The sequence below is a fragment of the Mustelus asterias genome (assembly GCF_964213995.1).
Source record: "Mustelus asterias chromosome 26 unlocalized genomic scaffold, sMusAst1.hap1.1 SUPER_26_unloc_10, whole genome shotgun sequence".
Taxonomy (NCBI): domain Eukaryota; kingdom Metazoa; phylum Chordata; class Chondrichthyes; order Carcharhiniformes; family Triakidae; genus Mustelus; species Mustelus asterias.
This window is the reverse complement of record NW_027590077.1, coordinates 709,505-853,683: the sequence shown is the minus strand read 5'-3', so window position 1 is coordinate 853,683 and position 144,179 is coordinate 709,505. Positions and strand designations below refer to the sequence as shown.

The window sequence follows — 144,179 nt, the reverse complement described above, 5'->3', positions numbered from 1 at the left end:
CCTGAACACAGTTGGATACAGCAGGCGATGTTTACAGTTCTCGTCATAGCTCGTGGATTTTGGTCAATTCCTGTAGCTGAAGAACAGTAGTCCAGGTTTGCATTTACAATTGGGAACTAGCAGTACCATTGGACCCATCTGCCACAGGGATTCCGGAACGGTCCAGCAATTTTTCACAAATGCATGACACAGGAAATAGAAACCTTAGAATGAGTGGGAACCACCATAGAAATCATAGAAACCCTACAGTGCAGAAGGAGGCCATTCGGCCCATCGAGTCTGCACCGACCATTTTTCAATATGTGGACATTTGCAAGATTTAGTGAAAGGAGGAAGGGCAAGCTGTGAGAAAATAGAACGGTGAGGGAAAGAAGCCCAGGCGTTTTCCAATTTGAAGAAAACCATGGTAAAATCACGTGTATAAGGATTACCAGATCTTTCAAAACCGATTCACACTTTTTCTCAGCAAAATGACGGAATCCAAGCGGCAGTGGTAACTCAACAACATGGAGACAGGTTAAGAACAGTGGGGTACTTCTCCGCCCCAATATATTCGGATGCCAGGGGCATGCATCGACATATTCGAGCATTCACGTTTGCCTTATTGGTAGCAAGTATTCCACGACCCACTCACCTTGATGGGAAATTAATTCTCCACAGTCCTCACACAATCGTCCAAATTTTAGAGCAGGAGATTAAAATGATTTCCTGGTGGAAGACGTTGAAAATGGGAAGCAAACCTTTTGACAGGAGACAAACATCTAGAAATCAGCAGAGATATAAGGAAAATTCCTGTAGGAGGATTGACAGTGCAAGGAAGAGAGCATGAATGTGTAACAGATGTGTTGGAAGAAATAACTGAAGATTTAGCGGAAGAACCATTCACAGGTGAAGGGATAATGGACCTATATTTCGATGGGGCTAGACCATATGTCAGTGGTGAACCCCGTACAGCATGGGCATTGACAAATTATAAATGAACAGTGATTGCAGCAGAACGATCCCAGGGATTAATTCAGCACAAGTTGCAGAGTTGATAACTTTAACTCAAGCTTTAGAATTGGGCACAAGTAAACATGTTAACATCTATACAGACAGTCGACATGCTTTGGGGGTAATTCATGACGATATGACAACCTGGGACAGGCTAGGTTTCATGAACTGATGTGGCGGACTAATACAGCATGAGAATTTGATTAGAGATCTAACCCAAGCAGTTTGCAGTCCCTTAGAAGCAACTGTAAGCAAAGTGCAGGCACACAAGAAAATTAAGAGTCCAGCCCAAAATTGAAGCAGGGAAGCTGAGAAGGCCATGAAAATGTGTTACAAGAGAAGGGAAGGGCCATAAACAGCAGAACTGGCAGCATGACAAGTTAGTGACATCACAGCTATTGATGTGAAGCAGAGTAAGCATCAGAAGAAGAGAAACGGAAGTGGGAAAAAACAAGGGGGACAAAAAAGTCAAGATGGCATATGCAGAAGAGAAAGGAAAATAATAGCAACAGAAGCAATACTGCAAACCTTGTTGAAAATACCCCATGGATTTGCTCATACAAGCAGAGATAAAATGATCAATTAGACACGCAATTGTTGCAAAGGCAAGGGGGAAATGACAACAGAATTCTGTCAAAGATATCTGCATGTGTCCAAGTGGAACCAAGCGATTACTGCAGGGTTACGATGGGGCATCAGCCAAGACAGAAAGGACCATGCGAATATTTGCAGATGTATTTCAAAGGGCCACCACGTCGAGCAAAAGGGACGAACTATTGTTTAGTAATCATTGATCAGTTTACTCGATGACTTCAAACATTTCCATGTAAAGATGCCGCAGCGAAAACTGCAGCTTTGATATTCGCAAATGAGATAATATCTAGGTGGGGAATGCCTCTTCAGTTAGATTCTGATCAGGGAACTTACTTCACTGGAAGAGTTTCAATTACAGGTCTGCTGAATGTTAGCGTTGAGACAAAGGTTTCACATATCTTCCCACCCACGAGCTCATTAACTCTAGCCAAGGCCTTTTAGAAGAAGGAAAAAATTGGGTACAGGTTTCACCGGCAACATTGCTACGACAAAGAGGAACATGATTAACTCATTTTGAGCTGATAACTGCTCGGGCGATGCGCCGCCCAGAGGATTTGAAAAGGGGGGAGGGGAACTTGAAGCTGGCAGAGAAGCAGTGTTCCAGTGTATGAGAAATGTAGTGAACCGTTTGCGTTCTCTCAAAAAGCAGCTGATCCCTGAACAGTAACGTAGAGATTGTTTGAAATTGCCAGAGGAAGACACTCCTAAATTACCTAATCCAGCGGACAAGGTAATGGTAAACGTCATAACAGACAAAAAGGGCCAGGGGTCTGTTGGGCGTGGCCTTATGTTGTGAATGCCACTCGACAAACATGTGCCTCAGTTGATGAGAAGTAGAGCCCAAGATGGAGACACTGGACACAACTGAAACCATATCTTAATGAGCAATCCAATAATAACTAAACTGTACAGATGGGTGACGATCCAGTCGAACAGGGGATCATGATAGCGCTGGCAGCTGCATTACTGATGAGAGGGATAGTTTGGATTTTCAGGTAAAATTATTATATTTGATCAAATTACGACAGCCAGAAATTAGAGTAATATTAGAATAATTAGGAACAATTCATTAACTGCGATATTAATTTAAGGGCCTTAGGGACACTCTGTTTCTACTTACAGAATATTGTGCGCATGAAGATTTCCAGACAGTTTCAACAGAACATTGACTGTCAGATATCAAATCCCAAAGCGGATTGTCAAGCTTCAGACTTGAAATTAAAGGCGATATATTTGTGACACGGTCCTGTAATTGATTTTTGATCTTTTTTTAAATATTGGCCAGTAACAGGGAGATATAAAGGAAGATATTACGGCTGTTAATTGATAATGATCATATTGATTGCAAAATTTTCTATTCCTTTGTTGTTACATGTAATAACAAAGAACAAAGAAAATTACAGCACAGGAGAAGGACATGAGTGGATGTACTGTAGGCTTGCGATGAACTGAAAAGATTGAGTATGTGGACTTTAACAAAGAGATTGTGCTGGAATCTTTGAATGGCATCAAGATAGATAAGTCGCCGGTTCCGGTTGGGATGTACCCCAGGTTTCTGTGGGAGGCGAGGGAAGAGATTGCAGAGCCTCTGGCGATGATCTTTGCGTCGTCGATGGAGACGGGAGAGGTGCCGGAGGACTGGAGGATTGCGGATGTCGTGCCTATTTTCAAGAAGGGCAATAGGGATAGCCCAGGAAATTACCGACCGGTGAGTCTAACCTCAGTGGTTGGTAAGCTGATGGAGAAGATCCTGAGGGATAAGATTTATGAGAATTTATAGAGGTTTAGTACGCTCAAGAATACTCAGCATGGCTTTGTCAAAGGCACATCGTGCCTTACGAGCCTGGTGGAGTTCTTCGAAAATGTGACTAAACATATTGACGAAGGGAAAGCCGTAGATGTGGTTTATATGGATTTTAGCAAGGCGTTCGATAAGATCCCCCATGCAAGGCTTCTAGAAAAAGTGAGAGGGCATGGGATCCAAGGGGCTGCTGCCCTGTGGATCCAGAACTGGCTTGCCCAAAGGAGGCAGAGAGTGTGTATAGATGGGTCTTTTTCTAATTGGAGGTCCGTCACCAAAGGTGTGCCCCAGGGATCTGTTCTGGGACCCTTACTGTTAGTCATTTTCATAAATGACCTGGATGAGGAAGTGGAGGGACGGGTTGGGAAGTTTACCGATGACAGGAAGGTTGGTGGGGTTGTGGATAGTCTAGAGGGATGGCAGAAGTTACAGAGGGACATAGATAGGATGCAAGACTGGGCGGACTTCAACCCAGATAAATGCGTAGTGGTCCATTTTGGCAGGTCAAATGGGATGAAGGAGTACAATATAAAGGGAAAGAGTCTTAGTACGGTAGAGGATCAGAAGGACCTTGGGGTCCGGTTCCATAGGACTCTAAAATCGGCCCCGCAGGTGGAGGAGGTGGTTAAGAAGGCGTATGGTCTGCTGGCCTTTATCAATCGAGGGATTGAGTTTAGGAGTCCGGGGATAATGATGCAGCTATATAAGACCCTCGTCAGACCCCACATGGAGTACTGTGCTCAGTTCTGGTCGCCTCATTACAGGAAGGGTGTGGAAAAGATTGAAAGGGTGCAGAGGAGATTTACAAGGATGTTGCCTGGATTGAGTGGCATGCCTTATGAGGATAGGCTGAGGGAGCTCGATCTTTTCTCCTTGGAGAGACGTAGGATGAGAGGAGACCTAATATAGGTATATAAGATGTTGAGAGGCATAGATCGGGTGAACTCTCAGAGGCTTTTCCCCAGGGTGGAAATGGCTGCTACGAGATGTCACAGGTTTAAGGTGCTGTGGGGTAGGTACAGGGGAAATGTTAGGGAGAAGTTTTTCACACAGAGGGTGGTGGGTGAGTGGAATCGGCTGACGTCGGTGGTGGTGGAGGAAAACTCAAAAGAGTATTTTAAGAGACTCCTGGATGAGTACATGAGACTTAATAGGATGGAGGGTTATAGGTAGGCCTAAAAGGTAGGGATATGTTCGGCACAACTTGTAGGGCCGAAGGGCCTGTGCTGCAACTGTACAGGACCTTGGTGAGACCACATTTGGAATATTGCGTGCAGTTCTGGTCACCTCACTCCAAGAAGGATGTGGAGACACTGGAAAGAGTGCAAAGGAGATTTACCAGGATGCTGACTGGTTTGGAGGGTAGGTCTTATGAGGAAAGGTTGAGGGAACTTGGGCTTTTCTCTTTGGATCGGAGGAGGTTGAGAGGAGACTTGATAGAGGTTTATAAGATGATGAGGGGGATAGATAGAGTGAACGTTCAAAGACTATTTCCTCGGGTGAATGGAGCGGTAACAAGGGGGCATAACTATAGGGTTCATGGTGGGAGATATAGGAAGGATGTCCGAGGTAGGTTTTTTACTCAGAGAGTGGTTGGGGTGTGGAATGGACTGCCTGCAGGGATAGTGGAGTCAGAAACTTTAGGAACATTTAAGAAGCTATTGGATAGGCACATGGAGTACTTCGGGATGATAGGGAGATAATAGCTTGATCTGGGTTTCAGACAAACCTCGGCACAACATCGTGGGCCGAAGGGCCTGTTCTGTGCTCTACTGTTCTATGTTCTATGTATAGAGTATTCCATGTTTCAAAACTACCTTATGCTTTTCTATTCCAATGACCAAAGTAAGTAAATTCGATTCTGCAACTCATTGGAATCGTTCTGCAATCCCGTTGGCCACTTATTTCTTCTGCAATATTTCACTGATGTCTCTCTTTGTCTTCCCAATAGTAGATTACCGCCCTTTTATTAAAATGAAACGTTGATGCATGAGTGTTGATGTTCGAAATCATAATATGCATTATGAATTGCTACAGCCCCATCACAGGTCCTTGCAGCTGTCATTATTCAATACCTGCCAAATGAAACAATCTTCCATCTTCAGACTCCCTCCAATCGATCGCTTAACTAGTATATTGTACTTGCTAAATATTACCACATATCTGGTACATGTACGTGCAATCCCCTACCTCTCCCACCCTTATGAATGATCGTTCCGTTACGGTTTACAGGTCCATCCTGTGCAAAATCTTCCATTTATGAACTGTCGGCACCCATCCACATAAATGGTTAAATGTGGGTTTTCCAGGGATTCATCCCATACTCCCTCTATCGCTTCTTGACCTAATTCTACCTGACATTGGTGTGAATCCCCCACATCATTAAACAACTCACTGGAGAAAGAGGCTCCACAACTAGCACCATCCTCAATGATGGAGGAGCGCACCACATCAGCGCAAAAGATAAGGCTGAAGTATTTGCAGCAATCTTCAGGCAGAAGTGCTGAGTGGATGATCCATCTCGGACTCCTCCAGTGGTGTCCAGCATCTCAAAGGCCAGTCTCCAGCCAATTCGATTCACTCCACGTTATATCAAGAAATGGTTGGAGGCACTGGATACTGCAAAGGCAATGGGCCCTGATAACATTCCGGCAAAAGGAATGAAGACTTTATCTCCAGAACTTGCCGCTCCCTAACCAAGTTCTTCCCGTAGAGTTACAACACTGACATGTACCCGGCAATGTGCAAAATTGTGCAGGTATGTCGTGCACACAGAAAGCAGGACAAATCCAATCCAGCAACTAACCGCCCGATCAGTCTGCATTGATCACAAGCAAAGTGATGGAAGGCGTCATTGACAGTGCTGTCAAGCACCACCTGCTCAGCAATAACCTGCTCATGAAGCTCTGTGTGGGTTTCGTAAATCAGCTCTTGACCACATTAGAGCCTTGGTTCAAACATGGACAAAAGAGCTGAATTCCAGAGTGAGAGGAGACTGAAGTCCCTTGAAATCAAGGCCGCATTCGATCGAGTGTGGCATCGTGGAGCCCTAGCACAACTGGAATCAATGGGTATCAGGCGGCAAACACTCTGCTTGTTGGAATCATACCTGGAAAATAGGAAGACCGTTGTGGTTGTGGAGGGCCAGTCATCTCAGCTCCAGCTCATTTCTGCTGGAATCTGTCAGAGGCCCACCGATCTGCAACTGCTTCATCAATGACCTCCCTTCGTCACAAGGTCGGAAGTGGGGATGACCGCCAATGATTGCCAATGTTCAGCAACATTCGCGACTCTTCAGATACTGAAGCAGTCCATGTTCAAATGCGACATGATCTGGACAATATTCTGGCTTGCGCTGAGAAGTGGCAAGTAATACTCGTGCGACACTGATGCCTGGCAATTACCATCATTAATGAGCGACAATCTAACCACCACCATCTGATATTCCCTGATGATACAATCACTGAATCCCCCACTGTCTACATCCTTGGGGTAGCCATTGGCCAGAAATTCAACTGGACTCGCCACATCAACACAATGGCCACAAGAGCAGGTTGCAGGCCAGGAATACTGCGCAAATATCTCACCTCCTAACTTCCCAAAGCTTGACCACCATTTACAAGGCTCAAGTCAGAACTCTGATGGAATACTCCTCATTTGCCTGAATGGATTCAGCTCCAACGACGCTCATGAAGCTTGACACCATTCAGGACAAAGCAGCTCGCTTGATTGGCACGACATCCGTAGACATCCATTACCTCCACCACAGACGCTAACCAGCAGTAGTGTGTACTATCAAAAAGAAGCAATGCAACAATTCATCAGATATCCTCAGAGAGCACCTGCTAAACCCACGACTACTTCCATCTCGGAGAACAGGGGCAACAGATACACGTGAATACCATCACCTGCATGATCCACCTCAAACCACTCATCATCCTGACTTGGAAACATGTTGCCATTCGTTTGTGGTCGGTAGGCCAAAATCCTGGAATTCCTCCCTGACGGCACTGGGGTTAATCCACAGTACGTGGACTTTATCGATTTAAGAAGGCAACTCAGTACCCCCTTACCAAGTGCAACGAGGGCTGGGCAATAAATGCCAGCCACGTCCATGTTTCACGAATCAATAAAAACATCATAAATTACAGGTTAATTCGAGGCTGTTCAACAAATCGTCAACTTCTGCTTTTTGATTCTAGTCATGGAGACTTCCTTAATAATATGCATAAGTTAAAATATCTTCAGTAATTTCATCAAAGATTGTGAATATCACATTGTCTGTTAAAATTGCGTCAGTAATTGAGATAACAGTTATTTTCCTGGTCAGGTACATCTCTTAATTACAAAAGGGAAAACAAAACCCAAGTTTCTTCCATCAATTACTTCATTCACACATCATGATGGAGAGTTCACGGGAGACATTACCTGACAGTACCATTGACACGAGGACTGTCTTCCAGATTATCTGAGTTTGAAAGTAAGATGCAGAATTATCCCTCAACAATTTCCGCTTGTATTCTCTCACTGCTTCCAAAGCATGTAAAAAATTTAAGACAGAACACAATTTATTAAAAGTAAAACTTCTCCAGTAATATCAATCCCTTATCTTTATCTTTTCAGAGATGATACTCGAGGTGTCTTTTTGAATAACACTCGTCTAAGTCTCTGAGTCTCTAGTCCAAGCCTCAACAGACAACATCGGTTGAAAGCATTTCCATCTCGTCAACTTGACTACTGCTCATGCCTACTTTTATTTTGCTCAGCTTTTTGTTTATTCTTTCATTCGATCTGAGCTTCGCGAGCAAGGCCAGCGTTTGTTTCCAAAACGTGGTTGTCCTTCGATTGAGAAGTGACAGTCAAAGTTCAAATTAATGTCCAACCCATTGTGACCAAGAATTCATGAAATTCTTACCAGTTGTGATTGATTTGTGTTCACAGGATTATAAATTTAATACCTCAATCGGTGTGGCCGCATTATGAAAGCTGCTTCCTTGACTATCAAGTGTGACAGTAAGATCTGAATACGATGCTTCTCGTTCAATGGAATGGAGAACAGCTACTGCGCCCAGTGTTCGCATCCTGAAACTAATTCAGGGCCTGAAGCTAATAGAGGCTCTGAATTGAATAAAGACAATGAAACGATAAAAGACTCTGAAACTAATGGACTCACTGACCCCAAAGCGTGCAACAAAATGAATAAACAGGCCAATTGAGCGAACTTTCTGATGTTTCTTCTTTTTTTACTCGTTCATGGGATGTGGGCATCACTGGTTGGGCCAGGGCCCATCCCTGACGACATTTAAGAGTCAACCTGGAGCCACATGGATCTGGAGTCACATGTAGGCCAGACCAGGTAAGGATGACAGATTTCCTTCCTTAAAGGACATTCGTGAACCAGATGGGTTTTATGACAATCGACAATCAACTTTTAATTCCATTTTTGTTGTGGAATTCAAATTTCACCATCTGCCACTAATAATAATAATAATGATGCTCAATGGGCTAATCCACCTGTCATAACATGAAGCTGGAACATGAACCTGAAACATAACTTGAAAACAACATGGGTTTGGAAAATGATACGCTTACCGAGAATAAACAAAGAAACCAAAACAAATGGAAAATCTAAAATAACTCATGGCTGCAAACAGAACGTGAACAAATACAGACCCTGAAAAATAACAAACACTGAAATTGAATCATAAAAGAATCCCTAATGTGCAGAAGGAGGCCAGTCGACCCTTCGAGTCTGCACCGTTCAAGATCCCACCTTGGGCGCTGGCCCCATAAATTCACATATTTATCCTCGAACCGACGCATCCCGGCACATTGAGGGGCAATTTAGCAAGGTCAATCAACCTGCACATTGTTGGACTGTGGGAGGAAACCGTTGCACTCAGAGGAAACCCACACAGACAGGGGGAGAACATGCAAACTGCACACAGACGGTGACCCAAGCAATGAATCGGACTCAGATCCCTGGAGTTGTGGGCCAGCAATGCTAACCACCGTGTCACCGTGCCGCCCTATAAAGAGTTTGGATGCTGAAACTAACATCGACTCTCCCAGCATACAGACCATAAAATTGTGCACATCGGAAAACCCGTGCAGATCACGGATTCTGTGCAACATGAACAAAATAAATTGTACTGTGCCAGACACCTGCCATAATAGGGAAGGTGCTCTGGTTTGCTCTGTGTCTAGTTGCTGACGACGGTTCAATCTTTTATAATTACCCCCTTCCCCAATTTAACTGTTACATTTATTCACTCTCGCAGAAATCTGGTATATAACGCCCTGTGCAATGTTTTTGATGTTATATTTCAATATTTCATCGATTGTACCGAGTGCAACTCGTACAATTCCTCCTTATGTTTGTGTAGATTTGCAGGTGTCCCATGTACTGGGCATATATGTGCATTCCTCCGAGTTCAGCATGTATATTGCGTGCTCACTCGGTGTCCTTCATAAGACATACACTGCACAGTATATGCAGTATATTTCTCCCTGCAGTATCGTACCGGGTACATCAAATCCCTCCCATATTGCTTGACAATGTAGTACCTCAGACCTTGTGGGCTGAGTGTATTACCTCACATCCAGCGCCTTGTGAATAAGCCCTCTCGACGACGATATGGTAATTGCCATGACTCCCCACGTTACTATGCTACAGTAAGCATCTCGAACACTCAACCTTCTGTAGCAGCTCTTCCACCTTTGTAAGTTGCAATTAGTTTCCAACGCACCTTGTGTAGTGACACACTGGAATTACATGTTGTATGCCTGGACACACCCCTGCTGCAAATGGCCCGAGACTCCTCCCTTTCCACCTGAGACTCCTCCCTTTCCACCTGAGCGAGGTATAAAGGTGATGGTTCTTCCTCCTCGCCTCAGTCTGGGCCAGGTTAGCTACAAGTGTGTGCTCCAGTTTTGCGATTAAAAGCCTGTTATTTCACTCACTCGCTGGAGTCCTCGTATCGTAATTGATGATGCATAAATTTTAATCGCATAGAAAAAAACCCAGAATGGACCAAATTCTAAAGCCCGATAAATTAAACCTGTGTCCGCAAGCTGTGGGAGCTGCCAACAGCTTCGATCACGAGCTGAAGTGTTTTGAAGCCTTCCTCGAAGCCTCCGCTGCAGTGCAGTCTGATTCAAACAAGCTGCACGTGTTCCACGCCCGAGTAAGCGACGTACTTTATGCCACCATCAGTGACGCAGAGACGTACAGGGAGACGCTAGAGCTCCTAAAGAGCCAGTACAGTAAACGGACAAATGAAGTCTACGCCAGGCACCTTCTGGCTACTCGAAGACAGTGGCAAGGACAATCAAGCGCACAGTTTCTCCGTGAACTACGGGTACGAGGCAGGGTCTATAACTGCAAGGTTGTATCTGCCACGCAGTACATGGAGGACTTAATCCGCGATGCCTCCATTACCGGCATCGCATCCAACTACATTCGGCAGCGCCTGCTAGATCAAGGTGGGCTAGATCTACCAAAAACTGTGACAGTCGCTGAATCCCTCGAAGTGGCCTCCCGTAAACTCGAGGCGTATGCACCCGAACACGCGGTGACATCGTGGGCCTCACGGCCAGTACCACCCCAGTATCTAGGAGGGCCACAGACTTATGCCACACAGCGCCCCACCAACGACTCAACTTCTGCGGCTGTTGCAGGTCCAAAGTGCTATTTTTGCGGTCGGGAGAAGCACCCCCGACAACGCTGCCCTGCAAGGGAAGTGTTCTGCGCTGGGTGCGGAAAGAAAGGCCACTACGCTAAAGTCTGCAGGGCAAAGTCGTCCTCGAACCCAAACAGCGCAGCGTGCAACCCGAGGGAACCCAAAATCCGGACGCCATCAGCCGCGTGTGAGTCAAGGGAGCCACCATGTTGGACGCCATCGGCCACGTGTGAATCAAGGGAGCCGCCATTTTGGACGCCGTCGGCCGCGTGTGAGACACGGGAGCCGCCATTTTGGACGCCGGTCGATCATTCTCCCGGATCCACCAGGTGGCAGCGGTCCAGCGAGACCAGTCTCGTCAACATCAACTCGCCAGGTCCAGGATGGACATCCAGGTAAATGGCCACATGGGAAATTGCTTGTTTGACTGCGGGAGCACGGAGAATTTCATCCACCCCTACATAGTGTGCCACTATGCCCTTTCCGTGCAGCCAGTCAAGCAAACTACTTCCTTGGCCTCAAAGTCCCGTTCCGTGGATGTCCTCGGGTATTGTGTGGTGACCCTTACACCGAGTACGAAAATTTTAAGTTCCTGGTGCTGCCACACCTCTGCGCTCCCGTACTCCTAGGGCTCGATTTTCTGACCCATCTTAGGAGTGTCACGTTGCAGTACAACGGGCCTCTTCCCCCGATCTCCGTCTGTAACCCACAGTTCCTAGACTGCCCACCACGCACCACTTGCAGCCTTTCAACCCTTCAAGTCACCCCTCCTTCGCTATTCGAACCTCTCACCCCCGAGTCTAAGCCCATTGCCACCAAGAGCAGACGGTACAGTGCGGGGCCAGGACCTTCATTAGGTCCGAGGTCCAGCGGCTCCTGAAGGAAGAGATCATTGAGGCTCGCACCAGCCCTTGGAGAGCGCAGGTGGTGGTGGTCAAAACTGGGGAGAAACACCGGATGGTCATCGATTACAGTCAGACCATCAACCGGTACATGCAGCTGGATGAGTATGCCCTTCCGCGCATACCCGACATGGTTAATTGGATTGCGCAATACCGGGTGATCTCCACAATTGATCAAATCGGCCTACCACCAGCTCCCCATCCGCCCGGAGGACCGCAAATATACGGCTTTCGAGGCGGATGGCCGCCTCCACCACTTTCTTAGGGATTTGTTCGAAGTGGTGCAGGACAGAGGGAGAGATTCTCAGCAGGAGTACTGAGGGTGAGTAAAGTGCTGTGAATTATTTATTTATTTAATCCGTTTTTTTCGTGGGCTTTTTTCAAGGGATTGAACTCTGAGGAAGTGGGAGTAGGCTGCAGGGGATTCTGGGAGATTGTGTTTTTTAGTATAAAAGTCACTCTATACAGCGGGCAGCGTCGGGAGCGGGCAGTGGAGTGAGTGGGAAGCTGAGTGAAAGCTGTCAGGGCTTTGGCTCACAGGGCTTAGGCGGTAAGGGCGAGGCAGGGTAAGTTATTTTTATCCAAACCTATATAGGATAAGGGTAACTATGGATGATAGACCAGTTCGGTGCTTCCGGTGTGGGATGTGGGAGTTCCTGGAACCGCCTAGCCTCCCGGAGGTTCACATTTGCACCAGGTGCGTGGAACTGCAGCTCCTGAGGGATCGTGTCACGGAACTGGAGCTGCAGATTGCTGACCTTGGTCTAGTCAGGGAGAATGAGAGAATAATTGACATGAGTTATAGGGAACGAGTTACACCGGGGCATCGGGAGGAAGACACGTGGGTCACAGTTAGGAGGAGTAAAGGTCAGGAGGGTAACGTACCAGCGAGTATTCCAGTGGCTGTCTCTCATAATAGGAAGGGCTCAGCGACAGGTGCGAGAGGGGAGGGGAGTGACCAATTAGTGGAGGGGTCACCTGTGGTTGTCCCACTCCAAAACAAGTATATTATTTTGGATAGTGTGGAGGAGGATGACTCTCCAGGGGTAAGCCACAGTGACCAGGTCACTGGCACAGAGTCAGGCTCTGTGGCCCGGAAAGGAAAGCGAGGGGTTAGGAGAGCAATAGTGGTGGGGGATGCGTCAGTTAGAGGCACAGACAGGCGATTCTGTGGGTGCGAACGGGACTCCAGGATGGCAGTCTGCCTACCTGGTGCTGGGGTAATGTATGTCTCCAAGCGGATAGGAGGTATCTTCAAAGGGGAAGATAAAGAAACGGATGTCATTGCACACATTGGTGTAAATGACGTAGATAGGAAGAGTAGGGGGATCCTACGAGAGCAATTCAGGGAGTTGGGAAATATTTCTAAAAAGTATGGCCTCCAGGGTGGCCATCTCTGGGCTGCTCCCAATGCCTCCTGCCAGTGACGCTAAGAATAGGGAGTTAGTACAGTTGAATGCTTGGCTAAAGGACTGATCCAGGAGGGAGGGCTTCATTTTCCTAGGTCAATGGGAAGTTTTCAGGAGAGGATGGCACCTGTACAAGAAGGACGGGTCACAACTAAGTTGGAAGGGCACGAATATCCTGGCTGGGAGTTTTGCTAGTGCAGTTCGGGGGGGTTTAACCTAGTATGGCAGGGGGGTGGGAATCAAAATATTAGGTCTACAAGTGTAGAGGCTGGAGACGAGCTTGGGGCTGGGACAAGGCTGGCAAAGAAGAAGAGCACTCTGGGGGAGGATGACCTCCCTGGGCCTGGAGGTTTGGAGTGCTTATACTTCAATGCAAGGAGCGTAGCACGTAAGACAGATTAACTTAGGGCCTTAATGCTCATGAGGAATTTGGATGTGGTTGCGGTGACAGAGACTTGGTTGAAAGCGGGACAGGACTGGCAGCTGAATATTCCGGGGTACATGTGTTTTAGGCGAGACAGAGGAGGGGCAAAAAGAGGTGGGGGAGTAGCAGTATTAGTTGGAGAGCAGATTACAGCGGTGCAGAAGGAGGACAATTCAGAGGGGTCGTGTAACGAGGCACTCTGGGTGGAGCTTAGAAACAAGAAGGGCGCAGTCACTATGTTGGGGGTATACGACAGGCCCCCCAACAGCCCAAGGGAAGTGGAAGAATGGATATGTCAGGAGATACTGGATAGGTGCAGGAAAAATAGGGTTGTTGTAGTGGGAGACTTCAATTTCCCTCGTATGGACTGGAAATCGCTGAGAGCTGGGAGTCTGAATGGGGAGGAATTCGTAAAATGCGTACAGGAGGGTTCTTTGGAACAATATGCAGATAGCCCGACTAGAGAGGGGGCTATACTGGACCTAGTACTGGGGAATGAGCCCGGTCAGTTCTTCAAAGTTTCGGTAGGGGAACATGTGGCAAATAGTGCCCCCAATTCTGTCAGCTTTAGGATAGTGATGGATAAAGATGAGTGGTGTCCCAAGGGTAAGGTGTTAGATTGGGGGAAGGCTAACCTTAGTGGGATTAGGCAGAAATTGGCAGCTCTTGATTGGGAGAGGCTGTTTGAGGGTAAATCCACATCTGGCATGTGGGAGTCTTTTAAGGAGCAGTTGTTAGGGCGACAGGACAGGCATGTAAAAAAGAAGGATAGGAAGGGTAGGATTCGAGAACCGTGGATAACCAGGGAAATTCAGGGACTGGTCAAAAAGAAAAGAGAGGTCCAGGCAGCTAAAAATGGAGGCAGCTCTGGAGGAGTACAAAGAAAGTAGGAAAGAACTCAAACGGGGAATTAGAAGGGCAAAAAGGGGTCACAAAATGTCCTTGGCAGACAGGATTAAGGAGAATCCCAAGGCATTTCATTCATACGTTAGGAACAAAAGGATTGTCAGGGAAAAACTCGGACCTCTCAGGGATAAAAGTGGGGAATTATGCTTGGAGCCCAAAGAAGTCGGGGATACCCTAAATGAATACTTTGCCTCGGTATTCATAAAGGAGAGGGGTGTGTTGACTGGGGGTGTCTCGGAGGGGAGTGTTGAACCGTTGGAGAAAATCTCCATTACAAGGGAAGAAGTGTTAGGTTTGTTAGAGAATATAAAGACTGACAAATCCCCAGGGCCTGATGGAATCGATCCAAGGCTGCTCAGGGAGACGAGAGATGAAATTGCTGGGCCTCTGACGCAAATCTTTGTCTCGTCACTGGATACAGGTGAGGACCCAGAGGATTGGAGGATAGCAAATGTGGTCCCGTTATTTAAGAAGGGTAGGAAGGATAACCCGGGTAATTATAGGCCGGTGAGCTTGACGTCCATGGTGGGGAAGTTGTTGGAGAAGATTCTTAGAGATAGGATATATGCGCATTTAGAAAGGAATAAACTCATTTACGATAATCAGCATGGTTTTGTGAGAGGGAGGTCATGCCTCACTAACCTGGTGGAATTTTTTGAAGAAGTGACCAGAATGGTTGACGAGGGAAGGGCCATGGATGTCGTCCATATGGACTTTAGTAAAGCGTTTGACAAAGTCCCTCATGTTAGGCTGGTGAAAAAGGTTGGCTCTCATGGGATAAAGGGGGAGGTGGGAAGATGGGTGGAGAACTGACTTGGTCACAGAAGACAGAGGGTTTTAGTGGAAGGGTCTTTTTCCGGCTGGAGGCCTGTGACTAGTGGTGTTCCGCAGGGCTCTGTATTGGGACCTCTGCTGTTTGTGATTTATATAAACGATCTGGAAGAAGGTGTAACTGGGGTGATCAGTAAGTTTGCGGACGACACAAAATTGGCTGGACTTGCAGATAGTGAGGAGAATTGTCAGAGGCTACAGAAGGATATAGATAGGCTGGAAATTTGGGCAAAGAAATGGCAGATGGAGTTCAATTCTGATGAATGCGAAGTGATGCATTTTGGTAGAAATAATGTAGGCAGGAGCTATACGATAAATGGCAGAACCATAAAGGGTGTAGATACGCAGAGGGACTCGGGTGTGCAATTCCACAGATCCTTGAAGGTGACGTCACAGGTGGAGATGGTTGTGAAGAAGGCATATGGCATGCTTGCCTTTATAGGACGGGGCATAGAATATCAAAGTTGGGGTCTGATGTTGCAGATGTATAGAACGTTGGTTCGGCCGCATTTGGAATACTGCGTCCAGTCCTGGTCGCCATACTACGAGTAGGACGTGGAGGCTTTGGAGAGAGTACAGAGGAGGATAACTAGGATGTTGCCTGGTATGGAGGGGCTTAGTTATGAGGGGAGATTGGGTAAACTGGGGTTGTTCTCCCTGGAAAGATGGAGGACGAAGGGAGGCTTAATAGAGGTGTATAAAATTATGAAAGGCATAGATAGGGTGAACGGTGGAAAGCTTTTCCCCAGGTCGGTGGTGACGTTCACGAGGGGTCATAGGTTGAAGGTGAAGGGGGGAGGTTTAGCACAGATATCAGAAGGACATATTTTACACAGAGGGTGGTGGGGGCCTGGAATGCGCTGCCAGGCAAGGTGATGGAGGCGGACACACTGGGAACGTTTAAGACTTATCTAGATAGCCATATGAACGGAATGGGATTGGAGGGATACAAAAGAATGGTCGAGTTTGGACCAGGGAGCGGCACGGGCTCGGAGAGCCGAAGGGCCTGTTCCTGTGCTGTATTGTTCTTTGTTCTTTGTTTGTTCTTTGTTCCCTTCGGCGTCACCAATGGGGTCTCGGTCTTCCAGCGTGAAATAGACCGAATGGTGGACCAGAACAGGCTGCGGGCCACCTTCTCGTACCTGGATAACGTCACCATTTGCGGCCATGATCAGCAGGACCACGACGCAAACCTCAATAAATTCCTTCGCACGGCCGCCCTCCTAAATCTGACCTACAATAAGGAGAAGTGTGTCTTCAGCACTCACCGCCTCGCCATCCTGGGGTATGTAGTGGAGAACGGGGTCATCGGCACCGATCCTGACCACATGCGGCCCCTCATGGAACTTCCCCTTCCCACCAATCTTAAAGCACTGAGGAGATGCCTGGGCTTCTTCTCATACCACGCCCAGTTGATCCCTAATTATGCGGATAAGGCCCATCCGCTTATCAAATCCACCCTTTTTTCCCTGTCAGGAGAGGCCCGCTTGGCCTTCGACCGCATCAAAGCGGACATCGCGAAGGCCACGATGCATGCTGTGGACGGGTCAATTCCCTCCCAGGTGGAGAGTGATGCTTCTGACTTCACCCTGGCCGCCATGCTTAACCAGACGGGCAGACACGTTGCCTTCTTCTCACGAACCCTCCAAGGCTCTGAAATTCGACACTCCTCTGTCAAGAAGGAGGCTCAGGCCATCGTCGAAGCAGTGTGACACTGGCGCCACTACCTAGCTGGCCGACGGTTCATCTTGCTCACGGACCAACGTTCGGTGGCTTTTATTTCAACAACGCGCAGAGGGGCAAGATTAAGAATGATAAGATACTGAGGTGGAGGATTGCGCTCTCCACTTACAATTATGATATCGTATACCGGCCCGGGAAGCTCAACGAGCCTCCGTACGCTCTGTCTTGCGGAACATGTGCCAGCGCACAGGTGAACCAACTACAGACTCTCCACAATGACCTCTGTCACCCGGGAGTCACCAGGCTCTACCACTTTATTAAGGCCCGTAACCTGCCTTATTCTGTTCAGGACGTCCAATCTATAACCAGATACTGCCTGGCCTGCGCAGAGTGTAAGCCGCACTTCTATCGGCCGGACAGGGCACACCTCATAAAAGCCACCCGTCCCTTTGAACGCCTCAGCATTGATTTCAAAGGGCCGCTTCCCTCTTCTGACCGCAACATCTATTTCCTCAATGTTATAGATGAGTACTCCAGATTCCCTTTTGCCATTCCCTGCTCGGATGTGACTTCAACCACGGTCGTCAAGGCCCTGCACGGCCTCTTCACCCTGTTGGGTTACCCTAACTACATCCACAGTGACCAGGGATCCTCCTTCATGAGTGAGGAGCTGCGTCAGTACCTGCTCTCTAAGGGCATAGCCTCGAGTAGGACTACCAGCTATAACACCAGGGGAAACGGCAGGTAGAGAGGGAGAACGGGACAGTCTGGAAGGCCGTTTTACTAGTGCTACGGTCCAAAGGCCTTCCAGTCACCAGCTGGCAAGACGTCCTCCCCGATGCACTGCACTCGATAAGGGCCCTCCTGTGTACGGCTACCAATGCCACCCCCATGAGTGGATGTTTGCTTTCCCTCGGACGACCTCCTCGGGAATCTCACTACCATCGTGTCTGGCGTACCCAGGCATCGTTCTGCTCCGGAGGCATGTACAACCCCATAGGTCGGACCCCCTGGTCGAAAAGGTCCAGCTCCTCCATGCCAACCCCCAATATGCCCACGTGGCATACCACGATGGGCGGGAGGACATGGTCTCTATCCGGGACCTGGCGCCTGCGGGTGCCCCGGAGCCCATTATGACCCCCTATCCCACATCCCTAGACCCCTCTGTTCAGGTAGCACTAGGTCCACTTACGTCTTTGTCCCCTGTATGCAGCTCGCCGGTGCCCCCAGAGTCAGCACGCAGGACCCGACCAGAAGGGACGACAGCGGACTCGAGTGGTTCCACCCTGCCATCGGAGACAACACCTCAAACGGTACTACGGTGGTCGCAGCGACTGATCAAGCTGCCCGACAGGCTGAACCTGTGAGGGGACGGCGCCTTACTTCAGTTTCGTGACTCTTGTATATATATCTTCATGCCTCTGTATATATTATTCCTCCACCTCACCCCCGCCGCACTCTTTCTTTAAAGAGGGGGTGAATGTGGTGACCCACTGTAATTACATGTTGTATGCCTGGACACGCCCCTGCTGCACCTGGCCCGAGACTCCTCCCTTTCCACCTGAGACTCCTCCCTTTCCACCTGAGCGAGGTATAAAGCTGATGGTTCCTCCTCCTTGTCTCAGTCTGGGCCAGGTTAGCTACAAGGGTGTGCTCCAGTCCTTTGCGAATAAAAGCCTGTTATGTCACTCACTCGCTGGAGTCCTCGTATCGTAATTGATGGTGCATCACCTTGCATGTGACCAATTCCTCCTTGCCATATCTTATGCCTCATATCTGCTCAGTGTTTCACCAAACAACAACCGTTGCACATGGTATATGAAGAAATTGCCCAATTTACAGTAGCATACCTCACCTTGCCTCGTGTATTATATATTCCGCTCTGCTTCTCAGAATGTACCTGGTGTATCTTCCCCTTCCCTAGCAGACCGGGCAGATTTTCCCTCCAGTGTATGCGGTTTAAATTAACCTTCCAGCACGATGGTTTACCTGGGATATCTCATGTCATCCTGGTGACCCAAGCAATTTAGCAACATTTTATTTATTCATTTGTTGGGCATGAGTGCATCGTTGGCTGACCAGCATTTGTTGGCCATCCCGAGTAGCAAGTGAAACTGAATGACTTACTGGGCAATTTCAGAGAGGACTTGAGAGTCAGCCACGTTGGTCTGGCACTGGAGTCACATACAGGCCAGACCAGGTAAGGACGGCAGATTTCAATCCCAAAAGGATATTAGTGAATCCATTTCCCCCGCGCCCCCAACACCCCCCCCCAACCCCCCCCACCCCCACCCCCACCCAGCCCCCCCCACCCCCACCCCCCCCACTCCCCCTCCCTCCCCCCCCCCACCCCCCCCCACTCCCCCCCTCCCCCCCCTGCAATTGGTAATGTTTCATGGTCATCAGTAGATACTTAATTCCAGATTTTTAAAAATTGTGTTCAAATTCCACCATCTACCGTGGCGGGTTTTGAATCAGGGTCCACACAACATGAGCTGAGTTTTTGGAGTAATACCAGTAGGCCATTCTACAGTACACTTGAAATGAATTTCCAACTCTGTAATTCACTGTAATGGTGAGCAATGGAACGTGGACCAATGGATAATATTTCTTCCTCACTTACTTTCTAATTTGTGAGTGCAGGCGATAAATGGAGTTGTTGCAATTATTGGCAATTGGTCCTGCTGCATTCAGCTAAAAACATGACAGACTCGCTCTGCCTCTATAGAAAGAAAACTCTGCCTGCCTTGCTACCATACTGAGAATGTCCAGCCGCCCCTCTGCCATCATAGCGACAGAGAACGTCCTTATTTTCATCATAGCGCGATTTATTGCCATTCCTTACCATTATATGCATACATACCGTGTCATTGTGATTACCAAAGCAAAGCCAGCACCTTGTCTGTCTGCATTGCAACAATTTCACATTCTCTAATGATAGTCGCAGTGTCTGCCATTCTCCCTGTCCTCAGAGTGAGAAGTACACAGCAGTCTGTTGTTGCAGTGACAGACCGGTCCACATTTTGTTTAACCATGTGGGAAGCTCACTTCCTGCTCTGTCGCGATCGTGGCAGCTTGTGACCCCATTAGAAAAAAACATATCATGACAAAATTGTCGATTGATCAGTGATTAATTTCTTTATATCTTTGAATGCATTGAACAACAGAAATAAACGGATATTTGAGCACAATTTTCAATTGTTCCCTGAACATAGCCTGGGTCACAGCATAAATGCAAGTGTTTGTGCAGCAACCCAAGAGCTGCAACATGAAGCCCATTTCCTGCACAAAATCACTTATCAGTAGGTAATTATCCAATAGGTAAAACATCCGCCTGCATATAGAAAACACCATTATAGCAGCCCACAACACAATGAAATTCAAAGAGATAACAAACAGTAAGATTATAGATTTCCGTCGACTCTCTATCTCTGGGTCTTTGGAACGATCCCCACTGTTCCCAGCTCGAAGTCTTCTACGGGCTCTGCTATTCACGACAATGTGCCTGATGGTGACAACATTGAGCAAGAAAATCAGGGCAAATGGTAAGCATGGGGTTAGAATGTGATGTAGAAACTCGACAATTATCCAGGCTGGAGACACCTGAACACTGAATGTTACCAAACAGAACCATGGTTTGTTCCTCATCAAGTATCTGCCCGACAACATAAAATACCAGAAGATGTTCTTGAAACAGCTCAGCACAGCAACAGTTGCCAGAACCCCAGCAGCCATTGTTTCTGTACAATACTTATTTTTTTGCTTCTGGAAACAAATAGCAACACATCGATCAAAGGTGAAAGTCACAGTAAACCAAACAGAACAGTCAGTGGCTGCATACAGGAGAACTGCATGGATATTACACACACGCATGGACTGCAGAAAGTAAAAATCTTCCCAGTAAACAATTGGAATGTGTCTTAATATCAAATCGATAATAACAAGGAGTAGATCTGCTGTTGCCATGGCCAGCAGGTAGCGTGTGACACATTTGGAGAGACCACATTTTCGAAAGGCTAAGATCGCAATCGTGGCTAAGTTCGCTGCAGGAGACAGAAAAAAAACAGGGAAATTATGCGTCAGGATGGGAAGAACATTAGTTTTAGTGAAGACTTATCCACTGTCGTCAAATATGTTACTTAATGCAGAAACATATTGAAGCGCTTTTACTTTGAATAAACTACAAAGTCAGTTATGTGGCAGAATTCAGGAGGGATTGAGTGGCAAAGCAGAAGGTGCTGAAGCTGTTGAAGTGGATCTTAACTTTTATCGTCCATTCTGTTCCTTCCTCGTCTTCTCCCTTCCTTCTCTTAAATCGGTTCCCTCCCGGAACTCGAGTCCCAATTGCTGAATGCTTGTGCCTTGATCGACCACTATTAGGCAGTGAACATTTCATGAAGCGAATCACACTGCCCCCTTGGTTACAGCAGTATCTTCCTCCACCCATTGCAGCAAGCTTCTATTTGGAACGTGATAGGCGAGGCTACATCCGCATTTAATGTTTGGAGCTGAATGCAGATCCCTTGAATGTGTGCATCATGCCAAGTACAGGTAAGTTTTTTCTTGATTCTCTACAATGTGCAATTTCATTCATTTTCAATGAAAATCATTGACCTTTGATATTTCCACAACACTTCTCATGCAGATGCTTTACCAGTTTACCGCATCTGGCCGGCTCAAAGTGACACATCCAATGGCCTCATACTCTCAATACAGGTTTTGTTTTTTTCTCGTTCCCTCGATGCTTCATATCCCAACTCGCCACCTGTATACCATGCAAACTGGCAACAGCGACAGCACTGAGAAACAGTGGGTACGGGTTTGTTGGTCGATTGCGAAGTTGTCGACGGAGGCAGCGTTTCCTCTGGAGCTTCTCTCTGAGGCAGGTTGAAGAGTGACGAAGGCTGAGACAGGAGTGGGCGACGGAGCACTGGTATACACATGAGGTGGTGTTTGATTTCCTGGGGTGAGTCGGTCGGAGAGAGAAAGAGCCTTTTGTGGTGGTGTCAAATGAACAGTGAACGAGTCGGTGTTCAATGAGTCCAGGATGGCTGCTACAGCGGTGACAGCAAGTGACAGAGAGGTGAATATTGTGGTTGGGAACGAAGCATAGGAGTCTGTGGCTGAGAAGCCTGGGATGGCGGGCGCAGAAGGCATGTGATGAGACGTGTGGAACCCTAGATGCTGCAGCCGATCAGGAGTTGCAGTTTGATGAGGACTGCCTGTTGGAGGTGGCGTGTTGTGTAGGAAGTGAGTGGAGAACTCTTGGTGTGATGCTGCTATGACACCGCTGTAGGGTGCATGCCGGAACAGATTCTCATGACCAGGATTCTAAGTAGTGCAGGGATTACATAAGTGGCCATGCTGCTGACGAGTTAAAGCAGCCAAAATGGCAGTCACATTGTGTGCCCTTTGTGGAGGTAACCATGGATTAAGAGTGTGGTGAACCACAGATGGTTACCACTATGGGTACTGAACCATAGATGGTTATCACTATGTGTACTTGTACATATGTTACTTTTGTTACTGTTGGGGTTAGGGTTGGGGTGTTCCACCTGTTGGTATTGTTCTGTGGTACACTCCGGTTGGCTCCGCCTACCTGTAGGAGTATAAGCGTCACTGCACTGCCTAGTGACCCTTTAGTCTGGGATTGTATTGTTAAGCAGTATGCTCCATTCTTGTTGCTAATAAAAGCCTTTATTTCCCGGATACGATCCAGCCTCCCGAGTGAATTAATCGCGCATCAAAGAGTAACCCCACAATATGTTCTGCCGATTGGTAAGTCCTGCTGCTTGATCAAAGATGTGGCTGAAGCAGCCTTTGAAGCCACGACGGCACGCTCGCATTCAGCAATGCAAAACGTGTGTTCATCTTGGCATCCATTCCAATTTGCCGTCAGACAAATCCCAATGCAACCAATAGCATGGAATTAAGAGCACTGCAATTTCCAGAAGTTTACTATGTTGGTCACCGGAAGATCTCGTGATGCACGTTTCAGCCCTCCAACTTCACATAGTCCTTCAGTAATAGGCCACAACAACTCAGGCCTGAACGCTGTTTATCTCCTCACGGTTCTGGCAGACAAATTAGAATTTTCAAAAGACCCTATATTAATATGGCAATATTAACACAATGCAATGTCCAGAAAAACATCATAGAAACAGATAAACTAGAAGCAGGAGGAGGCCAGTCAACTCGTTGTGTCTTCTCCGCCATTTGTTATGCTCATGGTGGATCATTAACTCAAGAGCCTGATCCCTCCTCCCCACCTCCGCCACCCCCCACCCCTCCCCCCACCCCACCTGCTCCAGCCCACCCATGTTTGGGTCATCTCGGAATACAATCTGTTTATTCGTATTCTTTTTTTCTAGTCTGCCATCGAGGTCCTACCCATCTCAATGCCCTACCATCAATCGCATGTGCTTTAACTTAACATGCTAATCTCGTGTGTAGTACTTCGCCGAAAGACTTCCGTAAGTCAAAACAAATGACATCCACTGGCTCCTGTTAATCAAGTCTGTAAGTTACATCCTCCAAAATTTCTCGTAGATTTGCCGAGCACGATTTCCCTTCTTTAGTTTGAATGCAAATTGTACATCATGTTCGATGCACATATGGGGTATAATCACTTCGGTATGGGCATGTCAGATGGAAGTTTCGGTGGGAACAATTCAGTATCTGGGGCTTTGCTGCTTTGAGCAATAGTGATGAGTAGAGAGTAACATTTTCCAGAATTGAAATTAAACGAAGAATAAATGTTGGCAATGGCCGAAATGGCGGATTTGGAATGCAATTACCGATCGGTTCCAGGAATCAGTTCCGTTGGTCGATTCTAATTTTGCATTGTTAAAACATTTGAAGATTAAAAAATGCAGAGATATACGGGAGAGCCAAACGGTGAAGAACCTGATAATATTCGGTGCTAACCTATTATCTGATTACATGATACTTGCTTTCATATAACTTTCCAATGTTCCTGTCTTGCTAAAAGTTACATGATTAAGTACAAGTCAAAATAATTGCTGCCAATGTAAATAAAGATGTGAGTAAATATCGATTGCATCATGGCTCAAAACTTGTTCTTGCAACAAAAAAGAGCAAAGACAGGATTGGCTGTTTTGTTTTATTTTCATTTGATCGTTTCGGTTACTGTTGGTTACACTAATATTCTGGTGCATTGTGATTGCTTTGTGTAACTTTGAAGTTTTCAGATTGCAGGGAAGGCAAATACATCAGCATTGGAACTTTGAGTTACATGTTCAGAAGTGTTCGCCATTGTGTTATCCTTTACAGTAGAAGCCGTGAGGACCATCGAGTCTGCATCGACAGGACAACACTAACTCTGCACTAATGTCACATTCCAGCACTCGGCCCAAAGCCTTGGATGTAATGCCATGTCAAGTGCTCACTTTTGTACTTATTCACGGTTGTGGGATTGCCCACCTCTGTGAGTCTCCCAGGCATTGCAATCGAGACCCTCTGGGTTATAACATATTTATTCAAATCACCTCTAAACCTGGCCCACAGTTTGAAATGATGTCCCTTCATTACGGACATTTCAGCTGAGGGGAAAGCAGCTTCATACCCATCTTATCTTGTGCACTTCAATGAGGTTACCTTCAGCCTTCCCTCCTCTAAAGAAAATACAATGAGCCTATTCAACCTCTCTTCATTGCCCAAATGCTCCATCCCGAATACATGCTTGCAAATATCATGAACACCCTCTCCGGTGCGTTCAAATCCTTCTGGTAGTGAAGTAACCCGAACTTCACATGGTACTCCATTTGTGGCCTAACCAAAGTATGGACATCTCCAACAATAACCCTGCTATTCCTATAATTTATGCCACTATCCACTACAGACCGTCTATCGCCACAAAATGCCCACATAGAAGCCATCCCCAGGACCTGCTCCCCACGCTGGAACACCTGGATAGCAAGGGCATTTATGGCAGACTCCTATTTATGAAAAACATCTCAACCTTTCAGACCATTGTTCCTCCTGAACTCATCTCCAAACTCCGTGGACTGGGGTTTAGCTCCTCCATCTGTGACAGGATCGTAGTTGTTCTAACACAGAGACCATAATCAGGAGGGAAAGGCAACAATACCTCCTCCAAGAATTTCCTCAATATTGATGTCCCTCAAGGCGGTGCCCTCAGCCCCTTACTAAACTCATTATAAACCAACGAGCATCTCGCCAATTTACCCTCCAACTCGATTTTCAAGTTTGCTGGTAACTCAATAGATCTCAGGCAATATCAGATGGAGTGCATGAAAGGGATAGACCATGTGGTGAAATGGTACGGCGACAATAATCCCTCACTCGATATGAACAAAACGAAAGAGATAGTCATCGACTTCACGAAGCATATTGGAGGACATGCCCCTGTCTGCATCAACCGGGAAGAAGTGGAAGTGGCCGAGTTTCAGGTTTCTAGGTGTCCACATCACCAACAACCTGTCCTGGTCCCTCCACACAGCCGGTACAGTTAGGAAAGCCCACCATCACCTCTACTTTCTCAGAAGACTAAGGAAACTCGTCACGTCCGCTACAGCTCTTACCAGCCTTCACAGAAGCACCCTAGAAAGCAATTTTTCTGGTCACATCACAGCTTGGTCTGGCTCCTGCTCTGCCCAAGACAACAAGAAATTACAAAGTGCTGTGAACGTAGCCCAGTGCATCACCCAATCCCGTCTCCCACCCATTGACTCTGTCTACCCTTCCCGCTACTTCGGAAAAGCAGCCAGCACAATTAAGGACCTCATTCACCCGGACATTCTCTCTTCCAACTACTTCTTACATCTAGAAAAAAGACAAGCACTCCGTGATGCGCGATATAACTCAGGAGGCTAGAGATGCTCGAGGAAATAAAGGCTTTTCTTGACTACTACAATAGAGCTACCATATAGAAAACACGATCCCAGACTGAAGGGTCCCAGACAGAGCAGTGACCTTTATACCTCTCCCAGGAGGCGGAGCCCGACTGGGATGTACCATAATAACTATATTACAGGTAGAACAGCCCAACCCTAACCCCAACAGTAACATGTAGAACAGCCCAACCCTATCCCCAACAGTAACATATATACAGACTCATATTACTGGCCAGACCCTGGCTCAGTACTACCTGGTGGGAACCAACGATGGTTCACCACACTCCGGACATCCCTCTTTTTTTCTCAGTGTTGAGTGCCCTGTAATTCAATGCATACAAGCTTATCGTGCTGTTACTTCCAAAGTGAATCACATGTAATTTTCAATTTTAAATTCCAACTGCCCATCATCTGCCTGTATGTCCAACCAATCTATATCTTTTGGCAATGCAAAATCTCCTTCTCCACTTTTCCAAAATGTTTCTGTCATCTGCTCAACCCACCCCAAAAGACATTCTGGTCTGCATTGTTTACTTATGTCATGACCAGTATGCGACACAGCACTGATTCCAGTGATATGCCACTGGCCACCGGCCTCTGGTCACGCGAAAAGATTTCTAACAGCACACTTTCGGCGGAATTTTAGGAAACAAATTGAGCAAGGCTCAGCCCAGCCCCCTGCACCACCCAAAATAATCGCGTGGCCCGCAACTGAACACAAGAACAAACATTGCCAGTAAATAGTGCGCCCGCCCGGCAACATCCATGGCCCAGATCGATCACCACCCTCGACCGATCACATTTAGAGAGGCAGTGGGGCCCCCTCCCCGGGGCCCCCGCCCTTCCCTCACCAATCACAGCTGCAGAGCGTCAGCGGGCACCGCGCTCGCCCACACCAATCACAATGCCCCCTCACTGCCTGATCAGGCCGCTCCAGCATGGCAGCTCCGCTATTATCCCAAACTATCCAGACCCAGCCCTCATAGACCCATCTTCAGACACAGCCCCTGGCACGACCCGACGAGCATTGCAATGCGCCTTGTGGGTATTTCCAATGTTCCATGATGGCCAGGCCAAGGAGTTCTCTCCCCTTACCCTCGGCTTCCCCAGGGGACATCAATGATCTCCGGTTCTACCGGCGAGGGCAACGTGACTGTTTCCTGTTCATGTGAAGCAAGCATTTTCCTCGCCCGAGAGAAAATCTCCTTGCAAGGCCACAAAGGCAACCAAGCTGACAGAAAGGAAAAGTTGTGGTGTTCCATTGTTCATTAAATATGCTATTGATACGACTTTGATGAAATATATGAGCATCGATGATGTGGAACCTAAATGCGTTGAGGTACAAAAAAAACAAGGGGTGAAGACATTGATGGGCGTGATATACAGACCATCAAACGGCAGTGGCAATATTGGGAAAAGCATGAGACAGGAAATCCAAAATGCAAATATTAAAGGAGCTTCTGTGATATGGGAGAATTTAGTCTGCATATCGAGTGGGAGAATCAAATTAGACACAGTAAACTAGCAGAGGCATTTCTGGAGTGCATACGGGATGGTTTTCTGGAGCAATGTGTTGAGGAACCAAGAAGGGATCAGGCCTTATTGGACTGGGTGTTGAGCAGTGATAAATGATTAGTTTGCAATCTAGTTGTGAGAGAACCATTGGGGATGAGTGACCATCATATGGTAGAAATCATTGTCAGAGAGGATAGTGATGTTGTTGATTCTGAGATCAGGGTCCTGAATCTCAATAATGGTAACTAAGCTGGTATGAGGCATGAATTGGCCATGATGGATTGGGAAACATTCATGAAATCAAAGATAGTACACAGGCAATGGCCAACGTTGAATTAACGAATCGATGAACTCAAGAATTTGTTTAATCCTGTTTGGTGTAACAGTGGTAAAGGAATTGTGGCCAAACATGGCATAGAAGGGAAATAAGTAATGTATCAGATTCAAAGAAGATGGATACAAATTGGCAAGAAAAAGCAATAGGTCTGAGGATTGGGAGCAGTTTAAAATTCAGCAATGGAGGACCAATGGATTGATTGAGAAGGGGAAAATAGTGTATGAAAGTAAGTTGGCGGTTGGTGGCGTTGTGGATAGTCCGGAGGGATGTCAGCAGTTACAGAGGGACACAGATAGGATGCAAGACTGAGCGGAGAAGTGGCAGATGGACTTCAATCCAGATAAATGCGTAGTGGTCCATTTTGGCAGGTCAAATGTGATGAAGGAGTACAATATAAAGGGAAAGACTCTTAGTGCTGCAGAGGATCAGAAGAACCTTGGGGTCCGGGTCCATCGGACTCGAAAATCGGCCCCGCAGGTGGAGGAGGTGGTCAAGAATGCGAATGGTGTGCTGGCCTTTATCAATCGAGGGATTGAGTTTAGGAGTCCGGGGATAATGACCCTCGTCAGACCCCACTTGGAGTACTGTGCTCAGTTCTGGTCGCCTCATTACAGGAAGGATGTGGAAAACATTGCAAGGGTGCAGAGGAGATTAACAAGGATGTTGCCTGGATTGAGTGGCATTCCTGATGAGGATAGGCTGAGGGAGCTTGGTCTTTTCTCCTTGAAGAGATGTAGGATGAGAGGAGACCTAATAGAGGTACATAGGATGTTGAGAGGCATAGATCAGGTGGACTCTCAGAGGCTTTTTCCCAGGGTGGTAATGGCTGCTACGAGAGGACACAGGTTTAACGTGCTGGGGTGTAGGTACAGGGGAAATGTTCGGGGGAAGTTTTTCACACATTGGGTGGTGGGCGAGTGGAATCGGCTGCCGTCAGTGGTGGTGGAGGCAAACTCAATAGGGTATTTTAAGAGACTCCTGGATGAGTACATGGGACTTAATAGGATGGAGGGTAGTCTGAGAAGGTAGGGATATGTTCGGCACAACTTGTGGGGCCGAAGGGCCTTTTTTGTGCTGTAGTTTTCTATGTTTGTTTCTATGTAACATAAAAAACACTCTGTAAAATCTTCTATCGGCATGCAAAGAAAAAAAGACTGACAAAAAAATAATGTCGGCACCTTACCATCAGAAATGAGAGAATTCATAACGGGAAATGAAGAAATGGCTGAGCAATTAACTTCGTAATTTGCTTCAGTTTTCACAAAGGCATACACGAATAATGTACCAGAATTTCTGAGAGAAGCATGTTGTGGTGAGGAGCTGAAGGAAATCACCATTAGTAGATAAATCGTTTTGGGGAAATTGATAGGATTGAAGGTGGGTAAATCTCCAGGTCCTGATAATCTTCATCACGGACTGCTTAAGAAAGTGGCTCCGGAAATAGGGAAATTGTAGATCCAATGCTGGTTACTTTTCAAAATGCTTTGGACTCTGCAATAACGCCTACAGATTGGTGGGCAGCTAATGTAAGCCCACTTTTCAAAAAGGGAGGTAGAGAGACAACACGGAACTATAGGCCAACGCAGCTAACATCGGTATTGGGGAAGTTGCCAGCGTCTGTTCTCAAGGATTTCATAAATCAGCATTTGGAAGGTAGTGGTATAATAAGGTACATTCAGCATGGATTTATCAAAGGGAAATCATTCTTGCAAATCTATTGTAATTCTATGATGAATTAACAACTGGATGTGAATGAGGAGAACCAGTGGATGTTGTTTATTTAGTCTTCCAGGTTTTCGAGGAAGTCTTACATAAAAGATGGCAATGTAACTTTAAAAGCACACTGCATTGCTGGCAATGTCTTGAAATGGATAGAAAGCTGGTTTGCAGAGAGGAAGCAAAGAGTTGGCATAAATGAGTCTTTTTCTGATTGATAGTCAGTGACTTATGGGGTTCTGCAGGCATTTGTGCTGGGACGTCAACTTTTCACATAATATGTTATTGATTTGGAAGAGGATTCTAAATGCCTTGTCACCACATTTGTTGGTGATACAATTTTGGGCGAGAGGGTGAGCTCTGAGAATGTTTCAGAAATGCTTCATCGTGATTTGATCAGGCTGAGTGTGCATGGCAGATGCAGAATAATGTGAATACATGTGAGGTCATCCGCTTTGGTTTCACCAGAAGACCAATTATTCCTTGAATGGCTATAAATTGAATACAAAAGGAGACCTTTTCAGTCACTGAAAGTAATTACGCAGGCACAGCAGACAGTAAACAACGCAAATGCTTTGTTGGCCTTCATAGCGAGAGGTTTTGAGTACAGGAATAGAGACGCTATACAGCAATAGCAATGCGCTTTGGTGAGGCCAAACCTGGAGTGCAGTTTTGCTGTCCTTATCTGACGAAGGATGTCCTTGCTAGTGACGGAGTAAAGTCAAGGTTCAGCAGGCTAATTTCTGGGATGACAGGCCTGTCATCCAAGGTGAGATTAAGTCGGTTAGGTTTATATTGACTGGAGGTTACAAGAGTGAAAGGGGATCTCACAGAATCTTATAAAATTCGAACAGGATTAGACAGGATAGATTCAGAAAGAATATTCCCAATGGTGGGAGAGTCCAAAACTAGAGGTTACAATTTGAGGATACGGGGTAAACCTTTTAGAACTGAGGTGAGGAGAAATTTCTTCACCCGGAGTGTTGTAAATATGTAGAATTCATTACCACATAATGTAGGCGAAGACAAAATATTGTTTGAAATCTAGATGGAATTAGATATTGCTCTTGGGGCTGAAGGGATCAAGGGATTTGCGGGGTAGTGGGGATCAGGATATTGAATACGATGAGAAGCCATGATCAAGATGAATGGCATTGCAGGATCGAAGGACCGAATGGCCTACTCCTGCTAATGGTTTCTTTGCTTCTATGAGCCCAGACGGTTGAGCACCAGGTTCACTAAGAACATGCAAATAAGCATTATAATAAATATAAATAAATCAGTCTTTCACTGGAAATGTGCGAGAGGCTGGCCGCACAGAAAATCCAATGCGGGGAAGATCGGAAAAGTCGAGAAAACGACACGATGGCACTGTCGTTAAAACTGCTGCCTCACAGTGCCTGGGACTCGGGTTCAATTCCGGCCTTGGGTCACTGTCTCTGTGCAATTTGCACTTTCTCTCTGTGTCTGTGTGGGTTTCCTCCGGGAGCACTGGTTTCCTCCCGCAGTCCAAAGATGTGCAGATTAGGTTGATTGGTCATGCTAAATTGACCCTTTTGTCAGGGGGATAAGCAGGGTAAATATGTGGGGCGATGGGAATAGGCCTTGTGTGGAATTCTGGTTGGTACAGACTCAGTTGGCCGAAAGACTTCTTCCTGAACTGCAGAAATTCTATTCTTTGAAATCGGGCATGAAGATGAGTTCTTGCCTCTCACATGATTTTACCGGCTCGCCCATTGATGGACGGACCGAGCCAGTTAAATTGTGGCCTTTGTCTCCCAGCACGAATCATGTTTTTTGGATTCATCTTGCCAGCCGATCGTGCATTACATGTGGAACTTACTAAATGCTTTTCTGAAATCCATATGAATTAAATTAATCACAGAACCTGCATCTCCACACCAAATCACCTCGTTGAAATATTCAATCATATTCGTTTGGCTTAATCTCCCTCCAGAAGGGCCATGAGACTTTCCCTGATCATAACTTCCCTCTGCAAGTGCAGATTAATCTTCTGATACAGAATTTTCTCAATAGTTCTCCTATCATGACGTGAGGACCACACCCTTTAATTCAATCGGATATATTTACTACCTTGCTTAAAGGTGGAACCACATTCGCTGCCGCCTGACCCTCTGGCACCTCCCCTCTCACCTGAAGAAGGAGCAACGCTCCGAAAGCTTGTGCTACCAAATAAACCAGTTGGACTTGAACCAGGCGTTGTGAGACTTCGTCCTGTGCTTACGCCAGTCCAACGCCTGTATTCTGACATCATGACCAGCCCTGTGGTCAGTGAAGAATAAATAATTTGGGTCAGCGCCGCTGCTATTTCATCCCTTCCCTCCCACAGGCGCCTGGGACACAGCTTACCGGAGCTTGGAATTTGTGGACGTTTAAGCTCGCCAAAACATCCAATACCTCGTCATTCCTTCAGTCACGTTGTTAAGAAGGCTACATAATCTATTTTCGAATTTACTACTTTTATCCTCCTTCTTCAGAGTGAAGGTAGATGCGACACACTCATTTACACCTTATCAATGTTCTCTTGCTCCACTTGCAAAATAATAATTCGTCACTAATGGACTGCACTGTTGCCCAGGTTATGTTCTCCCTCCAATAATACTGTCCTCAAAAGAGTGGCATGGTACCTAATAGTGATGAAGAATGCCTTAAGGTGCAGTCAGGGGAGGGTCTGATGAAATGGGAAGGTGGGAAGCCACTTGTCAAATGAAATTTATGGCAGGCAAGGGTTAAATGACAATTTTTTATGCTGTGCGCAGGAACACAATGCAAACACTTTAAAGTAGGTGCTGAGCCTCGGAGCCCGGGACTTAAATGCTCAGATCATTGGTTATTAAATGTCTCCTTGACAAAAAAAGTATTGCTTCTTGCGTGCTTTATGGAGAAAACATATTCATCGAGTATATAGAGTACATAGGGAGGAGGAGAGGGTGCAAAATATACTGTTACAGTCATAGCTCGGGTGAAGAGAAAGATCAGCTTAACGAAGGTAGGCTAATTCGAAAGTCCTTTGGCAGCAGGCAAAATTGTTAGAGTCCAGATTTAATTGCATAGAATGAGAGTAAAAGATAGAATTAAAGCGGAGGCTGCAGATAGCACTCAAGATGCCGCCACACTTCGGCCACCATTTTGAATTATAATTAATGAAAATTTCATACAATATAGCTTTCTGTTTCGGAACCGAGATATATACTGATCAGAGTTAAATCTTAGTTAACTGGCAAAAAAGAAACAGATCATTGTTTTAACAAAGTTGAAAGGGTGTGAAATGCGGTATCAAAGCTTCGTAAAACTGATTCAATAATACCTTCTGAGCACGGAGTTGACAAAATTATGAAAATAAAGATCACAATGCAGATTTCTAGAAGATCAGGAACTTAATAAATAAGAGCAGCATTTGGCCATTCTGCCACACAAGCCTGCATTCATATTGAATGAGATCATGGCTGATCTGAATGTGTTTGGAATTCCATGTCCCAGCTACCTCCGTTAACCATTGATCCGCTTGACTAACACAAAACCATCAAGTTTCACGAAAACAATGTCGCCGACACGGAAGGGGGAGGGGGTGGGGGGTGTGGGGGAATGCGGTGAGGGGGTGGTACCTGGATTGCGCTGTCTTAATCATATTCGACGGTGACTTTCATGAAGGGATTCACAAAATGCGAGAATTGAAGTTTTTTTTAATAGTGTCACAAGTCGGCTTCCATTTACACTCCAATGAAATTGCTGTGAAAATCGTCACACTCGTGCCTGTTCAGCTAACTGAGGGAGACTTTAGCATGGCCAATGCATTTAACTAGCACGTCTTTCGGACTGTGGGACGAAACCGTGGCATCCGAGGGAACCTACACAGACACAGAGAGGAAGTACAGACTCCACACAAATTGTGGCCCAAGGTGGGAATTGAACCCGAGTCCCTGGCACTGTGAGGCAGCAGTGCTAACCACTGTGCCACAGTGCCGTATTGAAAGCAAAACACAGACGTCTTGGGATTGAATAGTCGACAGGAATTCATTGCATTACTTTCCAAAGAGATTAGATTGGCACCCAGGACTACAGAAAATCATTCTGTGCTGCAAGGCAGAAACAGCCACAAGAAAAAAAAAACATTCACAACACCTCTTCTAACTATCCAGCTGGGTTTGCAGCTCATAAATTGCCTCAATTGCAGACTAATATGTTAAAATTACGGTGCAATGTTTCCCGAAGCTACAGAGCACGACTTAAGATGACAGCGACAAACACATGGGTTGAGTAAACATTGACAGACGGATTTGAAATTGGTTGAAATTTGTGCTTAAAATAAGACTGGGACCACTGCTTGCTTTCTTATACAGATCCCTGCTCATGCTGGCGAAGCATTGATGATGCAGCCAGAGTAATGCATTGTCCTGCAGGGGGATGTGCCGAAGACGAACGGGACAACAATGCAGCTTGCAACGCTGTAAACCATAATTCCGTCACACCTTCTCCAGTGATGAGAGAGAGTGTGGAAATTGTACGCAAGGACAGATGCAGATTTAAGTCATTTTTTAAAGGGCATAATATCAATATTCTTGGAAATGTTTTGGAGAAATAAGGAAACTACTTAACTTAACGAGCAGCTGGCATGGACGGCTGTCTATATCATTCTGCATCAGGACAGTGACTGAACTGGTTTGCTGTGATTTCCACGACAGAGAGTCGCTTTCGGGATGGACTGTGGGTTATGAAGGCTTGCAACGGCCAGATGACTTTCGAATCATCGAGTCATTTTGTAATGAAAGAACAAAGGAGGATCTGTGCAGCATTCCCTTAAGGCAGAGTTGGGGCATGGTCCTTGTTTGATAATGTAGAAAAAGGTGGATTCTGGATACAACCCAACTTCAAATCAATTTTGGAGGTTGTGAACATTCATTTTCTTGAGGTTCAGGCATTGGGCAGTTCGGGGGAAAGGACATTGGTGGGTAGGACACCGTTTTCGTGACCGGAACTTTTAAAAAATGCATCTGGTCTTCCCAAATAAAATGACAGGATCATTAAAAATATGCTATAATTAATGGAGGGATAAACCCACTTACCAGGGACGCCAACAATAGCCAGGATGGGATAGTAACCTGCCTGAATAATCAGTAATGCAAAATAGATCCGGGTGTTTAATGACATCCAGGAATAATATGTAGAAAGTTGGTAAAGAGCTCCAGATAAACTCCTGCTCATCGATGGAACATTCAAATCTCTAATTTTCCAATTATGATCCATTGGTGTACAATTCCAATCTGTTGTGCTCATATTGGGGGTCATTGTTGAAACATTCAAATCCATTGTCCTCAGATTATGAGCCACTGTTTTAACATTCCAGTCTGTCAATCACAGATTGCGATCTCTCATCGCCCTCCGTCTCCAGGCGCTGATTCCAGATATACCCAGGGGTCTCTGACAGCCACTATGAGAGAAGGCATTGAAAGGAGTCTCGTTTTAAAGAAGATGGAATCCCTCAAGGGAAACAATTAGGATCTTTTTTTCATTCTCTGAAAAAACAGATTGAGTTAACCCCTTCCGATGAGACAAGTTTTGCATCACACACTGACTTCAATCTGTTAATCATTCTTGGATTTTGAAGTGACGCGAGGGGATTTGAGGAATGAACATATTAGGGTATGACTGAAAGGGAGGCAAGGTGATAAGCACTGTACTGGCTTTGCAATGACACCGTGCTCTGTTTCCAGACATCATAATTAAGGATAAAATTATTCGTTTCTTCGAAAATATAAAATAATAAATGGCAAGCAGTATGGCTTCATTCATGGAAAAGTCATTTCTGACGACCCTAAAGGACATCCGATGAACTAATGGAAAGGGTTAATGGCCATCGTGTTGTTGTGTTAGGCATGTGGACTCAGAAATGGCGTGTTATCAGCTGGAATTCAATAGTTGTGGTCGGCAAACTGAAACCCACACATTACAGAGCAGATGCGGTGTGGAAGTGAGACTGATAAGATCAGAAATCAGAGAAGTGGCGGTTTGTTGCTAATCACTCAGGCCAAATGTATACAGTGGTTTCACTGGGATATTAAAGCACTGGATAAAAGCAATTTACTATGGAGGCTGGAGTCTGAAACCAGAAGAGAAAATGTTGGAAAATCTCAGCAGGGTCTGGCAGCATCTGCAAGGAGAGAAAAGCTGACGTTTTGAGTCCAGACGACAAAGGTTCTTTGACAAAGAGTCGTCTAGACTCGAAACGTCAGCTCTTTACCCGCCTTACAGATGCTGCCAGACCTGCTGAGGTTTTCCAGCTTATTTTCTCTTTTGGTATTAAAAACATTGCATTTCATTCAATAAATTGTACATTCTTTTGCATGAAGAAAATAATTGCAAAACATGCGAAGGAGGCGCCTGTCAACGCGGTAAAAAAAAATACAGCGAGGGCGAAGTTGAAGGCCGTTGGTGAATTTAAACCGGATGTTAAAGTCAAAAGACACATGCAGCTCAAATTGCAATATCGTCTAAATGGAACAAATTGGTTAGATGTAATGATGCTCCTGGGAAATGAGTCGTATGTATGCTGGTGTTCCAAGTTGTAAAGTATGCTTCCTACTTTCTTCAAAACGTAAAAAGGCAAAGAGAGCAATGAAGACGAATTAAATAAACAAATCTGCAAACTTTATTAGTCATGAGACAGGCCGTCGCTAATTTCTTCGCAAACTCTGACAATGCACATGGACCAAGTGTCAGCATCTTGGAGAAGGTGCAGAAAAGTACTCTAAAATGGTCCAGGTAAATAAGAGCTGTAAGCAAGGGTGTAAGTACGTCTCCCATTCTTACATACTGCACAATTGGAGTGGCTCATGCTTTATTGGTCATCACCTTCGCACAAATCTATGGTCGCCCTTTTGTTTGTGTAAGTCTTTGAATTATCGTTTTTTTCGACATAAGTAGGCGAAGATTTACTCACTTGGATAGGTCAGAAGAACCAGCATGAAACACAAGTTTCGCGAAGGCAAGCGACGTCACACACACGCGGAAGCTTTCTTTCTGTTCTTTCTTTCTCCTGCACGTCTCACCACTTTATTCATTCTCTGCTAAAGGAATTCATTTTGCTCTCTTCGCAACTCAATCCATTGCATCAGCAATTCATTCTACTATAACGAACTCTGTCCCAGCAGCTCATTCTGCTGCACCGAACTCTCATGATGCTGCCTCAGCAGCTCATTTGCTATTTAGAGCTATGGGGAGAAATCACTCAGGGCTACAGCTTTCCTCCTTCCAGTTTCAGCACAACCTTCAGTCAACACCGTTACAACCTCATACAGTTTATTAATGACTACTTCCTCACTGTCATTGACAGTAAGACATTGGGGTTCAGGGGCTGCAGAATCTTCCTCTGCCAAGGCTCCTCAGCTCTTGATAGTTCTGGTTGTTCTTCCTCCATTACAGCAGCCGTGTCATCACTGGCCTCCCCCTTCTAAACACTTGATCATCCTGAACATCAGTATCAATGTCAAAAAACTCAGCAGGATACAAGGTTTCTCGCTCATTTGCCACAGATTCCGTGCTGTAATGCTGTGATGTACCGGCTTCCGTTACATCACCAGCAGATAGGATGGCCTGATTCTCAACCATGTTTCGCTGTTCTGTCACCATGGCATCTGTGAGAGTTAAAGAAAGCACAATTAATTTCCATTATAATAACTATCGTGCGTGTCTATATAATCAATTGGCTTTTCGTCCTACCTGATCAAACCCAATATCCCCACCATCACATATTCTGGCCGTTGGCGAACCCAGCAGTCCCAAGCATGTTCCTCCTGTGGAGTAATCTCCTTTATACACGCCAGTCTTCCTCCGGTCACCAAACGTTCCTATGCATTATGTCCAGGGTGATCAATTATTTGTGGTATTAAAGGTTGTCGTCTATATGGATTTCAGTAAGACATTTGACAAAGTCCCACATGGCATGTTGGTTAAGAAGGTTAAGGCTCATGGGATACAAGGAGTAGTGGCTAGATGGGTGGAGAACTGGCTTGGCCATAGGAGACAGAGGGTAGTGGTCGAAGGGTCTTTTTATGGCTGGAGGTCTGTGACCAGTGGTGTTCCGCAGGGCTCTGTACTGGGACCTCTGCTATTTGTGATATATATATAAATGATTTGGAAGAAGGTGTAACTGGTGTAATCAGCAAGTTTGCGGATGACACGAAGATGGCTGGAATTGCGGATAGGGAAGAGCATTGTCGGGCAATACAGCAGGATATAGATAGGCTAGAAAATTGGGCGGAGAGGTGGCAGATGGAATTTAATCCGGATTAATGCGAAGTGATGCATTTTGGAAGAAATAATGTCGGGAGGAGTTATACAATAAATGGCAGAGTCATCAGGAGTATAGAAACACAGAGGGACCTAGGTGTGCAAGTCCACAAATCCTTGAAGGTGGCAACACAGGTGGAGAAGGTGGTGAAGAAGGCATATGGTATGCTTGCCTTTATAGGACGGGGTATAGAGTATAAAAGCTGGAGTCTGATGATACAGCTGTATAGAACGCTGGTTAGGCCGCATTTGGAGTACTGCGTCCAGTTCTGGTCGCCGCACTACCAGAAGGACGTGGAGGCATTGGAGAGAGTGCAGAGAAGGTTTACCAGGATGTTGCCTGGTATGGAGGGTCTTAGCTATGAGGAGAGATTGGGTAGACTGGGGTTGTTCTCCTTGGAAAGACGGAGAATGAGGGCAGATCTAATAGAGGTATACAAGATTATGAAGGGTATAGATAGGGTGAACAGTGGGAAGCTTTTTCCCAGGTCGGAGGTGACGATCACGAGGGATCACGGGCTCAAGCTGAGAGGGGCGAAGTATAACTCAGACATCAGAGGGACGTTTTTTACACAGAGGGTGGTGGGGGCCTGGAATGCGCTGCCAAGTAGGGTGGTGGAGGCGAGCACGCTGACATCGTTTCAGACTTAACTGGATAGTCACATGAGCAGCCTGGGAATGGAGGGATACAAACGATTGGTCTAGTTGGACCAAGGAGCGGCACAGGCTTGGAGGGTCGAAGGGCCTGTTTCCTGTGCTGTACTGTTCTTTGTTCTTTGTTGTTTGTTCTTTGTATACAAAATATTTTATTGCAAGCAATTTGAAAAGTGAGGTAGTTATGTTCAGATAAATGTGAACATATTTATTTTTTTCTAATTACAAATATATTTTTGTCGTTGGGCTAAAATGTTCTTTTCCATTGAACTTAGCACAATTATACATTTTTAAAGAAAACGTCAAACATCAAAGAGGGTGCAGAGGAGGTTTACCAGGATGTTGCCTGCTATGGAGGGGAGATCCTATGAGGAGAGGCTGAGGGATTTGGGATTGTTTTCGCTGGAAAGGCGGCGGCTAAGAGGGGATCTTATTAAAACATATAAGATGATTAGAGGTTTAGATAGGGTGGATAGTGATAGCCTTTTTCCTCTGATGGAGAAATCCAGCACGAGGGGGCATGGCTTTAAATTGAGGGGGGGTAGTTATAGAACCGATGTCAGGGGTAGGTTCTTTACCCAGAGGGTGGTGAGGGATTGGAATGCCCTGCCAGCATCAGTAGTAAATGCGCCTAGTTTGGGGGCGTTTAAGAGATCCGTAGATAGGTTCATGGACGAAAAGAAATTGGTTTAGGTTGGAGGGTCACAGTTTTTTTTTTTAACTGGTCGGTGCAACATCGTGGGCCGAAGGGCCTGTTCTGCGCTGTAATGTTCTATGTTCTATGTTCTAAAACGAAATATTCAAATATGAGAATAGTAATTGGATAATTCAAATAAAAAAGGTAGAAAGATTAACCATAACTGAATCAAAATAAGCAATTAAAAACGCAACATACATAAAAGGAAAAGTTGTTGAGGTGGAGGTGGATGTGTTGGAGGGAGAGGGTCGGGACACTAAATATTCTTGCGTTATCCATGGGGACTTCCCCGTCCACATGCCCGATCTTCCTGCATCCCAAATGGAACAGTATGTTGCCCAGCAACAACAGTCTATGCAAAAGGGTGGCTGCTGGACAGAGAGTGCAGCAACAGATCCTGTTGGCTATCCGACAGGCAGCAGAGAGTCGGAATAAATGGGTGCTTTTCTGGTTGGCAGATGGTAACTAGTGGCGTGCCGCAGGGATCGGTACTGGGGCCTCAAATATTTACCATTTATATAGACGAACTGCAGGAGGGGACTGAGTGTAGGGTAACAAAGTTTGCAGACGACACAAAGATAAGTGGAAAAGTGAATCGTGTGGAGGGCGTAGAAGGTCTGCAGATAGATTTGGATAGGCTGAGTGAGTGGGCGAGGATCTGGCAGATGGAGTATAACGTTAACAAATGCGAGGTTCTTCACTTTGGAAGAAATAATAGCAAATTGGATTATTATCTAAATGGAATGAAATTACAACATGCTGCTGTGCAGAGGGGCCTGGGGGTCCTTGTGCATGAGACGCAAAAACCCAGTCTGCAGGTGCAACAGGTGATCAAGAAGGCAAATGGGACGTTGGCCTATATCACAAGGGGGATAGAACATAAAAGCTGAGATGTCTTGCTGCATCTGTATAGGGCATTGGTGAGGCCGCGGCTGGAATACTGTATGCAGTATTGGTCCCCTTATTTGCAGAAGGATATATTGGCCTTGGAGGGAGTGCAGAGAAGGTTCACCAGGTTGATACCAGAGATGAGGGGTGTTGACAATGAGGAGGGGCTGAGCAGATTGGGTTGGTATTCGTTGGAATTTAGAAGGCTGAGGGGGGATCTTATAGAGACCTATAAGATAATGAAGGGGCTGAAAGGGTAGAGATGGTGAGATTCTTTCCACTTAGAAAGGAAACTAGAACTAGAGGGCACAGCCTCAAAATAAAGGGGGGTCAGTTTAGGACAGAGTTGAGAAGGAACTTCTTCTCTCAGAGGGTGGTGAATCTCTGGAATTCTCTGCCCACTGAAGTGGTGGAGGCTACCTCGTTGAATATGTTTAAATCACGGATAGATGGATTCCTGATCTGTAAGGGAATTAGGGGTTATAGGGATCAGGCGGGTAAGTGGAACTGATCCACTTCAGATCAGCCATGATCTTATTGAATGGCAGGGCAGGCTCGAGGGGCTCGATGGCCTACTCCTGCTCCTATTTCTTATGTTCTTAGATGTCACCTCTTTATTCATTATTTTCTGCTGAAGGACCTCGTTTTCCTGTCTCGGCTGCTCATTTCACTGCAGCGAACTCTCACGATGCTGTCTCAGCAGCTCATTTGCCATTTGGGGCTACTGGGGGACACCATTCCGAGCTGCATCTTGGCTCATTTCACTTGCGTCGGAAATCATCCTTGTTATTGAATTTTACAACACCTTCTGCAAAGCTGCAAGGTGACAGAACTATTAATGCAAAGCATACTGAAATCTTTACTTTGAAAGTGATTTTGTTCGTTTTGATTTTTCATCCAAAACGTTACATACCCATCTGAAAGCATCAAATCATTACTTTGTTGCGACAGTGATCTGCAGTCCTTGCCACTTCACTATCTGCAGACACCAATGTTTCAATTTCGTTCCAAGCCATAGCTTGTATTTTCCTTGCTGGCTTTGATTTACCATTGCACGAGGTTTGAACTGTGTTCTACTTCATGCAAGAAATTTTCGAAATCATGGTCAAAGACATTCTGAGATCTCTTTTCTTCCAGCAAACTTTTCACTAACTATATTCTGACTTTAAACACAAAATGTACTTATAGTAATACCACGCATATTAGAAAGGTACATAACAGTAATATGATGCAGATTTAGGGCGACACATTGGCACTGCTACCTCACAGTGCCAGGGGCCCACGTTCAATGTTGTCCTTGATTTGCTGTCGGTGTGCAGTTTGCACGTCCTACCCATGTCGGCATGAGTTTCCTCTGGGTGCTCCGATTTCCTCGCACAGTCCAAGGAGCTGCGAGTTAGGTTGGTTGGCCATGCTAAACTGCCCCTTAGTGTCAGGGGTATGAGCAACGTAAATTCATGTGTTTACGGGCATAGAGTCTGGGTGGAAATGCTGTTGGTGCAGGCTTGATGGCCCGAATGGCTTCCTTCTTCACCGTCGAGATTCTATGTGTGAGATTTTCTGGCTGTGTTCACCCCGAAATTGAAAATCCCGCCTGAGGTCAACGGACCTTTCCATGGTCGCTACGATTCACGTGGAGGGTGGAATGGGGAAACTCGCCCCTCCAAATGTATTACTTTAAATAATGTGTTCACGACTTTAAAACAATTCTGACATTTATTTATACATGTGAAATAATACTCGTGGTCAATCATTAGAATTGGTTTAAGAATGAGAATTCTAGTGAACCAATAACAGTCTATTAACTACTTCAAAGTTGTAGGAAAATAACTCAAGTGCAAGTACAAACACATTCCTTCCATAAGAGCAGGGGACTCCGTTTTCAATGTCAAACTGTCTTTTTAAATCTGGACCTCAATGGACGTTTCTGGGTTGCTGTGTCATAAGGGGTCCTGGGTTGGAATATTTTGCGATGTGCTGGGGCCTGTTGCGATGGCTGCGCTGAGGGTCCCAGTCGGCTTCACACATCGGGAGTTTCGTTCGAGCTGCTCAGGAAACGTCAATATTCAATTTTCTTTCAATTTTAGGCGGACCGTCGGCGATCAGAGGTTATGGGGCAATATTGAAATGCGAGATAATTATAACTGAATAGCATCATTTAAGGAAACAAAGCCAAAACATACTGATGATAAAGCCCATATTAAAAAGATACCGCTTCAGCAGCTTATTTATTGCATCAGACCAGTGCCATGCTGCACAGTGCAATTAGAGCAAGAGCATGAACATGATAATGTTGAAGTACAGGGTGCAGTGTTGGAGGGAGAGAGGGTCCCTCATGGCGGCCAGTGACCCGTGCCGGTTCATGTGCCTCCTGCATTCCTGATGGCGCTGCATCTGATCCAGCAGCAATTGTCTCTGTACGTGGCAGCTCCTGGCCAGATGATGCAGTATGAAGTGCCACCATATTCTTGATAACCTGATGATGGCGCACACTGTGCTGTTTCAGCGGCTCAATTTGCTGTAATGGAATGTCATTATGCTGTCTCACAAACTTGCTTCAAAACCTGTATGTGGTGAGTATTGACGTCAGCAACGCTTTTCAGCTGCTGGGAGACATGTCTCAAGGTTTCTTCTTGGATCCTTGCTGTGGCCTAATAATTTTCAGCCCATTTACAAACCTCAAGAAACTGAGGATAACGGAATTATTCAGTGACCAGTATGAATGTGACATTAAGGAGGTGTGGGCTCTTCCATTGAAAACGCTGAAGGCTCCTCCCCGCTGAAGGCCCGGAGCCTTCCTTCAACACAGTAGCCATGTCAATGCAATTGTTGCAGTCCTTAACCGTTGCATTTTCCTGTATATCAATGTGGAAATCAGAAATATCATCCTGCTGCACGGCTCCCCCCTGGTCTGCTGCAGCTTCAGTGCTGCACTGCTGTGGTATGCTCGCTTCATATACTCTCTCTCATTCTTCAGTCGGGAAAAAGATGCATAAGTCTAAGGACACATGCCAACCGACTCAAGAACAGCTTCTTCCATGCTGCCATCTGACAACTGAATGGATTTACATCGCATTAAGTTGATCTTTCTCTACACACTGGCTATGGCTGTATCACTACATTTTGCCCGATATCCTTGCCTTCTGCATGAACGGTATGCTGGGCAAAAAGCAATATTTTTCACTGCATGCCAATACATGTGACAATAACAAACCAAATCAAAATTAAAGTTTGTTGCTATAGAGGAGGAGAGGCATAGAGGCTCATAACTGCAGGAGGTTGTTGAGCGCCTCATCATTCCTCTCGCTCTTCGAAGAACTTCAGAATTTACTGCAATCCCCGACATATCAGCAGATGACTGTAGAAAGGCAGTAGTCGTTTGGCATTGACTCTAGGAGGCTCTCGTTGGAGTGGAAGGGGAAGAGTTTCTGCGAATACTCCACCAGTCATGCAGCTAGGTCTCTGACTGCTACACGCCTGAGCTCGCATATGGCGGGAGGAAGATGATTAAATGCCACTGCTCTGTTTGACTCGGGCTTAGTTAGTGAGTAAGAATATGTTTTGTTTAGCTAGTGAGGGATGAACATATTTTTTGGAGAATTTGTTGTGCTGAGCTCTTTTGCTTATCAGACTGCTCCGGGAAGGATGATTTGGGCACCTGGATTGCTGTGATGTGGTGGGCTTGATGCAGTGACCTTCAGTGTTATGTAATAAGTGAGTCCATGGATTTTTGTTATGCAGGAATGCTTTATTCTGCTGAGGGTATTGGTGGGCTTCCAGTTTTATGTAAAGCATCTGTTGTGGTGTATTTTCTGTTTTAATAGAGAGATTTTAGGGTTTATCGTGCTGACTCTGTTGCCAAATTAAACGGTATTTGTGGTCATGTGCATGTGCACTGCGGTTGTTTATATGACTGAACCAGTGGCTTCCTTTATCATTGAGGAGGACTGATTTACTTTAAGTAATTAGAATTAACTGAATTTTTCCTTTATCGCTGGGATTTCAAATCAGTACCAGTGCTAATAGGCTGACCGTCCCTAAAGTTGCCATAAAATGGGGCATCTGCAGGACAAAAAAGTGCATCTCAGAATGAAGTTTTGCGCTTGACAGGTCAATGCCTTTCAAATCGTTGTCGACAGTACCAAAATCAAAATTTTTGGATGGAACAAAGGTAAAGTTTGTCCCAGTTGGACGAGTGTTTTTTCTCGATCAAATGAACTTATTGTGAGAAAAGCCAGACACTATTGGACCCCAGACATTACGTTTTCACTGTCCCTTTGGGTTCAAGTCTGTGCATTTGAGAAGTTATGGGCAGGATTGCATCTCCGAAAACTATGGCCAGGATAAGCTGTGAGAAAGAAGATGAAAGAGTGCAACATTTTGGCCTGGCAGCAGCAAGGCAAGATCTGTGCTCTGTGGCATAAACTGAAGAGTAAATCGTGCATGTCGACCCTGATATATCATGAGCGAAACATAATTGGTATCTACTTGGTTGTTTTCCACGAAACCGGAGTAACAACATCATCATCTATATATTAGGTTATGTATACATTATTCTGCCAGAGAAATAACAGAGAAAACGATCATTAGGTTAATGTAAGCTTTGCAGAATAAACCAGCTGACACAGTCCATCGAACCAACAGCAGCAACGTCGGTGTACCACACCTGATATGGGGTCAGAAAAAAAGAATACCCGAAGCTTCTCCACACAAATTTTCTTCTGCATTGTCAAATATGAAGAACATTTTAATGACATGTGGAAGAAATGATCTCTCCACCAAGTGATCATGCAAAGACATACATTTGAAATGTTCATACACAAGGGCCCACATTGCATCAACAGATCTTGAGGAACGTTGAAAGCCACTGAATTCAATCATCCATGAAGCAAGAGGAACATTATTTGGCATCCGAACATAAAAGTTGGATTTCGGCATTGTCTGCTAAGATAACATAATTCATTATTCCAAAAAAGAAAGCCATGATGAAGAACATACACTAAACATCTGAAGCACAGCATGACCTTCAGGCAAGCAGAACAGCCATGCCAGAAACGGAGATGCTATCCTGGGCAAAGGCAGATCAATTTATGTAAAAAGAAATCACTGCTTACAATGAAGAACGACAAGTTCAGTCAGACTGGTCCCAAAGCCCTGGCAACAACAAAGATTAGTTTCGGAGTCTAGCAGATGCTGAAGGACTCAGTGAAGAAAATAAACCAATTTCCCGCAATGCTTCTAAGATTGATGCCACTGAGTCCGGGCTTGACACTCGCTTCCAAATTCCTACCCCGACTGATTTACATCGAATCTTATAATCATCGGATCCCACAGTGCAGAATGAGATCATGACAATCTGCCTCATTGAACTCATAATGGGAAGCGGCCACCCAGAGAACAGTTGTAAACATGGAAAAGAAAGAATATTTGATGAACTGCTCAAAAAAAGAAAGCGCCAGCCAGCGCAAGAATATTCAACGTGTTTACTTCTCTGTTGGAAGATAGGCTCTCATCCGCAGCGTGTACGTTAGGCAAAGTCACCTAACGACACACAATCAACGATGACAGAGCAAGCTGCATAAACACAACGTAGTTCTATTCTTAGCACCAGGAACATGTAATTTTATGCGAATTAGCAGAAGAGTCTCCATGTACCAGTGGAACAATGACACTCATGCGAACAGATGTGCTGTGGCTATGATCTAATCCATATACGAATTATTTATTTACTTTATCATATCTCAATTTGGTATTCAATGCTTTTAAAGAAGATGGTGCCTACACAATTGTGAGTACATTTTCTTTTCACACAAGCTGTTCAGCTTCATCCCGTCCTTCTATAACAACATACAATGCATTCCATAATTTCAATTCTCCCATTCCACTCAGACTAAGAATGAAAAATGAGGTGAAATATGGCCTCTGTTCCAGGCAGTTGTGTCATTTCTTTGCCTATGATTCCAATCTGTAGGTACGAAAGGCATTCACTTACTGACTCGGCCAGACTGTAAGCTCTGCCATCTGAAAAGACGTTCAGTGAAGGCAAAAAAGACATAATTTGACATCCTGAACAAATCAGTCATCAAGGCTGAAAATGTTGTAGTAGTCATGGAAACGTTGTGAAAAGTGCTCAGTGAGTCTCTGTCAGATAAATTGAACTGTTTCTTCCTAACTAAACTTGCAAGTCAAGCAGTGATGGTGAGGCTAGTTTTCTGTTTGTGTTTGTGCCCCTGATTAAACTAAATGAAAATCCACAGGAAGAGGATAGCCAATGCAACTAAATTGGGTTCAGGGTGAAATACATCACTACCCTTGAAGCAGAGCCCAAAGCACGGATAGGAAAAGTAGCCAATATCTTCGAACAAATCAAAACACGTGCGCAGGATAACATGGAGCTGACACTTAGGAACAATCTGCTGGTTCGTAACGTTTGCATTCCCAGCGCCAAATGCAATGGTTATGGAAGGTTGGCGGTACATAGCGGCCTAGAATTTAATTTCGCCTCCTTTCATTGGCTGGCTCACCACAGGTCTGCGCCGATTGAAAACCAATCACGAATTCAGAACTCTAACAAAGGGAGAACTCAGAAGTTTTGCGGGAATTATCATATAGAGACAACTTTGGAGGATCACGCACGGCCACTGGATGGAAGAATGTTTCAGACATGTGGCCTCCTATATGGAGAGATAGCCACAACAGACGTCAAAGCTACGGCTGAAGAATGCTGGAAAGAGGTTTACGGCTCTAAACGTCGACTAATGCGGAGTATAGTCAGAGAAAGAGGGAAACAGTGACACTTCATATGAGCTAGCATCCATCGGGACAATTGACAGTGACTGTGGGATCTTGGGAAAAGGCGCCGAGGTCCAACATTACTACCAGCCATGTCACTTGACAGCATCAGTATTGCAGTTTGTGGCAGGATCTGCCTCTCAAACATTTGTCTTGACAAACGCCAGGAAAGATGCAATTACTGACGAGAGGTCAACTAAAGGTATTGCTTCTTCCCTGTACCTTATCTCTCGGAGACAGAAAGAAGTATTTGTGGTCAGCAAATACATCGTAAATTGTTGCGTCCAGAATGAGACACATCATTCCAGCTGAGACCTAACAAGTCATCAGTAATATTTTAATCTGATATATTTTACCATATATCTCCCCTTACCTCCAACGTACGTTCTTTTTCGTTTCTCTCTTCCTTATGAACATTTCCAACTGCCACGATCCTGTTTCACCAATCTTTATCCTCAACATCCTGCATCCAACCCACTCACTGTTTATCACTTATGCAAAAAATGAAGTCATATGAAAAACGGCCCTTCCCCATTCACCTGTGATTCCTGTTTTATTGGAAGAAATAACATCTATGCGGATACTGCCCGTGCATCGATACATTGCAGTTTCCATGACAATTCCGTTACATTGCTCTTGATTGCACAACCTTTCGAAGACCATGCACATGACACGGACATATCTATCTCCTTCAGCCATTTCAGGAAATACAGCAATGACTTGACTAAGTTCATCAGACAAAATTTTCCATTCACATATTTGCGACCATTTCCATTTATTAACGCATTTTCCTTACAAGCAAATAATCCTGCTGTATTTAATTGTGCCCTCTCGGAATTCCATCATCAGTAACATCAGACCAACGGCTAAATTTAGAAGATTCATAACCTTTAATCTCACCATTAAGAAAAAAATCATTCACATCCTGAAAATTAACCTGAATAACTCGCATATACTACCACGAAGGACAGATTTGCCAGTGCATCCAGTATTTCCATCTTGTTTCCCTCAGCAATCCTGTTCTCCCACCATTCGTTGTTCCACTTTATTTTGGTACAAAATGAATTGGAAGGGGATAACTGAACCAGTTTGTTCAGTAACTGGACTGTAATTCATGTCATTCTCAATAGAACCCAACTGTGCCTCTGGAGTGATAACCACGTCTATTAACAGGTCGAAGAATGAGGTGTGGCTCAGAATCTGAGGGCAACCGACTCGTATTTTACAACATCGGCTGAGAATGTGAGAATAGTCGATCGAACGGTTCAACAGCGGATCAGAATCTTCTTCACTGTCCACCATGCCACAAATCTTGGTGTCATCGGCAAACTTACTAACCTTGCCTCCTAAATTCTCATCCAAATCATTAATATAAATGACAAATAACAGTGGACCCAGCACCGATCCCTGAGGCACCCCGCTGGTCACAGGCCTCCAGTTTGACAAAGAAACAACCCTCTACAGACACCCTCTGTCTTCTGTCATCAAGCCTATTTTGTATCCATTTGGCTACCTCACCCTGGATCCCGTGAGATCTAACCCAATCCTGTCTGCTTTTGTTTTTAATTTTTTACATTTTTAAACACTGAAACCTCTTGCCCTTGTTGGGAATATCAGTGCGGTTTGAGAAAAGCAAACACTGATCCCACACTCAACACAGGACTGAGCAGAGTTTCTTGTAGAGTACATAGTGGTGGAGGAGAGGAAAGGGTGCAGAATATAGTGTTGCAGTTCCCGATAGGGTGTAGAGAAAGATCAGCTTAATATATGGTAGGTCCATTGAAAAGTTGCCATTCTCCCCAACACTAAAGCTTTCCACAAAGCAAGGCTCACAAATTCAACACCAGTTTCCTTTGTCCCCTCTCCCATCATGCTGTGCGCGGAGTCTCTGATCGATGCTAAGGGCCTAGTATTTGAGGATCTGAGCTGAACCCACAATCTGTCTGATTCTGAGGAAGATTACTGCCCACTCAGTTACAGCTGGCTGCAGTATCCCCTTGAAATATATCTCTTGTGTAAAGAACTGCATGTTTTTCCCCTGTGTCCCTTAAAGAGCTATTGAATAATCTTTAAACATCTGCATTAATTATCACAGAACGGGGCCAACATGGGGGAATCTAGTATCAGGGAGGGCACAGTTTAAAATTCATGGAGCTCCCATTAAAGATGGAGATGAGGAGGAATAATTTATTCTCTCAGGGTGTGGTTAGTGTTTAGAATTCCCTTCCCCAGAGAGCAGTGGGCGGTGGGACATTGAATGTATTCAATGGAAACAAGTTAAAATGTGCTACAAAAGGGAGACCTTCTACACCTCTCTCAATCTGTGTTTCTCTCTCTTTCTCACTCTCTATGCCTGTGTCTTCTGTCCCTCTCTCCATCTCGCTCAGTTTCTGCCTCAATTTAATTTGTTTTTTTCATGATCATTTTAAAACATGACTGCTGTGACAATGTTAAAGATCTGTCCTGTGTCCAGTTTTAATGCCGCTTCTTGTAAACCATTTAAACATATGTTTGTTGTGTCTGCTCAACTGTTCTTTTGTCCTTTTATGGACAATTGAATGAGAGTTTGCTGTGTTAAGCTGTGACGATAAACAGCATGATCATTTTCAGAGTTGTTAGTTCTGTTCAGTTTTAGAGATATTTGCTTTGTACAACTGAAGTGATGTGTGCTGTGACAATTCTAAATGACATTTGTGGTGCACATTTCAAACAATATCTGTTGTGTATATTTTAATTGATAAGAACACTTTATTTTAAATGCTATTTAATTTTAAAATTTCTGACTGTTACTTTTCTGACGTTATTAATTTGTACTTGCATTCCCCATTTAGAATTCAATTTGTGTCCATGTTGTTATGAAGTTGCACATATACGGTTAAAAATGTGGTGTTTGACAGATGTACACATTGAAAAGAAATGCTGAAACCAAAAGAAGAAATCACACAGCATTGTCTCTTTTAAAAGCCTGTGTCTTTGTGCTGGGGGTTTAAACTGTAGAAAGCAGGCTGCAGAAGACAACATTGCAACATTTGTATCCAGAGCAGCATCCAGAGTCCCAGCAGAGCAAAACAGCTTCTGAATTTGGAGCAAGAAGCACTCAGAGACACGGAACCAATTGAATTCAAATCTGAGTGTTGTTGACAGCCTCAAGCCTATCTCACTGTATTTCTCTGTGTATCTGCGTGTCTCTCTGTATTTATACATACAGAGACAAAGGCAGATACAATGCAAAATACAGAGAGACAGGCAGATACACAGAGAAATACAGTGAACACGCAGATACACAGAGAAATACATAGAGACTGGAAGATACACAGAGAAATACGGAGAGACAGGCAGATACACAGAGAAATACGGTGAACAGACAGATACACAGAGAACTACAGAGAGACTGGAGGATACACAGCTTACCCAAATCAGTGATGTATTTTGTGAAGAGCTGGGATCCAAGAACTGACCCCTACGGGACCCCACTAGTCACTGGCTGCCACTTAGAAAAAAGATTAATTAATTCCAACTCACTGTTTCCTGCCTGCTAACCAATTCTCAATCTGTGCAATTATACTACCCCCAATACTATGGACTTTAAGTTAGCGCACTAATCTCCTATGTGGCATTGGTCCATCCATTAGTGTGCAGTGTAGATTTATCAGAATGATAGCAGGATAGCAAGGGTTAAATAACAAGGTGGTGAAATAACACATCGAGGATTTTAGTCCCCGGACAGAGAGTTCACTTCAACGCTGAGCAATGTGATGCATTTTGGATAATAAGTTGAGGAGAGAAAATATAAACAAAATGGGAACAAGTTAAAATGTGCAGCAAAAGGGAGACCTTCTATACCTCTCTCAATTTGTGTCTCGCTCTTTTTCTCACTCTCTGTGTCTGTGTCTTCTGTCCCTCTCTCCATCTCGCTCTCCCTCTCTGGGAATCTGAAAAATATCCACAAACATCAGTCAGCCATTTGGCGTTTCTTCACAGTGGCCATTTTATGTGAACGCAGCACTGACATATTTCTGACAGAGTTGTCTCCTCACTAAGGTAACGTTAGGACGTTAAATGTGACAGCGAAGCAGCTTTAGAGACAAAAACGAGGGTTATGTATCTCTCTGTGTCTGTGTGTGACAATGTATGTGTGTGTATCTCTGTCTAAGTCTGTATGTGTGTGTGTCTCTGTGCATGGTGTATCCATGTGTCCGTGTAAGTGCCTTTGTCTCTCTGTGCATGTGTGTGTGTGTGTCTTTGTGTGTCTCTGTGTGTGTGTGTCTCTGTGTATCTCCGTGTGTGTGTGTTACTTTGTGTCGCTGTGTCTGTGTGTTCATATTTGTGCATGTCTCCGTTGTGTGACTGTGTGTGTGCGTGTGTGAGACTGTGTGTGTGTGTTTGCGTGTGTGAGACTGTGTGTGTGTCTCTGTGTCTGCCCATTTAGTGCGTCATTCTAACTAAATTTTTTGTGGGGTGTTTTACTTGCAATCTTGTCTTCATTTGAATTCAGATTATCTGTGAGAGTTGCTGTGGCCGTTTAAGGCAATGTGCTCTGTGGTCATTTTCGATAATGTTTGCTGTGTTAGTTTTATATGAAAATGTAATTTTATTTTTCCCGTCGAAGTCATAAGATGTGATCATTAATCATATTTTCTGTGTTCATATTAATGGATATTTTGGTGGATTTCTGCATATTTTCTTTTTTGCCGTTTTGAATAATCGTGTACACCTCGATCAGGTCGCCCCCTCAGTCTTCCCTGCTCCAACGAAAACAACCCAAGTCTATCCAACCTCTCTTCATAACTGAAATGCTCCATCCCAGGCAGCATCCTGGTGAATCTCCTCTGCACCACCTCCACTGCAATCACATCCTTCCGATAATGTGGCGACCAGAACGGCACACAGTACTCCAGCTGTGACCTCACCAAAGTTCTGTATAACTCCAACATGACCTCCCTGCTTTTCAAATCTCTGCCACAATTGATAACTTCCTCTGTAAATTTAGAAACCCGACAGTGCTGAAGGAGGCCATTCGGGCCATTGTGCCTGCACCGACAACAATCCCACCCAGGCCCTATTTCTGTCACCCCACATATTTACCCTGCTAATCCCCCTGACACTAAGGGGCAATTTACCATGGCGACTCAATCTAAACTGCACATCTTTGGACTGTGGGAGGAAACCGGAGCACCCGGAGTAAACTCATTCAGACACGGGGATAATTCTCTCTGGACTCTCACCAGTGGTGACCACAGCTGTATACTTGATCCTAACTGTGGTCTACACTTTATATGTCCTGTTTTTATATGTGTCTCTATATGCCCTGTTTCTGAACTGAAATCCCACTCACCTGATGAAGGAGCAGCGCTCCGAAAGCTAGTGGCTTTTGCGACCAAATAAATCTGTTGGACTTTAACCTGGTGTTGTGAGACCTCTTAATGCATTCTATACATCGGCCAGTAAAGGAAAGTATTCCACCTGCCGGTCGAAACCACTTTATCGAGCTGTCCTGCTACCTTCAGGAATCAGTGGACACTCACTCAAAGATCCCTCTATTCACACACACAGGGAGATCTTATTAGAGAGAGGGGGGATTATTATGGGAGATTAAAAGGCCCAATGTGTCATATGGTCTCAATCTGATATCTCTCTGCCTCAGAATTATTCAATACTGGCTCGGTGTGTGTGCATCACCAGAATCAAACACATGCCGCTGTTCTTCACATCCAACTCTGTAGCTCGGCCTTTTGTCCCCTTTGCCACATCAGGGTGTGGTGTGAGTTTGGATCTCTCCATCACATTGGAAGTCACCGGCAATGTCCAATTTCAGAATAAACTTCAACTTTGTTCCAATGATGTTTAACCTTGGACTGAGCCATTGTTTTAATGTGGACCTGGTCACCGACCATCACTGAGATTGACCTGAACCTGTCAATAAATGTTCCATTGTTTTGTAAATAAAGATTGCGACATTTGCAGCGTCTGTGCCTCTGGTTTGTGTCTCTGTTGGTTGGTCACAGTTGGCGATGGGGCAATGTTAAATGGACAGTTTAATGGGATTGGATCACCATTTGGATTTATAAAAGTGTTGCCCCGGGGCTGGGGAATGGCGGCGATGGGGAAAGATTGGATTGGCCAGGGTTGTGTTGCTGGGAACACAGGAGGCTGAGGGGTGAGTGAACTGAGGTGTCCAGAATGGTGAGGGTGGGAGACAGGGTGGAGAGGAAAGGGCAGTTTCCCCCGAGCAGAGAGAGGTGACTTACCCGGGAGGGGGGGGGGCAGTGGGGGGGCTGCCACAGATTGAAGGGGATTGCTGGCAGCATTAGAGGGGACATTAGGAAGAAGCTTTTCACTCAGAGGCTGCTGCCTGTCTGCAATTCGCTGCCTAAACTGGAGCTTCAGACACAAAGCCCTGGGCTTCACTCCATCAGCAGCCGCACCTGGAGCTGAAATGCTCCCGGCTGGAAACAGGGGGCTGGGGGCTGCCTGACTGGAAGCTGCGGTTACAATGGGCGGCTAGTTTCCATTCCCCGAGCTGCTGCCGCTCTGATGGGCTGAATGGCCTCTTTTTGCGCCGGGGGCCCGGCTTCCAATCCCGGTTTGCGGCTGCGCCACCAGCACTCACCGCCGGCGGCCATCTTGCGGTTGCCAGGGGAGACGGAAGGCGGCCATCTTGCGGTTGCCAGGGGAGACGGCTTCAATGCGGCGGCGGCGGCGTCCCGCGCGCGGCCCTCTGGGAGAATTGCCCTCCCGCACTTGCGCACCGGTAGGTAGATGTTAATTATTACTAAATGTTGTTGGTTTTTATTTCTAATCCGCTCCCGGCAGAATTTCGGTTCCGATTCGGGATCGTCGCTTTTTTAAAAATTGTGTGTTTAAAAATCTGACCCGCGCGGTGCAGTCTGGGAGAACACACCGCGCATGCGCGGTCCCGCCCCGGCCTCTGGCCATAAATATGGATTTGATTTAATTTTGATTGGTTTCCTGGCGGGGTTTCCGGCTGGGAATTTCTCGCACTTTCCCCATTGCTGAACACTCACTTCTTCCTTTTTATTTAAAAATAAACGGCGGCGAGGGAGGGGCTCGCCGTGACGTCGGGTCAACATGGCGGCGGTCCCGCCCCTCCACAGGCCCCGGATGTTCCGCCAACGAGCAGCGGCTCGGCCGGTTCCGGCAGGAGGTGACACTGGGAGGAGCGGCAGCAGCAGCAGCCGGGAGTGTTACAGCGACCCCTGGTGGCTAGGGAGGGAAACAGCAACAGCACAGTCTCTGCCCCAAAGGCTTCCCCAATTCAGCTGCTCAGAGGCACTGGGAACCTCTTCAAATGTAAACTCCAGCTTCTCAAATTCTCCATCCATCTATCTCACCCTCCCTGCATCCATCTCATCCTCCCTGCATCCATCTCACCCTCCCTGCATCCATCTCATCCTCCCTGCATCCATCTCACCCTCCCTGCATCCATCTCACCCTCCCTGCATCCATCGCACCCTCCCTGCATCCATCTCACCCTCCCTGCATCCATCTCACCCTCCCTGCATCCATCTCACCCACCCTGCATCCATCTCACCCTCCCTGCATCCATCTCACCCACCCTGCATCCATCTCACCCTCCCTCTATCCATCTCACCCTCCTTCCCTCTCTCCATCCATCCCTCTCCTACAACAAGAACCATTCATTCAGCACAACATCTTCCCACTCATTCCCCCAGTCTGTATTCCAGCCTTTATCAAATCCACTCAGCTCCCAGATACTTTAAACCATTAGATATTACAATTCAAACATTATCATCTCTCCAATTTAATATTTGTCCAAGGCGATCACAGACAAAGGAAATTTGGCATGCCCACTACGACTCTCAGCAACTTTTGCAAATGCACCACGGAAAGCATTCTTTCTGATTGTCTCATTTTTTTATGGCTCCTGCTCTACGTCTGAGGTCGCGTTCCAACCGACTCAAGAACAGCTTCTTCCCAGCTGCCGTCAGACTTTTGAATGGACCTATCTTGCATTAGTACACCCTCGTGCATTGCTACACCCGAGCTATCACTGTAACACTACATTTTGCACTCTCTCCTTTCCTTCTCTATGAATGTTATGCTCTGCCTGTCTTGCGTGCAAGAAACAATACTTTACACTCTATGTTAATACATGTGACAACAATAAATCAAATCAAAAGATAAATCATCCTTTAAAATCCCAGCAGATGAGAAAGCGACTGGAAGCTGCATCTGAATCTCCTGTTGTTCGGTCAACCATGACAGACAAATCTGGGACATTGACATGTAATAAATGACTTTATCAGCTGAGTTTTATTTGTTAACTTCAAGTTCTGTACCACATTTAGAAATTAAAATATTTTGTGCCACCAAAACCAGGGATGTACTGCTGAAGCTTTATAAGGCTCTGATCAGACTACCTTTGGAGTATTGTGAGCAAATTTGGACCTGTATTCAAGAATGTGCTGGCCCTGGAGAAAGTCCAGAAGAGGTTCACAAGAATGATCCCGGGAATGAAAAGCTGGACATTGGAGGAGCGTTTGAGGACTCTGGGTCTGTTCTCAGAGTTTAGAAAGATGAGCGGGTCCTCATTGAAACGTACAGAATACTGAAAGGCCTGGATAGAGTGGACATGAGGAAGATGCTTCCATTTGTAGGAGAGACGTTGATCCGAGGGCACAGCCTCAAAATAAAAGGATGACCCTTTTGCACCAAGATGAGGAAGACTTTCTTCAGCCAGAGGGTCGTGAATCTGTCCAATTCATTGCCATAGAAGGCTGTGCATGGCCAGTTCATTGAGTGTATTTAAGACAGAGATAAATATGTTCTTGATTGGTAAGGGGATCAAATGTTATGGGGAAAAGACGGGAGAGGTGGGGTTGAGAAACTTATCGGCCATGATTAAATGACGGAGTAGACTCAATGAGCAGAATACCTTAAATTCGGCTCCTATATCATATGGCCTTTTTAGTTTCACGCTCACTGTTAGCTACAGTATTTACACTAGTCCCCCACTCTTTATTAGCTTCAGTGTATGCTTTAGTTTCAGCATTCCAACCGAGCAGTATTCAGTTCAAACTAGCACAGACCAGACAACACAATAAAGTCAGTTTAAATTGACATAATAGATGATATGAATAGTTTGTTCTGAAGAAATGATACTAATTTGAAAGTGATTAATTCATAGTCTTTGAAGAATTTCCCCGATTCAATGTGATGCTTTTAATGGTGTAGAATATCTACCACTTTTCAGCGCCGGCATCTGCAACTGTAGATGGATGAAAAACAACAATCCGACAAACACCAGGTAATATCTGTCATGGTAAAACAAACAGTTTTATAAATAATGGCAATATCTGACATGATGCATCTGTCCTGAGATCTTTGGGATAATCCAAAATAAATCATACATTCAGAAATTAAATAAAGCTGAGGCGAGTGTGCAGGAACAGAGTGAAATTGTGAATTCTACCTTTCTATGGTATAGCTCTGCATCTGCTCAGTGAGATATGAGAAACAAGGAAAGAGGGAATCGCATTTCCAAAGCTCCGATCCTGTGCAATGCTGCGCCAGTGTTGCTGTGTTGCTTTCGTTCTAGGGATGTCTGTTTCAGAGGAAATGCTATTACTTTTGTCCAACTTAACTTTAATTTGGATACGGGGCGCTGAGAAGTCAGTAACCGCTGTCGTGCATGAGTTTGTTGCTTGTAGTTTGTGATCTGTGCGTGTTGTGTGTATTTAAGAGAGATTCTGTGTTTCTCTCTGTAAGTCTCCCTGTCTATCAGTACACGGGTAAGAGTGTGGAAGTGTCTGGGTGTGTGTGTTTGTGATAGTGTGTTTCTCTGTGCCTGTGAGTATGTGTGTGTGTGTTTGTGAGTATGTGGGTGTCAGTTTGTGCCTGTGTGTCTGGAAATAGGTGCAGATGTGTTATCTTGGAAACAGGAATTCCAGAGTGCAGCAGAGTTTACCCACTCCCATTCTGAATGGGATTAGTGTCTGAAAACTGCACCAAATGTACACATTACAGTCTGAGATCATCCCCAACTACAATCTCCAGACAATATCTCCCATAGGGAATGAGGGAACAGAGTTCATGTACAGTGTCTGGTGATAAAAGGGTTAATTCACCAGCCGGGGTTCCTGCTGCAAACTTCAATCCCTGTCAATATTGTTCAATATTCACGCTGCAGGAACCGGTTCCCTGATGCAGACATGGGACTTACTGAACTTGTCTGAGGCTCACAGAGAGCAGCCCCTGCAGTAGCTGTGAGCCACCAGCAGATAGTGGCATTGTATCACTTTAATCACCAGATAGTGAAAGAGGTTTTGAGGAGAGGCTGGTGGAGCCTTTAGTTCATTCACAGAGACAGAAAGGAAACTCTGACAAGATTGACCAATCTGCCCTCTGCTGGGTACTGTCAGAATCACACACACTGTTCTCTGGAGAATGATCTCTGCTGCTCCATTTTGAAAGGAGGGTGAAGTCTCTGTTGCTGAGAACACTGACAACACATTGCTGCTTAAACAATGGTTTGCAGCAATCTTTCCTTCAATGTGGAGACTAAAACTACAACAGTTTCCCAGCTGGGAAACCAGGTAAGCAGGGAAATCACTGCCAGGCTGGAGGAGCTGATGGAATAGGGAGGGAGAGGGGCAGGAATGAAGGGTTTGGAAGGAGCTGTCGAAGATCTTCACAATTCAGGATTTCACTGTAACCGGTGGAGCAGCAATGTTTATAGATTGAAATGTTCACAATGTCACTCTCAGTCCCCGTCTGGATCCTTGCAGCGACTCCAGATGTCTCTTCGCATTTGGACTGAACTGATTACCAAACAGCCTGAAACAGAGTAAAGAAGAAACAGGAAATAAACAGATTGAACAACAGATTAAGTAACAGGAAACTGTAGTTAATGGGACAAATCCTCTGGTCTCTGGATCGCCAGAGGCCAGACACACATCCGAAGATGAGCATCGGGACCCTGTGGATGTCCTGACGCACTGATCTACCTGGGAATTGTCCCAGAGATATTAACTACAATTGGGGAATTCCCCTGCTGCAGTTAGAGTCAGATACTTGGGACAGATCCACAAAGTTTACCTGGATAGTTAATCAGGTAATGTTAGACAGCTCACCCCCTGGGCTAATACCTGAATAGCACACCCGAGTCCCCCAATCACTTCTCACTGATCCCCATACTACACCTCCCACAATCCGACTAGACCCACTCATAGAGTCTCAGAGGTTTACAGCATGGAAACAGGCCCAACTTGTCCATGCCACCCTTTTTTTTAAAAACCCTGAAACTAATCCCAATTACCCGCATTTGGCCCATATCCCTCTATACCCATCGTACCCATGTAACTAGCTAAATGCTTTTTGAAAGATAAAATTGTACCCGCCTCTACTACTGCCTCTGGCAGCTTGTTCCAGACACTCACCACCCTGTGTGTGAAAGAATTGCCTCTCTGGACACTTCTGTATCTCTCCGCTCTCACCTTAAACCTTTGCCCTCTAGTTTTAGACTCCCCTACCTTTGGGAAAAGATATCAACCAACTAGCTGATCTAAGCCCCTCATTATTTTATAGACCTCTATAAGGTCACCCCTCAGCCCCCTACCCTCCAAGGAAAAAAGTCCCAATCTATTAGCCTCTCCTTATAACTCAATCCATCAAGTCCCAGTAGCATCCTAGTAAATCTTTTCTGCATTCTTTCTAGTTTAATAATATCCTTTCTATAATAGGGTGACCAGAATTGCACACAGTATTCCAAGTTCGGCCGTGCCAATATCTTGTACAACTTTAACAAGACGTCCCAACTCCTGTATTCAATGTTCTGACCGATTAAACCAAGCATGCTGAATGCCTTCTTCACCACTCTATCCACCAGTGACTCCACTTTCAAGGAGCTATAAATGTGTACGCCGAGATCTCTTTGTTCTGTAACTCTCAACAACGCCCTACCATTAACTGAGTAAGTCCTGCCCTGGTTCAATCTACAAAAATGCATTACCTCGCATTTGTCTAAATTAAACTCCATCTGCCATTCGTCAGCCCACTGGCCCAATTGATCAAGATCCCGCTGCAATTGGAGATAACCTTCCTCACCGTCCACCATGCCACCAATCTTGGTGTCATCTGCAAACTTACTAACCATGCCCCCTATATTCTGATCCAAATCATTAATATAAATGACAAATAACAGTGGACCCAGCACCGATCCCTGAGGCACACCACTGGTTACAGGCCTCCAGTTTGAAAAACAACCCTCGACAACCACCCTCTGGCTTATTCTGCCAAGGAGCCAATTTTGTATCCATTTAGCTACCTCACCCTGGATCCCGTGAGATTTAACCTCATGCAACAACCTACCATGTGGTACCTTGTCAAAGGCCTTGCTAAAGTCCATGTAGACATCAACTGCACTGCCCTCATCTACCTTCTTGGTTACCCCTTCAAAAAGCTCAATTAAATTTGAGACATGATTTTCCACTCACAAAGCCATGCTGACTGTCCCTAATCAGTCCTTGTGTCTCTAAATGTCTGGAGATCCTGTCCCTCAAAATAATCTTCCAATAATTTACCCACCACAGACCAGTGAGGGCCTGTAGTTTCCAGGCTTTTCCCTGCAGCCTTTTCTGAACAAAGGCACAACATTTGCCACTCTCCAATCTTCAGGCAGCTCACCCGTGACTATCGATGATTCAAATAACTCGAATAGGGGAACCGCAATTTCCTCCCTAGCCTCGCACAAGGTCCTGGGATATATCTCATCAGGTCCCGCAGATTTATCAACCTCGATGCGCTTTAAGGCTTCCAGCACCTCCTTCTCTGTAATATGTACACTGCTCAAGACATCAATATTTATTTCCCCAAGTTCCCGAACATCCATGCTTTTCGCAAAAGTAAATACTGATGAGAAATATTCATTTAGGATCTCAACCATCTCTTGTGGATCCGCACATAGATGACCTTGTTGATCCTTAAGAGGGCCTACTCTCTCCCTTGTTACTCTTTTGCCCTTTATGTATTTGGAGAAGCTCTTTGGATTCTCCTTTGCCTTATTTGCCAAGACAATTTTGTGTCCCCTTTTTGCCCTCCTGATTTCTCTCTTAACTCGACTCCTCCACCCCCTATACTCTTCAAGAGATTCACTTGATCCCAGCTGTTTATGCACATCATGTGCTTCTTTCTTCTTCTTGACCAGGGCCTCAAAATCCCGAGTCATCCAGGGTTCCCTACTTCTACCAGCCTTGCCCTTCACTCTGAGAGGAATGTGTTTACCCTGAACCCTGGTTAACACACTTTTGAAAGCATGCCACTTACCAGGCGTCGCTCTTCCTTCCCACAGACTCCCCCAATTAACTTTTGAAAGTTCCTGCCTGATACCATCAAAATTGGCCTTGTCCCAATTTAGAATATTAACTTTTGGGACAGACCTATCATTCTCCATAGCTATCTTAAAACTAATAGAATTATGGCCACTGGTCCCAAAGTGATCCCGCACAAACACTTCTGTCACCTGCCGTTCCTTATTTCCCAAGAGGAGGTCAAGTTTTGCCCCCTCTCTAGTCGGGCCATCCACATACTGAATGAGAAATCCCTCCTGAATACACTCAACAAATTTCTCACCATCCAACCCTCTAATACTATGGCTGTCCCAGTCAATGTTGGGAAAATTAAAATCTCCGACTATTACCGCCCTATTTTTCTTGGAGCTATCTGTCATCTCCTTACATACTTGCTCCTCAATTTCCCGCTGACTATTTGGGGGCCTATAGTACAACCCTATCAAAGTGATTTCCCCCTTCTACCCATATCGACTCAGTGGCCGAACCCTCGGATATATCCCCTCTCAGTACGGCCGTGATGCTTTCCCTGATCAAAAGTGCAACTCCCCCTCCTCTCTTACCTCCTGTTCTATCTTTCCTATAGCACCTGTACCCTGGAACATTAAGCTGCCAGTCCTGTCCCTCCCTTAGCCATGTTTCAGTAATTGCTATAATATCCCAGTCCCACATACCCATCAATGCCCTGAGTTCACCTGCCTTGCCCGTCAGGCCTCTTGCATTGAAATAAATGCAGTTTAATCTGGACTTCCCTTGCTCTCTGTCTTGCTTCTGTCTTATGTGTCTGGTACTAGGATTACTGACACTGCCCTTACTAATTAATGTGCTCTCTTTAACTTCCGTGCTGTCCTCAAACTTCTCTTTTGTCTCCCTACTGCTTTGGATCCCACCCCTCTGCCAAACTAGTTTAAACACTCCCGAGTTGCTTGAGCAAATCTCCCCGCCAGGATGTTAGTCCCCCTCCAGTTCAAATGTAACCCATCCCTCTTGAACAGATCAGCCCTTCCCCAGGAAAACTCCCAATGATCCAAAAATCGAAATCCCTGCCCCCTGCACCAGCTCTCAAGCCAGTCATTCATCTGTCTAATCCTACTATTCCTACTCTCACTAGCACGTGGTACTGGTAGTAGTCCTGAAATTACTACCTTCGAGGTCCTACACGTTAGCCTTCTGCCTAACTCTCTATATTCACATTTCAGGACCTCATCCCTTTTCCTACCTATGTCGTTGGTACCAATATGTACAACGACCTCTGGCTGCTCACCCTCCCCCTTAAGAATGTCCTGCAATCGCTCAGAGACGTCCTTGACCCTGGCACCAGGGAGGCAACACACCATTCTGAAGACTCGATTGCGGCCACAGAAACGCCTGTCTGTGCCTCTAACTAGCGAGTCCCCTATTACTACTGCTCGTTTGCTCTTTGCCCGACCCTGTCCCACAGCAGAACCAGCTGTGGTGTCACAGGCCTGGCTACTGCTGGTATCTCCCCCTGACAGGCTATCACTCCCGTAAATCATCTCTCCCTCCCCTCCAGCCCGACTACCTCCCACTAGCCCTTGAACAAATCTGACTAAACCTCCCAACTTGGCCTCATCCTTCCAAACCTCTCCTGAACTGACATAGAAACATGGAAGATAGGAGCAGGAGGCGGCCATTTGGCCCTTTAAGCCTACTCCACCATCCATCACAATCATGGCTGATCGTCCAACTCAATAGCCTAATCCTGCTTTCTCCCCATAACCTTTGATCCTGTTCGCCCCAAGTGCGATATCCAGCCGCCTCTTGAATACATTCTTGGCTATATCTCTGACTTAAACTGATGACTCAAGAAGCAACCCCAACACACTACTCTCCAAAGCTATTAACCAATCCCAACCTCCGACCACGCAACCAAATCTAACGAGACACCCAACAACATGACCAACTCCCAGCCACCATCCAAACTGCTGATTAACCCTCCAAACCAACACAATACAACTCGACCACCCTCCCGACACCCAGAACTAATCCTTGGACCTCTCCTCAGTTCCCTGACTAACCATTCATCTCGCGACACACCAACCCATTCACTGCCACAATCAACTAACACTTATGGAGCTCCCCGGAGTCACTGTGCTGTAAATAAGGTGTGCTCGCTCTACCGCGACTCCACTCTGCTCTGATGGAGATCGCCGGGGTCACTGCTGTAAATAGGGTGTGTGCTCTCTCTTCCCCGACTCTACTCTGATGGAGCTCCCTGGGGTCACTGTGCTGTAAATAGGATGTGTGCTCTCTCTTCCCCGACTCTGCTCTGCTCTGATGGAGCTCCCCGGGGTCAGTGTGCTATGAATAGGGCCTGTGCTCTCTCTTCCTCGACTCGAGTCTGCTGTGCTGGAGCTCCCTGGGGACACTGTGCTGTAAATAGGGTGTGTGCTCTCTCTTCCCCGACTCTCCTCTGATGGAGCTCCCCGGGGTCACTGTGCTGTAAATAGGGTGTGTGCTGTCTCTTCCCCGACTCTTGTCTGCTCTGATGAAGCTCCCAGGGTCGCAGTGCTGAGGATTCTGGGAGAAATATGCAGCAGTTTCAGGTTGGGGGAATTTTTAAACATACCGGCAATCTGCTTACCATTGCTGCTGCTTGGAAGATTCAGGCCCATTTATATTTTAAATCCATTTATATTTTAATTGTTACACTAAAAATTAACACAAACACTCACCAGATCTCCTCCAGACTCCTGCAGGTCAGTATGAGGCGGCGGAGAGCAGGGACAGATTGATCTGTGAAAGAGTTTAATCCCAGGTTCAGAATCCTCAGTGTCTGGTTTGTACAGAGAGCGGAGGTGAGATCCTCAGCACAAGAATCTGTCAGAGCGTTCTTATCCAGACTGGAGACCAGAGAGAGGAATAACAGGAATCAGGCTCAATCCCGGTGTTTTAAATAATAATGTTAATAACAATAATAATGTATTGTATCAGACATTCCAAAAACACAACTTGCATTTCAGTAGAATGAGGAAATACTCAATGCTGAAAATGAAATATAAATAAATTGGAAATGCTCAGCAGGTTAGGGAAATATTTGTGAAGAGAGAAACAGGGGTAAAGTTTGAGCTTCCATTGGAACTGGGAACGGGCAGTAAATTGACTGGTTTGAAGTGACAGCGGTGGGTGGCTGGGGAAGAAACAAAGAAAGGACAAACTGGAATTACAGGAGTGATTAAATGATAAAAGTGATGATGGGACAGGACCATAATCACAGGATCCCCATGTCCTTACTCGGAGTGGCTCGGGAGGGACATGGGATGGTCAGTGGTTTGGGAATGCAGTTTGTGGTGAGGTTGAAGATAATGGCTGTGATTTTATCAGAAGCTCTGAAGTCCCAACATGGGGATTGGAAATGGGTGGTGTGTCCGTCCGGGCAGGATAGGCAGAGTTATGAAGGTGATATTGTCAGAGGCGGACAATTAACGGCTGGCAGGCAGGGGGAGGGGCCCACTGAGGCAGCCTTGTCAGGGGGCAGTCCCGGTTCAGGCAATGCTGGCACCATCTCCAAAGGCAGCCAGCAGGACTTTCAAACACAGCAGCTCTGGAGGGAGCAGCGAGGGAGCTCTGCTTATTGAATGAGGGGCTGAAATGACAGAAAGCAGAGCAAGGGTTGCTCCCCAATCACTAATTCCTCCCTGGAGGGGCTCCTCCCGGCTGCTCGGGTTCAGAGGGAGATCCTGTTTCCTCAGGATGGAAGGAGAAGATTATCCCATCGGTACAAACAAGTCTGGATGGAAATTGCTGGGAGGTGAGCAGGTTTCAGACACGTGGTTACAGAGTGGAAAAGGATGAATGTCCTGATGTGTTCTGCCACGGTGAGTGCAGCACAGCCTGATATGTGAATAAGGATGAGAGGGAAATTGTAGATAGAACATCTCCACCCAGACACTGGCAATGCAAAGGCAGCAGCATTGACTGTCAGAGACATGTCCGTTAGGCTGGCACAAGCATAGGCTCGAGCAGGGTTGACCAACATATTCACTGGGCAAACACACGTCAATGTTTTTCTCACTCAAGGGGCCGATAAGTAAATTTCAGAATGATAAAGTTTGGCACAGCAGAAATTTCAATTAAAAACTAAACTGAGATATGAAAAGAACCAACCTGCTGAGCACAATAATGAGTAATAAATAAAGATGATTATTAGAGTTTAATCCTCATCAATCACAAATTGTTTCTCTCCCACATTTGCTGCAGATTGGCTCAAAAACCTATCAGCAGCAAACATGGGAAATGAATGGGATGTGATTGGAGGAGTAGCTCCATGCAGATTCTTCCAATCAAACTGAACTGTGTGACTGAGATTCTTGAAACTCGCTCCGGGGGCCGCATTGAGGGGCTTCGAGGGTCACATTCGCCCCTTGGTCCACACGTTGGACAACCCTGGGCTACTGCATGTGTTTGGTGAGTGAGTAACAGTTTATGTGTTTGGAAAGAGAGCAAACATCATCAGGGAATGAGTGAAGACGAATGGAGACATCCAGGTCTTGCCATCCTTACGCCAATGGAAGATGAGGTGCTGGATCAGGAAGGCCTGGGGACAGAGTGGGTAATTACTGCTGGTGAGATGGGTTGAGTGGGTGGCCTAATGAATGGGCACAGGAGAGCGTCTGGTGAGGACAAAGCATAGAGCTTGTTTATCCTTCACTGGTCATAGAGAGCAGTCTGAAGGACGTATTGGGATAAGAACAAAATAACTAGGAGCAGCAGAAGGCCATTCAGCCCCTCGAACATACTCCATTCCTTCTGTTCTAATTGCAGTCACAATTATTTTCCCGCTCGCTCCTCTGTAACCCTTGATTCGCTTCTCAATCCAAAGTCATTGCTAACTCAGCTTTGAATATATTCAATGACTCTGTCTGCACTAGTCTCGAGGGAATAGAGTTCCACTCTCCCGCGACCATCTAAGAAATAAATTTCTCCTCATCTCAGTCTTAAGGGACTGACAATTACATTTTAAAATCTGTCCCTTGTTCTGGTCTCTCTTACAAGAAGAAACAGCCTCTAAGCAACCACCCTGTCTCATCCCCTCAATGCGATCACTCCCTGAGCCTCTCCACATCCCCTTGAAATATTTTTGCATCCTCCTCACAATGGTGCGAGGGGCAAGGTTTAATGGAGATGCACGAGGCAGATTTTTTACACAGAGAGTAGTGGGTGCCTGGAACTCGCTGCCGGGGGAGGTAGTGAAAGCGGATATGGTGGTGACTCTTGACAAGTACATGTACATGACAAGTACATGAATAGGATGGGAATAGAGAGATATGGTCCCCGGAAGGGTACGGGGTATTAGTTAAGTCGGGCAGCATGGTCGGTGCAGTCTTGAAGGGCCGAAGGGCCTGTTCCTGTGCTGTAATTTTCTTTGTTCCTTGTATTTCTCTCCAATAGAGAGAGACAATTTGTTACATGTAGCTTCAGGAACAAAACTTAACAAACGTGCGGCAACGGGAGGAGATGGGATTCCATGAACCCCACAGCCGGTAAGAGGACCAAGCCCTCAGATTTAGCATCATTCTCCATCACACTCTAAACACCAAACCAAATGAACTAACCAACTCCACATATAAGCAAACAGGCACATTAATATCTGACAGGTGAGGGGAATCCGTCCACTCAGGCAGCACAGGCAGAATCACTGAATTGTTACAGAGCAGGAGGACGCCATTCGGCCCATTGTGTCTGCACTGACTCTCCGAATGAGCAACTCACTAAGTGTCATCCCCCTACCTTCCCCCCAAAACCCTGTGCATTCCAGAGCTTAACCACTGGCTGCAGGGGAAGACCCCATTCAGGCAATGCTGGCATCAGATGTAAAGGCAGCCAGCAGCACTTTCAAAGGCTCTGAAGGGAGCAGTGAGGGAGCCCTGGTTAATGAACAAAGAGCTGAAATGGCAGAAGGCAGATTAAACCCAATTCGCTGACACTTACCTGGAAATTCTCAAGGCTGTATCGGTTTGGAGGGAGGTTCTGTTCCCTCAGGAGTGGAGGAGGAGTCCTGTCACATCAACCCAAGCAAGTCCAGATGGAAACTGCCGAGGGCTAGAGCAGGCAGCACGTGGCTGCAGTGAGGCAAAAGGATCAAGAACCGGATATGTTCTGACAAGGTGAGCGTTAAACTTACAGGCTGATATGTGAATAAGGATGAAAGAGAAATTGTGGAAAGAACATCTCCACCCAGACACTGGCAATGTCCAGACAGCAGCATCAATCTTCAGGAACATGTCAGCCTCTCTATGATGGGTTCCAATCAGTCAGAGATGACTGCTGCACTGCCGACACTGAGTGACCATCCTGGTGGTTCCATGATGGGCAGTCTGGCAGCATCATAGGCTTGTGTGTGTCTTTGTTGGGTGAGTAACAATGGAAATTTATGTGCTTGTAGAAGAGGGCACACAGCCTCAGAGAAGGAGCCAAGAGTGACAGTGTCTGGATTGTGTCATCCTTATGCCAATTGAAGATGCAGTGCTGGAGCTGGGAGACCTGGAGGCTGGGTGGGCAATCGCTGATGGTGAGATGGGTTGTGGATCCAGAGAGAGTGAGTGAGTGAATGGATGGGCACAGGACAGACTCTGCTGCTCGAGTCCATAATTTGGCAATTGTGTGTTCACCATTGGTCACATGGAGCTCTCCATTAGGAAGTCTGCAGGACATGTTGGAATGTGCATTACCCTCTAACATTCTTCACTCTCTCACATAAAACAACAGCTGCTGTGAGCGGGAGACGGCGTGCAGCTCTGCAGATGAGGAGGGGTCGCCAGAGGATGGATTGTCATATTATTCCCCATAACGTCTGCCAGAGCAGATACTGCCTCACACGAATAGCAAAGGGGTTACAATCTGGCAGCACAGGACAGCACACACAAATCCGAGCAGCTTATGGAGGCAGCAATAGCTGAGTTCACTCACACTCTTGAGGGGAGAGGGAAGAGCCAGCTTGTGGAAGGTGAAATGTGACTGGAGTCTTTAACAAGGCAGCAGATACTGGAGCTGCAGCGCAAGGTATTCTAACATCGGGTGGAATTTCCAAAGGCTCTGTGTATCCATACACAAAGGATGGAGGAGTCAATCCAGGCCAGCAGTGTTACCATGTCTCAGGTATGAGCACAAATAACATCCTCCACAGAGAGATTGGTGACCTTCATGGAGAGTCACATTCAGCCTATCACCCACAGGAAATACAAATGAACCTGCATGTTCTCAACACCTCCATGAGCTCTGTGGAACACGGGCTGCGGGAGGGGTGGGAAAATGTGTCTGGAGTAACTGTCAGAACTTCCCCGCTGAGCAGGGAGGGTCCAGTTTGCCCTGAATGGATAGAGGTGCGGCTGCCTGCAGCATTTGGGAGCTCCTCTCAGGATGCCCCTGGTGTGGACAGTGCGTCCTCTTCTGCTCCGACTGTGACACAAGCACCTCACGAAGCTATGATGACAGAGACAACTCCAACATCTGTGCAGAGGACCCGCAGTTGGCCGGATCCTTCCAGGACTCAGGAAATCCGAAGACAAAGGCCACGGTCATCGAAATTCTCAGAGGAGAGGTAAAGATCCTGCCTGCAGCTCAGCGGAAAGTGCGGGGATGGGGGTGGTTGTCATGGTGGGGTTGCTTCCTTGGGTTTCACAGGGTGAACACAGTAAGATGTTTAACACCACCAGGTTAATACACACAGGGTTATACTTTGTTGTTACTGGTCACTTTGTCATCCACGTATTTTCAGTAAATTCAGAGATGGAGCACCACTAAAAAACTCCTTCACCATATTACTGGGTCTTTAACAGTTCACTGGGAATGGGAGATGGGAAATACAGCACTGAATGAGGTCAATACAATTCCAATACCTTTGTTTCATGTCGTGACGGCTCCAGGGAAATTATGGAACATTCAAAGAAACAGCAACAGTGCTGGAGATGGTGAAGATTTATTACATCGAATGGCTGTGTGAATTCAGGTTCTTGGAAAACATGTCTGTATCACTGAATCTCGATCCTTCCTGACACATATCCCATGTCCCTGGCCTGTGGTCCATGGGGTTCCTCATCATGAAGCACCTGGTCAACATTGTGTTGCATCACACTTTGTTCAAAGCTTCGCCACTCTAACTCCACGTTGTATCACACCAGGACATTTGAGACCCTCGCTGAGTATATTGAATAGTTCCACCAGATCTATCTTTAGAATTCCTCTGGCCTGCGCAATGGTCACACAATTTGTCCTGTCGCAGCTGTTTTTTCTCTCTTCTGTGACTGTGTTTGGGTTACACACAGGCACAATTACCCATCCCTACAGTGGGTAACGCTTGTCTTTATTAATTCTTTCAAGGGTTGATGGTACCACTGGCAATGCAAACACTTGCAGCCCATCCCCAATTGCCCTTGAGAAGGAGGTGGTGAGCCAGCTTCTTAAATTCTGCAGAGCATCTGGTACAAAACCGCTAGGAAGGGGCATCCGGGACTATGATCCCGCATCAGTGATGGAAAAGCACTTTATTCCAAGTCAGAATGGTGTGTGGTTTGGAAAGAAATCTGAAGCTGGTTGGTGTTCCATCCTTCTGATCTCCGTGCCCATCTCGGTGATGGATAGTGCCTGTTTGGATGATGCTGACTCAGGAACCTTGGTGAGCTGCTACATTCCACCTTGTATGTGGTAAAATACTGCCACTGTGCGTCAGTGGTAGAGACAGTCAATGTTTAATTTGGTGAATGGCCAGCTGATCCAGTGGGCTCCTTTTTCATGGATGAGCTTCTTCAGTGTTTTTGAAGCTGCAGTCAATCCAGCAAGATGAGCGGATTCCAACACATTGCTGACTTGTGCCTTGGAGATGGTGGCAAAAATTTGGGAGACAGGAGGCGAGTTCCTTCTCTCCAAATTCCCAGACTGTCATCCACCCTTGGAGCCATAGTGTTTACAGTTCAGTGTCTGTTCAATGGTCCCAGTGCGCCCCTACCACCTAGGATGCTGATGGTCGAGGATTCAGCGATGGTGCTGCCATTCAACGTAAAGGGAATATGGTTAGATTCCCTTCTGTTGGAGATGGTCCTTGCCTGGCATTTGTGTAGTGAAACATTACTTGACATTTATCAGGTTCAGCCTGAATGTTCTTCAGACCTTAAGACGCTATCTCTGTCGAAGAGTCATCCAGATTCGAAGGATTAGTTGTTCTCTCTCCACAGAAGCTGTCAGACATGCTGAACCTTTCCAGCATTTTCTGTTTTGTTCAGGTCTTGCTGTTTATGGACATGGACTGCTTCAGTCTCTGAGGAATTGTGAACAGTACTGAGCATTGTGCAATCATTAGTGAGCATCCTCACTTCTGACATTATAATGGAAGGCAGGGCATTGATAAAGCAATTGAAGGTGGTTGGCTTTGGACATCACCCTCAGGAACTCCTGCAGTGATGTTCATGAGGCGCTGGAAGGATGACACTTTTCTGACGTTCAAGAGCAGACTGATGGAGCAGCAATTCATCAGATTGGATTTGCCCTGCTTTGTTCCACATTGTCCGGTAGATCCAGTGTTGTAGCTGCACTGGAACAGCTTGGCGAGGGGAATGGCTAGTTTGGAGCACAATTCTTCAGTACCATTGCTGGGGTACTGCCAGGCTGACAGAGTTTGCAGTATGCAGCGCCTTCAGTCATTTCTTTACCTCACATGCAGTGAATCAAATTGTGATCTGTAATGCTGGGGACCTCAGGAGGAGGCCGAGATTAATCATTCTACTCAGCACTTCTGGCACTGATGCTCTGGCCTCCCTCATCAGTAATGATGGAATTCTTGTGGCATGTTTATAGAATCATAGAATTCCCGCAGTGTACAAGGAGTACCTTTGGCCCACATAGTCTTCACCAATTCTTTGAAAGAATATTACACCCAGGCCCTATCTCTGTAACTCCACATACTGCATTCATCGTGGACCCAAATGTAAGGATTTCATTTTTGATGAGACTTTGTAGAAATTGAATTGTTACACAACCTACACACCCTGAGACACCGAAGGACAACTGAGTATAGCCAATCAACCGAACCTACACATCTTTGGACTGTGGGAGAAAATTGGAGTATCCAGATAAAACCCACACAGACACTGGGAGAACGTGCAAACTCTACACATAAAGTCACCCAAGGCCAGAATTGACCCTGGGTCCCTGGCGCTGTGAGGCAGCAGTGCTAACCACTGTGCCACCTTGTCGCCTAATTTAACCGGCATGTCCAACATTTTGCGGCAGGTCTAACACTAGTTATGACTGTATATGGCAAGACAGCAGATCTCTGATCTGATCCATTGGTTTTGGTGTGATTGAGCTCGGTCTATCATATGCTGCGTCCACTCTGTGGTCTGGTGGCCGTGTGCTGGAGCTTCACATCTCATCTTTAGATAAACTCAAGTCTCATTTGGTAGTACATGTAAAGAAAATTAGTCGTAGTAACACAGTACTGGTTGCTGGGGAAAGCCACTGTCAGCTTCCTATAAATGAAAAGGTACAGTTCACCTCTCCTGCCTGTTTCCTGTCACTCAGATAACTTCATATCCAGGCTGCCTTTGCCTCTTTTATTTCATGGTCTCCAACTTTGCTGCCAAGCTTATTTTGTGTCGACTAATAGCGGACAGTGTTTTTAATAACACGAATACTGATAGCAATGGTATATTTAGCATCATTATTTGTGTTCTTGAAAACAATGTCCATTATTAATAGGGACATCATTCAGACTATTCTGCACTGTGATTATTGCCATTGCCAGCTGAGCTGTGCCTTGAACTGCTGGGTTGTAAGCTCTGGAATTATCTTCATAACCCTCCCCACCTCGATCTCTGTATTCTCTTTTGAGATGCTCCTTAAGCTCCGTTTAACGTAAATTTGAGAGTGGATCCATTGGAGTAAAACTCATCAGAATTCAATGTAGTTTGTAATCTGCCTTGGCGTTTGCTACCAAATAAACCTGTTGGACTTTAACCTGGTATTGATTGACTCCTTACTGTACCAATATACAGCAGTTTTCTATGTTTAATCAAATTGAGAAGCCGACAGACATAAACATCTATAATCTGAATGACAAATTAAACTAAATTGAATATGTGACCAGCCATATCTGCGAATTCTATAAACATTTAGTTGTTTTGTCCATCTTTTTTATTCTCATGAATGGTTTTGAGAATAATTATAAGTGATTAGTTAAATCTTTCACTCCTGAATCTTGCAGTTTATTGTAACTCAGGTTCAGATACATCACTGACTGGTTTGTACTGAGAGCAGAGGTGAGAATATCTGAGGCTGTTACTCTCCAAACTGGAGATCAGAGAGAGAAAGATTTCAGGAATCAGAGTGAATCCGTGGTGCTTAACACGCACACTGACAGGAATAATGTGGAATGGTTACTAATGACACTATTACTGACACTGATAATAATTTACAGTGTGAGACATCCACTGATCATTAACACAATCTCACACAGTCTGATACTTACTCCAGTTTCTGTATTTTACATTCTGGATTCCTCAGAGCCACAGACAATAGTTTCACTCCTGAATCTCCCACTTTATTGCCACCCAGACCAAATGGAGAAAGTGAGAAACACATTAAATTTAGATTAATGTTCAGCAGAAAAAATAGCTGAATCTATTTTTGTGTCAGAAACTTAGCACCAGTGGTGAACTGATTCAAGTTACGATACGATACCTCACCCAAGTTGATCTTTCTCTACACCCTAGCTGTGAAGGTAACACTACATTCTGGACCCTTTCCTTCCCTATGTACGGTATGCTTTGGCACTCACAAATGTGACAATATTAAATCAGATAATATCAAACCCTTTCTGTTGAATGGAAAAGGCAATAATTGAAAAGGCAGCATTGAAAAATGATGATCAATTCACTCTCATTGGTTTCCCTACTGGGGGCAACCACTTTTACACCTCTCAAAATGTATATTTTGTTTAATTGTCCATGGGATATGGGTGTTGCTGGCTGGATCAGCATTTATTTCCCACTGCTAAAGGCCCCTTGAGTAGGTGATGCACACATCCTGTGAACAAGCAAGTAATTTTTAAACATGTCCCACATTCTGGTTTTGTTTCCTGATCCTCAGAATTACCCTCCTGAATCTCACTGAACCTGCTAAGTTTCCGGAAATTCAAATCATTTCTGCTGTTACATAAATCCAGGATTTTCTGAGAATTGTACATTTTACTGAGAGCTAAATGACAAAGCTGTGAGAGTGGATCGCTCGGGATACCCTGTGCTTCTTAACTATTGACATTATAACATCTGTATAATGTCTCAGGGTGAGTTAAACTGTGAAACTGTGCTAACTGTTGCTTTAAGATCCATCCCCTAGATTTGATACACGGAAATATTATTCTCCCATTAGAAAGTTGAAACATATCTGTTTGATTAGTTTATAGGGGAGGGGTGTCTCCCGCTACATTCCACAGTAAACGGGCTCTACTTTTTCTGCAGGTATGACTCGTGTTCTATCTCCGGGAATTACCGGGAGTTCCCTCTTCCCGGTAGATCCTCACATAGAAAAAGGATTATCCGAAAATCCTGTTTCATATCAATGACAGTCTGACTGGAGAATTTCCAGCAGCAGGTTTCCTCATGCAGGAAATTCTGGTTTCCTCGGCTCAGATGCAAGCTCTGCAGTCCTGCCACATTTAGTTGTGAATGGTAGTGGACGATGAAACAACAGAAGGAGGAGGCTCCACAAATATCCCATCCTCATGACGGAGGAGACTGGCACATCAGTGCAAAAGATATGGTTCAAATATTAGTAACTAACTTCAGTGGCTGAACCATCCAGAGGTCCCCAACATCAGAGATATCAGCTCATTCCATTCACTCCACATGATGTCAAGAAATAGCTCAAGATAATGGATGCTGCAAAGACCACTGATCTTGACAATATTCCAGTAACTGTACTGAAGATTACTGCTCCAGAATTTGCTCTGTTCCTCGCCAAGCTGTTCCAGTGAAGCTACAACACTGATGTTTACCCAAAATAGTGGGAAATTGCCCAGATATGACCGTAAACAAAAAGGAGAGAACAAATCCAATCTGTCCATTTACCACCCCATCAGTCTACTCTCAATCATCAGCAGAGTAATGGAAGGCGTCATCGAGACTATCAAGTAGCACTTAATTAGCAATGACCTGCTATCTGACTCTGAGCTTGTGCTTCCTCAGGGTCACTCAGCCTCCTACCTCATTACAGCCTTGATGCAAACACGGACAACAGAGCTGAACTCAAGATGTGAGATGAGAGTGTCTGCCCTTGACATCAATTCAACGTATGACCAGATGTAGCAAAAAGGAGCCCGAGAAAAACTGAAGTCAATGGAAATGGGGGGGACAAAAAACTCTCTACCGGTTGGAGGAAGACCAGCACAAAGGAAGACAGTTCTGGTTGTTGAACCATCTATAAGATGCAGTGCAACAGGCACCATGGCCCGTTACACAGCACCTTCCAAACTGGCGATTTCTATCCCAAGAAGGACAAGGGCAGCAGATGAATGGAAACATCACCACCTGTAAGTTTCCTTCCAAGGTACACACCATCCTGACTTGGACAAATATCACCGTTCCTTCACAGTGATTGGGTCAAAATCCTGGAACTCTCTTTCTTACAGCACAGTGGGTGCACCTACACCACAGGAGTCCCTAAATGCAATGCTGGTGATATAATTGCGAGCATAGTTGCTCTCCAAGCATTTGATACAGGTTTAATTCCCTGCTTTCCCAGTTTATTGGAGTGTGTGAACAGAGGGTCATCTCATCTCCAGGAAATTACAGCAGGAATTTCTCAGGGGAGTGCCCTCGGCCCAACCATCTTCAGCTGCTTCATCAATTACATTTCCTCCATCATCAGGTCAGAAGTGGAGATGTTTGCTGATGTCTGCACAACGTTCAGCACCATTCCTATCTTCTCAAGACAGTGATGCAGAACATTTCCATGTTTAGCAAGGCTTGAACAAGGGAAGGGCTGACAAGTGCCAGGCGATGACTATCTTCACCAAGAGAGAATACAGTAATTTCCCTTTACATTCAATGGGATTATCATCCCCATGAATCCCCAACTGTCAACATCTTGGGTGTTTGTTACCATTGATCAGAAACAGATTAGCCACCGAATACTGCAGCTATCAGTGAAGAATAAAGGCAAAGATTTCTGCACAGAATAACTCACCTCCTCACTTCCCAAAATATTTCCACCATCTACAAGACACATGTGAGGAATTTAATTGAACATCATCCACTTGTCTAAATGAGTGCAGCTCAAAATTCAGGAAGCTCGCCACGATCCAGGATAACTCTGCTTGTTGACTGGTTCTCCACCCATCACCTTCAACATTCATTCCATCCACCACAGAGGTACAGAGCTAGCAGTGTGTACCATCTACAAGATGCAGTGCAACAATTCACCATGGCTCGTTACACACCACCTTCCAAACTTGCGATTTCTATCCCTAAGGACAAGGGCAGCAGCTGAATGGAAACATCACCACCTGGAAGTTTCCTTCCATGGTACACACCATCCTGGCTTGGAAATATATCACCGTTCCTTCACAGTGACTGGGTCAAAATTCTGGAACTCTCTTTCTCACAGCTCTGTAGGTGCACCTACATCACAGGAGTCACTAAATGCAATGACAGTGATATAATAGTGAGCATAGTTGCTTTCCAAGCAGTTGATACAGGTTTAATTCCCAGCTATCTCAGTTTGTTGGAGTGGATGAAGAGAGGGCCAGGAGGTAGTAACCACAACTGAAAAGAGTGGGTCAATCCAATTTAGTCAAGTCTGCGGCTCCAGCCTTGAGAAGTAATGTGAAACTCAGCTGAGGGTCTGAGGGTCAGTTGATCATTCAGCTACTCTGAGCCGGCCCACGCTGAGTTCAAAAAGGAAATGGTGAATCTAATAGTGACACAGAGGAAACGAAATTCGTTGGTTGTTTAAAAAATGCAGTTTTTGACTGGCTTTATATTGCTGTGAATTGGAGGAAGCAACAGAAAGGTTCAATGATGGTTCTGCTGTTGATGTGGTGTACATGGATATTAAAAAATCATCTGATGCAGTGGCACAACAGACTTGTGGTATAAGCTCATAAAATAAATGGGAAAGTAGCAACGTGGATACAAAATTGGATGAACAATGAGTAATGGATATTTTTAAGGCTGGAGGATGTCGGTAATGGAGAACCCTAGAGGTCAGTATTGGGATCTTTGCTTTTCCCTGATATATATGAATGATCTGGGTATTTGCAGTGTAGAGGAACATTTCAAAGTTTGTTGATCACAGAAACCTTTGAGGCATCGTAAACTGTGAGGAGAGCTTGGACTGAAAAACGGACTATGGTGGAGGGTACAGATTAAGTTCAATGCAGACACGTGTGAGGTGATACTTTCAGGAAACATGCACACGAGCAAGCAATATAAAATAATCGGTAGAATTGTTAACGGATTGCAGGAACAGAGAGACTGGATGTATATGTGCATCGATCATTGCTGTTCGCAGGGCAATTGTAGGGAGCACTTAATAAAGAATACAGCATCTTCGGCTTTACTGTTATGAAATAATTTACGTTTGTGGGCATTAGAAAATAAATCATGAGTTTAAGTTTAATTTGTGTTTCTGTGCTTGTGAGCTCAGAAATGGCTAAAACTTTAATTTCGCTTCATGTTAAACAAATCTGCCTGCCTGCAGGTTTTTGGTTTCACTTTAAACTGTCCCTGCATTTTAATTTAAGGTTTACGATGTTGTAAGAGTTATGGAGGTTTAAAGAAATGGTTGCTTCTATTCACAGGCCCACAATGAATGATAGAAGCACTGAGTTTCAGTTACAACCAGTTAATCCAGGAAGCAAGATGGAGTTCACAGAGGCTGCCAGTCGAGGCAGCGCAATGCTGGGATTCAGAAATCAGGTCCCAAAAGATAAGTCGCCGTCAGATACCAAGGAGGAAAAGAGGAGTGCCAGGAAGACAGAAGTCAAAGTGTCAAAAAAACCTGAATCTGAACAAGCTACTGCTCCCGAAGTTAAACAGAGGAGCAGAGAGAAGCTCCCAGTTAAAGACAGAGCTGCTCGGTGCAGACATGTTAAAGGTTGCTCACGAGAACCCAGACATCTGATATAATCCTAAAGTTGATGACACCTTAATACAGACTATGAAACACTGGTGTCTGCTGGCATGGCTGAATATGAAGGAATAATGAAAGGAAACATTGAATACTGAAGGGGGGTCCTTGGTGAAGACATCTGAGAGAAAGCATTGTTTGTGAAAAGATTCCAAAAGCTGTTTTTTTTTCGAGAGTGAAGCTTAGAGACACTCGTGTGAAAGCAAGAGTCCCAGTGAGACGAGACTTCTCACAGTGTGACAAACCTTGGGAGGATTTGAAGAAGAATCCACTGAAGTTACTTTGGGTGGCATTTGTCCATTAGTTTCACAGTGTGGTGTATCTGACCACACGTGGCTTGTTGGTTTTCATTGACTGTGTACTTTCTGAGAACATTAAAGCATAAGATCTATTTGTTAACTTGTGACATCCTTACAGATCTGCAGACATCTATGAAGTTACATGGGGTGAAGTAGTGGTGCATTATAGTTATTTTTTAACAAAGATTTTAGTATTTTGTGAAAAGTTAATCGACTACCTTGTTATTCTGTTCATCTACATTTTTAAATAATAAAACAATAAATAAAAGTTATGATCTACTGAGCCAGCTCTTAGCCCTGACTGTCCAGTAGTCAGATGGGATCGTAACATTGTCAATAGGGGCATAGAGCAAAGAGTCTGTGCTGAACCTGCAAAATACATCAGTTAGATCCCTGTTCAGCGCGTCATACTTTAGGAAGTCTGAGAACACATCGGAGAGGGTGCTGAAGAGGTTTACAAGATTGGTTCAGGGATATGAAACTTCAGTCATAGGATCGATTGGAGAGGTTGTTCTCCTTGGAAGGAAGAACGCGAAGAGGAGATTTGATAGAAATGTCCAAAATAGGGATGGTGCTGAACAGAACAGGTAGCAAATAAAAAAGTTGCTGCTCAGACAAGGATCAAGAAAAGATTTAAAGTGATTTGCAAAAGATGCAAATAGTGTGAAAAAAGCAATTCTTTTGAACACAGTGAGTGGTTCAGGTCTGGAATGCACTGCCTGGAATTGAGGTGGAGGCTATTTTCTTCTGGGCCTTTTATGAGACTGCAGTCAGAACCATGGAACAGAAAACTCGTGGGCTGCTGTAACCTAACAGGGAGATTTATTTTCATAACTGCACACTGTAAAGTTTAATACAAGACTGAACTGCCACTGCGACCCTGACTGATGTCACCAGTGATCACATGACTTATAAAGGAACACTGTCCCGTTATAACACACACCAACTATAATAGATAACAGAGGCAGCGTGCAGGAAAATAATCCTGACAATAATTAGCCACAAACTGTAAGCTATACTGAACACAAGAGAAACAAATTTCTTTCCAGCATCATACATAATCAGATGGTTTCTGTTGGGAGAGTGACATATCCTTTTTTTAAAATTTTGCAGGGAGGCCTTTGCACCTCTCATTATTTAAAATTTATGCCAATAATGCTTTTATTCACTCAAGGATTGTGTCATCGCTGGTTATGCCAACATTTATTGCCCATGCTGATTTGCCCACGAGAATCTGCCTTCTTGAACCGCTGTAGTTTTATCAGAGAATCAGATTTATTACAGGTTCAGAAGGAGGCCAATCGGCCCATCATGTCTGCAGCTGCCCTCAAATGAGCTTTATGACTTTGCGCCATTCTCCCGCACTTTCTCTGTGACCATTGGACACTGTTTCCCTCTTGATTTCCTCAACTGAACATGTCTCTGCTTTATTTAGAACAAAGGAAGTAGCTTCTCAATGAAAATATCAGGGACGAGACCAAACAAACAGTTACCTCAACTCCTGACACTTGTGCAGAACACGTCCCAGCTGCTGGAGGCCTTCACACTGAATGTTGCAGTTCTGTAGATCGAGGTGTTTTATTGTATCACAGAGTCCAATGACATGAGACAGGACCGCACAGTCAGTCGGGGTCAGTCCGAATCCGGCAAATGAAAGTTTTTCCATAGATCCCACTGTGTTCCGAGCCAGTGCTTTATTCTGAGACTCAAATAGGGAGTGGAATGTGTTCAGGAGCTTCCTCTTCCCAATTCTAAATCTTCTGTTTTCATTCTGTCCTTCAAATTTCTCCTTCACCCAGGCAATCACTCGGCAGGTTGTTTGATGAAGAAATGGACCCAGAAACTTCTCCAGGGGTCGAGCTGACTGTGGGGAGGACAGACCAGCAACAAAACGGAGAAATATCTCAAATCGCCCATCTTCCATCCTGTCGGCTTCATTGAGGAATTTCCCGATCTCCCCAGGATCTGGAGTCAGGAATTGTGTGAGTGCAGCTGCAAACTCTTGGATGGTGAGGTGTGGGAATGTGTAAACCACACTCTGGGCAGAAACATCTCTCTCTAAAAGTTCCATCAGAAATCCAGACAGGAACTGGGAAGGGTGTAGATTGTACTCAATCAAATCTCCATTTCTAAACACAATCTTCTTCTCGGAGACTCCTGTGTAGGCCATCTCACCAAGCTTCAGTAACACATCACGGGGGTTTTCAATCTCTCGGCCATGGTTTTTCAGAATGTTGTTAATATAGTAGGAATATAGTTGGGTGATGGTCTTGGGAACTTGTTGCTGTTTCCTGTCTCTTTGTGTAAAGAAGGGACCCAGTGACAGACCGAGGATCCAGCAGTAAGAAGGGTTGTAACACATGGTGTACAGGATCTCATTCTCCTCCACGTGTTTGAAAACAGCTGCTGCCACCGTCTGATCTTCAAAAAACTTGTTGAAATATTCCTTCCGTTCATCACCAACAAATCCCAGGATTTCAGCCCAGACACTGACGTCAGCCTTTTCCAATAAATGTAATGCAGTGGGGCGGCTGGTCACTAGCATTGAACATCCTGGGAGCAGCTTGTGCTGTATTTAACTGTACACAATGTCAGACACTTCACACCAGCATTCAGGATCTGTGCACATGAACTGAGGTTCTGTATTTCTCCGATTGTCGGCAAAATCAATCCTGTCCTTGAATTCATCCAAACCATCGAATATAAACAGCAATCCCTCTTGGTTCCTCCAGAGCTCTCCCAGAATATTCCCAAAGTAGGGATACTGATCCAATATCAGATTCCTCAGGTTTATTCTACAGTTAATCGTGTTTAAATCCCGGAATTTAAAACTGAAAACAAATTGAAAGTGTGGGTATATTTTCCCAGTGGCCCAGTCATAAACAATCTTTTGTACCATTGTTGTTTTTCCAATTCCCGGCACTCCGCTCACTGCTGCTGAATTCCCAGATTTGGATTTTCTCTGGGAAAAGCTGCTCTGAAACAATTGATCAGTTCGGATTTTTTCCAGTTCTCTCCGGAGATGTTTCTCTCTCCACTCTTCATGGTCTCGGCCTCTTGCCAGCAGTTCATGTTCGACAAGTGTCCGATCTCGAACAGTAGAAATAACCGTTAGCTCAGCGTATCGATCAACCAGCTGGAAAATCTTAACCTTCTCCTTTATGAGGATAGTGTTCACTCTCAGTGTTTCAGTTTGTACCCGGAGTGTCTCCTTGTGTTTCTGTTGGAGATCTTCAATTAGAACAGAGAGAAAATGTTAGTTGCATTAAAATACCATCTTTGCTGAATTGTTAGACTTACTTTACAGTGTCAGTCAAGGTTTGTGCAGGAATTGAAATTAAGTTATTGGAAACCTCGCTTCCCAAGCACCAATTTTCAATTAAAGTTTCAGATCGTGACTTAACTCTAATATTTCCATAACTTGTCCATTTGATGAAGGTGATGTTTCCTCTCTGATGGTTAATGCTTTCCAGCCTGCCCTTAATACAGACACCTCACTGGGAGTCTGCAAGGATCGTGGTTACATGTTAGACGATTTTTTAGTCCATTAGTCTGTGAACTAGTCGGTGTTCCCAATCTGCTGCAGAAATGGGATATTGGATATGAATGGGAGATGGAGAGATTGTAATTGTTCAGGAGTCTCACTGTGACTGCATCCCTCCTTCAACAGGTTCCCTTTCATACTGTGTGAGCATTGGAATTCCAACAGTTTTGAACATGGAAAGTTCTCCTATTCTATCAGGCTGTAACCTCGTCACCCATGTTACTGGGGAGCCGGTTGGCTCAGTTGGTCAGATTGTGGGCCATATTGTGTCAGCAGCATGGGGTCCGATCCCCGTTGTATCTGGGGCAAATTCCGGACCTCACTCCTTGCCTTACCCGTGCCGGAGATCATTCAGCCGTGGTTCAAACCTGCCTTCAGACAGAGAACTCAAAGAATACCCACCCCTTTGATGTAGTGTATTTCAGTAATCAATAACTATGTTTCAGCAGTTGTACATGTAGATACATTAACTGTGTTTTGATAACCATTCTGCCTTGATGGCAACAAGAAAAAGAACAAGGAGCTACTTTACGAAGTGTAATATGAAACCAGGAAACATTCACAGTTCATTTGAACTATTTAACAATAATTATAATTCATGGTTAATTATGTTACTTGTTTCCTATCACCTCGTTTTGGGAAATGGAAAATGTATTTATCTTCGTTCATACATTGGGTTTGAAGGAAAACCCTGAATTAAGGGATTCTCCTTTCAGTAGAGTAATGTGCTCTCTTTAACTACCATTAGGAAACTAACCAGTAATTTTGTAATAAGCCTAAATATTCCCTTTTCCTCAGAGACATTCTTCAGATTAATGTTCAATTGTGTGAACACCTGTAGTATCATCATTTTTATCAAAGGTTGTCTGACCTCTCAATCTGTTCTGTGATATGGGAAAGATTATTGGGGGCGATTCTCCCATCCCAACGCTCTAAATTTTTAGTGCGGCGGGCCGGAAGAATCGCTTGTGGGCCGATTTGTGGGATTCAAGCATGCATTCCCGACGCGCACGCATCTCCGAGTGCCGGATATCCAGCACGGTGGGGACCACGCAGAAAACCAGTGGGAACAACTGGTACGAGATTTTAATCTATTTTAACCTTATTTTAAAGTTATTAGCGGGCCCAGGACTGAAGCCTCCGAACCCGCAACATCTCCCACTCTCGTCAGTGCAATTTCACTCCGGCGCCGTTCAGATTCGCTCCCCAGTTTCAGGGAACTAACAGGAGACCCCGCTGGAGTGAAGGGAGGGGTGCAATTGGGGCCCCTCAGGGGGTTGGGTGGCTTCAGGTTGTTCCCCCCTGGGTATGGGCACTGTGGCAGGGCCAGACTATGCTCCCGGCACTGCCTAATGGGCAAAGTGCCCATGCCCATGGGGCACCTTGGCACTAAGAACCAGGCATGGGGCAGTGCCAAGGGGGCAGGGCCTAGGTGGCCTCCGTGGGCGGGGTGTCTGCTTTCTTTGGTGGTGGGGGGCATCTGCTGGGCGGGACTAGGGTGTCTGCCTCCCATTGGTTGGAGGGGGGGGGTAAGAGAGAGAGAGAGAGAGAGAGAGATCCGGAGAAGATCGCGGTGCTCCGGGACGGGAGAGGGTCGGGGCTGGCCTGGGAAGTTGGGGGGGCCGTTAGGGGCGGTGGACCCAAGGGGCAGCACTACGAGGGTCCCGTGGCGGGCCAGCAAACTGCAGGCTGACAGCTCGGGGGCACTGCGCATGCGCAGAGGTCAGGCACTGTCAGCCTCTGGAGTGAATCGGCCCCACCCCCCAAACCTTTAATGAGATTCACGCTTTTGACCTCTGCATTGCACACTGTGTGGGAGATTAGAGTTTGAACTCCCACTGAAAAAACAATCGTCATTTATACCAGTTTCCCGCCAATTCAGCACATAGAACCCTTTTGGGAGAATCGCCCCCAATGTTCCTCATTTCTTTACCATTTTCCCTACAGTTCAAAATGGAACAAATCAGAGCCCCGGAAGTACAGGCCTCTCAGCCTGACCACTGTTATTGGGAAGATACTGGAAGGGATAATAAGAGATATTCTTTATGAAACATTAGAAATTCACAATAAACTTCCACATTTAGCCCTAACGTGGGGAAAATCAGAGCTAGGGAACTGCAAGTCGACCAGCCAGACGTCCGTTACCAAGTGGACATTGCAAGTGATAATATAAAGTTTTCCTTATGATCACTGGGAAAGGGAAGAGACCATTAGAAATTCACAGAAGAACTGAAAAAGGTCCAACTTGCTGGAGTTTGAGGCAGTGAGCAGAATCATAAATGATGGAAATACGGTGGACATTGTCTCCCTAGACTTTTAGAAAGCCGTTGATAGGTTTCCTCACCAAAGAATGTTGTTATATCAGTGGAAATTTGAAACTCTGCTTCAGGAATCGTCTTCAATATTGCAACTAAAACTTAGTGGACCAGATGTAGTTTGGCTTGAAGACATGTCACAAATGATCTGAACAGAAAATATTGGGTAAGATCAGCATCCATGGAGACAGTAATTATCATTTTTATTCCATATGGCGGTACCTCAGAACTCAGTCACATTGGACTCAAAATGTTAACTATCGTTCTTTCTTCAGGTACTGCCAAAACTAAGTCTATCACACTTTTTTTTTGTTTTTACAGATTTCCACATCCATAGTTTTATTAAAAATGTTAGCCCGGGACTCTCTACTCCTCACAGTCTGATATTCAAGAGCTGAGCAAGGTTTAACATATGAACTAGGAGCTTGCAGCATTAACGTGATGTCTACAGTAAGTTTGCAGATGCCAACAATACAATGGTTTACATGGTAGAAGGCAGTGAGATAAAGAAAAGTTTAGATCTGTGATAGCAGTGGGCACTCATTGTTCATAAGTTAATAACATATAGGAGTAGAATTGGCCATTCGGCCCATCTCGTCTGCCTCGCCATTCGATCATGGCTGAAATGCTCCTTATCTCAATTTTCCAGCCTTCTCCCCATTACCAATTAAAAATATGTCTCATTCCTCCTTAAATTTACTCACTGCCCCAACACCTCAGGGTCGCCAATTCCACAGATTCGCAAAACAACGCATTAAGATAGATGTATCTCATACATAGTGGTCGAGCCAATATTGAACAGACGGGTTCTTTGCGCGAAAGATATTGAGACACAGAAATAGATCTCAGTGCCAGCATACACATATCATTGGAGGTCTGTGATCAATGTTGAGAATCTGTAGCTAAAGGTAACACGACATTGGGTTACATTCACAGAACCAATCAATATTAGATAAAGAAGCAGTAGCTACAGGAGAGTGAGAGCAGAGGACACCGGGGCAGACATTCAATAGCCCTTAGGGGAGAGAGAGTGAGAAGAGAACACTGGGATACTGAGACAGACAACAGAACCTAGAGGAGAGCGTTAGAGGACGACACTGGCACAGACATTCAACAGCACCGAGAGGAGAGTGAGAGGGGAGAACACTGGAATACTGGGACAGTCAGCAGCACCTAAAGAAGAGGGAGAGAGAAGGACACTGGGACAGACAGTCAGCAGCACCTCGAGGAGAGTGCGAGAGGAAGACACTGGGTCACTCAGACAGATAGTCAGCAGCATCAAGAGAAGATTAAATATACAGCAAAGACTGCAGTGAGAAATTTGAACACTAGCTTGGAGTTTGGAGATGCTGTGTTGATATCAGGATTCATAAATGGTGCGGGGCCAGGGGAAGCAGCTGATTGGGTAAGTATGATCGGGTAAGTTTTTATTGGTTTTATCACTTATGGTTTTTAAAGTCTTTATTTTGTGGTTTCTCGTTTGTCCCTGCCATTATGCAGGAACAAGGGACCGGGAAGAAGCGATGTAGAGTATTTGATATTATTTAATTTTAGATATCTTTCAAAAGGTAGAGGGCTAGGTCATGGCAGGAGATCTCAAAGTTGTGGTGTGCTCCTCGTGTTCCATGTCGGAAGCCCACGTGTGCAGCAAGTGTCTCCAGCTGCAGCTGCTGGAAGCCCATGTTTTAGAGCTGGAGGTCGGCTGGGACACTATGGAGCATCCACAAGTATTGAGGATTACACTTATGGACAGGTGGTGACACCGCAAGTTAAGTCTCAACAGGCAGGAAGGGAATGGGTGACGACCAGGCAGATCAGGAGGACTAGGCAGGCAGTGCAGGAATCTCCTGTAGCCATCCCCTGCAAATCAGGTATACCGCTTTGGAAATGACCTCTTAGGGGAAAGCAGCAACAGACAAATCTGTTGCACCAGGGTTGGCCCTGCTGCATAGAGGATGAGAAAAAAGTATGGGAATGCAATTGTTATCGGGGATTTAATTGGAAGAGAAATAGACAGGCCCTTCTGTAGTCACAGACAAAATTCCTGGATGATACGTTGCCTCCCACGTTCTAGAGTCAAACATTTTTCATGGACAAGTTAAAAAAAGACAGTAAGGGAGATTAAGAAAAGTGATAGGCAGATAAATCAAGGGCCAAAATCAAACAGTGCCAAAATGAACACACAGTGGGAATGGGACAATTGACAAAAAGACTTTGTGCTTTAACGCACAGAAAATTTGAAATAAAGTGGATGAATTAATCGTGCAAATAGATGCAAACAGGTGTGATGTCGTCGGGAATGACTGCAGATTGACAAGCGATGGGACATCCAGTGCTGTTCACTATCTAGGAAGGAGAGTCAACAAGGGAAAGATGATAGAGCTGGTTTGCTGGTTAAAGAGGAAATTAGGTAAATAATGAGGTAGGATATGAGCTCTGATGATGTGTAATCCGCATGGGTAGTGCTGAAAAGGCTCAGAGGTTACAAAAGTTTAACTTGGATAAGTGTGAGGTCATGCATTTTGGTCACAAAAATAGGAAGGCGACTTATTATTTAAATGGGGAGAGACTTCGGGGTGCTCTGGTGCAGAGGGATCTGAGTCACAGAAAACTACAATGCAGGTAGAACAGATAATAAAGAAAGCGAATGAGATGTTGGCATTTATATCGTAAGAAGTTTAACAACACCAGGTTAAAGTCCAACAGGTTTATTTGGTAGCAAAAGCCACACAAGCTTTCGGAGCTCCAAGCCCCTTCTTCAGGTGAGTGGGAATTCTCTTCACAAACAAAGCATATAAAGACACAAACTCAATTTACATGAATAATGGTTGGAATGCGAATACTTACAACTAATCAAATCTTTAAGAAACAGAACAACGTGAGTGGAGAGAGCATCAAGACAGGCTAAAAAGATGTGTATTGTCTCCAGACAAGACAGCCAGTGAAACTCTGTGGGGGTTACAAATAGTGTGACACGAACCCAATATCCCGGTTGAGGCCGTCCTCGTGTGTGCGGAACTTGGCCTTCAACAACCAGTTCTTCATCCAGACACACGGAACAGCCATGGGGACCAAATTCGCACCTCAATATGCCAACATCTTCATGCACAGGTTCGAACAAGACTTCTTCACCGCACGGGACCTTCAACCGATGCTATACACTAGATACATCGATGACATTTTCTTCCTTTGGACTCATGGTGTACAAGCACTGAAACAACTCTATGATGACATCAACAAGCTCCATCCCACCATCAGACTCACCATGGACTACTCTCCGGAATCGGTTGCATTCTTGGACACACGCATCTCCATTAAGGACGGTGACCTCAGCACCTCACTGTACCGCAAGCCCACGGATAACCTCACGATGCTCCACTTCTCCAGCTTCCACCCTAAACCTTAAAGAAGCCATCCCCATACGGACAAGTCCTCCGTTGACACAGGATCTGCTCGGATGAGGAGGATCGCAACAGGCACCTCCAGACGCTGAAAGATGCCCTCATAAGAACAGGATATGGCGCTCGACTCATTGATCAACAGTTCCAACGCGCCACAGCGAAAAACCGCACCGACCTCCTCAGAAGACAAACACGGGACACAGTGGACAGAGTACCCTTCGTTGTGCAGTACTTCCCCGGAGCGGCGAAGCTACGGCATCTCCTCCGGAGCCTTCAACATGTCATTGATGAAGACGAACATCTCGCCAAGGCCATCCCCACACCCCCACTTCTCGCATTCAAACAACTGCAGAACCTCAAACAGACCATTGTCCGCAGCAAACTATCTAGCCTTCAGGAGAACAGTGACCATGACACCACACAACCCTGCCACAGCAACCTCTGCAAGACGTGCCGGATCATCGACACAGATGCCATCATCTCACGTGAGAACACCATCCACCAGGTACACGGTACATACTCTTGCAACTCGGCCAAAGTTGTCTACCTGACACGCTGCAAGAAAGGATGTCCCGACGCATGGTACATTGGGGAAACTATGCAGACGCTGCAACAACGGATGAATGAACACCGCTCGACAATCACCAGGCAAGACTGTTCTCTTCCTGTTGGGGAGCACTTCAGCGGTCATGGGCATTCGGCCTCTGATATCCGGGTAAGCGTTCTCCAAGGCGGCCTTCGCGACACATGATGGCGCAGAGTCGCTGAGCAGAAACTGATAGCCAAGTTCCGCACACACGAGGACGGCCTCCACCGGGATATTGGGTTCATGTCACACTATTTGTAACCCCCACAGAGTTTCACTGGCTGTCTTGTCTGGAGACAATACACATCTTTTTAGCCTGTCTTGATGCTCTCTCCACTCACGTTGTTTTGTTTCTTAAAGACTTGATTCGTTGTATGTATTCATATTCCAACCATTATTCATGTAAATTGAGTTTGTGTCTTTATATGCTCTGTTTGTGAAGAGAATTCCCACTCACCTGAAGAAGGGGCTTAGAGCTCCGAAAGCTTGTGTGGCTTTTGCTACCAAATAAACCTGTTGGACTTTAACCTGGTGTTGTTAAACTTCTTACTGTTTTTACCCCAGTCCAACGCCGGGATCTCCACATCATGACTACCATCGGCATTTATATCGACAGGAATAGAATATAAAGGTAAGGAAGTCGTTGCAATTATGCACGGCATTGGTGTCGCCGCACCTGGAGTATTGTGCATAGTTTTGGTCCCCTTATTTGAGGAAAGCTGTCGTGACATTGAGGCAGTTCAGAGGAGATTCATGAGATTAATTCCAGAGATGAGGGGTTTGTTGTATGAAGAGAGATTTAAAATAGATTCAGCTATACTCTCTGGAATTTATAAGAATGAGGGGAGATCAAATTGAAGCTGTTTAAGATGATAAAAGGTATTGATAAAGTCGGCATGGAGCGGATGCTTCCGCTGGTGGGGCATTCTAGGATGAGAGGTCATAGTCTTAGGATAAGGGGTAGCAAATTTAACACAAAGTTGAGGAGAAACTACTTCTCCCAAAGGGTTGTGAATCTGTGGAATTCACTGCCCGAAAGTGCGGTGGACGCTGGGACAGTGAGTACATTTAAGGAGTTAGACAGATTTTTAATTGGTAATGGGCTGAAGGATTATGGGAAGAAGGCATGAAAATGAGGATAAGGAGCATATCAGTCATGATGGAACGTTAGAGTCTACTGGATGGGCGGAATGGCCTAACTCTGCTCCTATATCTTATGAACTTATGAAAACTTTAATGGGGGTTGTAGATAGACCCACAAACTGTAGTGGTGAGGTTGGGGATGGTATTTAAAAGGAAATTAGTGACGCATGTGCTGAAGGAACATCAGTAATTGTGGGTGATTTTAATCTCCATATAGACTGGCCAAGTGAAATCAAACACAATAACGTCGAGTAGGAGTTCCTGGATTGTATACGGAATAGTTTTCTGGAACATTCTATTGGTAGTGGGGAAAATGCTATAGTTCATTAATTGCACTTGAAGACAGTGGCAGGATTGGACAGTCAGCATGGATATATGAAATGGAAGTCTTGCTCGACAAATCTACTTGATTTTTTTCCAGGAAGCAACGAGCAGAGGTGACGAAGGTGAGTAAATGTTTGTGATTTATTTGGACTTTCAGAAGGCTTTTGACAAGGTCCCAGGTAAGAGATGAGCCTGTAAAACTCAATACATTGATTTGGGAGCAGTGTATTATGATGGACAGGAAATAAGCTGGCAGGCAGGAAACAGAGTAGCAATAACTGGGTCTTTTTCCAAATAGCAGACTGAGACTATTGGGATACCGCACGGATCGGTGCTGGGAGACCAATGAAATGGTTAATGTCACCCAAGCTGCGATGAAAAAAAAGTTCTTATAAAAGTTTTCACAGAGAAGCACCAAGACGAATAGCTTAAGGGGACTGTGATTGGTTTTAATATCTGAATGATATGAGCTCAATCAATAACTGAGCGGACTGAGGTAACTCCTAAAATGTGATTGGTGTATGCTAATTACCTGCAATTGAATTTGAGGCTATAATTGCTTCTGTATTTAGGAATTCTGTATTCTGGCTCGTTACAGACTGTGACCTGTGACTTTCCAGAGACTTCACTACGTAGATGATTAAAACAGTTGTTTAAGAGAACTCCGTGACTTGGTCTAGTTCCTTGAAAGATAAAGTTGTGATCAATTAAAAGGCTGATACCAATTACTACAACATCACCTATTCATGATATATATTAATGATTTAGATGAGGGAACGCAATCTAATATCTCCAAATGTGCAGACTACACAAAACTGGGCGGGTGGGTGAGCTGTGTGAAGGATGCAGAGATGCTTCCATGTAATATGGAGAAGCTGATTAAGTAGGGAAATGCATGGCAGATGCGGTGTGAACTTAGCCACTTTGGTCGCAAAAAACTGGAAGGCTGATTACTATCTGAATGGCTATAGATTAAGGGAGATGTGCAACGAGACCCGGCTGTCATCGCTCACCAGTCACTGAAGGTAAACATGCTGGTGCAGAAGGCAGTAAAAAAGGCAAGTGGTGTGTTGGGCTTCATGCCAAGAGGATTCGAGTACTGGAGCAGCGATGTCTTGTTGCAACAACAGGGACTTTGTGAGATTACACCTGGATATTACATGCAATTTTGGACTCCTTATCTGAGGAAGGTTGTTCTTGCTATAATGGGGGTGCAGAGAAGGTATACCAGGCTGATTCCTGGGAGTTCCCCACGCCCGCTGCCCCGGCCCCGCCCCCACCGACTGCCGCCCATCCCAGGGTACAGAGAAGGTATACCAGGCTGATTCCTGGGATGGCAGGACTGATGGATGAAGAAAGATTGAGTCAATCAGGATTATATTCACTGGAGTTCAGAAGAATAAGGGGGGGATTTCATAGCAACCTAAATTCTAACAGGGCTAGACAGGATGGATGTAGGTAGTATGTACCCGATGGCGGGGAATTCCAGAAATGGGATCGCAGTCTGAGGTCACAGGGTACACTATTTTGGACTGAAATGCAGAGAAATGCAAAGAGTCATGACCGTATGAAATTGGCTATTACAAAAACAATTGAAGCTAAAACATTGTATGTTTTCAAGAAGGACTTAGCTGTACCTCCAGGAGCTAAAGGGCTCAAACAATTTGCCGGGATAAGGCTAATGAGTTGAATGTTCAACCATGATCATAATGAATGGTAAAGAACATAAGAACATAAGAACATAAGAAATAGGAGCAGGAGTAGGCCATCAAGCCCCTCGAGCCTGCCCCACCATTCAATAAGATCATGGCTGATCTGAAGTGGATCAGTTCCACTTACCCACCTGATCCGTATAACCCCTAATTCCCTTACCGATCAGGAATCCATCTATCAGTGATTTAAACATATTCAACGAGGTAGCCTCCACCACTTCAGTGGGCAGAGAATTCCAGAGATTCACCACCCTCTGAGCGAAGAAGTTCCTCCTCAACTCTTTCCTAAACTGACCCCCCCTTTATTTTGAGGCAGTGCCCTCTAGTTCTAGTTTCCTTTCTAAGTGGAAAGAATCTCTCCATCTCTACCCTATCCAGCCCCTTCATTATCTTATAGGTCTCTATCAGATCCCCCCTCAGCCTTCTAAATTCCAACAAATACAAACCCAATCTGCTCAGTCTCTCCTCATAATCAACACCCCTCATCTCTGGTATCAACCTGGTGAACCTTCTCTGCACTCCCTCCAAGGCCAATATATCCTTCCGCAAATAAGGGGACCAATACTGCACACAGTATTCCAGCTGCGGCCTCACCAATGGCCTGTACAGATGCAGCAAGACATCTCTGCTTTTATATTCTATCCCCCTTGCGATATAGGCCAACATCCAATTTGCCTTCTTGATCACCTGTTGTACCTGCAGACTGGGTTTTTGCGTCTCATGCAAAAGGACCCCCCAGGCCCCTCTGCACAGCAGCATGTTGTAATTTCTTTCCATTTAGATAATAATCCGATTTGCTATTATTTCTTCCACATTGAATAACCTCGCATTTGTTAACATTATACTCCATCTGCCAGATCCTCGCCCACTCACTCAGCCTGTCCAAATCTCTCTGCAGACCTTCTACGCCCTCCACATGATTCAATTTTCCACTTATCTTTGTGTCGTCTGCAAACCTTGTTACCCTACACTCACTCCCCTCCTCCAGATCGTCTATATAAGCAGGTTCGAAGGGCCGAATGATCTACTCCTGCTCCTACTTTCGATATTTCTACGACATGATTTTGCCTGCACACTTTCCTGCTCACAACACAACTGGATAGTGTGCACAGCTGTGGTTACCCCCCAACATAGAGTCAAAAACTCACAGAAACAAGCTACAAAAGTGATTAACAGCTTTGAGAAGCTCAGCTACATGGAAAACATCAAGGACCATGGTTTATTTATTTTGAAGTACTGATACAAACTCTAATTGAAAGAGGTCGAGTCAATATCTGAGTGAGTGCAGAATTACTATTGATAGATGATTCCAGTCTTCAAATTGTGTGGGATCAGATAGCACATGTTTGAATTATGTAAATGCAGGAATAGAGTGGATGTTCAGCGTTTCGTTATCTCCAGAGAACTATGAGCCTCTGTAAGGTGTTTCGAGTAGCTGTGGCGACTCTAAAGAGGGAGCCAGTCGAATCCTCTCTGGCACAGAGACTGCATCATGTGGAAGAGAAGTGCATATGAGGAACAATGGGGCAACGGGATCTACACGATTGGATTCAGTCAGCTGAGGGATTCGAGGGGAATATTAAACACAGCATTTTTCCATTTAAACTCGAGGCGTTTCTATTTTTGCTGCTACAAGAAGATTGCATGGTCATTGTTCGTGGCAGAATTTGGACTGGGAGGCACCAGTGGAAGATATCATTCGCCATGATGCCTGAAACCTTGTTATCTTTGTTTGATTGACCTTCTGGGATTTTCATGCTCAGTATTTTGGTTTGTGTTTGTTTCGAATGATTTCTATGGAACCATAGAATCCCATCAGTGCAGAATTCGGCCGATCAAGTCTGCACCGACTCTCCAATAATGCATCTTACCACGGCCTACGTATCCCTCCCTCCCTATCCCCGGAACGCGACACATTAACTACGGCCAATCCACCTAACCTGCGCATCTGTGGACTGAGAGAGAAAACCGGAGGACCCAAAGGTGTTCGACACAGACACGTGGAGAACGTGTAAACTCCACACAGACAGTCGCCCGAGGCCGGAATTGAACCCAGGTCCCTGGCACTCTGAGGCAGCAGAGCTAACCACTTTGTCACCGTGCCACCCCAGTGTAGACAAACCTTAACTTCCGGAGCAAGGCTCTACTCTTCACTGCCATCCAGACCATTCATGCACACACATAGGTTTGTATGAGATTCATATTGTAGCAGGATTCTGTGAAGTGTATAAGACATCAGAAATACTAGAAATGAGCAGCTGATTAAGTGAAAAGATGCAATGGCAACACATTAACAGAATGCAAGAAAAATGCTATGAATTGTAATTTGAATCTCTGCATAGTTGAGGATCAATGACAAACCCCAATCATGTTCAGCCCTGTTACCCCAGCCTTTATCTTTCTGATTCTCAGGTTTTTGACTACCTCCTAAACAAAGGCGGTAATTAATCATTCTGATTCTCAGAAGTGAAATGGTTTACAATCTCAATTTCCTCTCTTACCTTTCAGGTGACTGGGCAATTCAGATAAATCTTGTGCAAAGTTCATCTCATCGAATGCATCAGAACCTGTTTAAATAATTCATGAAATCAAATCAGTGATATCGGCAGTGTGTAAATGTGAAATTGAATTCACTGTGATTTTACCGTACCAAGCTCCTGTATTTCTTTCAGTATTTTATCCAGCTTTGGGACTCCGTGACGCATTCTGACAAAGGATTCCCACATCACCCTTCGAGCCCGAGATCCTTTTTCCATCACCAGATTGAGAAGAAGTTTGGAACTGTCCGCCCGGTTTCCCTTATCCACGAGCTCAGTGACTTTCTATGAAGAATAGTGATGAAGAATAATGAGACGCAGAGTGAAAGGTAAACACTGAGAATGAGATGGAATCTGCTCAGTGATGGGATTTCCCAGTTGTTTTCAGCTCAGAAATCAGTCACTGGGCCGGGTCCTGATCCGCAATAAACATGGACTGAAAATTCTCTTCACATCTCATTCCAGTCATTAACGATTAAGAAATGAGAATCAACTAAACTCGAATCAAAAATATATTTCAAGGAGAGTGAGGGATCACTGAGAATCTGCAGTATTTTAATGTAATTAGTTGTCTGCCCTTCAGAGTCCAACATGGCATCTGGTTGGTTACTGATTGACAATATGATCCATTTCTTTCTCTCAATTCCTGCTGCATCACTTTGTGATTTACTCCGAAATCCGGAGGTGATGAGGTAGTTTGTTTCTCTGAGGAGGTCATAAGTCTTTGGAACTCTCTTCCTGAAAAGGCCATGGACTAATTCTAAGACGGAGGTAGATGGACACTTGGTAAACAAGGGGGTGATAGTTTATAAGGGATCGGCAAGATGAAGATTTGAACTCACTATGAAATCGGCCACAATGATGTTAAACAGAGGAGTGGAACAGCCCACTCCTGTTCTCTGTATGTAAATAAAACAGTGGCGAGTAAGAACTCAGGGAGCAAGGATAGGATGCTTCTGATTATTACGTTATTTAAATAGAAGAATGGAAATCCTAAAATGAAAATTAGCTGATGAATAAACTTTTGACTAACCCAAACACCGACTCTTGATTTATGTCCGGAGAATGAAGCAATAATAATGGTGAAAAATCTAATCATTTAATCATTTCTACTCATTAACTCAAGTGTCAGAAACAGAATGTTATTTGTCAATTTATTTCTGGCATAAAAGCTCAGTAAGGAGGATTGGTGAGTTAGATAGTTGAGAGATAAACATGTTCAGCTGCAAGTGGGAGTCTGAAGAAGTGGCTGTGCAGAGTCAGAGCAATGGAGAATTTCAGACTGGAGTTTACAAAGGAAAGTTTCAAATTCATTAACTCATTTAAAATAGAATATTGCTGCTGCCTCACAGCGCCAGGGATTCAGGTTCGATTCTGGCCTGGGTCACTGTCTGTGTGGAGTTTTCACTTCCTCCCTGTGTCTGCGTGGGTTTCCTCCGGGTGCTCAGGTTTCCTCCCACAGTCCAACGTTGTGCGGGTTAGGTTGATTGGCCATGCTAAAATTGACACGAGTGTCAGGGGGAATAGCAAAGTAAACATATGGGGTTACGGGAATAAGGCCTGGGTGGGATTGTGGTCGGTCCAGACTCGATAGGCCGATTGGCTTCCTTCTGTATTGCAGGGATTCTATAAATCATTCTATGAATATAGACCGGTTGGAGACTTGGGTGGAGAAATGGCAGATGGTGTTTATTCCGGACAAATATGAGGTAATGCATTTTGGAAGATACAGCATGTAGGAATTATTTAGTAAATGGTAGAATCCTTAGGAGTATTGACAGGGAGAGAGATCTGGGCGAACATGTCCACCGATCACTTAAAGTGGCAACGTAGTCAAGAAGCATACGGCATGCTTGCCTTCATCAGTCAGGGCATTGAGTTTAGAAATTGACAGGTCATGCTGCAGCTGTACAGAACCTCAGTTAGGCCTCATTTAGAATATTGTGTATAATTCTGATCACCAAAGTACCAGAAGGATGTGGATGTGCTGGAGAGGGTAGAGAAGAGGTTTACCAGGATGTTGCCTGGTCTGGAGGGTATTAGCTATGAACCCGGTTTGCTCTCATTGGCATGACAGAGGTTGAGGAGTGACCTGATCGAAGTTTACAAGATTATGAGTGGCATTGACAGAGTGTATAGTCAGATGCTCTTTCCTCAGGTCGAAAAGTCAAGTACTTGGGACACCGGATTAAGGTGTATAGGGAGATGTTCAGAGTAGATGTGCGAGGGAAGTTTTTTTTTACACAGATGGTGGTGAATGTCTGGAACGTGCTGCCCAGGGGGTGGGGCGGTGATGGGAGGAGGTACGAAAGCGGCATTTAAAGGCCATCTGGATGAAAACATGAATTGGATGGGAATGGAAGGATACGGACTCTGTAAGTGCATATGGTTTTAGTTTAGGCAGGCATCATGGTCTGCGCAGGCTTGGAGGGCCGAAGGGTCTATTCCTGTGCTGTACTGTTCTTTGTTCTATCCTGGGTCCCTCCCTCTTACCCGATGCTCCTGTCCAGTGAAAATCCTCTCATACGTTAACGATAAGCTGACTCCATCCACTCCTCCTTCCATTGCCTGTTCTAGTCTGTCCCGGTAGAATTTTGTCAATTTGAACAGTTGATAATCATCACACTTTGTCAGGAACTGAGGAATTGTGGAGTTTGGATCTGTAAACACAAATGGAGTAAAATAAACACATTTCTGTCAATGAATTCCTATTAATGTTGTTACACTTCCCTTTACAGAGAGCAACTAAAGCCTCCTGTGAGCCACATTATCAAACACCTGCATATTTGACCTGACTATAATCACCTTTGTCCTAAATCCATTCTCACCCTTGGTTAACAAGAGTCCATCAATTTCAAATATAAAATCAACATTTTTTACATTGGTCAGTGGGTGTGAGGGTTCCAGGCAAGGCCGGGATTTGTTGTGAATCCTTAATTGTTATTGGAAAGCTGCTGAGACACCATTCTGAACTACTGCAATTTGCATGGTGCGTATACACTCAGTACTGCTGGGAAGGGAACACCAAGACTTCTATACAGGAAAAGTGAAGCAGCAATATTGTTCAAGTAAGAATGGTGTGTGGATTAAAGGGCAACTTAGAGATGATGGTATCCCCATGTATCTGCTGCCCTTGGCCTTCTAGGGTGGCAGAGGTCTCGGGTTTGGAAAGTGTTGTTGAAGGAGCCTTGGTAAGGTGCTGAAATGCATCCTGTAAATGATGCATATTGCTATCACTTTCATCGGTGGCAAAGAGAATGAGGTGGTGGATGGGTGGTGTCAATCAATTGAGCTACTTTGTCCTGGGTGATGTAGAGCTTTGAGTGTTCATGGAACCACAGTAGACAAATTGCAAATTTTCCATTTGTGCCTTGTACATTGTAGACTTTGGGGAGACAGGAGATGACTTACTCTCCAAAGAATGCCTCGCATCTGACGTGCTCCTGTATTGATATGGCTAATCCAGTTCAGTTTCAGGTTAAAGTCACGGTGAACAACTCTTAGGTAAGGAAATACCTCTGGCATTGGAATGGGCAGGTGAGCGGCTACCAAGCATGTAACTGCTGGGGCAGAGGAGTTTGCAGCAGGTTGCTTCGTGACGGGTCAGAGCCAGAAAGGCTGTGCCTTTGCGAATACACACAGCGCATGTGCAGAATTGGAAACACAAAATTTCAGGACAACAAGCATCCTGGCAGGAGACAACCCAGAGATACAGGGCTCAAAAATAGGACAGTGCAGAAAATCTGGATGTTTGATTACCCTGGTCAAAAACAATCTCCAGAATGTCAAGAATGGCCAATTCAGTGATGGTAATGCTGAACTGACTGTCAGCCGCAGATGGTTAGATTCTCTCTTGTTAGAAATCATCATTCCTTGGCATTGTATAGCACAAATGCTGCATGCTATTTGATCAGCTGGATAACTCAGAGCCAGGACATCCTTCTTGATGGCAGCTTAAGTCTTGCCCTGACCCACTTTATGGTCCTGTGACCCTTACATTGTTCAGAAAATTCCCTGTCGCATGAAGGCAGACACTTAAATTTTCAGCCTACACCGCCTTAATGTAGGATTCCGCCTCGATTTAGGCTCGAGTACGAGGCGGCATAGTTAAAATAAGGCGCCCTTTCACTACATGAAAACCCACAAGAAATGAAAGCATGAGTAGGCCACCAGTTCCTTCAAGCCTGCCCCGCCATTCAGTACAATCATCGCTAATCGATGCCGGCCTCAACTCCTTTCCTGTGCCATTTCCCCATTGCCCTGCATTCATCCATCGATCAAATATTTATCTACCTCTGCTTTAAATATTTCGCATGATCCAGTCTCCATCCACCTTTGGAGCAGAGAATTCCAGAGATTGACTTTCAAGAGTGAAATTAGGAGAAGATTTCCCACACAGGAACTCTCTTCTGTAAGTTATGCGAGATGTGAGCTGATCTAACTGTCTTTGACATCACGGGAATATTTGACCAATTGTGACATTAGGGAGTCCGGGTAGAACTGAAATCAGTGGGAATCAGGGAAATCTTTCCACCGGCTGGAGTCACACCTAACAACAATTGTTGTGGTGGTTGGGCGCCAACCATCTCAGCTCCAAGAGTTCTTCAGTGATGTGCGAGGCCCAAGCATTTTCATTTGCTTCATTAAAGACTTCCTTTCATCAGAAGGCCAGAAGTGGGGATGCTGACTGATTGCACAATGTTCATTTGATCTCATAACTATTCCAATACTGAAGCAGTCCTTCCCCATATAATACAAAGAAGACTATACGCATTCATGGGATGCTAAGTGGTAAGCACCCCCCAGTCCCTCTCACCCACAGCACCACCCATCCAGCCCCACCCACCCTGCCCACTCCCACAGCACCACCCACCCAGCCCTATGCCCCAGTCCCACCCCGCAATCCCAAACACCCACGCAGCCACCCCTTGCAGTTCCACCCAACCAGACCCTGAACTTCCCCCCACCCACAGTCCCACACACGCAGCACCCGCCACTGCACTCCCACCCACCAAGCCTCTGATCCCCACCCCACATCCCACTCGCACAGCCCTCCCACTGCAGTCCCAACTGTCAGGCCCCCTCCCTGCAGTCCCAGCCACCGAGCCCCAAGTGCCCCTCACCCATGCACACACCCAAGCCCCTTATTGCCTCGCCCACGCACCCCCACACATCCCCCCCTCAGTCGCTCACTCCCACACATCCCCCACCCCACACCCCTCCACTCAGTGCCTCACTCCCACTCACTAATCGCTCTATTCGCAGCGAATGTTGGGGATATCCAGCCCCACTGCAGTTTGTCCCACCCAGAGATGCTTTTGCTTTTCTCATACCAGCCTTCAGCACACTGTTCACTGTGCCACCAATCGTGGTTTGTTTCTCTCATTCACAGTCAATAGTCGACAAATCAGCAGCAATGGGAGAGAGAAATTACCTCTGATTGGAGGATCAGCTCCAAGCAGAATCCTGAATTGAAACTCAGCTGTTTTACAACAATTTAGAAACTGTCTCCGGTGCCGCGTAGAGGAGCTTTGCGGGTCACACCCGGCCCCCTCGGTCCGAAGCTTGGATAATCCTACTCTAAATGGTCACTCTCCCCCACTTTCCACTCAGTCCCTGTCCTGTTCCCTCTTCCTGTTTGAGCTGTAGACAGGATAGAAATTATATTTGTAGTTTTGTGATCCTACCTGTGTCCATTCTCATTTTTGATGAAGCTGCTGTATATTCTCTCCTGTTTGAACCTTCAGCCATGATATTGACAGGCCTTGCCTGATTCTGAGACTCTGTAATGAGGATAATATCAATGTCAGGATCAGATGTAAGTATTGAAATCAGAAGCAGGGCGTTGAGATCTTGACTAATATGCAAGATATATTTCAGAATATTACAGTCTCAGATATGTTACTGTGATATTAGTAACAGTTGTTTCACAAAGTATCAGTTGCCATCATCACGTCCGTTGAAAAATCTTTTCCCTTTCAATCCTATACCCAATTCCCAGTTTCCACTTTGCTCTCCAAAGTCATTGAAAATGTTGTTACCTCTCAAATCCATGACCATTTTTGCAGGAGCACCTTGCAGCCAAGTTTGAACCTGCCACTGCTCTTGAAATCACAAATACTATCCTATCCGACTCTGACAAAAGTCAGTGAAGTATCTTCATTCACCCATCTGCAACCTTTAACGTGCTTGACCATGTTATCCTTGTCCAACTCCTCCCTCTTGTCGTGCAGCTGAGTGGAAATGCATCAAAGGCCCCTGGTTCAATTCTGATCTATTACTTTACATCCAGAGAATCAGTGACATTGCTTTCTCTTGCCACTCCCACACCATTATCTCTATCATTGGCCCTCTTGTATTTCTCATCAACATGCTGCCCCTCGGTAACCTGGCAGCAGGTTCAACATGCAAACTGCTGATATCCAGCTCTACATTCTCACTGCTCTGAAACTCTGCTTCCTGAATCCTGGCTAACTCACACCACGTCTCAGTTCATTCACCTGAGTTCACCAACTCTCACTGTCTCACAGCCTGACAACAGCTCAATTTTAAAATGCTCAAACTAGCTTTTCAATCTCTCCATGGCCCCTCTCTTCCTATTCATGCAGCCTACAGCAGCCCCAGAAGCCAGCGACATCTCTACCTTGCCCAGTCTGACAAGTTGTGTATCTTGAGGATAATTTGTCCACAATCCAGACCAATTACTGAGCTCCGGAATTCCCTCCCGAAGCCTCTCGGCTGCTTTACTTTTCCCTCTTCTCAGATTCACCTTAAAAGGATTAACAATCTGACAAAAATTAGTCACCTGCCCAGCTATCCCTTCGAATGTTTTATGTATTTGTTTTCCCACTGAATTGTTATCTTGTTGAGTGTCTTGGGATGTTTTGCTACGTTAAAGGTGCTATACAAATGCACGTCACTCCATATTCCCCACTCGTGTGGATGTGTCAGTGTCTGAGTCCCTATACCTGTACCCCGAATCAAACTCAGCTATTGTCCTCTCCTTTCTCCGATATGGAAATGGAAAAGTGATTCACACATTTAATTTCTTCAAATTAGAATTGGAAGTTATTCAACAGCAATAATTTACAACCAAGGTTTAAAACCAGCAATGTAAAATGCAGTTACCCGTTTCACTCTTAATCTCGTAGAACAACACAGATTTCCAGTGTGTCTGATTTTGTTAAAAAAAAAATCCCAAAGCACAAATTCATTCTCCCTGATGGGTCGCTTCAATTTAACACTAAATTTACAATATCATTCTAGCGAGGCTCTGTAATACACATCTGGTCATCTGAACAGATCCGGATTTATTCCTCATCAACCCCAATGACCCGGCCTCGCCCACACCGAGCCAGCATCAGTTATTGGGTGATTCCACGTTGACTTTCAAGAGGGCCCCAGAAATTTATCAGTGCCTCGAAATGGCTGCAATGCAAAAGATATCCAGAAGGCCAATGGTGGTGCGCAGGAGGGGACACTGCATCAAGTAAAGAAAGAGGCAGCAAGAAGAACGGCGAAAGCAATAGAATGTGTCAGGTGTTGAGGGACACATTATGTGGATCATTGCAAATGCTTTGATGCTGTTTGTCGGCACTGCAACAAAAATGGGGGTTTAGCCACGAACTGCAAAGATGGTAAGAGCAAGTCGAAGGTGGAGCAAGGAAATTCAAATTTAAAAATGCATGAGTCAGCTACACATCAACTGGAAAAATCAGAACAGACACAGAAGCAAAGGATTCCATATAATTCCATAGGATTTCGGGGAGCAATGGAGAAGGACAAGAGTGGCCCTTGGTTCAGGACGAGAGCCAAATACTTACAAGTTAGAGAGGATCAGGGGAATTTGGTTGGGGAGCGGAAATCTGACGGCAAGTCCAGGTCTGGCATGTGGGCAGCTTTTAAAGGCCGGTTAACGGAATTGCAGAACATGCATGACCCATAAAAATGAAGGCTACTAATAGCAGAATTCGGGAACAATGGGCGACAAGGAAAATTGTAACCTTAGTCAAAAAGAAAGCATACAATAGGTCGAGGCAACTAAAAAACTGACAAAGGCCCTGAGGAGTATGGAGAATATAGCAAGGAATTTAAACGCCAAATTAGGAGGGCTAAAAGAGACCATGAAATGTTGTTCGCAAACAGGGAGATGGAGAATCCCAAGGCTTTTATGCATGTATTCGGAGCAAGAGGGTATGCCTCCACCACCCTACTTGGCAGCGCATTCCAGGCCCCCACCACCCTCTGTGTAAAAAACATCCCTCTAATATCTGAGTTAAACTTCGCCCCTCGCACCTTGATCCGGTGACCCCTCGTGAACGTCACTTCTGACCTGGGAAAAAGCTTCCCACCGTTCACCCTATCTATCGCCTTCATAATCTTGGACACCTCTATTAGATCTCCCCTCATTCTCCGTCTTTCCAGGGAGAACAACCCCAGTTTACCCAATCTCTCCTCATAGCTCAGACCCTCCATAGCAGGCAACATCCTGGTAAACCTTCTCTGCACTCTCTCTAATGCCTCCACGTCCTTCAGGTAGTGCGGCAAACAGAATTGGATGCAGTACTCCAAATGTGGCCGAACCAGCATTCTATACAGCTGCATCATCAGACTCCAGCTTTTATACTCTATACCCCATCCTTTAAAGGCAAGCATACCATATGCCTTCTTCACCACCTTCTCCACCTGTGTTGCCACCTTCAAGGATTTGTGGACATGCACACCTAGGTCCCTCTGTGTTTCTATACTCCTGATGATTCTGCCATTTATTGCATAACTCCTCCCTACATTATTTCTTCCAAAATGCATCAGTTCGCATTTATCCGGATTAAACTTCATCTGCCACCTCTCCGCCCAATTTTCCAGCCTATCTATATCCTGCTGTATTGCCCGACAATGCTCTTCGCTATCCACAAGTCCAGCCATCTTCGTGTCATCCGCAAACTTGCTGCTTACACCAGTTACACCTTCTTCCAAATCATTTATATATATCACAAATAGCAGAGGTCCCAGTACAGAGCCCTGCGGAAAACCACTGGTCACAGACCTCCAGCTGGAAAAAGACCCTTCGACCACTACCCTCTGTCTCCGAGGCCAAGCCAGTTCTCCACCCATCTAGCCACTTCTCCTTGTATCCCATGAGCCGTAACCTTTTTAACCAACCTGCCATGTGGGACTTTGTCAAAAGACTTACTGAAATCCATATAGACGACATCCACGGCCCTTCCTTCATCAACCGTTTTTGTCACTTCCTCAAAAAACTCCACCAAATTTGTAAGGTACGACCTCCCTCTTACAAAACCATGCTGTCTGTCACTAATGAGATTGTTCCGTTCTAAATGCACATACATCCTGTCTCTAAGAATGCTCTCCAACAACTTCCCTACCACGGACGTCAAGCTCACCGTTCTATAATTTCCTTGGTTATCCCTGCTCCCCTTCTTAAACAACGGGACCACATTCAATATGCTCCAATCCTCAGGGACCTCACCCGTGTCCAAAGAAGCGACAAGGTTTTCCGTCAGAGGCCCAGCAATTTCATCTCTCGTCTCCCTGAGCAGTCGAGGATAGATGCCATCAGGCTCTGGGGCTTTGTCAGTTTTAATGTTCCCTAAAAAACCTAACACTTCCTCTCTTGTAATGGAGATTTTCTCTAGCGGGTCAACACCTCCCTCCGAGACACTCCCGGTTAACACGCCCCTCTCCTTCGTGAATACCGATGCAAAGTATTCATTTAGGATCTCCCCTATTCCCTTGGGTTCTAAGCATAATGTGTTGGCCATTTGGCAGAACAGGTAACAATTAGACACTGCAAATTTCGTCTTTTGTGCTGTTGTATCACACCTTGAAATGAAGCAGGAGACATAAATGATCAACATTGAGGGAAATCGTTTCTGCATTCATCCTTGGTAATTAAATCAACGCTGCATTCAAGTATAACACAATTATATCGTTCTTTCCTGCGAAACTACGAAATAGAGAATTACATATTTAATTTCAAAATCTCAATCAAACCCGTAGCTTTATTTTGTAACTGACATTGTTCTCGCCATCAATGCTTCGACAGAACATGTATTGACGATTGTGATCCTTTCTGGAAGAAAGTGTGGCCTCTCCAAGTGCGTAACAACCTATCTGGTGGCCATGGCAGCGGCGGATCTACTGGTGGTAATATTCGATCTGATATTCAGACAAACACCAATTGTTTTTGAAGAAGAATTTCACTTGTGATGCATATCCCTCTTTGTAACATCCACGCTGCCGTACTTTATGCCACGACTGATTGTTCTGTTTGGTTGACTGTCTCTTTCACCTTTGATCGATTCGTGGCCATTTGTCCTCCAAAGCTTAAAATTAAATATTGCACCGAGAAAATAGCAGCTGCTGTGTTGGGAATATTAAGCAGTCTGAGTTGTTTAAGGAAAGTTTTCTGGTATTTAATGCTTACAGGTCACTATCAACTGAGGAACTCTCATTTGTTTTGTTTCTCAGAATTACATGTCCTGTTCTCTGCTATTTTTCCTGATTGTGCTCCTCAGCATTTTCACTGTCCGACATATTTTAACATCCAGCAGAGCCCGCAGAAGACTCTAAGGGGACAGTCCCAGAGACCCAGAGATTGAAAGTCGAAGAACATCCATCGTTCTACTATTTGCCATCTGGGAAAATTTCATTATTTCAAGGCCAACGTTAACGTTTTATTCTATATAGTGCAGAATGAGCGATTTGGGGTACTATTCCATGAATCTACATCTTTTTGTGAAAGAATTAGTTTTCATGCTGCAGCTCATGAGTTGCTGCACAAACACTTGTATTTATGCCGTAACACAGACTAAATTCAGAAAGCAATTGAAGAATATGCTGATGTATCCTTTTACTTCAATTGTTCAATTGTTTCAACTATCGGAATAACGGGATCGCTGGCTGTGTCCAGAATTACATTGTTTTCTTCCCCTTCTGGCTTTCTCGTTAGACAGTGGTGATGTCACTGTCATGATAGAGCAGACCTTAATATGCATTTCAGATTTATGTGGGATCAATGAATGTTGGTGTTGATCAGTATGTCAATTGGTGGTGTCCCGTTCTCGTTCTGTAGTCACAGAGCAGAGGTGATGTTGTCTATTTTGGGACTGTTTGAAATGGCTTTAATTGCAGCAGTTAGACCAAACGCAAGATCTGTAGCTAACGGTTGAGAGTGGATTCAAGATCAGTGTTTATGACCAAAGGGTTGAAATGAGATGCGTCCACGTAGGGACAGAACAAAGTGAGTGGCTCTACGTAGTGGCATTGATTTAGGTAGGATGTAGGTATGATGTATGTACGAAGAGCAGGGGGGAGGGGGTCATACGAGAGCAATTCAGCGAGATGGGTGCGAGGCTAAAAAGTAAGGCCTCCAGGGTAGCAATCTCTGGGCTGCTCCCGGTCTCTAGTGCAAGTCAGGCGAGGAACAGGGAGATTCTACAGTTGAACGCATGGTTAAAGGACTGGTGCAAGAGGGAGGGTTTTAAATTCATAGATAACTGGGAAGTCCTCAAGTCAGGATGGCAACTGTACAGAATGGATGGATTACACCTTAACTGGAAGGGAGCAACTATCCTGGCTGGACGTTTTGCTGGAGTATTTCGGCAGGATTTAAACTAGTGTGGCAGGGGGGTGGGGAACAAATCAGTAGGTGAGTAAGTACTGAGGCTGGGGTTGAGCTGGGGGCCAGGGCAAGGCTAGCTAAGAAGAGGAGCACTCTGGAAGAGGATGATCTCAGTGAGCCTGGAGTTGTCGAGTGCATCTGCTTCAATGCGAGGAGCATAACGAGTAATCAGACGAACTTAGGGCCTTAATGCTTACGCGGAATTTGAATGTGGTTGCGGTGACGGAGACTTGGTTAAAAGAAGGACAGGACTGGCAGCTGAATGTTCCGGTGTATAAGTGTTTTAGGCAAGACAGAGGATGGGCTAAAAAAGGTGGGGGAGCAGCGATATTAGTTAAGGAGCATATTACCGCGGTGCAGAGTGTAGACAACTTAGAGGGGTCATGTACTGAGTCACTGTAGGTGGAACTCAGAAACAGGAAGGGTGCAGTCACTATGCTGGGGGTGTACGACAGACCACCCAACAGCCCACGGAAAGTGGAGGAAAGGATATGTCAGGAGATTCTGGATAGGTGCAGAAAAAATAGGGTTGTTGTAGTGGGGGACTTTAATTTCCCTGGAATAGACTGGAAAGTGCTGAGAGCTGGGGTTCCGGACGGGGAGGAATTTGTAAAATGCATACTGGAAGGTTATTTGGAACAGTATGTAGATAGCCCGACGAGAGAGGGGGCTATACTGGACCTAGTTCTGTGAAATGAGCCCGGTCAGGTCGTCAAAGTTTCGGTAGGGGAACATGTGGCAAATAGTGACCACAACTCTGTTAACTTTAGGATAGTAATGGACAAGGATGAGTGCTGTCCTACGGGCAGCGTGCTAAATTGGGGGAAGGCTAACGGTAGCCGGATTAGGCAGGAATTGGTGGACGTTGAATGGGAGAGGATGTTCAAAAGTAAGTCCACGTCTGGCATATGGGAGTCTTTTAAGGAACAATTGATAAGGCTGCAGGATAGGCATGTGCCTGTAAAAAGGAAAGATAGGAAATGTGGGATTCGAGAGCCATGGATAACCAGGGAAATTGATGATCTGATTAAAATGAAAAGGGAGGCGTACGTTAAGTCCAGGCAACTGAAAGCAGATGGAGCTCTGGAGGAATACAGAGAGAGTAGGAAATAACTCAAACGGGGAGTTAGAAGGGCAAAAAGAGGTCACGAGATGTTCTTGGCAGACAGGATTAAGGAGAATTCTAAGGCATTCCATTCATACGTTGGGAACAAAAGAGTTGTCAGGGAGAAAATCGGACCTCTCAGGGACAAAGGAGGTGAATTATGCTTCGAACCCAAGGGAATAGGGGACTTTCACGAAGGAGAGGGACGTGTTAACCGGGAGTGTCTCGGAGGGAGTTGTTGACCCGTTAGAGAAAATCTGCATTACAAGGGAGGAAATGTTCGGTTTTTCAGGGAACATTAAAACTGACAAAGCCCCAGGGCCTGATGGCATCTATCCTCGACTGCTCAGGGAGATGAGAGATGATATTGCTGGGCCTCTGACGGAAATCTTTGTTGCTTCGTTGGACACAGGTGAGGTCCCTGAGGATTGGAGGACAGCGAATGTGGTCCCGTTGTTTAAGAAGGGTAGCAGAGAAAACTCGGGAAATTATAGGCCGGTGCGCTTGACGTCCATGGTAGGGAAGTTGTTCGAGAGGATTCTTAGAGACAGGATGTATGTGCATTTAGAACGGAACAACCTCATTCATGACAGACAGCATGGTTTTGTAAGAGGGAGGTCGTGCCTTCCAAATTTGTTGGAGTGTTTTGAGGAAAGGACAAAAACCGTTGACGAAGGAAGGACCGTGGATCTCATCTGTATGGATTTCAGTAAGGCACTTGACAAAGTCCCACATGGCAGGTTGGTTAAAAAGGTTAAGGCTCATGGGATACAAGGAGAAGTGGCGAGATAGGTTGAGAACTGCCTTGGCCATAGGAGGCAGAGGGTAGCAGTCGAAGGGTCTTTTTCCGGCTGGAGGTCCGTGACCAGTGATGTTCCACAGAGCTCTGTACTGGGACCTCTGCTATTTGTGATATATATAAATGATTTGGAAGAAGGTGTAACTGGTGTTATCAGCAAGTTTGCGGATGACACGAAGATGAATAGTGTGGAGGAGCAGAGGGATCTAGGTGTATGTGTGCATAGATCCCTGAAAGTTGGGAATCAAGTAGATAAGGTTGTTAAGAAGGCATATGGTGTCTTGGCGTTTATTGGTAGGGGGATTGAATTTAGGAGTCGTAGCGTTATGTTGCAACTGTACACAACTCTGGTGCGGCCGCACTTGGAGTACTGTGTGCAGTTCTGGTCCCCACATTACAGGAAGGATGTGGAGGCTTTGGAGAGGGTGCAGAGGAGGTTTACCAGGATGTTGCCTGGTATGGAGGGGAGATCCTATGAGGAGAGGCTGAGGGATTTGGGATTGTTTTCGCTGGAAAGGCGGCGGCTAAGAGGGGATCTTATTGAAACATATAAGATGATTAGAGGTTTAGATAGGGTGGATAGTGATAGCCTTTTTCCTCTGATGGAGAAATCCAGCACGAGGGGGCATGGCTTTAAATTGAGGGGGGGTAGTTATAGAACCGATGTCAGGGGTAGGTTCTTTACCCAGAGGGTGGTGAGGGATTGGAATGCCCTGCCAGCATCAGTAGTAAATGCGCCTAGTTTGGGGGCGTTTAAGAGATCCGTAGATAGGTTCATGGACGAAAAGAAATTGGTTTAGGTTGGAGGGTCACAGTTTTTCTTTTTTTTTTAACTGGTCGGTGCAACATCGTGGGCCGAAGGGCCTGTTCTGCGCTGTAATGTTCTATGTTCTATGTTCTATGGCTGGACTTGCGGATAGTGATGAGCATTGTCGGGCAATACAGCAGGATATAGATAGGCTGGAAAATTGGGTGGAGAGGTGGCAGATGGAATTTAATCCAGATGAATGCGAACTGATGCATTTTGGAAGAAATAATGTAGGGAGGAGTTATACAATAAATGGCAGAGCCATCAAGAGTATAGAAACACATAGGGACCAAGGTGTGCAATTCCACAAATCCTTGAAGAAGGCAACGCAGGTGGAGAATGTGGTGAAGAAGGCATATGGCATGCTTGCCTTTATAGGACGGGTATAGAGTATAAAAGCTGGAGTCTGATGATGCAGCTGTCTCGCACGCTGGTTAGGCCACATTTGGAGTACTGCATCCAGTTCTGGTTGCCGCACTACCAGAAGGACGTGGAGGCGTTAGAGAGAGTGCAGAGAAGGTTGACCAGGATGTTGCCTGTTATGGAGGGTCTTAGCTATGAGGAGAGATTTGGTAAACTGGGGTTGTTCTCCCTGGAAAGACGGAGAATGAGGGGAGATCTAGTAGAGGTGTCCAAGATTATGAAGGGGATATATAGGGTGAACGGTCGGAAGCTTTTTCCCAGATCAGAAGTGACGATCACGAGGGGTCACGGGCTTAAGATGAGAGGGGCGAGGTATAACTCAGATATTAGGGGGATGTTTTTTACACAGAGGGTGGTTGGGGCCTGGAATGCGCTGCCAAGTAGGGTGGTGGAGGCAGATACGCTGACATCGTTTAAGACTTACGTGTATGGTCACAAGAGCAGCCTGGGAATGGAGGGATACAAACGATTGGTTTAGTTGGACCAAGGAGCGGCACAGGCTTGGAGGGCCGAAGGGCCTGTTTCCTGTACTGTACTGTTCTTTGTTCATTGTTCTTTGTTCTTTGATTTGAATCAGGGCTGCCAGCAGAGTAACTAAGCAAGGAAGATATTTGTGGCTCTGCTAACAGGGAGCAAACCCGTTGACATGTCACTTACATATGGCTCAATATCTACTTCAATTAAAAGTCATAGGATATATAATTCACTTTACAACATGTGCTTGCAAGTTTACCGACATTGCCTGCATGTTCAAGTCGGTTTAGCATTTCAGCTTGAAAATGGAGGGAGGATATAATGGTAACATTGAATCGGCACTCCACTTAGTCCTGATAACATGACACACATTTCTTCACCAAGAATCTATCCAGCTCTGCCTGAAAAAAAGAAAATTTCCACTTCCAAAGGCTTTAATAACGAGATATACAGTGGCACTGTGGAGTGGACTAACAGAAGAACAAGAAAATGGCCTCAGCTGAGGAGGTGAAGATATTGAAAATGTTTGGGCTGATATAAAAGAACAGCTGCAGTAGATTGCGGAGCCATTCACAGTAGCGAAACATTTGGAAACTCCTCGCAGTTGCAAATAATTGAGCCTGCTACATATTTACTGCAATAATTATGGAAACCATTAACTTTCAGACAAATTGAATGAATCGAATTGTAACTTGAATTTTAGAGGAGGCGATCCAGGAATATATTTGTTGTTGATACTCGGAAGAATTCGCTCTGGAACTCCACAGAAATCAGGCGATTTTCGGCCAACTGATGTGCAACGAGTCGGCGTTAATTACTTACGTCACAATAAATATTTTTGGAGAGTACATCATGCTGAAATATCATTTGCAGTTTGGGAACGAGAATTGTGAATCTATAACAAATGCTTCACACTTAAAATACTTTGCAACATTATGAAGGCACAACCTGAGGTTAACTCTATCAAGTTAGTCAGAAATGCTGCGTTTTTAAATGCTTCATGCTTTTGTTAAAAACGTGACATTGCTATCAGGCACCGTCAGAAAGGGAAAGGGCTATTCCTGACTCTTACCAGCGATTTAATGCATTGAAGAAAACCGTATAGAAAATGTACCAGTCTTTTATGACAAGGAAACATATGGACGACATCATGATGAAGTAAAAGGCGCAGATATTTGAGAAGCTTAGTTTCAAGAAACATGGTCGGGGAACATTCTGAAAATAGCACATAATGCAGAAATGAAGGAAATTTGGAATCCAACATGATGCTATCAACGAATAGCAAAACTGAGAGTAAAACCTCTCGTCAAGTTATGTAAACATGCAACTAAGAGGAGATATAATTATCTCGTGTCCCTCTTTCAAGAAGAGAAGGACAGAGTGCAGATATTTACGACAGAAGATAATCCAAAAAAGAAATCCAATAGTGAAAGCAGAGGTGGAAAAGTTGTATGAATAATATGAAACTATTATAGACAATAAGATGAAAGGGACAAAGCAAAATCAGCGAACAAACTGCTGAGATGTCTGCTCGCATATTGGTGTGCTCGGTTCTTAAATAGTCTGCTGAACATATAGTTGAAATATTGCTGGTAAGTTACAAAATCTTCTCTATTCTTGAAAGATCCATGAGGATAGCAATACTACAATTGAAACAACACCTTTTAAGAAGTGGGGGAGATGGGGGTGGGTGACTGGGGCATGGTGGAATAGAAAACTTATGGCAAGTTAGACCAACTGCTGTCAAAGGAGAAGTGCACTCACATTCATTATTGGAGAGGTGACCGGGACAGTTAAAACATTCGGGGACAATGGGCATTAAGAAAGGGACCTGCGACAGCACTGCCGATGTATGTTCACCACCGAAAATGTTTTTACTCGGGAAAGCAGCACAATATCACATTCAGAAGGACATGTGGAATGTATAATAAATGCTGGAATAGCCAGATACTTTGAGCGTTGTTATTTTTTAATGTTTTCAGCAATAGAGAAATGTGGAGTTAGGGCCATTGAATGAAGCAAGTCAGCCTAGACGAACAAAGAAGGCAGTGATCTGAGTTCCGGCAGGAATTTGAATGTAATGTCAGGTCAACAATTAACGGGCTGAACTGCCTCAAGGGACAGCGTGAAAAATTCCTGCCTCCAAATGATTAGGTTTCCTATCGTGGAAAAAAAGCACCAGTTGAGCATTACACATTGTGAATCACTTTGCGATCAGGTATAACATTTTACAATCCAAAAGCACATTTTACAAATGTGCATACATCTCTAAAATCCCATGCATGCATTTCTAAGAGGTTAAACTCCTTCATTACCATCTAATCATTTTATAAAACGGTATCACCATGTTTCACGATATACAAAGTGATGCTTTATAATTATTCTTGAATATGTTTAACGCTTTTAAAATGAAAAAAAAAACTCTCTAATTTTATTTGCAACAGTTCCAGATAATTTATGATTCTTGAACATGCTTGAGTCATAACCATGGAAAATGTTTTGCTGTCGTTCAAAAAGTTCCAAACAATTTTAAGCCAATTGGAAAACTTAGCAAAAATATTCAGTGGAACTACGGACGTGGGAGATTGTGACTGCCCCTCATATTATGGCTGAATTTGGCTGATCAAGGAGCATGGACAATCCAGCAATAGTTGGGATTCAGTGGGAAAATTCACCGCTGGTTGCGCCCTGCATCGCTCCAAGGAGCATGGTTTTGGTCCTTGGAGGTCAATCATGTCAGCTCGATGGCATCAATTCAGGATGCCCACGCGGGAGTTTACTGGGCCCAATCATCCTTATCTGCTCCATCAATACTCATTATTAAATCATAAGTTCTGCCGATATAACTCATCAATTCCCAGGCTGGTGATGTGCGATAGGTTACTAAACCCTGTGTTCAAGCCATAAATCATAGGCATGTTATTAATCATGTTATGTTTAGATTATTTGGTTTTCTGCACAGCCACACATTGTTTTATGGTCCATGAGTATTGACACCTGCAGTGTTTCTGTCTGTGAACTAGCAGTGTACATTTTTATCCCTATGGGTATTGACTCACAAATAGCAGTCTCTATAATTAGTTCCTCTCTACTGCATAGTTTATCCCTTTTAGTGATATTCGTATGGCTAGTAGTTCCCTTCACTATTGCAGATCTTCATTTATTTTGTTCTCCAATTTTCAGAATGAAACATTAGAACACTACTCCAGAAGAATATGTGGGTGTTTTGTTACATTCTGGAGTTCGCAATAGCACGTTAAGTTGCACTTTTGAAGAACAACTCAGTGCTCTGTTCTACTCTATTAAACAAAATACATCATTCAGCGTTAATGTAGATGAAAACTTTGTGTTGCATTTAACTGATTTTTACATAAGAAGACACCCATCTTTTTTAACGATTACATGTGTTTCAATTCATTAACTTGTTCAAAATAGCTGATGCAATGTAAAGCAGAAGGGTATCAATGTTAAGTTCCACGCTCTTGTTCACAATAACACATCTCGCTAGAAAGTGAATGTCTCTTTGACTTAATGTTCCATGCCCAAAATTATACAATAACCTGCTCTGCAGAAGGAGCTATTTTCATTCCATACTGGTTTATTGTCCATAATATACATCCAGCTGACTTGTGGTGTTCCAACACTCTCTATTCTTCAAAACGATCTTCAAACTGTCCTGGAGAAAAACATTTCTGTCTTCAGTTCCACTCTACTCTTTCTAATAACACTGTCAGTTGTTGTATAAATTAGCATCACCATGTGCAATGTTTCTCTTCTCCAAGATGAACTGATCTTACGTCAGTTGTATGGAAATTATTGGAGAGGATTATTCGAGACAGGATTTACTCCCACTTGGAAATAAGTAAACGTATGAGAGAGAGGCAACATGGTTTTCTGAAGGGGAGGTTTTGTCTCACTAATTTGACCGAGTTTTTCGAGGAAGTGGCGAACGTGATTGACATGGGTTGGTAGGGAAGTGGATGTTGTCCAAATGGACTTCTAAGGCCTTTGACAAGGTCCTTCATGACAGACTGGTACATAATGTGTAGTCTCACGGATCAGAGGTGAGCTGGCAAGGTGGATACAGATCTGGCTGGCTCATAGAAGACACAGAGTAACAATGGAACGGTGTGATTCAGAATGGAGGGCTGTGACAAGTGGTGTTGCTCGGGGATCAGCGCTGGGACCTTTGCTGTTTGCAATATATATAAATGGTTTGGAGGAAAATGTAAATGTTTGATTAGTAAGTTTACAGACGACACAAAGGTTTGTGGATTGGCGGGTAGCAAGGAGGACCGTCAAAGGATGCAACAGGTTATTGCTCGACTGGAGACTTCGATGGAGAGATGGTCGATGGAGTTTAATACGGGCAATTGTGAGTCAATGCATTTTGGATGGTCTAATACACATCGGAAATATACAGTAAATGACAGAACACTTAAGGGTACTGATAGGCAGATGGATCTGGGTGTACAGTTATGAAGGTCACTGAAAGTGGCAACACAGGTGGAGAATGTCGTCAAGAAGGCATGCAGCATGCTTGCCTTCATCGGCGGGGGTATTGAGTTTACAAATTGGCAATCATGCTGCAGCTTTATAGACCTTAGATAGGCCCCACTTGGAACATAATGTTCAATTCTGGCCTCCATACATCCAGAAGGATGTGTAGGCTTTGGACAGGCTACAGACAAGATTTACCAGGATGATGCCTGGTATGGAGGACATAGCTATGTGGACAGTTTCGAGAAACATCGTTTGTTCTCACTGGAACGACGGAGGTGCAGGGGCGACCGGATGGAAGTCGACAAGACTTATTGCCCGTTGTGGAAAAGTCAATTACGAGGGGGCAGAGGTTTAATGTGCGAGGGATAACGTTTAAAGGAGATCTATGAGGCCCGTTTTTGACATAGAGTGTGGTAGGTGACTCGGACTCGCTCCTGGGGCATTTAGTGAAAGCAGATTCAATAGTGACTTTTAAAGGGCGTCTTGACAAACACATGATTAGGATGGGAATAGAGGGATATGGTCCCCGGAAGGGTAGCGGGTTTCAGTTCAGACGGGCAGCAAGCTTGGAGATCTTTATTGTTTGTTTGTATCAAAGCATGAGGCTATACCATAGAAGAGCAGGACTTTGTTTCATTAAACACTCCACTTTTAACTGCAAAATCCGGTTTGTGGTAGAAGATCATTTATTTGTCCCAATGTATTCCATTTTTCACAATTACACATCAAACTCTACTTCAGAAGAGCGTTCAAATCCGGTTGTACTGTGGAAGATAATTTAATTGTTAAAATCCATTGGTTTTCACAATTGCACAGGCAACTGAATTATAGAGAGCATTTATATCCGGCTGTATTATAGAAATTTTTTTGAAAATTCCAGTTCATTCCATTTTGCACAATCACACTTCCAACTCGACTGTAGAAGAGCATTCGTTTGTTGTATTCAACGAGATTCTTCACAGTAACATGTCAGGTTTCGTCACAGAAAATAACTGTTTTATTCCAATCCATTTTTTCTCTGAATAACGCAGCGAGGTGCGCTGTAGAGGAAACAATATTTGGTAAGTTGCTCTCTATGTTGTACCGTAGAATAGCAATCACACCTTATGATAATGCTAAAAAAAAAGTACATCCTTCCCTGCCATTTATCGCATTCAAACTTTTTTCTCATGAAAGCTTATTCAGCTCCGTGTAGTAGAGCACACCACTGTTCTTCATCATTCTAATTTACTCAGGTCAATCAACACTATGAAAGAATGTCTTTATGTTACATTGCACATTCTCAAACCAAGGCGGAAATATTCTGGAACATCGCAGCAGGTCTGAACAGCATCTGTCGAGAGAGATTCGAGGCAACGTTTGGAGTCTCGATGATCCTTCGTCAGAGCTGATGAAGTGCCATTTAGACTCGAAACGTCAGTTCTATTCTCGCTCCACGGATGCTACCAGATCTGCTGAGATTTTCCAGCATTTTACAGCATTTGTTTCCGGTTCTAGGATTTGCAGTGTTTTGCCTTAATGTTACATTACCTTCTAAGCCCTGATTGTTCAGAATAAGAGATCTGTCAGTCGTATAGAATAAGCTTTCCGTTTCCATTCTATACTTTATTTTTCTCATAGTTTCACCTCCAGCTTTAATATGCAAAATCGTTCCGTGTCATATTACATTATATTGTTCAGAATAAGATGCATTGGAACAACTGAAAATTGGTGCGTTTTTAAATTCCTCTCCATTGTTCACAATAAAGCAACCAGCCATACGAACGAAAAACATCTTCGGTACTTTTTCCTCCATAACACCGTGTATGAGAACATGTGCGCCTTCCATTGCAGTTTATTGTTCACAATTACACGACCATCTGGAGCACAGTTGGATATATATTTATGCAACCGTCTACATTATTGTCCACAATTGCATTCTTAGCTGCATTTTAGAAGGGCCTGCAGGTGTTATATTCAGAAGATTTTTTTTCACAATATAACATTTCTTTGTCCTTTGGAAGAAGATCTCTGTGTTCCATGTTTAGATGTTATCCATAATAACGCATACAATTCTACAGCAGAGGAGCATTTCTGTTTTCTATGCAAATCGTTTTTTTCATCGTGACACATCAAAATCTACTGCAGGAGTACATGGATGATACATTTCAATCTATTGTTCATAGCAATGCATTCAAATCTATTGTGAAGGAAGATATCTGCCAAATATGTCCTATGGTTCACAATTTGTGTTAGCCAAGGCCCCACATGACAGTCTAGTGCAAATAAATCTCATTCGATTGGGGATGGACTGTCGAGATGGATACAGAAGACAGAGAGGAGTGGTGGAAGGGTTTTTATTCAAAATGGAGATCTGCAGCTAGTTGTGTTCCGCAGTTTTCAGTGCGAGGACCTCTGTTGTTTTCAATATATATAAAGGATCTGGAGTAAAATGTGGGTGGTCTGGTCAGTAAGTTTGCGCCGGGAATTGTAAGAGATGCAACAGCATATAGATAGATTGGAGACATGGGCACGGAAATAGCAGACGGAGTGTGATCTGGACAAACGTGCTGCATTTTGGAGGATAAAATGTAGTGTAAATTATACTGCAAATGGCAGAAGCATTAGGAAAATTAGCATATTGAGTGGCCTGGGAGTGCAGGTGCACTGTTACCGAAAAGTGGCAACACAGGTGGCCAAGGTGAAATTAAAGCATATGGCATGAATGCCTTTGTCGGCCGGGACATTGAGTAGATTGACAAAATCCTGATGCAGATTTAAAAACCTTCGTTAGGCCGCTTTTGGAGTATTGCATGCAGTTCTGGTGGCCACTGTACCAGAAGGACGGGGAAGCTTTGGAAAGAGTGCAAATGCTGTTCAGTAGCATGTTGCGGGGTCTCAAGGGTGCTGACTATGAGGAGAGGTTGATAAAACTGGCATCGTTTTCACGGGAAAGACGGAGGCTGAGGGGAGATGTGATAAAGGTCTACAAAATTATGAGAAATAGAGGCAGCGTCGATAGTCGATACTCAGAGGCTTTTTAGCCAGGGTGGAAGTGGACACCCAGTTACAAGGGTGCACAAACTCAAGATGAGAGGGGGAAAGTTTAAGGTAGCTGTGTAGTGCATGTTTTTCAGAAAGCGAGTGATGGGTGCTTAGAAAGCGCTGTCAGAGAAGGTGTTGGAAGCAGACGCATCAGCAATATCTAAAAGGCATCTGCATGGATTCATGGATAGAGATGCAATATAGCGATACGGTCCGAGTATGGACAGAAGCTTTATTTTCGTTTAGTTAGGGCATTATGATCGGCACGGGCCAATTGGAGGGCCGAAGGGCCATTTCCTGTGCTATACTTTCCTCTTTGTTCGAATTACGCATTCATTTTTTTCAGCAAAAGAAAATAACTTTGGTGCATTCCGTTATTTTGTTCATAAGTAACATCCAGTTCCAAGTAAAAAGAACAATTCTGTGTTACGATCCACTCTTTCATTCAAAACTAATTTGTACTTATTCTGTGAGTTATCATCTATCTGTTCAGCACACGTTACCATTCAAAATCATAGAAGAGGACCACGAGATGTTAGTGAAACTGAGAACTAAATGATGCATTGGGAATTTGGCAACTGGAGTGGGATTTCACTTTCCAACTTAAAGGTAAGGCAGTTTGGAAAGTCTAATACAGATAGGAAATATACAGGAAATGGCAGAACCCTTATTGGTATAGATAGGCAAAGGGATCTGAGTATACAGGTACACAGGCCACTGAAAGTGGCAATATCAGGTGGAGAAGGTAGTCAAGAAAGCATACGGGCATGCTTGCCTTCATCGGCCGGGGCATTGTGTTTAAAAATTGGCAAGTCATGGTTACAGCTTTATAAAACCTTCGTTAGGCCACACTTGGAATATACTGTTCAATTCTGGTCGCCACACTACCAGAAGGATGTGGAGGCTTTGGAGAGGGTACAGAAAAGATTTACCAGGATGTTGCCTGGTATGGAGGACATTAGCTATGAGGAGAGGTTGGAGAAACTTGGTTTGTTCTCACTGGAACAACGGAGGTTGAGGGACGGACCTGATAGAAGTGTACAAGTTTATGACAGGCATGGACAGAGTGGATAGTCAGAAGCTTTTTCCCAGGGTGGAAGAGTCACTTACTAGGGGGTAAAGGTTTAAGGGGCAAGGTTTAAAGGAGACGTACGAGGCAGATTTTTTATACAGAGAGTAGTGGGTGACTGGAACTCGTTGCTGGGGGAGGTAGTGGAAGCGGATACGGTAGTGACTTTTAAGGAGCGTCTTGACAAATACATGAATAGGATGGGAATAGAGGGATCTGGTCCCCAGAAGGGGAGGGAGTTTTAGTTAAGTCAGGCAGCATGGTCGGTGCTGGCTTGAGGGCCGAAGGGACTGTTCCTGTGCTGAAATTTTCTTTGTTCTTTAAGTAGACGATTTAGAGAGATATGTGACTGAAATACAAATCATTTTCAATCGCTGGATTGCGCTTCTCATGGGACCTGAATTAGTTTACAGCAGCAGGAGATTGAACGAGAGAATCACACTTCAAACATTCATTCAATATAGAGATATTTCATAGCTGTTAACCGGTAAGAGGTGCAGAACCTGTAAGGGAGAGCTCAGCCTGAGTGAGATTGGGACCAGGCAAACACATTTGTGAATTTGGTTCAAGGTAGCAATTTGGTGAGAAGTGTTATTTACATGTTTGTTTTCGGGCGTTATATGCCATCAGCGAAAGTTCTTATCCCCTGTGACTTATTGGTGACTATTTCAGCTGACATGAGGCAGCAATAGAAAAAGAAGAACAACGAAGTCGTCACAGGAAACTTACGAGCAGATTAAATACTCGGTGTTATTGTTTTGAAGAACAACTTCAGGAAAAGGCAACATTTAAGCCTATGTAGTCAGTTAATAAAATTAATCCCAAGTCGTAACATTCAAGGTAAGAGAAGTAAGTAGGAAGATGGCAGTGCAGCTCAGTGGAATGTGTGTCCAGTAACATATGCACAGTCATGGACTTTACATTATCCTTGGTGACCATATGTGCTGAAGTTGCTGACCGCTGCAGCAATCTGAAATCCGGGTGTGACAAATTGAGAGGCAGGTGAAGACAACGTGGCTGAGATCAATGTGGATTGTAAATTCAGAGAGGTGGTAACAGCTTAAATTAAATGCATCGACGAAGGGGGAACTGGTCAATACTCAGCTTCAAATGAATGCAAGTAGATAGTGCGTGGGTCACAATGTTCCTGCTCAGTAATTTATATGTAATTTCAGATGCTGTTTCCTCTTGGCAGTGAATTTAGAACAAGGTCTGTGAAACGACAGGAGAGGAAGGAAGTGTAGAAGAATTGAAGATGAATAGTGATATTGAAGTGATTGTTTCGTGATATAAAGGCTTACGTTGTTGGAAAGAAATCATAGAAACCCTACAGTACAGAAAGAGGCCATTCGGCCCATCGAGTCTGCACCGACCACAATCTCACCCAGGCCCCACCCACTAATCCCTCTAATCTACGCATCCCAGGACACTAAGGGGCAAATTTTAGCATTACCAATCAACCGAACCCACACATCTTTGGACTGTGGGAGGAAACCGGAGCACCCAGAGGAAACCCACGCAGGCACGAGGAGAATGTGCAAACTCCACACAGACAGCAAAGCTCCACACAGAAAGCTTGATTCTTGCAATTTATATTGCCTCCATGGTGTTAAGATCAAATATGTCACAGAGCAGATGTAGGGCATTCTTCTGGGAAGGCGGGAGGAGTGGATAAACAGCTGAAATCTGCGGAATATATTGATACTAATGACTCAGAAGGATAGGCCCCCTCCTTTACAATTGCGGGAGCTATGTAGAACATGAGCAAGCAGAACAAGTGTCACGTGCAAGCTAATAAAGAGTAGGACGATAAGACAGAAGGATTCTTGGCTGGAAGAATGGTGCAGGAAGGAGGCCTTGAGACTAATTGGACGCTGGGCCTTTCTTTGGTGTCAGCACCATTTTGACATATGGAGCGTTGCACCAAAATAGACAGGGCACTGTGTTTCTGCTGTTGCGAGGGCTTTAAAATAACTCGATCAGGGTGGGATCTGTGAGGAAATATTAAACAGCATCAATATGATAGAGAAATGACACCAATCGGTAATAAGAACGAGTATACAGACGAGCAAGTTAAAAAGGTGCAATTGGAGGAAAGGAGAATGTACTGAGGTCAAGCCGGGATTTATCTGCATGTATGTGATTGCATTGAATTTGACACATGTAATTAGTGCATTCCAGATGCATATTGTCTCGAACAAATGTGATGTTGGAGCGATAACAGAGTTGTTGCTCAAGGAAGGTCAGGGCTGGGCGTTAAATATTCTTGGCTCCAAGTCATTCCGTTTATGTTGGAAATGTTGGAATAGGAGGAAAGGAGAAAATAGCACGACATTGATTAAAGAGAGCATTGCAATGCTGGTTGAAGACTACGTCCCACGGGGATCAATAACATAATCAATTTTGCTCGTGCTATGGAACAATAGAATTGCAAATAAGTTGTTCAATATCTTCGAGAGACCACCAGCTCGTGAGAGTGATGCAGATAAATAAATCTGCAGGAAAATTACACAAAGATAAAAACATTATACATGCGTCAGACTGCGTGACTTTCATAGCATAACTGTAGGTGGTGGCATTGGTAGTTTAAAGGGTGTATAAGGACAAACAGTGCAAGGTCGGATGAGATGGGTCATGCAGGTTAATGGATAAACATTCAGGAAAAATTATCATTGTATTGTAACATCCGAGATGAATACATAAACGAAAAATAATTGTTCTGGTTAATCTAACAAGTGTATATTTTTTAAAGTGTGCTCAAATTTTATTGATGCAGCATCGCACCTGTCGCAATAGCTGGTGTAATGCTGTTCTTGTGGTGTACAATGGTCTTTCAAAACTGATTATACAGAGTGCTAAGCACAGACCCGTGTGGCAAGGGATAAAAGGGTCAGCCGAATCGTTGATACACAATGGGCAAAATCACAGCCAACTGAGAGGAATCGTCAAATAATAGTTTTAGGGGTGGAGAAAGGTTTGCATTTGAATCCCCCAGAGATCGATATTACGACCACTGAGTTTCTTGATGTTGTGTACTGACTACGATATTGGTGTACAGTGGTAAATTTGATATTTGTTTCTACTTTGACACAGGAGGCATTGTACTCTGAGAGACGATAACGATAAAGAATACATGGACAAGCAGGTGGAGAGAGCTGATAGATGACAGGTGAAATTCAATGCGGTGAAGTGTGAGGTGATGTGTTGTGGTTGGAAGAATACTCAGATGCGGAGACGGAACAGACATGGCGGGCCACCAGACCTCTATCTGTTCTGCAACAATTCTAAGATACTGTGATTCTGCCCATTAAGTGTGCAGCATCAGACTCGTGTACAGGTTTACTGGACGAGAGAAACGTACTGTTTTGGTTGATCCATGTGACGAAGAGGGAATGTGAACATTCAGGTCAGCTACCTGGAGACAAGAGAAGCACAATTGTGTATTCTCAATCCTGGAACCTTCGGAACAAATGAAAATGATTGACTCATTCCCAATGCGTCAATTATTTTCATCGTTGAAATAATTGAAGAATTGGAGTTAAGGGATACTTGAGCACATTCTTTAGCTGCTCTCTGAACATTGTCTGTGTAACGGCATAAATAGCAGTGTTCGTGCAGCAACTCAGGAGTTGCAGCATCAATCCCAATTCCTGAACATATGCATCTAACCATATGTGCCGATATCCGAAGTAATACATCCGCCACCATATAGAGTAAACCATTAACATTGCCCATAATAGGATGAAATTTGCCGATATAACAAACAATAAAATGATGGATTTCCTTCGGCTCTCCATCTCAAGGTCTCTGGGGCTTTCGTGACTCTTGTTCTTGCGGAGTCTCTTGCGGGCTCTGCTCCTTACTACAATGTGCCTGACGGTGAAAACATTGAGCACCAAAATGACGATAAATGGGACACATGGGTTCAAAAGGTTGTGCAAGAACACAACAGTCCCCCAGACTGGAGAGAACAAAACATAATTCGGGTACTGGCAAAACCAAGGGATATTCCTCAACCTATATGCACCCTTCAGCATAAGGGACCAGAAAATGTTCTTCAAACAGCTCATCACAGTCGCTGTTCCCAGCACGACAGCTGCCGTTTTCTCACTGCAATATTTACTTTTCAGTTTTTGGGAACAGATGGCCACAAATCGATCAAAGGTGAAAGTAACAGTGAACCAGACAGAACAGTCAGTAGCTGCATAAAGCAGAACCGCGTGGACATTGCACACGGGAATATACTGCAGGAAAAGAAAGTGTTCCCAATAAACAATTGGAATGTGTCTCAATATCAGATTGAGGATAATGACCAGTAGATCCGCTGCTGCCATGGCCACGAGGTAAGAAGTGACACATTTTGAGAGACCACATTTTCTGAATTTCAGGACCACCATCGTGACAATGTTCACTGTAAGGAATGGAACCAAACAAGAAAATTAAGCTTTGAGCCTGGAAAATAGTTAACAGTTTGATTCAAATGTTATTGCATGTGCTGCGAAATATTGAAATGTTAGAGAACAAACCGAAAGATCTGCAATGCTGCGGAAGAAAGCAAAGATTCGGTAACGAAAGTTGAAACACAGTAGGGAGGATACCACAAGTTAGGGTTTCCACAGGCCATGGGGAACCCAGGAGCAACATGAGATCTATTCATAACAGTGTGATCAAGATGTGTTGATGGAAGGAATCGGGGAAAGCTGTACCTTCGGTGAGTGACCAGATGTTATTGTTGTATTACTGACAAGGACGCCTGTTGCACAAAACATTTTTTTCCAACTTCACTAACACTAGCAATACGTTGTATTTCTCGGAAAGAATGTTAAACCCTTCCAGTGGTATAATTGCAGAACAGTCACAAAACAGGCGTCCATGTGAACTTAGACATGAAACGCAAGCTTTACAATTTGCTCATTGCAAATCCAGAACAAAAAACGTAACGAAAGGTTTTTCTCAAAATTACATTTGATCAAGCCATATCCAGAAATTTAACATGCATTTAGATTATCAGAAGGGCTGAACATAAAAAAGTCACTTATTTCCAGTCTGCAATAGAATGCATGAAATTGTTGGAGGCCTGAAAGATTCGTTTCCCCTGTCTTGAAGCAAAATGGAGGTTGCAATTTGTTCGCTTTCACTCAAACATGTGTTCGGGCGCCTGTAGAAACGAAACTCGATTCCATGACAATGGATGTATTAACGCAGCTTACTGCCAGGCTTTTCAATTCTGTTTTTTTTGCTGGAACATGATCTCTTTCATCAGCGTCTCCTTTTTTCGATTAAATGACTCCCACACTGGGAAGAAATCCTGTTTTAAATGTTTCAATAATGACCTCATACAACATCAAGTACAACATGTTTTGTTACAGAATAAACTGCTTCCCTGTGATGTGACATGATGAGGAATATCTGATGCCAACACATAAACATCCCCATTCTCTAATGCTCTGCTCCACTCACCACAACATTTCCACTGCATTATTTAGTGGCTGTAGTAGGAGTCAGAGTATAGGGACAGGGAGGCAGGGGAGTGATGGGTGAGGCAGGAGGGAGAGAAACAAATCTGCTTTGAAACTTTACATGACATGGACACAAGCACTGGCGCAAAATAGTTACAGCCTGATACTGAAAGGCCAATTGAGGGAGAATGTTCCATGGCCTGAGGGGAATTGTTTTTCAATTCAAAACTACTGTGGCAGCAGGATGGCAATCAGAGCAACAGATCAGCAAGTGAAATGACCGACGAGGACTTAGAGTTTAAAAGCAATAAGGCTCAGGGGAAGGCCCGTCAGAGAGAGGTTAATCAGCAAGGCAGGGATGGCGGTCTGAAATTTCTTTGTGCTAACTTTAAGAGTATGACAGCTCATACAGATCAACTTGAAGCTTGGATTAGTACAAATAACTATGATGGTGCAGGTATTACAGAGACTTGGTTGAGAGAGGGGCGGGACTGGGAGCTTATCGTTGCAGAATTTGGATATTTCAGGCGTGATAGAGAGGGATGTAAAAGAGGTGGGTGTAGTTGCATTCCGGCTTTGGTGGAATATCTCAGCTGTACTGAGGAAAGACACCTTGGAGGGGGTCTCATCCAGCGAACCCATAAGTGTAGAGATCAGGAATAGGAAGGTCGCAATCACATTGGTGTGGTTGTACTGGGCCTCCCAACAGCCAGGGAGAGACAGCGGAACAGGTATATGGACAGATTTTGGAATCACGTAAAAACTACAGGGTTGTTGTAGCGGGTGATTTTAACTTCCCCTATATTAACTGGGACTCCCTTAGTGTCAAAGGCTTGGATAAAGTGGTGGGGAATTTGTAAGGTGCGTTCAGGAGACATTCTTTATGCATCATGTAATTAGTCTAACTAGGGAGGGGGCCATGCTCGGCCTGGTATTGGGGAATGAACTCGGTCAGGTGATCGAAATTTCAGTGTGGAGCATTTTGGAAACAATAGACATAATTCTGTAAGCTGTAAGTAACTTATGGATAAGTATAAGTGTAGCCATCTGATGGAGTTACTAAAATGGGTAAAGGCTAACTACAACAGTATTCGGCAGAAACTGGGGAATTTAAATCAGGGGCCACTGTTTGAGGGTATGTGGAAACGTTTAAAAGGGCAGTGGATTATAATTCATGACCAACATGTCTGCGAAATGAAGGAAAACGATAGCAAGTTTTGGGAGACTTGGGTGACAAGACATATGGTGAGGTAAGTCAAAAAGAAAAAGGCGGCATAAGTACGATTTAGTAAACGGGAGGCAGACAGAACCCGCCGAGAATATCAACAAATGAGGAAATAATTGAATCAAGGAGTCTTTCGGTCTGAAGAGGACTATGAAATGTCCTTGACAAACATGGTTAAGGAAAATCCCAAGGCGTTTTATATGTATATAAGTGGGCATGCATGCAAGTGGGCAGCTACGGAAAATGTAGGCCCACTCAAGGCTAAAGGAGAAAATGCCTGGGTTCATCTTCAGAAAGTGAGTGAGGTCTTACCGAATACTTCGCATTCATATTCACAAAGGAGGGCATGTTGGGTGGTGGGTCGAGAGGGGAGCATGCTGATATAAAGAATGATAAAATGCTGGTTTCCTTGAAAAGCATTCAGGTAGGCAAGTCCCCAGGACATGCTGGGATTCATCCCAGGATACTGAGGAAGGAGAGGGAGAAGATTGCTGGGGCCTTGTTCGGAATCTTTATATCCTTTATATTCATAGGAGAGGTCGCAGAGGACAGGCTACTCGCCAGTGTTGTTCCTTTGAATAAGGAGGGCAATAAGGGTATTCTCTGAAATTACAGGCTGGCGAGCCTTACACAAATGGGAGGAAAATTACTGGACAGGATTCTGAGGGACAGCAATTACTCGCAAATGAAAAGCACTCTCACGGACACAAAATCCGACAAACAAACGAAACGCTCAGTGTTTGTCTGTTTATGTGTATATATTGTCGATTTGTAAGTCTTGCAATTTGTGAGGCAGTTTGTCCTGTGTGTGTTGGTGAATATATGAATGGCAGCATGTTAGCTCAAGGGCAAGCACTGCTGCCTCACAGCTCCAAGTTCGATTTCAGCCTCGGGTATTTGTGTGTGATGATTTACCGTGGACAATCAGTCTCGCCTTCACGGCTTTGGACAGTGGAAGGAAACCAGTGCAGCCACTGAAAACCCACTAGGACACAGGGAAGACATGAAAAGCAGACTTCAGATCTAGGAGCACACACACAAAGACACATACACCACACACACACACACCGACACACACACACCGACACTTGCCTTGTGAGGAGGTCGGTGCGGTTCTTGAGGAGGTTCAGATCAAACACTCCAGACATTCAAAGATGCCCTCACAAGAACAGGATATGGCGCTCGATTCTTCGATCGAAAGTTCCGACGCGCCACAGCGAAAAACCGCAACAAACTCCACAGAAGACAAACACGGGACACGGCAGACAGAGTACTCTTTGTCGTCCAGTAATTCCCTGGAGCGGAGAAGCTCCGACATCTTCTCCAGAGCCTTCAACATGTCATCGATGAAGATGAGCATCTCGCCAATGCCATCCCCACACCCCCACTTATTGCCTTCAAACAACCGCACAACCTCAAGCAGACCATTGTCGGCAGCAAACTACACAGCCTTCAGGAGAACAGTGACGACGACACCACACAACCCTGCCACAGCATCCTCTGCAAGCCGTGCCGGATCATCCACACGGATGCCACCATCTCACGTGAGAACACCATCCACTCGGTACAGGTATATACTCCTGCAACTCGGCCAACGTTGTCTACCTGATACACTGCAGGAAAGGATGTCCCGAGGCATGGTACATTGGGGAGACCATGCAGACGCTACGACAATGGATGAATGAACACCGCTCAACAATCACCAGGCAAGAGTGTTCTCTTCCGGTTGGGGAACACTTCAGTGGTCACGGGCATTCGCCCTCTGATATTCGGGTAAGCGTTCTCCAAGGCAGCCTTCACGACACACGACAGCGCAGAGTCGCTGAGCAGAGACTGATAGCCATGTCCCGCACACATGAGGACGGCCTAAACCTGGATCTTGGGTTCATGTCACACTATCTGTAACACCCACGGCTTGCCTGGGCTTGCAAACTTCACTAACTGTCCTGGCTGGAGACAATACACATCTCTTTAACCTGTGCTTAATGCTCTCTCCACTCACATTGTCTGTATCTTTAAGACTTGATTACCTGTAAAGACATGCATTCCAAACATTATTTTGTAAATTGTGTGTGTGTCTTTATATGCCCTGTTTGTGAACAGAACTCGCACTCACCTGATGAAGGGACAGCACTCCGAAAGCTTGTGGATTGTGCGACCAAATAAACCTGTTGGACTTTAACCTCTTGTTCTGAGACTTCTGACTGTGCTTACCCCAGTCCAACGCCGGCATCTTCACAACATGAGTTTAGATAACAAGCGAATGCAAAGGCACTGTGATTGGTAAATGTAACGTGAGGAAGATCTTTTTTTTCTTGGTAAGCAGAGTGAATTGCTTTTCGAAAGCATTGTGTGACTGGATAGTGGGCACAAATTCGTTAATTGATTTGAAAATAGAAAATTTACGTATGCAAATGAGCATAGATGGTGATAGCTCGACGGACTGAAGGTCCTGCTCCTGCTCACAACTTCCTATATTACTATTTCACTGTAATTGCCTCCCTCTCTCGGGAACTTGGCATCATGCCTTTACAGAGAACGACACACAGATCAGACCCCAACTGTCTGGAAAATCACGACAGTGATTCGTGCATTGTCCGTCCCTCATGTCAAGGTAAGTGCTCATACTTTCTTTCGAATTTACACGTGTGTTATACGTCAATCTCCAAGCGCTTATTCTTAGACTCAGTCGGAGTTGAACTTCCTCTCACCTATGGACCCGTCGTCTTCGACCACGGTGCTCTTTATGCTAACAATGCTGAATCTCCTGAGACTTAAGGGTGCAGGATCCTTTTTGCCACACACATGACGAAACAAGTATTTTAAATTAATTTCTGAATGCTGCATCCTTTAAAGATACAGTGAAACACTGTTGTTGGCAACATTGCTGGTTAAGGAAGGCGGGAACGGTCTCCTCGATCTCCCCAACCTATCCCTTGAAGAGCACACTCTGAATTTTCAAAACTGAAGACAACGCTTCCAGATTTTCCACAGTGTCTCCTCAATGGGACCTGTACTGGATAACCGAAGCCTGTTTCTGCTGAGTGGGAGTGTTCAGTTGGAGATAATGTAAATTGAATGCCTGGGCTGATAAAGTGCTCAGTGATGGATTTGTCCTGATGGTTGAGAGGAGTGAAGATGTGATAATCTGTGGGTCGGAGGGGGCTGGAAAACATCAAATAAAGGCCAGAGAAGGGAATGGCAACAGGTGGTTTGGCAGCTCTGCGAAAGAATACTGCCTCGACTGCTTGGTATCTGTGCCAGAAGTGCTCAACGTCCGAAGAAGGAGTGAATATGGAACTCTTTCGCGTTGAGGGCTGTAGAGGTCGGGTTGCCATGTTTGTCCCACTCATCTGATGAATGAACAGCGCTTCGAATGCTCGTGATTCCAAGTCAACGTATTGGACTTTAACCTGTGAGACTGCTTACTGTGCCCCACCCAGCATCTCCACATCATGTTTTTTGTTTCAATGCTGAGATATTCACATTTTCAAACAGTAAGAATTCAAGGGCTATGCGAAGAAGTTGTGACAATGAAGCAAAGGTTTGCCATATTAGATCAGGAATAATCTCATTGGATGACAGATAAACTAGATGGGCCGAATGGTCTACTTTGGTGCTACGTGTTGTGATGTTGTGGTCCAGCTGTGATGTGTACATGTCAGAAAATTCATCTCAACATAACACCTCCTATTTTCAACACCAACTAACTCCAACATGAATCAAAGCATAACGTCGATCACAAAATTCTCAAAAGTGCCTACAGGCCATGATTCAGAAATAACATCAACATTCTTCACCTCACACTCGTGCAACTTCCGATGATTCAGAAAGTTTTCGGAAATTCTCCATGTAATTGCAACTGTTCGGCTCTCATCCAAAAATTCGCATCCCATTTTATACAGTTCATTGATGAACAAAAGCTGCCAGATTATTAGTCACAACAGCTTTAGGAAAGAGATACTGAAATATATGATGAAGCACGGTTGGTGCAGTCGCGAGGGCGGGGGGGGGGGGGGGGGGGGGGGGGGCGGGCTGGGAGGGGGGGGGGAATCCAGAGAAGAGACGGAGAGAGAGAGTGGGATGTATAGAGAAGCCTCACAACATTAATAAGCAAGCCCTTACGCTTAAAGTCTGCAGTGCGTGAATCAGAAGTCAGTGAATGATTGCTTGCGTGCCAGCTCACTGGTCGTTCAGATGATGCATATCTTGTGGTGCACGGGACGGTGATGAACATTTTGCTGCGGCCTGTAGGTGTGATCAGGAGATTATATTGAATGTTAGCAGACCCAGCTGTGATTTACTTTCCGTGGTTCATTGTCACAGCATCTAATGCAGCACGGGACAGGCTGGCACCATCACAGTGCTGCAGTGGGAGCTGAGACCGCAGTCATGGAGTCCATGTTTGCTGCTGTGTAGATTCAGACTGCTGTCACCATGTTTGTGGACATCACTTCCAAAAATGTCATGCCAATTATTTCAGCTGTCAGGAAATTCCTCCTGCAGCACATCACTAAGATTATAGATATTCCATCCATTTAGAGTTGCAGTGGACCCGTTGTACTTCGACTGCATTCCCTAAGATGGCAGCGTTTGCTCTCCCGTTGCAGACACTCGGCACTTTGTAGCGATGGGAGTATTCTGTCAGCGAACTTTGTTGCTGCACACATCGTGTCGGTGAAGTTCGAATATGAGCGCCCAAGTACTCGAGCTGGGCGAGGGTGTCCATTAATGCTGCAGGCCATCTCAGCCTCTACAAGTCAGCAGCCTACACCAGCCAAACTGCAGTCACTGGGGCAGCGCTGTGCAGGAACAGCATGCAAGTTGAAGAAACCCATTATACAGGAAATAATATAATGTTTCATGCTGAATATTTCAGCTGTGCAGTTGTACAGAAATGATCATGAGAATATTTAGTTGTCGGATTATATTATCGAATGGTGATCAGTACGAAGAGTGATAGGATGCCTCAAGTGGATGCAATAGTGGAAAATCAGGGACAAATAATGGGAAAGGATAGTTGTCCGACCAGAAACAGATACTGGACAGGCTCCCTCTGACAGGGTGTTTGATGTGAATGCATTCAAGAAAAAAAACATTATCTGTCTTCTCACCACCCTTCTCCTGAGAAAGCCATGCGTACATTGGAACATTAGGCCGAATATATCAGGAATTACCATGGGAGAAAGGCCTGGATAGATGTCATGAAGACTTGTATTGTTTGTGAGCGTTGTAACATTGGCTCCACTGACTCTGCAAATGCGGAGAGTAATGTTCGGGAAAGAACAGAGGAAGAGTGACTCTCTTAATTACTGAGATAATTGGTCAAGTCTTGAAGCAGTAGATGCTAGAATATGGGAAATGGATAGGGGTCTGCGACTAATTGTGAGGGGGCAACCGTAGAATAACGAGAATGAGATGACAAGAATGGATATATTACTGGACCAGAAACCACGATATATAATATATATATATATTGAATTGTAGTAATATTTGAACATTATTCTTTGAAAATTGTAATTTGAGAATCAGAATTTTATATTTAATGCTCTTCTGTTTTTGCTGGGATGCTGGACAGCAAATATTTTCACAAGAAAATACAGATGATGATTTAAAGAAGTGTTTTTTTTCGAGGTAGAGTATAATGGTAGGGAGGTGTTAGAAGGGAGCGCTGGGTGATACAAGTTGTAGGAACTTGAATTCAGCTCAGGGTAAATGGAATGTTTGATCTTGTGAGCAGTCGAGTTGAAAGTGCGCTCCAGGCTAGAGACAGTAATGGAGTACTTTGGTGCAATTTCCCAAGTGAAGAGGTTACAGTTGACATTCTGAATGTTTAAATGACAAGAACAGTAATGTGACGAATCTTATTTTGCAGATTTTACTGTTGGATAGTGAGAGGTAACAGACGTGCCTTCTAAACGAAAAAGAACAAGTGAGCTTGCAATAAACATGCTTTTAAAAATTAAAGTTCTATTTATTATTCACAGGTAGGTTTACATTAACACTGCAATGAATGTACTGTGAAAATACCCTAGTTACCACACTCCGGCGCCTGTTCGGGTCTTGTGAGGAGGAATTTAGCATAGCCAATGCACCTAACAAAAAGTCTTTCAGACTGGAGGATGAAACCAGAGCACCCGGAGAAAACCCACTCAGACATGGGGGGAACGGGCAGACACCGCACAGACAGTGACCAAATCCAGGAGTCAAACCCGTGTCCCTGGCGCTGTGAGACAGCAGTGCTAAGCACTTTGCCACTGTACCACCTCGAACTAAGAACAATTGGAAACTTCCACTTAGCAGAGACGGGGAAACGCAGCACGGGGACAGAATAAATAACAATGTAGCAGAGCTGAAAAGTGCGCAGAGAGCAAGTAACTTGATATTTAGACTTACCAGGTACCCCAACAATAGCAAGGAAGGGATAGTACACGTACTGAATAATGTAAAGTACATATTCAATCCGATGCTTTCATAATAACACATCGTAATATGTAGAAAGATACCAAAGGTAAGACGATAAACTCTTGCCGTTTCTTGCAACATTCCAATCGTGTGTTCTCACATTCTGATCCATTGCTGTAACATTGCAGTCGTGTGTTGTCAGTTTCTGCTACGTTGTTGAAAGATTACAATCCATTATTTTCAGATTATGATCTCCCTTCTCCTTCTATTTGGAACACTTGGTCCTTGTTCGTACCTGAACTGCTCGATCCGCTGACACGATGGGAGAATACATTGAAATGAATGCCTTATTAATAGAAGAAGGAAAGCTTCCAGTGGCACCGTTAAGTGCCATGTGTAATGACATTAATTACAGTCACCAAACAAACAGATTCAGTTAACCTGTTACAATCCAAAGTTTTTTACCCAGTCTAGATGTGTTGAGTGAGGGTCGGTGATGGAGGTAATTGGGAGTAGGGGAGGCCATGACCCTACACTTTCAATCATGTTTGAATATGCAACGGATCCCAAAGGACTGGAGTATTGTATTGTTTTCCAAATTGATCATTATAAAAGAGGGAGAAAACCTGGAACTACAGGTGATTCAGCTTAGTGACAGTGAAATATAAGATTTCGTTGAGATTCTATCAATATTAGAGAAGATATGTTTCTTTCCTGGATCAACCATTGGTTTATAAATGAAAAGCAGCACAGTTGTAACAATTGGAACTGATGTCCCATAATCTGATGCAGTTAATTAATGTAGTAATGGAGAACGTCACAGTCATACGTATGGTTATTGAAAACGCTTGGGAACAAGTTCTCTTGAACTGGTTTGCTAAAAGCAGCATGCAAAACTGGATTAAAGGGACACAGAGAGTGTGGACTAAGACATAATGTCGAACTGCATGCTGACCGTTCGTTATTTCTACCTGTAGGTTGCTAGAAATGACAATTCACAGGGATCGCTATTCCAATCACTGATCTTCTTTTATATACGTTGTACTGAATGGAAAACAAAAGTCTATATTTCAATCATGTCACTCTGCCTGCTGTCGGAAATGTACTAAGTAGGAGAGCTTTGGAGGATAGAAACATACTATTGGCATGTAGCAAACGTTGATGATTTTGGAGGATAGATATAGATCGGTGAAATGTCACAAGCTCTGCTGAGGGTAGCGTAACTATTTGAGGGAGTCGGGTCATGTTGCTGACATGCAAATCAGTGTGATTGCGGTATGTTTTTGAGGGCACAGACACATCGCTGAGTGCAATAAACTATGAGGAAGATATCAGGAACATTTGGGGGGCCACCGTTATACCGATGAAATCTGGTAACCATTTAGGATAGCAGAGGATGTGGGAGGAGAAAGGTAGATTGGTGAAAAGTCCTCAATAGTGAGGAAAACACATGATTTGAGAGGACAAAAAGATAGATTGGTGACAAATAGGAAACAATGAGGAGATAACAACACCATATTGAAGGACAGAGAGGGAGTACTGTAGTAGACAATGAGGAACTCAACGTAATTAGAGAGTACAAAGACAGATTGATGAAAAATCGTAAACATTGAAGGGAAGACGAGGAACTATATACATTGCTGAAATGCAGCCAACATAATGGACCATATTAGTTCTTGGCAAGGTATAGATAGATTGGTGAAATGGGCACACACTTCGCAAATGAAATCTCAAGCTATGGATTGTGATATTGGTACTTGGGAATTTTTATTAAATGCGGTGAATGAAAATTATACTTGCATGTTTGAAAGTTTTAGAGATGGAATAACGAACGATAATGACTCGTGAAAGGTACACAATACATGTCTCCATTTATGGAAGCATAGAATTGAAAATCAAACGCAAGATGTTTGCTTCAATGTTTATCTTTAAATCTCTGATTTATCCCCCACTGGCACATTGAGACGAATTCTGCCATTTTTGTAAGACAGTCAGGGCCCAAGGTGAACAGGTTGTTTTCTTAGGAGTCAGAAGATGGACTTCAAACACAGGCAGAGACTGGAGAAGCTGTGGTTATTTTCATTAGCGCAGAGGAAGTGGAGTGAAAGCAAAATACTGCAGATGGTGGAAACCAGAAATAAAGAAATGCTTGATATTCTCTGCAGGACTAGCAGCGCCTGTGAAGAGAACAACCTAGCTACACAATAAACACACACACGCACACGTGCGCACACACACAAAAAAACAAGCACACACACACACACACACAAACACACGTGTAATTGTGTAAAATGGAGTGGAATGGAGAACAGAAAATACTATCATATAGATTAATGTGTAACTCTGACCAATAAACGGATATAAAACGAAGAAAACATTTATAGAAGGATAGGATCATAGATTTCCTGCAGTAAGGAAGTAGGTTATTCGGCCCAATAAGACTGCGACGACTCTCCAAAAGATCAACTTACTCAGGCCAACTTCCTACTGCAACCACATAAACCTGCGTATTCACCAGGTCTACTTCACCAAACCTAAACATCTTTGGACATTCAAGGCAAAACTTAGCATCGAAACTGCACATATTCGGGCTGTGTGAGGAACCCAGGCCACTCCGAGGAAACTCATGCAAACACAGGGAGAACTCGGAAACTGCACAAAGACAGTCACAAAAGCCGAAATCTTAAACTGATCCCTGGCAGTGTGACATCTGCATTACAACAGATTGTGTTCCTGTGAGAAGCAGAGATAAAATTCACAGACGCACTGTCTCCTATGGAAAAGCCGGTTGATTCATGTGAACAAGAAATTGTAATGGAAACGAGATGTTGCTTTGCAGCAATGCTTGTTCCCACATTATGAAGAAAACTGGAATGCAGTGCAGATATCTTCGTGAGTGCAGCTGGATATGTTATTTTGAACATTGGACAGGAATGCAAAATTATATGTCCTTCCACAGAGCAGTTAGAGGCCTCAGTCTGAACATTGTTTTGCAACACAGACGTTCTTCTAGAATACTGATGGAATTGTATTTGTCAGGCTGAAAGTGAAGGCAGAGATGTAGCTCCGGGGTACAGTTGGATCTGTTATTATGAGCAAATTATAGAAATCATAGAAACCCTACAGTGCAGAAGGAGGCCATTCGGCCCATCAAGTCTGCACCGACCACAATCCCACCCAGGCCCTACCCCCACATATTTACCCGCTAATCCCTCTAACCTACACATCCCAGGACTCTAAGGGGCAATTTTTAACCTGGCCAATCAACCTAACCCGCACATCTTTGGACTGTGGGAGGAAACCGGAGCACCCGGAGGAAACCCACGCAGACACGAGGAGAATGTGCAAACTCCACACAGACAGTGACCCAAGCCGGGAATCGAACCCGGGACCCTGGAGCTGTGAAGCAGCAGTGCTAACCACTGTGCTACCGTGCCAGATGTATTGGAAAGGCTCTTCTACAGTGCTCCAGGGTGTGTCTTTGTGAAACAGGCGGATACGAGAAAGGGTGTTCTTCATTGGAGCTGGATATACGATTGTAAACTATATTGTCGACTATTTTACTTGGAACAGTTCTTCTGCAGCACCAACGGATATGCTATTCTGAACAATATTGTGTACTACTACCCAGAGTTATTTCAGATGTCGGTACAGCTGGATGTCTTATTCTGCATAGTCAAATGGAATGCAACATCTAATTGATCATATTCAATACAGTTTGATGTGATACTACTGGCAGTAAGCTACAGTGTAACACAGAATAGTTCTATACACAGTAAAATGTGTATTCCGTTCAGTCTAATGGATTGAGAAACATAGTTCTTCAGCTGGATGTGAAAACGAAACAGAGTTTCATCGTATAAATAAATGCTCCTCTATTGCGCAACTGGGTGCGTTAATTTGAACTATGGAATGAAAATGATCACAGAGCTATTGTTCTCCAATACAGCTGAATATGGTAATGTGAACACGAGCGTGGGCTGGAAATGTGGATATTCTTCTGCTCTGCAACTGGATGTGACTGTGTGAAGATTAGAGTGGGATCCTGCATAGAGATGGTCTTCGGACTTAAAGCTGGATACGTGATTTTGATCAACGGCTTGGAATTGAGGTATTTGTGCAAGGTTACAGTACAACTAGATGTCATATTCTGAGCAGGGTAATGTAATACAGGATCGATATTTTCTGCTGCAGAACAGGTGGCAGGAACACGAAGGTGCTCTTCTTCGGCTGAGCTGGAATGGTTATTGTGATCAATTGAGTCGAATGTAATACAGAAAAGCGCTTCAGTGTTCCAGAGGGATGCCTTTTGTTTTCTGAACATTAGTATATGATGGAACATAGAGATGATCTTTGACAGTACAACTGGATGGGTTCCCATGAAAAACGACGTGGAATGACATAAAGAAAATATGTCCTTGTCTCGACGAACAATACAGTGGAATGAGTCAAATATAAATTCTTCAGCAGAGCTGGAAGTGTAATTGGAACAAACAACAGCAGTGGTTCAAAGAACTGCCCTTGTCCAGAATAGTGGAGTGCACTGGAACCGATATGTTTCTCTCATGCACAGCCGGTTGCATTAAGATGGATTTTGTAATGGATGGAACACATATATATTTTTTGCAGTACAGTTTTTCAACAACAGAGAGCACAATGCAACACAGAATTATCTGACGACAGTACAGTAGATATGTTAATGTGAACATCAAATTGGAATTTGAAACTAAGTTATAATACTATCAAGAGGGATGTGCCATTGTGAAAAATAGAGTCCAATAAAACAAGCAATTCTTCTTCTACATTGTATCTAGATGAGTTCTTGTGAACTGTAGTTTAAAATGTAACACATAGATGTTCTTAGACTGTATGGCTGAATGTGATATGCTAAATAAAATTGCGTGATGTAAATACAAAACTATTCTCTCACGATAGTTGAATGGGTAATTCTAAGGAGGAGTGCCATGGTGCCCGGAGTTCTTCCTTGACAGCACAACTGTGCATCCATTTATCAGTGTATCACATTCTAATAATTTCCTAATGCCCAACTGAAATCCTGGTTTGAACACGCCCACAGCAGACCTGGAGGCATTGCCTTTCGGAACTGGAACACTCGTTTTGTCAGATACGTTCAATACAAAAAATGTACTTCCTTCCGTTACAAGTCAGTAAAAGTCTGTGTCCTCTAGTTCTTGATTCCTTGAGTGGGAAAAAGTTCCTCTTTTTAATACCATGGAGATATAGAGACCATTCCAACAACAACTTTTTTGGTGAATATATACCTCTCGAAGGATTGAATTTGCACCAGAGAATTTACAGATCCTCAATGAAAACAAAGATGCGAAGAAAATAATATACTCGCAAGTTGGAACCAGAATGGAAGTTGTCAGTTGCATTTGAAGAAAGGCCTGATAATTGTGTTCTCAGACATAACTCCGTAATGTGTTTCATGAAAGACCAGTGCTCCACTTGAATTGTGATGCTCTGCAATGATCGTGTGTTTTCGTGTATGTGCACATGCGCTGTGTGTTTGTGTGTGTGTGTGTTGTGTGCACGTGTGTGTTCGCATGTGTGCACATGTGTGCGCATGTGTGTGTTATGCGTGCATTTGTGAGTCTGTATGTCCCTGTGAACTTAATGGATTTTATCGTTAATTATTCCTTCTTAAATCCAATATGTCATATTTCGCACCAAATCAAGTTCAAGAACACAAACAGAGCAATTGTTTCGTTATATCTCTTGATTGCTCTATTCATTTTCAATGACTGATCATTGAGGACCTGGCACAATTTTTGGTGATGCGATTGACATCTTCGAACTAAGACTGTTGACTCACGGTCAGTCCTGATGGGGTATGATAATGTATATCCCTAAATATTTTGTCGTTCCGAAACATCCACGTGCAATATTATGCTTATTTCTTATCTTATCTATCACTCATTGTTCAAATTCTGTAGCACCTCCTCACACAAAATCATGATCATGCATCATATCGAAATGGCTTCTTTCTCCTTCCGACATAATAGGACATTGTGGTATCTGCATTTCATTGAATGCAACCAGTTTCCAGCAGGAACGCCCTAACTCAGACCTACCACAACCTTAACTAATCACTAACGCAATAAAACACTTGTTTATTTCCAACGTTTAGCTTTTTTATCATTAACTTCTTCAATTGGTTTCAAAGCAAACTATCGATTGACATTTATCACGCTGTACCAATGGAGATTGAATGTCAATTGTTTCCTACTGTCAGCGGCTAAAGAGGGAAGGCTAACTTCATTGTAAATTTTCTGTTGTGGGAGTACTCTGGGAGTACTCTGATATCTCGATCATCAAGTCTTTCTTCAGAACCTGTGGTCCTGCTCTAGGTTTAGACTTACTTGTGCCTTCAGAAGTATGTTTGTTACTGTGCATATCCAAATCTGTGATATGGTTGCCATTCGCGCTCTGGCACTTCGGTGTATCCATCAGATCATGTCCAACTTTCCAATTCGTTTTAGTTTGCATCCAGTTTCAAATCTCAGCTAATATTTAGTAGTCACGAAAATATCTCCATCATAAGGGCTTCTACTTCTCATTCCTAGCCTGTAATATTGTCATTGTCATTGTCACAGTACGAACTGATCCTACCCTCCCTCTTCTTGCTGCTGTGATACGATCTCTTTCCAAAGTTCAGCATTTCTTTCGAAAGTATTTCCTAGTATTTTCCTACTGCCATGATCACTCCCTGTTTCATTTCCTGACCTCATTCGACGTTATCTCACCTGACGCGAGGATGTTAACATCTCTCCGTCACCTTGCATATCTTGCACATTTAGCCAATATGCCGTATCTGCCACGTGTATATCCTATTCGTCCTGCGAATGTGACATCCTTTTATTTACGCTGACGGAATCTATGTTACTTTATTTACTTAGATACTATATTCGATCAATTACTTTATCCTGCCCTTCTAACCGGTGCCATCACTATCCTCGGTATGCCTTCCACGGGGAGGTTAACATATAGCGATACACACTCAAAACCTGAGAACGGATTGTCTGTGCTCATAACGGAAGCATTCATTTCCAAAATTTTCCCTGATGCCATAATGCATCATATAGTTTGGAGTTCATGCAGAGAAGTTCCCAGCTTGAACCTCTCCACAATGTGTAACTCTAGTGGTTCGCTCCTGGTGGGTGAAACTGGGACATTCCATGCAAGGTACGATCCTTTGAGGACGACAATTTTGGAGCTACACGATACCAGTGCGACCCTGCCTTTGAATACCGATCCCACCCTCACTGTTAATATCCTGACAGAATGACCAGAGTGAGAAGTGAGACAGGGATAGTCGTGATAAATGCAGTGAGTTTTATTCAAATGATAAGCATAGTGTCAGTGGGTCATTGCATAGACAAAATCATTCAGAGATCCAAATAACAGGAATTAACATTATCCTCAATCTGATCCACCGGCATTGAATCCCGATTCGGTAGAAAATAAGCTTCTCTAACAGAACGAAAATTGTAGCACCTTAAAGTCTCTGAACATTATGCGGGAATTTTGTTTTCCTCTTCTTGAAGCTGGTGAGCTCCATAGACTCCTTCATTTTCTTCACATCTTACCAAACAAATCCAAAAGGATCAATTAATGCCACTGCCCAAGAATCTCAAGGGTCCTCGCCCAAGATAATTATGACTCGGTAAGCAATTGCTTCTCCTTGCACAGCTTAACCGAATTGCTTGCACACTCCAAGCGAGCAATGCACTTTGTGTGCTGGTCGACGTTGCTTGACATTTGTGTTCGCAATACGCCATTAGCAGCCTTGCCGACAGGTTGCTGTGAACAAAGCTGTGGAATGTCCTCTGTCAGCCTATCCTCTTCTCTTCTACTATTTAAAGATCGTCGCCAAATTATCATTTGATAAATATTTTTCGAGCAGTTCCATGCGTGAGCTAACCAAAGAATAGAAGTAACTGTATTTGTGCCAAGTAGCCGAAGTGAGGACTGCCCATGTTAGGGGCAGGCTGGAACTATGTACTGCGTTCCCAGCGTTGTCTCACAAATTCATGTGCAGACCAGAGTTGAATCGTGAAACAACTTATCACGTTTTTAGCGCTGAGAAAACAACGCCCCAGTCTGCCTGCCAGGAGCATGTTGGAAAGAAAACTACCAGCAAATCACAAAAACAAATTTCAGTTAAATGTGGATACAATCTTGTTGGAAGATTTTCGTTTTGAACAATGGTTTGAAGGATGAGAAGAGAATTGATTAAAATGAAGGATGTTTTTAATGTTGGAGTATCTTCCAGACACAGTGAAGTGAGTGGCTACGGAGGTTTTCAACTGTGCTAGATAGTTAAACCACCATATCACTGAGGGGAAGCATGGGTAACTAACATACCCGAGGCTGCATAACTAACGCACGTTAAAACATCGATTTTTTTGTTCAAAGTTTAAAAATGACATGGTTACATTTCCATTTAAGCAGGCCGTTATCGGTTGTCCAGCCAAGCGGGGCTAATTAATTTTAGGCAAATATCAGCCATACTTTGTTGGAATGATAATACAGGCTGAAAGGACAGAAAGGCCTACAAATGTTCCTCGTGAAGTTTCAGTACATCCTTAACTGAGAAACGAACTGACCTGCAAGCCGATCCCTTGAGTTCATTCGTTTATCAGCATTGATCGATGCAGCAGCAGTCGGAACGCAAATTATGACAGAAGAGTTTTCCTCATTTTCCACCCCAGTGTCACAGTTTGACGAGTGGATCAGGGATGTTGTTTATATACTGTTGCCCTGTCGTTCATGGGTATTGATCACAGGGACATTTGGGGCCTAACATTAGCATGTTAAATGAATGGTTCATTAATTGAGAGGACCAGTGACTGGAATCAAAGAATAAATCATTCTCCAAGATTTACGTGTCATCTTGGTGATAATCAAAATCATTTGTGTCTGATGATTGATTCGGTGAATTTTAAATTGAAATTTTCACCGTGCCTAAAGTAATGATAATTCTTTAAGTAGGCTGCCATTTAGCCCATCGTCCCCATGTTGGCTCTTTGAAAGAGCAACCGAATTGTAGCTATTCAACATATGCTCTTTACTCATAACGATTCATTTTTATTCACTTTGAAATACTTCTGAAAGCTCCTTTTCAAAATTTGCTCTTGAATCTATTTCCATTTTTCGTTCGGGCGGCTGACACCTGATCTTGACATCTCCTTGTGTGGAAAAGGATTCTAATGAAGAGCCATTGAAAGTTTTGCTCAGTTTTCCTCATTTTTGTTCTGATGAGTTTCAAATTTCCCTCCCATGTACATATCCCACTGTCACTCCAAGAAATAGAACTCCACAGTTCTTCCTCGTGTCCTTTGCCCAATATTCACCCATAGACCATTATTTTGAAAGCTTGCTCTGCAGATATTATGTCAACTCTGATTGAGCGATGTTGTTACGGAAAATTAATTTCTTTCCACCATTTCAACTGTGATAACAACTCAGTAGCGACTTAATATATGTACAGAGCTCTGTGACATTCTGTGTTGTTCGTTCAAAATCCTTCTTTTCATTTACAATGTTGATTGAAATTATTCTCTCTCTCTTCATGCTCTTTATGTGCCGCACCCACCCTTCCACCATTCTTACATTTCACTCTCACTCTCCCTTTCTCTCTGCGTCTCAGTTTCTCTGTCAGTCCCAATCTCTAGATATGTCCCAACATCTACCAGTACAGCTGTCCTTACTCTCTCGCTGAATCGCCATTTTGTCGCTGAAACTGATATATCGAGTTATTATCTCCTTGATGATTATTGGCCTGGAAGCACTGAAGGCAGCTCAAGATCAAACAATTTTTAACATAGAAATGTGGACAGCCTCTACCTGTGAGCTTTTCCCCAGACCGTTCAGAACAATACTCCCAATTCTCACTGCCAAGTATTTCTCTACTCTGGGAAAATCAATCTCGCTCTCTCACTTCCGATCTATATCTGGTATTTACATATCTCTAATAACATCCCCTCTCATGGTTTCCTCCTTTCTCTCAGATCTTTGAATTCCCCGTTCCGATTCTATATTTCCCCCGACTACGTTCTGTTGCCCCATCTCATCCCTTCCTCGCTTTCTTTATTTGTGACTGCTCACCCTTCCCTCACCTTCGCCGTCTTCCTCTCAGGTACCCCCTCACCCTGCACTATCCAGCTGCCAAGTTGGTTCATTAGTTGGAATTTCAATACACGAACGTATCGTTAACTACTTGTCTCCGAAGTGGAATTTGCCTGTCAACACTTGCCATCCAGTCTGACATTTCCTCCCAAGTGCGAGGAATGAGCTATCCCTGGATATGAAACAATGCTCAATGCCAGTCTATGGGGCCAATGCACAGAGTATCAGCTATAGAGTGTCAATTTCTCACCAACACAATCAATTAGATAGAGCAACAAGAGTGTTTTGTTTTTATATGAAAGGCATTGGGCTGGCTAGAATTTCACCAGTTCGCATGGAATATATGACAGGCCATGGCATAACTGCAAGATGCGGCATGAGTTGGCATGGACGTCTGTTGGGTGAGAGCTGTTGCGCTGTTTTTGCTTTTTGCAGCTGGGAAAAATGTCCTGGAATACCAAGGCAGAACTGTCTGACCCTGTGGTTACCTTGACATTGATTCTGGAGCAGCATCACTCCTACTAACAACTAGATCACTCCAAAAATCTCTCGAAACTAATTCGGTAATAGTTTCTCAACTCAGCTTTTCAGAATCTGGAAAGTACACAATTCGAATGATAATCTTTCATTCGCCAAGTAGAATTTTCCCAACTTCCAAAAGATATCAACAGAACTGAAGTCCATAATGCCTGGAAGCAGTTCCATTACACCTTGATTGCACTTTCTGTCATGCCTTCACTCTCTTTGTAAAGTGTGATTATAAACTATACTGCAGTTTGGACCAGTAATAGATTGATTTTAACTGGTGCAGTACATGTTGTTTTCTATAGTATATAGTCCTATTGATAAGTGACCCTGCTTACATATTTTCCAGGTTCTCATTTTAATTTTCCTTGTTTTTCAGCATTATTCAGTTTTTATTGATTCATTTGGGGGATTTGCCCACACCTGGTTCTCTTTGAACGGAATGGCTTGCTCGGTGATCTCAGATTATTGAAGAATCAATCAGATTGCTCTGGATTTGAGTTGGACGCAGGGCAGTCCAGGCGAGAACGTTATCCTTCTTAAAAGACCCGACTGAACGAAATGGGATTTTGCGACAGTCGACAATGGTTTTAACGTTCACTATTGGATGTATAATTTCAGATTTTTATTAAGTGCAAATATTTCAATCCGCCTGGAGTTGAAACTGGATTTGGAGATTTTAATGCTGGATCTCTGGAAGATTATCCGGAGAGAATCCCGCTCCGCCACCGCCTCCCAGGTCACCTATTTGTCCTAACGTGATGCGAGAATTGTTTTGCTGATGTATTCCCCGTGGATAGTTGTCCACTTGATACAGCTCATGTCCCACAGTCACATCATCAAATGTCCCCATTCCAGTTGGACAGCGAGCATGGAAATCGAAGTATTATCCTGAAAACATTTCGGAAAACCTTCTCATTCCTATGCTTTATTCCAAAACTAACCATCTGACTGGTAAATAAATGGGTTTTAACACTCGTCACTATATATATTTTTTGCATAGTTTACACATCTGTCTGATATCTCTGTAAATTTGGAACTCTATCTCAGGTATTTTTTGGAGCCCAGTGGAATGCCCACATAAACGTGGCCATGCAAAATTCATTTCACAAATCCAGCTGAACTCGTTCATTCATTCTGCTTTCAAGGCCTTGCGAGTTGTGCTCACATCATGGAAATAAAACATGGCGTTGAGATAGCGGTATGTTTGGTATTTTGATGGCGATGTTTTCTGTCATGTAGCTGAAAGCAGAGTTGCCACCCTAGATATTTGTGTTTGAATAATGCCGCTTTTCAGCTGCTTACCATTTGGTTAAAACTTTGCGTTGCCCACAAAAATGACAGGAAATGAAACCGCTGCTCCTGACTGCTGCAGACTGCGGCCCGCAGACATTTGGATCCGAATCGCCCCGTCATCGAACTTAGCCGTTGAAATCTTCATGTGCAGGTTTTTTTAAATTTGAAATGTGGTCATCCAATAACATACTGGACTCTTTATTGCTTGGCTCTTTTAGGCCCACTGCTAAGCCTATCAGCAGCCAATGTAGGGAGGACGGAGCCTATGTTTGAACCAGCAGCACGCAGTCAGTCCCAGGTTAGTTATTTTTTTATTCCAATTTTGGGAAGAATGAGTGACATGTCAGTGCAGCCTGGAGCAGCTGCAGAATCCCGGCGGCTGGAATGATTTGATTCGATCAGGCCGCACTTCCTGAGGCCCGAGGGAGCGTCTAATTTAATTTGTTCCGGTCTTGGGAGAGGGGTGTGGACAAATCGCCAGTGCGGTTCTTCAGAAAGTTAATGCGGGACTGGAGGGAGATATGTCGTGATGGACCGGGAACAGGGGAAGTCGCGGAGCGGCTGAGATATGTGAAGCCATAGCTGGAATGGGATGTGAAAGTCACAGCTGGCTTGGGATGTGTGAGTCACGGGAAAATTGGGATGTGTGAAGTGATGGCGGACCCAGAAAGAGAAAAGTTTCGTTGAGTGCAGGCATGGTGATCTGGTCACGATACGGCAGTGAGAGTTTTTAGCGCAGTGAGTTTTTTTAGTGAATTCCTGCGCCACAGTGAGTGAGACCGTGTGTGGCAGTGATTGTGTGTGTGGTTGACAGTGAGTGGTGTGGCGTTCAGAGTGTGTAGCTGTGTGTGATGTCAGTCAGTGTGCATGACTGTGAGTTTGCGAACGTTGAAGTGAAATTGAGTGATTTTGTGTGCGCAGCCGTAAGAATCAATGAGAGTCAATGGCAGTGACAGCATGTTTCTGTAACATTGATAGTGTTGGCCTGTGTGTCACTGAGAGTGGGTGTACATCTGCAGCGTTGAGGAAATGAGTGAGGGAGAGTGACTGTACCTTACTCTCAGTCCCACGACTCTCCATTACTCTCAACTTTCTCCACCAAGAGATACACAAGAACCAACGCGCAGTGACTGAGGATGAGTTAGTGAACAGCTTGAGACTGGAAGGATCACATAATTGCTGAAACCTTCGCTTGGTAATTTTTGATAAATTTTCGCTTCAACTTTTCAAGTTAATGAAGTGACATTATTTTCATTTCTCTCAGCATTTCAAAATAATGTTCATAAAACCTGAACAATATATTGAAGTTCAGTATATTGTGGTGTCAAGTTTTATCATTCCAAAATGTTCTATCAGCCACTGGATGGAGATGGAGAAAGCATGCAAATATGATTCCCCGAACGACAAGTTTGCAAGAGCCAGATACAGCACTAATAAAGCGACTCCAGTAATCACGGTCTTTGCACCAAGCAACTTAATCTCTACACTAATCGCTCACATGCGCGAATGGGTATGTAGAAGAATGAGATTCTCAATTTCAGCTCGGAAATTTTCTGGGAAAGGGAACAATTTGTTAATTTTCTTTTACATTGTTGAGATAGGAACCCTCCGCAGTTCAGTGTATAGTTCACATGGTCAGGCAGTGAGCTACTGATCCACTTGGGAAATAATTTACTCCGCTGAATAGTTGCAGTTTTTCTGACCGTGTGGCGGGAGGTTTCCGATCTGTTTCATGCATGTCTCAGCAAACTAGTTGGCATATACAGGGTTAATAACAATGTTCGTCTTGTATGATGCTCTTGTTCTGTGGTAACTGAAATACATAGTTTCAGTCTGCATAGGGTATTTCAGGAACTAAAACTGGGGGTCGTGTAATTCTGAATAACGAGAACGAAATGTGAGTGTAGAAACTTGGGAATAAGGGCCACAGCGGTTGCCCTGCAGGTAAATTGGGCAGTATGTGGGCTCAGGGGCGGCATTTTGTGGCAAAAGGCCGAATAAAGAGGGATAAGAACATAAGAACAAAAAAAATAGGAGCAGGAGTAGGCCATCTAGCCCCTCGAGCCTGCCCCGCCATTCAATAAGATCATGGCTGATCTGAAGTGGATCAGTTCAACTTACCCACCTGATCCCCATAACCCCTAATTCCCTTACCGATCAGGAATCCATCTATCCGTGATTTAAACATATTCAACGAGGTAGCCTCCACCACTTCAGTGGGCAGAGAATTCCACAGATTCACCACCCTCTGAGAGAAGACGTTCCTCCACAACTCTGTCCTAAACTGACCACCCTTTATTTTGAGGCTGTGCTCTCTAGTTCTAGCTTCCTTTCTAAGTGGAAAGAACCTCTCCACCTCGACCCTATCCAGCCCCTTCATAGCAGTTCTTTGCTAAATCTTTAGGAGAATATTCAAGTTGCTCGAATCCGGTATATGTCAGAGACTAAACGTTTGTGAAGTTGGAAGTCATTGGTAGCATTGTGACACTGCTACGGGACTTACAATGGGACAGACTTCCCAGTATGGCATGAAATGTTTGTATCAGCAAAGTCCTCTTACTGCGACAAGATGACCAGCTGCAGTGTGTTCGGTATAGAATTGAACAAACAATATAACTGTTGTAGTTGGTAACACTCATAAGGAATATAAGCAGGAGTCTGTCAATCTGCCGGTCCAGCCAGCTCAATCATTCGACCATATCATGACTGACCAGATTGTGACGTCAGCCTTACTTCCCTGCCTGTTCCACAGAACTCCCTTGTCAATCAATTCTCAGTCAGCCAGTTGAAACACTGGATGGTTTTCCTCAAATACTGTCAACATTCCTTTCAGAATTCCCTTCCATTTTCCATCATTATGTGATACTCGCCGCAACATATTCCTGACCCTTGAATCAGCTGGAAGATCGCATAGATTCCCGTCACATTT

General features: G+C 44.6%; 1 protein-coding gene across 1 annotated transcript; it reads right to left on the bottom strand.

The window, feature by feature from the left end:
- Positions 1 to 76,755: 76,755 nt before the first annotated feature.
- On the bottom strand, positions 76,756 to 127,601 carry LOC144482090 (NACHT, LRR and PYD domains-containing protein 3-like). The gene is given in 9 exon segments (XM_078201324.1): positions 76,756 to 76,843; positions 78,271 to 80,008; positions 92,304 to 92,369; positions 92,453 to 92,624; positions 94,833 to 95,033; positions 119,550 to 119,603; positions 119,941 to 120,149; positions 123,788 to 123,857; positions 127,437 to 127,601. Coding segments are annotated over 9 exon segments (2,763 nt in total).
- Positions 127,602 to 144,179: the final 16,578 nt, after the last annotated feature.